Source organism: Siphateles boraxobius, unplaced genomic scaffold, assembly GCF_051911475.1.
Source record: "Siphateles boraxobius isolate OS27281-9 unplaced genomic scaffold, OSU_SipBor_1 25, whole genome shotgun sequence".
NCBI lineage: Eukaryota > Metazoa > Chordata > Actinopteri > Cypriniformes > Leuciscidae > Siphateles > Siphateles boraxobius.
The window spans coordinates 2,251,608-2,395,786 of NW_027508866.1; the positions used below are offsets into that span (position 1 = coordinate 2,251,608).

At 42.3% G+C, this 144,179-nt stretch overlaps 2 protein-coding genes and 1 long non-coding RNA gene across 3 annotated transcripts; 1 reads left to right on the plus strand and 2 right to left on the minus strand.

Moving 5' to 3' along the window:
• Positions 1–31,678: 31,678 nt before the first annotated feature.
• On the minus strand, positions 31,679–33,096 carry LOC143749478 (uncharacterized). Its single transcript, XR_013206994.1, has 2 exons — positions 32,847–33,096; positions 31,679–32,172 (listed from the first exon to the last, which is right to left on the minus strand). It is a non-coding gene; the product is annotated as an uncharacterized LOC143749478 (long non-coding RNA).
• A 26,164-nt stretch (positions 33,097–59,260) lies between these two features.
• On the plus strand, positions 59,261–99,653 carry LOC143749648 (uncharacterized). The gene is made up of 9 exons (XM_077242071.1): positions 59,261–59,583; positions 59,914–59,968; positions 61,581–61,742; positions 72,618–72,803; positions 74,842–75,096; positions 75,172–75,258; positions 79,926–80,028; positions 80,108–80,152; positions 87,853–99,653. The coding sequence occupies exons 1-9, from the start codon at positions 59,516–59,518 to the stop codon at positions 90,255–90,257; spliced, it is 3,366 nt and encodes a 1,121-aa protein (XP_077098186.1). The 5' UTR covers positions 59,261–59,515; the 3' UTR covers positions 90,258–99,653.
• Positions 99,654–100,135: 482 nt separating this feature from the next.
• On the minus strand, positions 100,136–113,584 carry rpe65a (retinoid isomerohydrolase RPE65 a). Its single transcript, XM_077242072.1, has 14 exons — positions 113,359–113,584; positions 113,082–113,164; positions 109,087–109,237; positions 108,886–108,993; positions 107,285–107,426; positions 107,042–107,189; positions 106,858–106,939; positions 105,344–105,476; positions 105,095–105,234; positions 104,764–104,893; positions 101,508–101,622; positions 101,233–101,327; positions 101,034–101,145; positions 100,136–100,957 (listed from the first exon to the last, which is right to left on the minus strand). The coding sequence occupies exons 1-14, from the start codon at positions 113,367–113,369 to the stop codon at positions 100,812–100,814; spliced, it is 1,596 nt and encodes a 531-aa protein (XP_077098187.1). The 5' UTR covers positions 113,370–113,584; the 3' UTR covers positions 100,136–100,811.
• Between the last annotated feature and the right edge of the window lie 30,595 nt (positions 113,585–144,179).

Sequence of the window (144,179 nt, forward strand, 5' to 3'; positions counted from 1 at the left end):
ACATTCTTAACATTTTATGAAAACTTATACAAATCAGAGATTTCTTATGACGATGCTACCAGTAAATATTTTCTTGACAAACTAGAGCTTCCCTGCCTCAAGCAAACCGATCAAGATGATCTGGAAGCTGTATTAGAGCTGGATGAAATACACAAAGCTGCGAAAGGTCTCAATAAAGGCAAATCGCCTGGCTTGGATGGCCTCCCTCCAGAGCTTTATTTAGAACTATGGGACATGGTGGGCACACTCATGCTGGATTCATTCAATTTTGCAATCAAAACTACCTTCCATAGAGACCAAAAAAAGGCACTCATCACCTTACTCTTAAAAAAGGGAAAAGACCCTTTTGAGTGCTCTAGTTTTAGACCAATATCTTTACTTACAAGTGATCTTAAGATATATGCCAAAGTACTCGCTCCGCGCCTGGAAAAAGTTATTCAATTTTTAGTCAATGAAGACCAAACAGGCTTTATCAAGGGACGCTATGCATCTGATAACATGAGAAGGCTGCTACACATTATAGAGGTGGCAGAGACACACCCAAATCCTTGTGCTGTGTCTTCACTTGACGCAGAGAAAGCCTTCGATAGGATAGAATGGAAATATATGTGGGCAGTTTTACAACGTTTCGGTTTCAGGCATAATTTCATAGCAATGATCAAGGCACTATACCACTAACCTTTAGCAAGTGTTCTGACAGGTGACATAATCTCTTCTCCTTTTACCCTGCAGCGTGGTACAAGACAGGGGTGTCCACTCTCGCCACTTTTATTTTGTCTTTCTTTGGAACCTCTAGCACAAGCCATTAGGCAATCTACGGCTTCCCCAATGGAGATTGGTCACCATAATCATATTATATCTCTTTATGCGGATGATATAATTTTGTTTTTAGATAACTTTGACACCTCTATTCTCCCAGTTATTAAAGAATTTGATAACTCTAGCAGCCTGTCAGGCTACAAAATTAATTGGACAAAATCTGCACTTATGCCTCTAAATAATATACACACAAATGTTCCTATCTCCGTCTATATTCAGACCAAAAGCTCCTTTACATATCTGGGCATTACGATCTATAAAAATATACATAAAATTAACAGAGACAGCTTCACCACTATGCTAAGCAAAATAAAATCAGACATTCATAGATGGAGGAATCTAAAAACATCTCTTCAAGGTAGAATTAATACAGTCAAAATGAACATATTGCCCCGTCTCAATTTCCTTTTCTTTATGTTACCACTTTGCCCCCCTCCAAATTACTTTAAAGACATTGGGTCTCATTCATGAAACATTCGTAAATATTCGAGTAAATATGCGAGTGATTTGCGCGTAAAGAGACTTTCCCGAAAACTCTTCTCCTGATTCACAAATACTTTGTAAACGTCAGATGTGATCGTGAAATGTGTGTGTGTGTTAATGAATTCCAATCAGTCGTAAATGGGATGCGCGTGCACGTTCATTCTCAATTACCATAAATCCCGCCCATTAAATCCGACTGACAACTATATATGGGCATCATATTATGACATGAATGCGAATTAAAAATAAAATTTCTCAGATGCAGAAATTGAAGTTTTATTATCAGAAGTTCATTCAAAACGCCACAATTTATTTTCAAGCGTACATAGTGGCGTATCGGGTCCTAAAAAAAGGAAGCTTGGCAGCATATTACTATGCAGTCAATGGAGTTTCATCTGTTAATCGAACATTCCCAGAAGTGAGAAGAAAATGGTTCGACATTAAGCTTGAGAGCAAAAAACTAATTAGTTCACTTCGGAAAAATCGTATTAAAACTGGAGAAGGACCACCATCGCAGATGCTATTACTGGCTATTATAATAAGAAAAACCGTATGTAATTACTATATATAATATTTTTTCAAAATGCTGTGTAAACATGTACCCAATTAAGGTGAATTAAAATGCAGCCTTATTAATGAGCAAAACGTTCAGGTGTTAAGCGCATTATTTACGCGTGGCTGGGAGCAGGTGTAGATTTCTTGTGTACCAACTAACATTTGGAAAATACGAACATTTTAATGAATCTGAAAATTTACGCCAGAACCACTTTACACACGATTTACACAAAAATTCGTTCTGCTCGTGTTTCATGAATGAGACCCATTCACTCTATGATTTCCAGTTTTATTTGGGATGGTAGACGGCCCAGGGTTCGTCTGAATACACTCCAACGACCCAAACAACTGGGTGGTTTGGCAGTACCAAACGTTGAGCTTTATTATCGGTCATTTCAGATCAGAGCACTCAGCACATGGGTGGACCCACAGTCTACCACTGCATGGAGATTGATTGAATCTGCTAAGATATTACCACACAAGCTGAAAGACATACTATTCTCTAGTGTAACAAACAAAACAATCAAAAATAATTTTGGGCCCATCATTGCTAACTCTATACAAGTGTGGAAGAAAGCAGAACGGTGGATGGGCGGCCCACCTAAATTCTGTCAGAACACGCCACTATGGCATAACCAGAGATTACTATGTGGCAACAAACCATTCAATCAACCATCTTGGTCATCCCTTGGGGTGAATACATTAGGTGATATATATATGATACTCAAGGTCTTTGCTCCATTCAAGATTTAAGAACACGCTTTTATCTTCCTGCATCCTCTTATTTTGTTTACTTTCAGCTAAGATCAGCCTTAAAAACTTATGGAGTTCCCTGGAATTCTCCTCTCCCCTCGCATCCCATGTTACAATGGATTGCACCATTACTGGGCAGATCTTCTCTTTAGTGCACTGATTCAGCATAGTGCCAAGGCTTTACCAATTGAATCCATATGGAACAGGGAGTTGGGGAGTTTAAATATAAACCTAGATTGGGAGAGAATATGGTGCAATCTAAGTATGACTTCTAAGAACCTAGCTCACCAACTAATTCACTTCAAAACCATACATAGAGCCTACATCACACCTTACAAGAGATTCCAGATGAAATTACAACCTACTCACAACTGTCATATATGTAACACTGCTTCACCTGGAACGTTTTTACACATGTTTTGGGAGTGTCTAGTTATCTCTGAGTTCTGGTTGCATGTTAACTCAGTTCTAGCTGATATACTTGACATTTTCTATGTTCCTAATCCTGGTTTTTGTCTCCTTAATGATAATTCTGATATAAATCTAAAGCAAATTCAGCTCAAAATGGTATTCACAGGGTCTACCTCTGCAAAAAAAAAAAAAATTTTTGAAAAACTGGTTCTTTCCGGATACGTGTATGAAATCATTCTGGATCCATAGCCTTGTCAACATTGTCAACCTTGAACATACAACTGCGCGACTCAATAAGGCGCGACCAGTGACTGTACAAGCTTGGAACTCTTTTTCATCTAGGATAATCTCTTGGACCAGGGACAACAGCTAGGCAATCATTGTTGTGAACTCTACCTGCCGAACATGTTTCTGTTGTTTTATGTATTGTCTTATCATATCATTCATTCCCATTGCGATGGTTTACTTTTTCTTATCCTTTTTTTTTTCTTTTTTCTTTTTTTCTTTAATCATATAGTCACACATGATTTTGGAGATGTCCCCCCCATTTGGGAAACAATAAAAATGTTGATCACAAAAAAAAAAAATACACGTGCCGCATCTCGCCGGAGAGCCTCTGGAACGAGGAGCAGCATTTATCCTGATTCTCCCACACCGCCGTTCCCCATAGCGCCGCTCTCCCAGACAGCAACGTCAGTACAAACGCGACCTTGGTTCGCTCATCCTGGAATGTCCTGGGTTGGAGAGAGAAATGCATTGCACACCTGGTTAAGAAAGCTCGACAGTAGTTAGATTCACCTGAATAGGATTCTGGAACCGGCAGACGAGGCTCTGACTGGGAGGGTTCCGCTGGTGGTGGTGGGGGAATCGGCGGTGCGGGTGGCGCAGTGGGAGCTTGAAGCTGTTGGATCTGTTGGGTGACCCCGGACACCTTGCCACTAAAGCCTGAACGGCGCGAGCTGTATCGTTGAGGTTTTTCTCCTGAGTATCCATTCTCTGTATGCTGCTGTTCACGAATGCATCCAGTGAACTTAAAGAGCCACTCGCTGCTTCCATGCTTTGGTCAGATCGTTCTGTCAGGATTGAGAGAAGGAAGCAAGGTGCAAGTGAAACTCTTTATTTATAATTGAAGTAGTAACAGGTAAAGAGAGAGTGCAGCAGTGCGGTGAAGAGAGTCCAGAGATGAGAAGAATCCAACGTAAATCCACAGGAACATGAACAGGACCAAGGAAGGCACAAGACTTGAGACGCTGACTGGAACACACACACACCGCGAAACCACAAACAACGATCTGACAAAGGAGATGAGAAAGTGATGAGTATATATACACATGATGAGATACCTTAAAGATACCTGAGAGGGTTTCTTCACTGTCCTGTGCATTGGGGGGGGGGGGGGGGGGTAACATTAGAAAAAGTCCACTTACAGCACATGCTTCAGCCACTTGCTTGGGAACACATAAAAGTGTTGGTGTATTGTTTAATACTGCACAAAAGAGAAAAACACAATTTCATTACAATGAAGTACACTGGGGGGAAATGTGATCAATAACTCATGGCAACATATTTTTTTTTACATTAACTATGTAGTTTCACAGTCACACATGTGGACTTTCACAAGTCAAAGCAATTCATTGCTACTCAATGTTTAACAGCTGATATGACTGGACAGCCATTTGGATTATAGGCCTACTTAATTTAATGCAGCAACAAATTATTTTACAGTGTACTAGGATCATTTGAAGTTCATTTACCAGCAGTGAAGGTGTTGCTGCTCCTGGCCTCTGGCTGTGGGTCTGAGGAAGAGCTGAACCCAGGGATGCCCTCCACAAGGTTCACACTCAACCCAAGGGTCAGCTCTTCTGCCTGGGTATAATGTGGGGGTGGAGGACCACCACCTGTTTGTTTTTCTTTTCTTTTTTTTTCTCAGCCTTTTTCTTGGTTGCTTTTATAAACAGGCAAACATTTATTAACAGTGCCTTTTAAAAGAGATTAGTTAGTAGGCTACAAATTACTATTATGTAGAATATTCTAGTACTTCACTTTTACTTGTTCCCATGTTCTAGTAGTGGATGGTGACTCTGACATTACAATGAACAAAGTTATTAATTATTTAGAAATTATTAAAATATACAAATATATACTGTAATAAGTGATAAAAACATCTAACTACAAACTTAATTTGTCTGCTACGTTTTGCCAGCCCTCTCTCTTGGCTTTTGCACACTTTGAGCTGTTCCCTGGCGTTTTAATTAAGTTTTCAAATTCTGCATATCCTTCAAGCAATAACTCTTGCTCTTCTGTGGAGAAAAAAAAACTTAGCGCGCTCTTTGGCCACGGTGAGCAGCCAATAGCAGCGTTGCTGATCAAGGTTTCTACTATCGATACATATCCCCTTTTACCCCTGCGCGTGAACGCGCAATTATCTCAGATAACTCAATCCAGCTATACTAATCATAACCGGCAGGAGTGTTCGAAGAACCTTATTAGCCGGATCATGAGGAGCACGATGATATGATCTTGGATGTCTCGTTTGATCTCGGATGTTTTAAGCAACGTACGAAGAACGGGCCCAAGGAGACATAGGATTTATGAACCGTGACAATAATCTGTTACACCACTGAGCTGATGTTAAACTTTACAATCAAAACGTTTAGTACCCATTCTTTATGTAATACCATTCTGATGCAGTTTTTTTTCACATCATGTCTCTGTTCATGGTATTTAACAGTCAATTATATATTTTGAAATATTGTCTTGCACTGTCAATATTGATTCTGATTACTTCCGTGTGACTGATCAAGCTATTATATGTAGCTAGTATGACTAACAAAATGCTTTCTCTGTGTCCAGATTTGACTGTAATGAAAAACTGATACTAAATCAACATGAACTCAACTTTGACAAAAAGTAACTAATTATGTCTGAATAAAAACCCAGCAACCAGGGAATACACAGCATGGATCTGTTCATATATAGGGCTATACAGCCATGTAGTGGTTACACGATGGCATTGCAGGTGATAAATGGTGCATAATTTAGAGATGCTCTTATGTAAAAGGGAAAAAATATTATTGTAACTCATTTAGTAAAATAATAATAATTCTGGAATCCCCCCTGATCAGAAGACTGGTGAAATTATGCATGCAGTAGTGCAGATACTAGGCCTACATTAAGCATCAAGATTACAAACTGATACGGCCTGATGAGCAGAATACATGCACTGAATACACAGAAATTTCATTTCTTAACACACCAGCTCGAAATTCAGTTTTGGCTCATATAGTCAGCCTAATGGTGCACAGACTATTAAGCAATCATGATGTATTTATGTATTAATTTGTTCATTTATTTATTTATTCATCATGTATGTGTGCATTAAAAGTACAATTTCGGCAATGAGAACATTTCTGAGCCAAATGAAGATAAAGATGCGTTCTGGTGACTGGCGTGTTTATTGCACCAATCAGATCAGAGTAAAACGAGAGTCAGCGAGAAGCTCATCTGATTGGCTACATAATGAAGGTGGACCCGCCCTCCTCTTCGCGCCTGCAAAACTCAGTGAGTGAGAGAATCGTGCCAAAACTGTAAGCACAGGTAAAAGAAAGATGCAACTGTACAAACCGGGTTATTTCGGTTCGGGAACTTTTTGCCTCATGCACACAACAAGTCATGTAGACATTTGCAACAGTTAATTTTTTTACACAAAGTTTGATTTTACGCAATTAATCTGTTTTGCAGTTCCTGCCTCTGTTGTTTTCGGTTGCAAATTGCTGTTCACAGGCTTGCAGTGCTTTTGGCCGCATTTGTGCGCAAAAACCGTGTCAAAGTATAAGCGCGGAAAAATGAAAGTCTGAAAGTCGTTATCCTATTTATTTTGCATTAGCATGAAGCTGCAGCTTTAAAATACATGAATTACACTTACGAATAAAAGTTAAATGCTGCAAATATTTTTTTTCTTACACTTGAAAGGCGATTTACACCTTTACAAATCTTCTCTTGCACATGCAAATTTAATTTACGCTTGCAATCTTATGTACACTTTCACAAATCTTACCCTGCGCATGCGATTCTTTATGTCATCATTTTACCTTCATAGCGGCGGCTTCGGCATCGCGACTTGTCCTCTCTAGGCCCTGACAACGGAGAGGAATAGAAGCCCTGCATCCTAGCCCGTCAGCGGCGTCCAACGGTCTTCTCCGCTCGGACCGCGGGTCCGGCGACTCGCAGCGCGGGAATCCCTCCGCGCTCCCTTCCTGGACCCACGAAGACACCAGTGTGCATCCACAGGGAAGATACCGGTGTCCCGAGGAGAGGCGCGCTCAGCATTTAACAGGCGGTGGTGATGAGGCTTCATTATCGTCAGGTGTGCCTCACACGCCGCCAATTCTCCTCATCAGCGCCCCTTCTCTCCAATCGCACCCACTCCAGTCGGGAGCCTGGCGAAGGGCGGCGAATTAAGGGACGGGGTAGCGCTGATTACAAGGGAGAGGCAGACGATCCGTCACTATATATACACGGCGTCAGTTTGGTTTGAAATGTGGTGGGGACAGAGACGCATTCGGAAGTGCATTTTCAGAAGTGCTGGGTACAAACTTGTCAGTGATGTGCGGTGATGTCTTAAAGAGGCTAGGCACTGAGTTGAAAACCAGATTACCTGATTTATTGTTTAGGCTAATAATAGGTAATAACAGTAAACGTTACGCACAAGCGCGGCATATCAAGAAATGTACAAATCAGGATGTATATCATGTACTCTCACAGTCTCTCTCTCTCTCTCTCTCTCGCACGCACACACACACACACACACACACACACACACACACACACACACACACACACACACACACACACACACACACACACACACACACACACACACACACACACACACACAAGCGCGGCACAGGCACACACCGGTAGTTAATGTCCACTCCAGCATCAGAATGCAACCATTCTTAAAGGGATAGTTCACCCAAAAATGAAAATTCTGTCAGTATTTATTCACCCTCATGTTGTTCCAACCCCGTAAGACCTTCGTTCATCTTCAGAACACGAATTAAGATATTTTTGATTAAATCTGAGAGCTGGATCACTCCTCCATAGGCTTCTTCAGGGATTGAACTTGCAGGCCCCGAAAAGTCATTAAGACATCGTTAAAATAGTCCAAGTGACTATTGTGGCTCAATCTTAAGTTTATCAAGCGACGAGAATACTTTTTGTGCGCAAAAACAAACAAAAATAACGACTTTATTTCAACTATTCATTTCCTTCTCTGTTGACTAGAGGCCAACAGAGAAGGAAATGAATAGTTGAAATAAAGTCAACGTCACACGTAGGCTCACTATTGGCCGACGCTGGTCATGTGGGTGATGCGTGTGACGTACAACAACAGAAGCTCTACGCTTTTACACTAGTGAACTGACTCGAGGCCCAGAGAGAAGGAAATGAATAGTTGAAATAAAGTCGTTATTTTTGTTTTTTTTTGCGCACAAAAAGTATTCTCGTCGCTTGATAAACTTAAGGTTGAGCCACAGTAGTCACTTGGACTATTTTAACTATGTCTTTAATGACTTTTCGGGGCTGGCAAGTTTCAATCCCTGAAGAAGCCTATGGACTAGTATGGAGGAGTGATCCAGCTCTCAGATTTCATCAAAAATATCTTAATTCGTGTTCCGAAGATGAACGAAGGTCTTAAGGACTCATTATGCTCACGCATCAACTCCATGGCGTAACTACGCCGTCACTCCTACGGCGTCGTGGCCGTTTTATGGTTCTGCGTCAGGTTGCGTTGCATCGCGGTGCATCTGACCAATCACAGCCCTTGGGGTCTGCGTCGCCTCGACGCGTAGTTACAATTTTTTGGAGGTGCGAGTCACGTTACGGCGGAGGGGTCGGAGAGGGGTTCGCGGCGAGGGGTCTGCAAAAGTAAAATCACACACTGCTCAATTGAATATGTAGGCAAATGGCTTGCATTAATTCAACCACATTTATCAATTCAATATTAAGCCCAAAATAGTTTTTGACTCACCAATCGGTAGATTATTTGTACATAAAATCCATCCGCCGCTCTTTCCTCGTGAAGACGTCGATCAAATTTTTTCTTTCATAAGTTACCAGTCTGTTTGAAACGATCGGATAATTTTTGGGCCCTTTTGCTGCACTAGTCCATCTAAGGCTGGCGTAGACCTCCCTCTTGCTATTAACTCAGATTTTGAATTAAAATCGAACTTGGAAAAATTTCTTTACTCCGTGATCACGGCTGGTGCTGTCATTTTGACTTTGAATTTGGCGGGGATTAACTCTTAGGCATGTAGGCTAGCTTTGATGTAATGACGTTAGCTGTGCAAATGTCCAGTAATATCTCGATTTTAATTGGTCCATGTCTGATACGTAACGGAGATGATTACTGGCATAATATATTTACGTCCAAAGGCACAGCAGATTTGTGCTTTTTGCCGTACATGTTGAAGAATACAGGATCGAAGTGCGAATGCGCAACATACAGTAAACAAATGCTAGTAAAAGAAAAATGCTAGTAGACAGTAAAAGCACTGCTTATTCTACCATTTGTTTTTTATTTGATTATGCGTAACTGCTACATTTGTCATCATCTAAACAATTGGAATAACACACATATTGCATATATAAAAAACAAGAATTACAGTAAAAAACAATTTTGTCAGGGTAGTGCCTAGTTTTAGATCTTTTGCCAAGCGTGTCAGAGGTTACGGGTTCTAATCCGCACTCGTATAGTTTTTTTTTCTCTAATCAAAACTGAATATGTTCATCAGTGGTTACAGTCTATATCAATCAGGGACACGTTTGTGTGCATTTTATTTTGAGATTTCACCGGAATGAATAGAGAGTCTCCACAACGGCGATAGATTGAAGAGTGTGTCCGAGTGAAGAATGCGCGAGCCTGTATCCATGACACTGATTGCAGCGGCAACAAGCGCTCAGCTTGAGTTCAAAAACAACACATTTTAGCGCTAGATCTCTTATTTAATAGCGAATTAAATGAATGCTCTGCTAGTTGACTGGATAAGTTTTATTTATTTGTATTAGGTACATCCGTGGCGCCTCAATGTTTCAAAAAGTGGTGGGTACAAAATGACTCATGAGGAAATCTGGTGGGGACGCGCGTACCTGTTCAGAAACTGTTCTGCCTTTAATGTTAAAACAGAGTCAGACAAAGATGGAGAGACTCAAGAAGAAGTGACAACATGTAGAATGCAACAGGACATCTCTGAATGGTTAGTTGATGAATTTATGTTGCTGATGGAGGTAACTCTCTTCAATTAGGATATTCTGTCATGATAATATATAAATCGCTCGTATAGGAACTGTTGTGAGATGCACACAGAGTGACTTTCTATTGCATGTGAAAAGAAGGATGCTAAAGTTTGAGCTGACTCACAAATGTACTCTTATACAACAACTTTTCCTCTTCTCAACATGGACTGCGTTTTCCCGGGGGCGGGGCTTATGTACATTTAAGAGTTGCTGATGTCACTAACCCGGGAGGAATGTCGTGTAGTCCCTACCAGCCGTTTGTTGTAGTCCTTTTCTTTAAAAGCAAATATCTCCCTTTGCTTTGAACTTTGAGCGTTGTAACTTTGCAGATGTTGTTTATGCTCAAACAGCAACATTTCACACTAGCTAAAGTTAGAAAAGTGAAATCATACTTTACCACCCCTTTAATTTTTAAAACTTATATCAACTAAGCTGGCCTACACTAGCCTGGTCCCACCAGACACTCGTATATTTCATTTTATTTGTACATAGTACTGAAGGAAAATGAAAATTGAGCGGAAGTATGTAGGAGGGCGGAGCCAGGCTAGGCCTACACTACATAATTAACATTTTCTGTTCTCCTGCAGATTCTGTCAAACTTCACCTTATCGATCCAAGCTACACCTGATTTTCAACACACAAAGGCAACCTCTTTCTATCGCTGTCTATCTCTCGCATACTATCTGTCCATCTATCTCACTATCTGTATTTCTATCCATCTCTCCAATCTATATCTATTTTTCAGAAGATCTGTCCTCACTGTAAAAAGGAGCAGCCTCTGAAGCAGCGCCTCAAGAAGAAGCTTCAGAGGTGTGATGAGAAGCGAGAGGAATGGGTGGTTGGTCAACATCGCATCCATCAAGGATGAAGCCATTGTCATGGTATGTACAATTTCTTCCATGACATTAAACTGTCCAGATCATCTAATTTAGAATATAGATAAAGCTGAATTCATTTTTTTTAAATGATTCTACCACAACAAAATTTGAACACACATATGTGATACTCTGGAATTCTGAGTTCATAAATACAGGCATGATTATGACAGAATCACAGATGCAATATATTAATCAAAATTTCTTGTCAAGTGAATGAGAAATAACAAATGGACTGCATTCATACTGTACTACTCAAAGCACTTTACAAGGTACACTCATCAACTGTAAATGTATGTGCAGCATTCACCCATTTGGTCATATGTTCACAAAAATTCTGCCTTTATTTTGCATAAATCTATAAACTGTCACTGCGAACTATAGCGAACCACTGATTTTGTGATTGATCATGTAGATTAATGAGACATGGATAATACTGCATGGGGGACTTTTGAGGACATGTAACTGTTATTGATCTGGAAAGAAGTGGCCACCTTTAAAGGAGCTGTATGTAAGAAATGTATTTCAATTAATCATAAAATGGCCCTGATATGTCACTAGACATTAAGAAATCATGTTAATTTCAAATACTTATATCACTGACAACAGTAGTCCGGCCAGGATATTGTCATTTAAAAAGTGAAGTTGCAGCCCTCAACTGATGTTGATGTTGTCATGTTGTGTTTTGGTTTGATGTGCCACCCTCCACCTATCTACCAATCACGAAGTCAGTTGTGTTGCGGCATCCCGGTTGCCAGCTCTGCTAGTTACCACAGCTGCAGCTACAAACGTGTCGGAATCGCGAAACCAAAAATTTTTTGTTATGAATCCGAAATACTTTGTGACAAAGTCCGAAATAAAAAAAGGATCTGTATAGGAGATGCCTTTGAAAGATGGAGACGGCTGAAAACGGAGAAGAATTTTAAGACAGACGCCAACGTTGCTAATTTTCTCCTGGACAGGTAAGATTCATCTATGTTTGGCTAACTTGTACTTGATGTAAATGGACATTTCAAATATTCATGACAGTCGAACAAAGTTATGCATGTTCGTGCAAAGTAACGTTACGTTAGCTCATATGGAGGAGGTGGGTCATCGAATTGAAAAGGTAAGGAATTGTTTGGGTAACAGTCGTCATTGCTAACTTTAGCAATGCATTATCAGAGCCCGTTTCTCTGTCATTATGCTGAGACACTGAGGAAAACAACATTAGCACGCCCATTATTGTTTATCATGCCAGTTCTACAGCCAAAAATAATAGAATGACATGTAACGTTAATCTTTCACATCACATATTTTAGCGTTATGGACGTGTTCTGCTGGTAGGGTTGCCACCCGTCCCGGTTTTTCCGGGATTGTCCCTTTTTTTAACAACCTGGTTTTCAAATGGCTATGTGAATATGTCCCAATTTTCTAAAGGCTATGATGAATATGTCCCGGTTTTCACAAGTCTACGTGAATATGTATGTTCAAACAGCGTGCGCACGACAGAGAGGTAGAGAGCGAGAGACCTTGCGTGTGTGTGCTAGTCTGCGTGTGTGCCTCATGAAGCGCATGTAAGACAGCATTTCACCTATAGCGTCAGCTAAATGAATAGCTGTATCTTTGATATCGGTTACACACAGTGACAGAGGCTTGTGCTTGTACTTAAGTTAATGACAGATACCTACCATTACAAGTTAGACTAACAGCTACTGTTCTAACAATGTACTGTCACATACGAGAGTACATCTTTACGATTATATTTGGCTAATCGCCATTAGTACATTTTTGCGATATATAATTACTCTGCAAAACATCTCTCATTTAAAGCATAAACATAATTAAAAAGCTTCTTGTAGCAGCCCACGTTCCTGCTGAATCCTGCAGGCTATCTGGTAACCTCGAGTCAGGGAGGAGGGGGAGGGGATACACCGCTCTACAGTAATTTCAAAGTGATTGCAGTACCAGTTTTGGCCACAATCTTACATACGGCTCCTTTAACTTCTGTTAACTTCTGTAAAAAACTTTCACGCAGTGTTATGCCAACACACTGTGTTGTAAAAATAGCAAGCTCTAAAGTTTATCCTGTCAAGGAGGTGAGTCGTTGATGACTGAATGTAGTTTTACGGTGAACCATCCTTTAAACAATTTCCTTAATCAATCCCCCCAAAAAAGCTAGCTTTCGAGAGTGATGGGAAGGGCACAACACATGAACTGAATTCCAGCTTACCACTTTGGCATTTTTGCACTTGTTTACTAACATTGTGTATTTCTATGATTGTAAGCAAATATTTAAGTCAATGTTTAATTTTACATTCAGTGTACACACTGGAGACAGTCACACATTATGATTGTCACACATAAATGCTGAACAAAATGGGACCATTATAGCCTCTAGCGATGATGTTTCAGATTGCAAACAATTTTTACAAGAGCGCTCGTGCTCGAACTCAAGAGCGAGCACACATGGTACCGGCCACACTGAGACTTTCAACACACCAGAGAAAGCATCACAATAGGGATGAAAGCCAACTCCGGGTCTGTTTTTATACCTAAATATATACTTATACCTAAAACAAAGCGGAGGTCTCTCCATAATTCAAACGGTCTGCCAATGTTGATCCGTGTTTTCGTCCGAAGTTGATCCGATTCACGTTTGGCCTGACGAGCTTCTCAGATAAAACTTTTTTTTGTTTTTTATATTTATGTGGAGTTTGTGTTGGAGTCTGTGTTGTGCTGGAGGCAGGTCGTTTTTTGGTGTTATCAGACTCCATGTAGTTAGCTGCAGTGCCGTCACATAGACTGTATATAAAAAGGAGAGAGGCTAGGGAGCGCGCATGAAATCCGATGGATTTCACGGTAAATCCGACCCGGAGCCTTCACATAGAAATAGGAATACTGGCCTCCAGAGGTAATAGCAAAACCCGACAAGTGGATCATTGTAATGTGTGATTGCAACCCCTTCACACACAGGCAATAAAAAAAGGATTAATTTTAGAAGAAAAGCTACATATAGCACCTTTAAATGCACTACGGAATTGTTAAGTAAAATGTGTTTCAAAACTGAAGTTTCTTGCAACTGTAGATACTCAGGCATGTAAATTTTAAGTTTATTGAGCTCTGTTTGTATTAATAGCATGCAGCACTCTGGTCTACAATGGGATTATGGGATTTGGCACCGATAGTTAAGAGCGTTTAAGCATATACTGTCAACTGTAATTATTATGTTTGATCTTTTTTTGTAGGAGCCATATTTCATTTCTGTTTTCAGCCCACATATACCAATATTTTTTAATCTTTAGGCACTCTGACAAAGCAATTTTTTGTAGGGAAAAGTACTAATTAGACCCATGAAATTTGCAAAGACCCTTTTGGTCACTGAGTCAATGATTAAAATGATAATGAATAATTTTAATATACTCTGCAAATGGAACAATATTGAGAACCATATTGAAATGTAGAACATTAACGGAAATAGCACAAAGTAAAAGAAAACCACCAAATGTTGGCTGGTGTAGTGTTACAACTTTATTAAATGTTTTAATTTAGGTTCCAATACAATAGTATATAAACTGAGAAAGTTTATTAGTGTGAATTTTGTACCTAAGGTAAATGATGTCACAAACCTGCCTGTTCCTGTCTGTCCTAATCTCTCTATTGTAAGTTAAATTGATCAGAGCACTGAGACTATCACCTTTTGTCTTTATGCACTGCCTGGCCATTAAGCTCTATGATAATGTGAAGGTATGGGTGATCCAATCAGGCTGATTGGGTTACCATCTATACATGACACTGTTATGCTGATGATATCAGGGCTGGGGAATTTCCAGTAAGGAAAGCCATTTACATGCTTTTGTTTCAGAGTGCCTCCACCTCTATGTAACTCCTCCCCCTTTAAAGGTATATGAACTCTACTGTATACTGCCTTAGTTAGACTTGATGACTGCAGCTACCGACAACTCGTGTTCTCAATAAAGAATCCTGCTGAAGAAACTATCAAGTCTCCTGGTCTTTCGCTAGATATGAAAGCTTTAGCTTAAGTTCTGTCAGGAAGACTCAATCAGCGCGTCATGTATTCCTCATTCCTATCCAATCAGGCGTTAACAGTCACAGTATAAAAGATTGGTACTTACACTTGTCTGAGTTCGCAGATGCTGATCTTGAGAGACCTGCAGCTTGATAAGCTTTACCCACGAGAGCCGAAGTTGTTTTAACAGGGTAGGTCTCTTTAGCGAAGATGCCGAACCAGGCGAGAGATAGCCTGCGAGTGTCTCTTCAACCTGCGGCATCTCCGCATACCCCTGCGACTTCGCACCCATGATAGTCAAAAAAGTCGACGTCGAAGCCACAAAGACGTGAGAAGTATATGGTTTACTGCATGACTTTGATAGTTCGTCATGGAGGTTCTCGAAGAAAGGGAGAGACTGGTGTTGTGGTCCCTCCCCCCTGTCACCGGACAGATACCTATCCTCAAGCTTAGAATGTTTGTGGGTCTCTTGTTCGCATGGCCAATCAAGAAGCATCGGGGCGCGCGAGGGGACGTGTGGATCTGGTGATCGAGCAAGCGATAGGGACGGACCCGTCTCTTGCTCGTCAGCCAGATCCATGCCGGAGCCCCACATTGGTAATGGGGGTGTGGTTTGGAAGTAGCTGAGGCGAGCACGCAGCATTTTAACGGTGAACAGCTCACAATGCTCGCCCTGCTCCAACGCAAGAGCTGCATGCTCCTCCCCCAAACAGACAAAACAGTAATCGTGTGTATCCAGTTCTGACATACGACGAGAACATGGAGGGACACTGCATTACTCATTTTTTTTCTTTTTTTTTTGGATTTTACTCTTTCCACTTGTTCAACTCAGAGAGAAAATTCTGCACACTGCCAGTTGAAAACTAACTCCCAACAAGATCTGAAGTAGATAGAGAGGTAAGAGAGTTTTCTGATGCACACATACACAGAATGGCCTCTGAAGACAAAAGACCTGACGATGAAGCTGGCCAATGGGACGGCTCATCTATTTATAGCCTTGTGTCGCGGGTGCGTGCTGGTGAAGTCACTGACCGAGGCTATAATACCTCCGGGTCAATACACACAATGTTCACAACTGGTGATGATTAAAGACATTCCCAATGCATAGCGCAGCATCGATTGTAGCTTTTGAAAGGGAACAGGTGATATATCTCCTCTGATACGCGCACCATGTGTGTCCCCTTTCTCTCTCGCTGACACTCAGTTTCAATTGCATAAGTTAGTTTTGCATCTAATATATCGTGAAAATAGTACCAAAAGTCAAGGCGCTAAATTTTAAAATTGCAGTGACAGATTTGAGATGTTGCAAGTGCCTAATTGAGGTTGTACTGCGAATGTAAATGTAAGAATAAGTGCAAATATATATCACAAGTTTTGTCTGTCATTGTATTTGTTACGTACTGGCAGGAATGAAGCAGAGAGTGAATCCAATCGCAAGCACTTTATTTAACAAACTAGTAATCTCGAGGGAACTCAGAACAGGAACACGAAGACGAAGACAGGAATAGCAAACATAACAACATCAAAAACTCACAAGGACTGAACTAAAACACAGGGTTTAAATACAAGGGAACACAAGCTAAACAAGATAACGAGGGGGCGTGGTTAAGCTGAAACACCTGGGAAGACTAATCAACATAACGGGGAATAGCTGAACATGGGACAAGACACATGGCAGGATCACATGACAAACAGGGAATCACATGACAGACAAGAACAAGGAACAAGACACAAAACCCACACCGTGACATAGCCCCTCCCCTATGGGCGGCTCCCGACGCCCATAAAAAACAAAAAACAATAGTTCAGGAGGGTGGTGAAGCGGAGGCGGTCTTGGGGGAGGGACGGAGGGCCAGGTCCGTGCAGGGTAATAGGACCAGGGCATTGCAATGGCCGACCTGGGTCGAGAAGCGTGGGCAACCAGGGCGGAGCAGGAACTGCAGACGACCAGGGCGGGGCAGGCAGCGCAGGCGACCAGGGCGGAGCAGGCAGCGCAGGCGACCAGGGCGGTGAAGACCCTTCGGGCGGCCAGGGCGGTGAAGACCCCTCGGGCGGCCACGGCGGTGAAGACCCCTCGGGCGGCCACGGCGGTGAAGACCCCTCGGGCGGCCACGGCGGTGACTCAGGCGCAGGAACAGCAGACACCGGCTCAGGAACAGCAGACACACACCCTGGCTCGGGCTCAGGAACAACAGACACACACACTGGCTCGGGCTCAGGAACAGACAACACACACACTGGCTCGGGCTCAGAAACAGCAGACACACACACTGGCTCGGGTTCAGGAACAGACAACACACACACTGGCTCAGGAACAGACAACACACACACTGGCTCGGGCTCAGAAACAGACAACACACACACTGGCTCGGGCTCAGAAACAGACAACACACACACTGGCTCGGGAGTATTGAGGTGAACAGTCTCTGGATCGGCAGACGTGACTTGAACAGTCTCTGGATCGGCAGACGTGACTTGAACAGTCTCTGGATCGGCAGACGTGACTTGAACAGTCTCTGGATCGGCAGACGTGACTTGAACAGTCTCTGGATCGGCAGACGTGACTTGAACAGTCTCTGGATCGGCAGACGTGACTTGAACAGTCTCTGGATCGGCAGACGTGACTTGAACAGTCTCTGGATCGGCAGACGTGACTTGAACAGTCTCTGGATCGGCAGACGTGACTTGAACAGTCTCTGGATCGGCAGACGTGACTTGAACAGTCTCTGGATCGGCAGACGTGACTTGAACAGTCTCTGGACTGGACGGGACCAGCGGCGAGGACTCTGGGCTGACAGGAAGTACAGGAAGGACTTCCAGGCATTGCGGGACGCGGGAAGTCCTCTTCCTCCTCCGTCTCCGAGAGCGAGAGGGCGCTGGGCTGGACGGGACCAGCGGTGAGGGTTCTGGGCTGGACAGGACCAGCGGCGAAGAGGACTGAGCGCTGGGCGGGACCAGCGGTGAAGAAGACTGAGCGCTGGGCAGGACCAGCGGCGAAGAGGGTCTTGAGCTGGGCAGGACCAGCGGCGAAGAGGACTGAGCGCTGGGCAGGACCAGCGGCGAAGAGGGCCTCGGCTCTGGCTGGACGTGGCTGACGTGAAGCTCTGGCTGGACGTGGCTGACGTGAAGCTCTGGCTGGACGTGGCTGACGTGAAGCTCTGGCTGGACGTGGCTGACGTGAAGCTCTGGCTGGACGTGGCTGACGTGAAGCTCTGGCTGGACGTGGCTGACGTGAAGCTCTGGCTGGACGTGGCTGACGTGAAGCTCTGGCTGGACGTGGCTGACGTGAAGCTCTGGCTGGACGTGGCTGACGTGAAGCTCTGGCTGGACGTGGCTGACGTGAAGCTCTGGCTGGACGTGGCTGACGTGAAGCTCTGGCTGGACGTGGCTGACGTGAAGCTCTGGCTGGACGTGGCTGACGTGAAGCTCTGGCTGGACGGTCTCTGGCTGGACGGTCTCTGGCTGGACGGTCTCTGGCTGGACGGTCTCTGGCTGGACGGTCTCTGGCTGGACGGTCTCTGGCTGGACGGTCTCTGGCTGGACGGGACCAGCGGTGAAGGCTCTGGAAGCTCTGCTGAGACGTGGCGAGGCTCTGGAAGCTCTGCTGAGACGTGGCGAGTCTCTGGAAGCTCTGCTGAGACGTGGCGAGGCTCTGGAAGCTCTGCTGAGACGTGGCGAGGCTCTGGAAGCTCTGCTGAGACGAGGCGAGGCTCTACAGGGCTGACGTGAAGCGAAGACTCGGTAGGCGGGACGGTCTGGACGAACCGAGTCCCAAGCAGGATAGCCTTCTTGGCAACCCGTGCTGACTTCAGCGCGGGATCGACCACGCTGGACACCAAACCCGGACGGCTATAGATCGATCTGGTGGGTGGCTTGATAATGGGAGTGACGTAAAGACCAGACTGAAGGGATACTGCAGGTTGACGGAGTTTCTTCTCCTTCATGTCCACAGCAAACAAAGAAATGCTCAAGGAAAGGGCCAGGTCGATATACCGTTCTAGCGTCCAATCGGTATAGTCATCTGGCATCATAAGAGCGATGTCCTCGTCTAGTCCACTCCGGAACAGCTCTATCAGCTGGGCGTCGTCTAGGGATGCTAAATGGCAGCAAACCCAGAAATCCTTCACATACCTTACTATGGGCTGGCCATCTTGTGACATAGACGACAGGTATCTCCTTAGGGCCTGGTTGCTTTTGGCTGCTGGACTCATTTTGGGTGAGTTCTTCTGTTACGTACTGGCAGGAATGAAGCAGAGAGTGAATCCAATCGCAAGCACTTTATTTAACAAACTAGTAATCTCGAGGGAACTCAGAACAGGAACACGAAGACGAAGACAGGAATAGCAAACATAACAACATCAAGAACTCACAAGGACTGAACTAAAACACAGGGTTTAAATACAAGGGAACACAAGCTAAACAAGATAACGAGGGGGCGTGGTTAAACTAAAACACCTGGGAAGACTAATCAACATAACGGGGAACAGCTGAACATGGGACAAGACACATGGCAGGATCACATGACAAACAGGGAATCACATGACAGACAAGAACAAGGAACAAGACACAAAACCCACACCGTGACAGTATTTCTGTAAATGGCATTTTACACATTTGTGCTTCTTGTCTGCAGCTTCAAATTCAGAATACAAGTTTGTGACTATTGTCTGCGTTTTTTCTGTACATTCAACATTCAACTTCATATTTTTATTTTACAGGTTTTCAGATTGGAGCTGTGAGTGTAAATTTTACCGTACGAGTATGCATATTTATTGTACACGTTCTCAAACTCACATCTACGTGCTCTCGAGTTTTGCTACTCTTTTACATTTATAGCTTTGCTTCTGACTGTTAAATAAGGGCAAATGTTAAAATTAAGAGTTATTTAATGTGTTTTGCTCAATATTAATATAGGGGGAGATCTGTAAGTGTTTAATGTTCTATTATTTTGGAATTTAAAAGGTTTTCTGGTATGTCTGAGTTTTTGGGGTTTCCATTGTTCTGAAGAGTAGAGCCTGTGGTTCGATTGATGATTGGCCAAACACTATTAAGACTGTAATGACTATATTTATGTAATGGTTGTGCACTCATCAGCACATTGATAGTCTCTTTGCTAAATACTTTAGTGCAAGTAGTTGTGCTTTTGTTAACTAGCTTGAAAATAGGAAACATTTATAATGTAAATAATCTAAAACTATAAGATTTATATTACACTATATATCTCTCTATATGTGTGTTTATGCTGCATGAGCAAATATATCTGCAATATATTACACATACACATTTATATATTATGAAGTGTATTACTGAAATAACATTATGAGATATTAGTAAATATATTGGCACTTATTTTTATAGTTTTATTTCAATTATTCTTTGTAAAGAAAAGCCAGTGATCAAGTCACCTTTTGCATGCAATAAGAGATATTATGCAAGGTCAGCAATAGTACTGTGTGAAATAGTGTATTAGCACTTTTGAAGCAACTCTATCTCTAGTGCCATTTTTTCTTTACTTTGTCAAGTTCCATTTCTCCTCTTATTTTTTTGTTTTTTCAGATCAAAATACTCTATTTTCTGTTGAAGAACTGTCAACACATGCCTCATGCAACAAATAAAAAGGGAAAGTACATCACTGCCCACCTCTGTATCACTTCTATGTGCAGACTCTTCTGTAGGCCTTTCTGTAGATGTGGACTCCTGCAACTCATATTGCAGTCAGAAATAATAGGTACACAATTATAAATTAAGTAAAGTTATTTATGCACATATATATATACTTCATCCAAAAGACAGTCATCTGAGAGGGGTTCTTCACTGTCCTTTGCAATGAAAACAAATGGGGATTAAAAAGTGTTGCACTTTTTTCCCTTGGATTGTAAAAAGTTAGAAAAAGTCCACTTACTGCACATGCTTCATCCACCACTTGCTTGGAACAGATACAAATGTTGGTGTATTGTGTAAAACTGCACAAAAGAGCAAAACACAATGGCATTACAATGAACTACACTGGGGGTAAAAATGTGATCAAAAACTAACATCAACATAAGTTTATCAGTTTTCACTTTCACAAGTCAAAGTAATTCATCTCTACTCAAGATTTAACAGTTGAAATGACTGTTTCGTGGGCCTGCGAGGGGCGATGGAGGGTATGTGTCGAGCAGGACGAGGCAGAGGGCCGTGAGAGAACGGCGCGAGATTGCTGCCTGATTGCTGATGAGCGACACCTACGCGACGCACAGGTCTCGTATCTCTCACGGAGGAGCGGAAGCATAAAAGAGGAGCAACGACAGTGAAGAGCGAGAGAGGAACAGGCCTGGATTTATGTTGTGTTTTGTTTGTTTTATTATATGTGACAGCAGTCGTCCGTGAGGGGCTGCTGTCTTTTACTTTCGTTTTGTATTTGTTTCATTTTGTTAGGTCTTTTGAATGTTCGCCGGTTCCCGCCTCCTTCTTCCCATAACATCTAACCTTGCTACAATTATTAAAATACAAAAATATGTACTGTAATAAGTGTAGCTCTTGCTCTGTTGCGGAGAAAAACTGAGCGTGCTCTTTGGCCACGGTGTGCAGCCAACAGCCAACTGATCAATGTTTTTACTATTGATACATATCCCATTTTAAACCAATGCATGAACGCCCAATTATCTCAGATAACTTAATCCAATGATACAAATCATAAACAACAGGTGTGTTCGAAGAACCTAATTAGCCCGATCATGATTAGCACGATGGTATCATCTTGGATGTGTCATTTGATCTCGGATCTATTAAGCAACGTACGAAGAACCCTTGGTGTGTTCTGTTGGTGTTGACATCAACCACCTTGAGAGTTATATGTATAAGTGACCATAAGCTGCTTACTTTTAATTTACTTTTCCCTTCTACAAGATCATCCTCTCAGAAGAGAGTAATCATTTTTAGAAATGTTAAGATCTTGATCATTTTTCATGTATGATTTCAGAACATCCATTAAGTAATACTGTGGAATAGCATAATTCCATCTCAACATCCTCTCTGGATATCCTTGCTCCTAGGAAGAAACGTGTTGTCACATTCCTGAAATCATCCCCTTGGTACACAAATGAGCTTAGGGCTCTCAAGGTTTAAAACAGACAACTTGAGCGGCAAGGCAACACAAAAAAAATCAGGCTTAACTGTCCATAAGCTCATGTATGACGAACACTTCATTCAGTACAGTTAAGCTCTTAAGGTGACAAGAACTGAATATTATTGGTGCATTATAAGGGATGGTTCTGCAAATCCAAACAAGGTTTTTAAGATTATCAACAAAATTCTAAAACCAAATAAGTCACCCACATGTTCTTTTGTTTCTGCAGTGTAATAAGTTTCTCAATTTTTGTGGATAAAATTGAGAACATTTATAAGTGCATTGGTTCTGTTCCTCTGTCTGTGCTCCCTGAGGTTCTCCCACTTACTATTCCTTAGACTTTGTTTTCCAGTTTTGCAACAGTTGATTATATCTCAAAGCTAGTGTTGCCAATGAACTCAACAACTTATATTATTGAACCTCTTTGAACTGCTGTTCTTAAGGGGTGTCTGTTCACAATCAGTCCCCTCATATTAAATCTTGTGAACACTCTTATTACTGGGATTGTTCCGTGTGAACTTAAGGTTGCAACTGTCACACTAGTTCTGAAGAGGCCTGGGTGTGATACATTTGATCTTACAAACAACAGGCCAATTTCAAATCTACCTTTTTTGGCTAAGGTCCTGCAACGTGTTTGTTGTGGCACAATTACATTCTTATCTGTCACTCCACAACCTTTTAGAACCTTTCCAATCTGGGTTTAGATCAGGAAATAATACTGAGACTACCTTGGTTCAAGTCATGAATGAACTCCTTTTCTCTGCTGATTCTGGTTCCTCAACCATTTTGGTTTTGTTTGACATGGTGTGTCACTCCATATTGCTCGAAAGTTTGTAGAGTTGGCTCAGTATTTCTGGCACTGTGTTTGAATGGTTCAGATCCTACCTTACAAATAGATCACAGTGTGTTGTTCTGGGAAATAACAAATCTGATACTAGCCAGGTCCAATGTGGTGTACCTCAGGGATCTGTTTTGAGTCCTATACTTTTCAGTATTTATATGCTTCCTTTGCGGCAAATCATCAGGAAACATGGGCTTGGGTTTTATTTCTATGCTGACGACACCCAAATCTACATCAGTTCAAAGTCTGATGTTAGAGTTAGTTCTGCTATCCTTTCTGGATGTTTGCAGGACATTAAATTATGGATGCATCATAACTTCTAAAATTGAATAGTTCTAAGACTGAGGTTCTTCCACAAATGTAGGAACTTTAACTTGATACTAGATAACAGCTCTGTACAGCCGTCTTTTCAAACTTGTAACCTTGGTGTGATATTTGACGTTCACTTGACACTGAGGGCTCACATTAAGAGTGTTACAAAATCAGTATTTCATCATTTTAGAAATATTACAAGGATAATTTGGCCTTTCCTTTCTACATCTGATGCATAAAGGCTCATCCATGCATTTATCACATCAAGAATTGGCTACTGCAATTCACTTTACGTCAGTCTACCAGTAAAATCTATTAAACGGTTGCAATACATTCAGAATTCGACAGCACGAGTTCTTACTCACACAGCCTCACTTCGGCACATCAGGGGTGTCCTTTGTGATCTGCACTGGCTTCCAGTCCAATGGAGTATTTAAATTTAAAACGCTTTAAAGCTGTCCATGGAATGGCTCCTTCTTATGTGTGTGATTCAGTTACCCCTTACATGCCTTCTCATCCTCTTCGCTCTGCTGATTCTCTTCCGTTACCTTTTATTATTCGTAGTGCTCCCACGTTAAGCTCCTTTAAGAAACAGTTGAAAACCCACCTTTTTAAAATTGCTTATCATGTCTAAGTGTTTGATGATAATCAGGGTATGGTCTTGTTTTATATTGTTTTGTTTTTTATTGTTTGTTTTAGGGGAGACCGGAGGCAATTGTAACAAATTTTGGTCATGTTGTCATTACTCAAAAACCTTTTGAAATATTTGGATACAATTTTTATGTTGGTAACTTGTATATGTGTTCTACTTGTTAACAGTCACCAACTGTTTTTACAAGCAACGTTAGAGTCACAATATTGATTGAAACATTATTTTACAACTTATAGAATTATTTGAGTTTTTTTTTTTGTCTTTTTGTCTTTTACTCTGTTAGCGAATAAAATAAAATATATTATTAAATGTATTACTATTATTTTCAATCTTGAAATTAAGGGCTTATGCTATTCAAAGGGCATTTGTTTATGTAACTGGACTGTAAATCTTGCCTCGTAGGGGGAAATTAAAACATTACCCTGGAAGACTTAAGTGAAAGGATCTTAGTCCCCACTCCAGTGCTTTGAGCCTCAATATGCACATTATGTGTATATGTTTTACCTTACACTATTGTATGATATACTACAGGAATAGGTATTGTAGGCTTCAGGTGATTATGTCAATACGGTGTGGCTTCCTGAAGTGTAAGCATGTGATGTAAAGTGCACTCAAATTCACATCCCCACCCTCCTAATCCTAATAGTGCAAGTGAGTAAGTTGAACCCTACCCCAAAGTAAGTTTCAAAAATAACTGTCAGATACATTCATTTTAACAATTAGTAATTTATTGTCCTTCCCTTCAATTATCTATTTCAAAAGGATAAAATAACAAAAGTAACAAAAAATAAATAAAAATAAACTGTTCTTTGAGATTTCTTGTTTTCTTGATAAACCTTCAAATGTTTAATACTTTCAAAACACATTTTTTAAATCATATTTAAGTTTCCCCAAAATGATTTTCAACATTAGGACACAAACTGATTTACAAACAACACTGGATGTTTTAAAACTCTGACTTATGTTGATGACTCTTATAGTTCAATCCAAATAATTCACTTCAAATAACTATTCACTTCAAATAACCCATTTCAAATGACCCCTTTTTAAATAAAAAACCTTCTTAACTTCACTCAAATTATTCTTATCTTATGAGTCAATTTATAGTATGATTCAGTTTCCTTTTGACTCAGTAATCACAAACGCAGTTAAAAATGACAGTTGAGACTGTTCATTCAAACACTCATTTCGCTTCAAACTATATCAGTAAAATGTTAGTGTGTGGGTATCGAACTATTGTACCGGTCTGTGACGGATGAACGCAACTGCTGGGACTATGCTTTCTACTCCTTCCACCTTGTGCGTTGGTGTTTGTCTGAGACGCGGAGAACGATTGGGTCTGTCCACAACCAGGGTTCCATTCTTGGTACGTCGCTAATTAACTCACTTAGCGGGATTTGATTGTTGGCGATTTGGCATGATCTTGGATTGTTTGGTTCTTCGACGCTCAAGTTTGGACTTGCTGTCATAGCAACAGGTGCGTAAGCTTAAACCTACTCATGAGCAGGCTTATTTCATGTTAGATCGTGGCTTTATAAGTGGAGGTGATATGGGAAGTCTTTCGCAGCCATGTCTAGTCCGTTTTTACGACAGGAACCTGTTGCTGAAGGTGCAAAAAAATCAGCATATTAGAATGATTTCTGAAGAATCATGTGACACTAAAGACTGGAGTTATGGCTGTTGAAAATCCAGCTTTGCATCACAGAAATAAATTATATATATATTTTTTTAAAGTATATTAAAATAGAAAACTATTATTTTAAATTGTAATTTTTTTTTTAATTGAAGTAATTTTTACTACTTACCATTAATGCTACTTTTGGTGCTGTTTTGTGCAGTGCTTTGTAGTCAATTAGCATCCACTGTTTCAACGACGCAGATTCAGATCGCTTCATAAATGTAATTTTCAAACGATTTATGAATGACCAGAAAATTACCGCTCCACTTCACATTGTCCAATGAAATTTGAACTTCTTGTGCCCTGCATGTGCCAGACGATGATTGGTCGGTGTATTATACATGACAAACAGGCTTCAATGAATTATGTAATATTTTAAAATATGTCATATGTTGATTTTTAATTGAATTAACACACTATCTTTTATTATTGAAAAAAAAAAGTAAAAAAATTGGCGTCGTGCCATATAGGCCTACTCACTGAAAGAACCATATTTGGCTCGAGAGCGTCGGTTCCCGAGCAGTCTGTGGAATAAGTTTTACACAGTGCATTTTCATTTTAAAACGCATAACCTTCACTACGGTTGCGCCAGCTGTCCACACACACTACACCGGAGTTTTCAACCCCCGAAGGGAGACTGACCTCTTCAGTCAAGTCCGAAGCAAGACAGTCACACGCAAGTGATGAAAAAAAGCACCCCAGAAAAAAGGGCACTTTCTCTCCAGGAATAAAAAGGGCGGGTGCTCAAGCCCCTTTTGATGTCTATGTGTGCACGTGCCTGCCATAGACTTAGATTCAAAGATGTTTTTTTTCGAACTGCAGGCACTGCAATGCATTCTCTATGGGTTCCGGGAGGGCTCGCACTAACGTGCTTACGTCATCATACGTATCCTTAACTTGTGGAGCGATTGGTGGGAACAAACATACACTATTAAAAATCTTTAAGATTAAGTGACAAATAATATTTGAAAACAGTTTTGAATTTGAACAACAAGAAAAAATGAAACACTATTTTAATATCTTTATCAAATGTCATTAAAAAAATAAAAATAAAAAAAGACCCTGAATACCCCTGCATTCTCTTCCATCCCGAGAACGGTACGGACATCGCATGGACAACTACAGGTGTCACCGATTGGCATCATCTCTCAGAGAAGGTAGAAAAGCATGAAACGGCGAAGATGCATATTTACAGTTGCCTAAAATTGGCGGCTTTCGGGACGGTTGCCACACAGTTGAACGACAGTTACCGGATAGCTGTACGTCGTCACAATGTTGAGGTTACTAAGAACCGCCACATTCTAGGCCGTCTTATCGACTGTGTGAAGTTTTGTGGCCTGTTCGAATTAGCATTGCGGGGCAAAGATGGGAGCGAAGGCTCAAGCCACGCTGGCATTTTTCGTGGACTGGTCAACTTGGTAGCATCGCTAGACGAGGTGTTTGAGGAGCACTTGAAAACTGCCACAGTCTTTAAAGGTACATCAAAGAATGTACAAAATGAGCTGTTGGATTGCATGCTATCAATCATCAGGGAGCATATAATGGAAGAGGTGAAGTCAGCTAGATTCGTAGCAATTCAAGCAGATGAGACTACTGACGTTTCTACACAGACTCAGTTAGTGCTTGTGTTCAGATACATTGACACTGACCATGCTGTGCAAGAACGTTTCTATGAGTTCATCCCTATCTTGAATACAACAGCCGAGTCGATTGCCAGTGTGATTCTGGAGAGGCTGAACAGTCTTTTCACTGATGATGACAAAGCTAAACTCATTGCGCAAGCATACGACGGGGCAAGTGTGATGAGGGGAGAGCGGGCTTATGAAAATGCACATTATGTGCATTGCTATGCACACCAGCTGAATTTCATCATGCAGCAAGCTACATCTCAAACTCCAGCAGTTAGAGTATTCTTTTCTGATCTGAGTGGCATTACCAGCTTTTTTACCCGGTCACCAAAACGCACTACTATTCTCGACGAGATTGTTGAATGAAGGCTGCCAAGAGCCTCATCCACAAGATGGAACTTTAATAGTAGAATCGTGAACACTATATACGAGAACCTAGATGACCTTATAGAGTGTTTCAGATCTATTGCGACTGACAGCTCATTTGATAGCAACACGGTGAGGGAGGCATCTGGCTTCCTGAGGATGCTGCAAGATGAAGACTTTCAGTTTTTTCTGCATCTGTTTCATCAAATCATGCCTCACGTTGACGTGATGTACCAGCAGCTGCAGAAGAAGAACATTGATGCAGTCTTCATCAAACAAGCCCTCCAGAACTTCACAATGAAAGTGCAGTCTATCAGGTAAGATCATATAATATTGTTCATACCTTCTCAATATAGGACCATGTAATTTAAAAATGTATGCTATATGGTAACAAGAGTTAGACACTTAAAAGTGGGGAACTAATTTAATCATCTGCATCTTTGGAAATTGTAATTACCTTGTCTGTAACAAAGTTTAGCCAGCAATTTTTATATCTTTTGAGCTATTCTCAGAAATTATATCTAAAACAGACTATTTGTGTTGCTTCTGTTTTTCTAAGACATGAATAAGTATTGTCAATGACATGAGATTATTCATAAAACATGTTTTATTCATAAAAACACTGTTGATCTATCTGTGTTCAGGGACCAGAGCTCATTTCAGGAGCAGGAGCAAGTAGCAACAGGAAAGGATGGTAGCAGTCTTTTTTACTCCTAGCATTGTACTTTGAAATTTGTACATTCCATTCGAACACCAACACAATCTTTATCCTACACGTCAACGATTCAGTCAACAATAGTATTTGTCACCACCTAGTGGAATCTTTAATAAAATAAACTATCTGAGTGGATTGAAAATACATTCACTGGTCAAAAACCCTTGTCAAACTCAATTTGAGCTTGAATTTTGGTAAAATGTTAATTAACGTAATAACACACACACACACAGACACACACACACACACACACACACACACACACACACACACAAATCATCGCCGTCGGACGGAAGCCTTGTATGTCCAACACTGTTACTTTTCAGGAAACGAAAGAAAACCTGTTTTTTCCCCAAAATAATTTCCAAGTTCTTTTAATGCTTTTCATTGGTTAAATATTTGTAAAACACATTGACAGATTTAAAGGGTGACCAATAGCATTCATTTTTGAAAAAAATTTGGAGATATAAAAAAAGGAATCTGCCTGATACATTGTTGCTGTCGGGATGGAAATCTTGTATCTCCATATTTATATTATAATAAATCATTTATTTTATAACTAAAATAAATGTATTTATTTTGTCAGGTCTGCGACACAATCTTGGTCCACACCAAAGAAAGGTTCTCCTTTACCGACCACCTTGTAAGTGCCACGCTGCTACAAGAAGAGATGTTTCAACAGCATGGCCATACATTCCCTGTTGAGGCTCTGAAAATCACTGTCAGGGCATACCCTATGTTAAATAAGGCGAAGCTGAAGACTGAACTGTCTCTCATTTATGAATGTCCAGAATTCAAGGGCTGCTGTGGTGCACTGGCGCTGTATCAGGTTTTGCTGAAGTACAACCCCCAGGATGCTTTTAGAGACTGTTGCTCTGTTGATCCTCATAACCACTCCAATGACAACTGCTGAAGCTGAGAATCAAGACATTCCTGAGAAATGTAATGGGACAGGAACGTCTGAATGCACTAGCTATGCTTTCCATGGAGAGGGAACTAGTCAGGAACATGCCTGCTTTCAATGAGAGAGTAATTGATCACTTTGCTACTTTGAAAGAGAGAAGAGCAAAATTTCAGTATAAGTAAGCAGTGTATTAAGCTAGTAATGTGATGTAAGCAGTGTAATAATAGTGAGTTTAGAAACAAACAAGGAGTTTTATTGTAAGAGTCACTATATTTTTCATTAATATTAAAGTAGTGAAGTTGCCTTTACATGCTTAAGCTGTTAATTTATACATTGCATGGGTGGACCTTATCCTTATCAATCATCCAAACATTTGCTTTGGATGAACCACGTAGAAGGAGAGGACGGACACGCCGGTCTATGTGGGTTCATGAGATTTTGAGAGCGAGAAAACATCTCGGCGAGTACCATCGTTTGGTTCAAGAACTAAAGTTGGACGGTAGTCGGTTCAATGAGTATTTTCGGATGAGCAGGACACAGTTTGAAATGTTGTTCCGTAGAATTGGACCGTCTATTTCGAAGAGAGACACAAACTACCGGGAGGCCATCAGCTCGGAAGAACGTCTCTGCATTTGTCTGAGGTATAGTGCATTGGTAAATGTAGGCTATTCCGAATTTATTTAAGTGATATTTTGTGTTATTAAGTTGAAAATGCAAGTATTTTGTAAGTAAATGCAGTGAAGTAAAAAAAAATCAGTATTTGTCTCTTTCATTTAGTGAATTAGAAATTAAGTTGTCAGAAAATAAAAAAAGCTCAAATAAAGTAACGTTACAAGTGCCTCAAAATTGTATTCTAGTAGGCTACATGTAGCCTACTTAGTTACATTCATCACTGCATATGAGGTACAACGTAGCTTATTTTACTTTTTGTTACCTTATTTTAAGGTATTTATGATTCAGTGATAGCTACTGAAGATATTTTACACATCTAAACACATTTATAATTTAATATACTTTTATATAATTAAAGCATAATATAAATAGGCTAGATGTCTTATTGCATTTATACCTAATGAAAGTAAGATTTAAATAGATGTTTTATTTAACTTATAACTAATGGCCCTTTGCAACTTTTTCTGTATTTATTTCAGGTATCTGTCAACAGGAGACTCGTTCAGGTCAATAGCTTTTAGCTACAGGGTGGGTTACTGCACAGTGGCAAGGGTGGTAAAAGAAGTGTGTGAGGCAATATGGTCTCTCATGGTCCAGGAATACATGCCCTTCCCTAAACAACACCACTGGACGAGGATCGCTGAAGACTTCCATAGGCTGTGGAACTTCCCCAACTGTCTAGGAGCAATCGATGGGAAGCATGTTACAATACAGGCCCCACCTTCAACAGGGTCCATGTATTTTAACTACAAAGGGAGCTTCTCCATCGTCCTCCTAGCAGTGGTTGATGCCCGGTACCTTTTCCGGATGGTGGATGTGGGGGCATACGGGAAAAGCAGTGACGGTGGGACCCTCTGTGCCTCCAACTTTGGCAAGGCCCTCCACCAGGGAACCCTCGACCTGCCAGAGGATGCACCTTTACCAGGAGCAGAAGACCTCCAGCCTGTGCCACATGTGTTTGTGGGTGACGAGGCTTTTCCTCTGAAGAGGCACCTTCTCCGTCCCTACCCAGGAAAACACCTCGACAGAGAGAAGCGTGTGTTTAATTACCGTCTTTCCCGTGCAAGGCGGATGGTGGAGTGTACATTTGGGATACTTGCTGCCCAATGGAGACTCTACCACAGAGTGCTTGGTGTCTCACCAAAAGTGGCAGATGCAGTGGTGAAGGCCACTTGCATCCTTCACAATTTCCTACGTTATGAGGATGCTGATGAAGAGGAAGGAAGTTGTGTCCCCCTGCCATCAGAGCCACAGTTTGCCATGCAGCCCATCCAGCGAGCAGGTAGCAACAATGCCTCTAGGGAAGCACTGGAAATAAGGCAAAGGTACACCACCTACTTTTCCTCTCCAGCAGATGAAGTTGCATGGCAGCAATCTGTCATCTAAGGCCTCATAATTACTCCCATCACCATCAGGACCACTGCCATCAGTACCATCCAGGACCACCACCAATTTAAAATAAAAAAAAGGCTCTTTTAAGAGCCACCCATAACCTTAGAAAATGAGCATATTTCCTTTCACTAACAAGCTACACATTACGAATAAAATAAAATAGTAGTCTAAAAATCAAAAGAGGAAAATAAATGACTGGAAAAGATGAATGCTTTTAATAATTATTTTAATGATCACTTTGTAGTACAGATTCATAAATGCATCAAACTGCCAAATAAAAAATAAAATTATTGATTGTTACATGTAGTAATTTGGTGAGTCTATTAGGCCATGTTTGTGTGTGTCTTGTCTGTATGTTTGTTTATGTGTGCATGGTAGTGTTTTATTGATTGTTAAATTCTGCTTCATGTAATATTTGTTGAAATTTGATTTTAACTTCAGATCGACTGCGTAGAGGAAGGCGTCTCAAAGCACCAACTAAACTTAAAAGAAAATGCTCTTCCTCATCTGGTTTGTTACTGATGGCGTTCAGCACACAGCGCTGATAGTCAGTTATATCTTGCTCAGCCCTTCTCTTTGGAGCAAGAGTACGGCGAGAAAGTTCAGGTGTGCAGAGTGGTGGCACATTAGGGGAGTCAGGAGATCCGGGCTGTGTGGTATTGGCCTGGGTTTGGGTCAGGGACTGTGTGCTCTCATCTGATGTCTGTGGGGGACAAATCAGAAAATGTATTTAAAAAAAATATATATATACACACACACACAGATAAAGTGTATAGCCAACTACTAATAATAATAGTAATTCCTTCCTTTGACATAAATAATAATTCCTTCCTTTAAAATAAATAATAAGAGCCTTTCATTTAACATCATTTATAACAAATCCTATAATTCTTTATACAGATATTGCAGCACTTACTACACAATTAAAACAGATGTAGCAGCACATAACATTGAGGTTCACGTAGTATGCTACACTACCTCCACTGGTGTTACCATAGACTCAAGGAGAGCCACTACACTGATATCCTCATCACAAGATGTATTCAAATTGCTAGAGGTGTCCCTGTTTGTGATGTATGGTTCCAGGAAGTTGAGGATGGACATATATGCTGTCCCTGCACCTGACTTCTTTCTCTCTTTCTCTTCATTTTTCTCTCTTTTGAAAGTGTCCCTCAGGTATTTCCACTTTTTACGACATTGTTCTACTGAAATTTGTATGAACAAAAAGATTAGAGATTTTGTGAAACTTAAAACAATTAGAATATTCCGATTACCGGGCGTTATTTATAGAAATGTATCTAAAAAAAAAATAGCTTTGACGGTTTGCAAGCTAACGTTACGCTAATGTAAACACCGATCAGCTGTCTGACTGCTTACCTGATAGACCGATCGCCGATGAAATGTTCCTACAAGCATTGTTTTTTAAATTCACATTGTGGTAATCCGGGGATGTCATCTGGTATAAACACGTATGTTCGGAGACCAGCAATATTAATTTTTCATCCATTTTGGTCAGCTCTGCTGTTTGATGTCCTTGTACACAAAGAATGTTGAATGACAGTTGGTCGGTGTGATAATAGTCCCGCCCCTCCTCCACTGTGATTGGACGGTTGGTTAAAAGTGACAGTGATGAGCGCTGCGTTTTATCCAAAAGTTGAACATTTTTCAACTCTCGGCGACCAGTAAAAACGCCGAACGCTCAGCGCTTGAGCGTTAAATACTCGCTCAGCGCCTCGCTACGCTCATGGCGTTTAAAAAACGCGGCGCTCCCATTGAAAACAATTAGAATTTTACGCCAGGAGCGTGAAAAAACGCTTTGGTGGACACACGGCCTTAATGAAGATCATGCAACCATGACCATGCCAAAAAGTAGGACTTACAGTATTTGTTCCTCAGGCTTCCCTAACGTGATTGGTGTCATAGACTGCACACACGTCCCCATCAAGGCCCCACCAGGCCCCAATGAAGGAGATTTCACAGTGTAAATGTGCAGGTAAGTTACTATTACGATTCTTAATATTTCAGATTAGTAACATATCAAAAAAAAAAAAAAAAAAAAGGGGGGATGTAATCAAAAAGTATGCAGTTGACTGACTAAAAATATCTTAGTCAGTATAAGATATATTTTAGACTGACTCCATCTTAGTATGACTCCATTCTAAATATCTTAGTATGATTCCATGTCTTATATTACAAATGTGGAAGCAAAATGGCCTGGATCTGTGCTTTTTAAGAGAGTCACATTAATGATCATTATTTGAACGTGGTAAGGGAAAAATTTTAAAGGGCACCTATTATGGAATTTTGAAAATTACCTTTCATGTAGTGTGTAACATAGATCTAAGTGAACAAAATCATCCTGCAAAGTTTTATATATGAAAGTTCACTGTAAAAAAAGTTATTGTCTCTCAAAAGTATGAGTCGACTCTGAGTCAATTTAATGAATCATTTTTCCAATTAGTCATTTTCACGGAAAATTATCAAATTGTCCGCTCCCACTCATTGCGCGCACACACACCAGGATAAACTTGAAAACATGTCGACAACAAGACGCTGTGTTCTGAAGTGCGAATCAAAAGCGACCTTTTTTCACTGCCCACTGCTTTCAAGTGTGGATTCGCGAGCCGGTTGATACTGAAGGAAGGTTCAGTACCAATTTTATTTGGATCAGCTTATTCCTCCTCCGAATCACAACCTGTAATTATTATTAATAATTGTTGCTTTTATGTGTTTTGTAGCATGCTCAATAAGTATTTGTGTGTGTTATGTAAGTTACGCTCAGCGCAGCTTCTAGGTCTCCAATGTAAATTTTTTTGAAATATGTGAAATGTTTGTCGTTGTTATTGGAGTTGTCATAAAGAATAGAGCAATACCTTTTAGTACTGCAGTGCTTTATCAATATGTTTATACGTTGGGCTAACGCAAACAATAACTGATTGGGTCTTCTGACCAATCACTGCAGATTAGCGTCACGCAAAGGAGGGGTTTGTAAAAATGAGTCATTGAACGAATCAAGTCGGTGAGCAAATAAGGTAAAAATAAGTGCATAAGACAACAAAAGTGTTTTTTTGTCATTGCATGTATGTAAAACTGTTGTTGGGGACTCCCAAAAAATTTTAGGAACATTTTAAATGCCATAATAGGTGCCCTTTAATATCAAGCTCACTGTATTACATAAAATGTATTCTGAGCCTAACAAAACTGCATTTTTCCATTATACAGGTGCTTACGACGGTATCCTGCTTGGTGACAGGGGCTATGCCTGCAGGCAGTATTACATGACGCCATTTTCTGACCCAAACCCCGGACCACAAACCTGTTTCAATGCAGCTCTAGCCAGGACAAGGGCACGCATTGAAATGACATTTGGGCAATTAAAGGGAAGATTTCAGTGTCTGAAAAGTCTGAGGGTTGCACCTATGACATTATTTTTTGCATGTGCCATACTCCACAACATCAGAAAGGAGAGGACCCCTGTGGTGGAGGTGCAGCCTGATGATGACCTCCAGCCAGTGCACTTGGACCAACCTAGTGGCAGAGCTGCACGGGACAGAATTGTGGAACATTTTTTTTTTTTTTTTACAAAAAAAAAACAAAAACAGGACAATATCTTTTGTTTCTTGAGTTTTATTTCAATTATTCTTTGTAAAGAAAAGCCAGTGATAGTCATCTTTTGCCTGCAATAAGAGATATTGTTATGCAAGGTCAGCAATCTAAAAAAAAATAGCATTTCATGAAAATGGTCTTTAAACGAGCTATTAACCTAATCATCTGAATCAACTAATTAACTCTAAACACCTGCAAAAGATTCCTGAGGCTTTTAAAAACTCCCAGCCTGTTTCATTACTCAAAACCGCAATCATGGGTAAGACTGCCGACCTGACTGCTGTCCAGAAGGCCATCATTGACACCCTCAAGCAAGAGGGTAAGACACAGAAAGAAATTTCTGAACAAATAGGCTGTTCCCAGAGTGCTGTATCAAGGCACCTCAGTGGGAAGTCTGTGGGAAGGAAAAAGTGTGGCAAAAAACGCTGCACAACGAGAAGAGGTTACCGGACCCTGAGGAAGATTGTGGAGAAGGACCGATTCCAGACCTTGGGGGACCTGCGGAAGCAGTGGACTGAGTCTGGATTAGAAACATCCAGAGCCACCGTGCACAGGCGTGTGCAGGAAATGGGCTACAGGTGCCGCATATCCCAGGTCAAGCCACTTTTGAACCAGAAACAGCGGCAGAAGCGCCTGACCTGGGCTACAGAGAAGCAGCACTGGACTGTTTCTCATTGGTCCAAAGTACTTTTTTCGGATAGAAGCAAATTTTGCATGTCATTCGAAAATCAAGGTGCCAGAGTCTGGAGGAAGACTGGGGAGAAGGAAACGCCAAAATGCCTGAAGTCCAGTGTCAAGTCAGTGATGGTCTGGGGTGCCATGTCAGCTGCTGGTGTTGGTCCACTGTGTTTTATCAAGGACAGGATCAATGCAGCTAGCTATCAGGAGATTTTGGAGCACTTCATGCTTCCATCTGCTGAAAAGCTTTATGGAGATGAAGATTTCATTTTTCAGCACGACCTGGCACCTGCTCACAGTGCCAAAACCACTGGTAAATGGTTTACTGACCATGTTATTACTGTGCTCAATTGGCCTGCCATAGAGAATCTGTGGGATATTGTGAAGAGAAAGTTGAGAGACGCAAGACCCAACACTCTGGATGAGCTTAAGGCCGCTATCGAAGCATCCTGGGCCTCCATAACACCTCAGCAGTGCCACAGGCTGATTGCCACCATTCCACGCCGCATTGAAGCAGTCATTTCTGCAAAAGGATTCCCGACCAAGTATTGAGTGCATAACTGAACATAATTATTTGAAAGTTGACTTTTTTTGTATTAAAAACACTTCTTTTATTGGTCGGATGAAATATGCTAATTTTTTGAGATTTTGGAATTTTGGGTTTTCATGAACTGTATTCCAAAATCATCAGTATTAAAACAATAAAAGACCTGAAATATTTCAGTTGGTGTGCAATGAATCTAAAATATATGAAAGTTTAATTTTTATCATTACATTATAGAAAATAATGAACTTTATCACAATATGCAATTTTTTTGAGAAGGACCTGTAGTTTATATAGGGTACAGATATCAATCACCCTGTGCCATTTATGGATAAAAAGAATTTAAAAGAACTGTCAACACATGCCTCATGCAACAAAAATAAAAAGGAAAAGTACTACACTTCCCACCTCTGTATCACATTGTGCAGTAGGCCTTTCTTTCTGCAACTCAAGATTGCAGTTAGAAATAATATGTACACACTACACAACTATAAATTAAGTAAAGTTATTTATGCACTTACATGTACTTCCTATTGATTTTCACGTGCTTTTTATTACGGAAGAAAAACAACGAGAGATAACAACAACGAAGAAGAAGAATAGGAGAACTGTAGCAGCACACTAGATGGCACAATACAACAGTGACACCTATTGGCAAATTATTATATTACAACACTCCCACTTAATTTTACAATAGGCAAATTCTTACCAATTTCTAAATTATAAAAAAATAAAAAAAAACTTTTCTGTAGTCCTTTTTCCATGTTAATAGTTTTACACTGTAACATAGTGAACAGTCTAGCCAATTTAAGATCAGACTAAAACAGGATTAAATGAAACAAAGTCCAATCTCACTCCTGAAACACTCAAACTTCTGTCTCACCAATGGCTTGGTAAAGATATCTGCCTTCATGTCATCTGTGGGACAGTATTGCAGTTGTATTTGTCCGTTCTGCACACATTCACGAATGTAATGGTAGCGAATGTCAATGTGCTTGGTTCTTGAATGATCAACTGTATTCTTTGCGATTGCAATGGATCCTTGGTTGTCCTCCAGGATCACCACAGGAGTAGCATCCATTCCAAGATCACTCAGAAGTCGTCTAAGCCAGACACATTCCTGAGCTGCTTGACTAAGTGCAACATACTCAGCCTCCGCTGTTGAAAGAGCAACAGTTGACTGTTTCTTGCTGAGCCAACTCACCGCTCCTCCACCCAGTAAGAACACATTACCGGTTGTAGAGCGACGCTTGTCCTGGTCTCCAGCCCAGTCAGAATCTGAGAAACCGACCAAAGCTCCAGACTCTGACCGCTCATACTTGAGTGCGAGATTCAGTGTTCCCTTCAAGTACCGTAGAATTCTCTTCACTGTAGTAAGATGTGAAACACTTGGATTTGCATTGAACTTTGATACAACGCTCACTGCTTGTGCTATGTCAGTTCGTGTGGCCCTCACAGCGTACAGTAGGCTACCTACCATAGACTGGTAAGCACTTGGGTTCACAGGGTTGCTGACACCATCGTTCCTCTTTAGCTTTACATTTGCATCTGCTGGAGTTACAACGGGATTTGCATCATGGATACCACAGTTTTGAAGAATGGCTTCAATGTAATGCTTCTGATGAAGGAACACACAGTTTTTTTCTTTGTCTTGGATGACAGAGATTCCCAAGATATAGGACAGTTCTCTCATGTCCTTCATCTTGTAGCGCTTGTTAAGTGCGAGTTTCCGCTCTTTCATGCTTTCCATCGACTCTGTGATCAGAATTAGATCATCAACATACACAGCTAATATCTCCAGCTCCTGTCGAGATCTCAAAAACACACACGGGTCTGATGTACTCTGTTTGAAACCAATGTTTTTCATGAACTCTGTGAAAGTTTTGCTCCAGCAGCGAGGGGACTGCTTCAGTCCATATATTGACTTCTTCAGCTTGCACACAAAATGTTCCTCCCCTGGTCTGATGTATCCCTCTGGTTGCTCCATATAGATCTCCTCATCCAGGTTTCCATTTAGAAATGTGGTTACCACATTCATGTGATGCACATGCATGTTATTCTGGACAGCGAAGGACAACAATGTACGAATTGAGCTAAAACATACCACGGTTGAAAAAGTTTCATCGTAGTCGGCACCATACTTCTGTGAGTAACCCTTAGCGACAAGTCTGCACTTGTATCTCTCCACTTGTCCGTCACTATGATGCTTAACTTTAAACACACATCTTGATCCTATGGCCTTCCGATCCTTTGGTAATTTCACTAAATCCCACGTCTTATTTTCCAGCATTGATTCATATTCCATGTCAGCCGCATTCTGCCATTCCTTTGCATTAGGACTCAGCATTGCCTCTTTCAGTGTGCTTGGTTCTGCAACACAACCAACACTAGCATAATGATCAACAGTTACCAGGTCGGCAAACTCATCATAACCATATCTCTTAGGTGATCTCTTTTCTGATTCTGCCACCTTCTCTAGCAGTTTCATCGACAGTAGCATCGATTGGTGTTCTCTCGTCAGTTTTCATGACAACTTCGTTCTCCGAACAAGAAATGTCCACTTCTTGCTTCAAATCAAAGTCTGACTCATTGAAGATCACATCCCGACGAATAAGAATCCTTCTTTTTTCTTTGTCGTACAAGCGATAGCCTTTGGCATTGCTGGCATATCCCACGAAGCGGAGCTTTACAGCCTTCTTGTCCAGTTTACTTCTTTCTGTGCCTGGGACATGTGCATAAGCTATGCAACCAAACACTTTCACGTGACTCACATTTGGCTGTTTGTCGCACCATCTCTGATAGGGAGTCACTTGTTTCATAACAGATGTGGGGAGTCTGTTCTGTATGTAAGCTGCAGTTGCTACAGCCTCTGCCCAGTACGACTTTGTTAATTTAGCGTGTGAGAGCATGGTTCTCGCTGCTTCAATTAATGTCCTATTTTTTCTTTCTGCAACACCATTTTGCTGAGGTGTGTGAGGTACAGTTGTCTCATGGTGGATACCTTGAGCCTTCAAGTATTCTTGAAATTCTTTGGATGTGTATTCCCCACCATTATCCGTTCTTAGTCTTGCTATTTATTCCGCACTCATTGGATTATATTTTCTCAAATTCCTTGAATTTGGAAAGAACTTCACTCTTCTGTTTCATGAATTATACCTTGCAACATCTAAAATAATCATCAATAAAAGTCACAAAGTACATTGATCCACCGATAGATTAAGTCTCCATGGGACCACAGACATCACTATGAACCAACTGTAGTTTACTTTTGGAACGGATTTCTCCTACTGGCTTATCTGGCTTCCTAGACAGCTTGCCTTCCACACATGCTTCACAGAAAGGAACTTCTTTCTCTTCAGGAAAGTCCACACCATTCACCAGTTTTTTTAGTTCCTTCAACTTAGAGGTGTGACCCAGTCGCTGATGCCACAAGCTGGTTGCCATTAATGCACTTGATGCACAGTGACAGGCTGGCAAACTTCCCTCTAAATCCAGCTGATACAATCCATCAGATCTTTGTGTTCCCATTCCTCTGAGATTTCCATTTTTATTACGGATATAACAGCGAGACTTCTTGAACTGCACCGTATTTCCTTTTTTGACAGCAGCTCCAAATGAGAAGAGATTCCCGGATAACTTGGGAACATACAGCACATCAAACATTGTGACATTTTTTACATCACTGATTTTTAATGTCATTCTCAGTTTAACATTACCAACTCCTAAATTCTCCTCTAGGAGAATTTCTTCATGACACGTCATGTGCTTTGAGGCTCCAGAGTCAATCAAGCACTCAACCTGTTGTGTCATCTTATCCTGATTTGCCTCTCTGACGATGAAGGCACTTTCAGACAAATCTTCATGATGGTCACGTTACATTTTTAGCTTTGTGAGTTTTATGATATGTCCTTCTTTTCCACACTTGTAACATCTCCACGAACCAGGTCTGTCAGCTCTCACTGCCTTGGAGTTAGCCTGCATATCACTACGAACTTGTTTTGACATTGCTGACGCGCCACCGGACAAAGCACCACTGGACATAGCATCGCTATAGTTACCATCAGCAGACATTCGTTTTTGTTCTTCATTTATTAACCCTCTCAGGTCTAAGGGTTTTTTGGGGTCCTTGAGGTGTTCTGACATGCTCTGACATTTGTGCTTTTTTCAGTTATTTATAAACATGTTAATGGCAAAGGTGTAAATTCACTCTATATAGCACAAACAGAGCTACCGTAATATGTGAGCAACATGTATGTACATGTTTGTATTTTTGAGAGAATATTGCTTATGCATGGATATTGAAAAAACTAAAACTTAAAGTGTCTGAAATAAGGCCACAAAAGACATACTAAATATGGATCCACAAGACTTTTGACTAATGAGTGTTGTTGCCTAGAATTTTTGCTTCAAAATGATCTGAAAATCATCCAGCCTAATCATTTACAAAAAACAATACATTGATTTAAATTTTATAAGACACCTTTTGTTTGGAAAGGCAATATGCGTGGAGGCGTGTTCACACCTGAGAAGACAAAGGCCGGATAATGTGCCGCATAATGAGCTGCATATTAATTAGCCCTTTCACACATGGTGTGTCACAGGGTCCCAAAGAATGCAAGGACAAAAGAAATGATCTATATCTACATATTTTACAATTAGAAATTGTAACCAATTACAAATAGGTTACAATTACAACAAAAATTACAATTTTAACAATATTTCAAGTGTATTGCTTTGTAAAAAGTATACATTATCATGCGTATTAAAAAAGTTAAGGATTCATTAGTTTGAATATTGGAACAAACACTATAATAACATCTTAGTTGATAATTCAATATACCTACTTTATTTTTGACAAAACATCATACTATAGTATATTTAACTATGAGCAGAAATTGGTAAACAAAAGCATACCTATTTAATGTGACAGTAGTCTTTTTTTACAGTCAAAACTTTATAATCTATCCAAAACTAATCACAAAATTAAACATTCATATTTTGTCTGTAACATATTGAGTATGATATATTAGTATATACATGTGAATTTGCAGCTTGTTGCTTATACAGACATTTTATTTCAACATATTTCAGTATATTTTTACTCATCTTAGTAGGCTATAGCAATATAGTTTGGATGTGTTCATGTAAACATAACGTTTACTAATGTAGGTGGGAGAGTGAATGAACGGCACAGACACGCGCTGTATAACTGTAGTAAACAACAGTGCGCGCGCCTGTGCCATTCATTCATCATTTAGCCTAAACACAGACACGCAATTCATATTTAAACAGTCTTTTTCCGGTTTACAGTCAGACACTATTTAATATCGCGATTAGAACAAAAAACTTAAGAATAAATGATTTACTACATCAGCTGGATCCGTTGCTCCTCGAAATGAAACTACCACTTTTGGTACATTTTCCAGGGTTATTAGATAGTATTATTTCTCACACCGAAAGGATACGCTGTGTACACAGCTGTACAAGATACTTACTAAACACGATGTGTTTTATAATCCAGCTGGTGGGCGTTGACATGTTTGAATGGCTTGCCTTAGATCATTTGCGTTTGAATACCGCGCGCTCTCCGTGGGCGTGGCACATTAACGCGTAATGAGGTATAATGAGCTGGAAAGAAAAATACTGACATCTCTCTCTTTTCATACAGATTACATAAACTGAGAATATTTGTTTTTTATATAAATTAATTCATTTAAAAGAAGAGAGTTCAAGCTTCATTATGGAAAAATACTTGTGCCTGTATGACAAGTATCGCGGAATTACAGTTAATTTTCGGACGACGTTTCAGAATGGACTTAACTGACAGAGAGAAGGCAGAACGCGCATCATGTTTGTTTTTCTTTATTTGGCGAAAAGCACAACACTTTGTTTTTATTGTGAGTATCCACAAAAAAAATAGACACTTATCAGGATCTAATGATGTACAACACTTAATATGTAAGATCAAAATCAACAAGAGTATTTTGAGTTTCTTTTGCACTGATAAGAAAAAAAGCGAGACTATCGCCGACCTCAGAGGGTTAATGCTTGCTGAACAAACTGCAGCTAGCGAAGGTCTGGGCCCATAACCTATTGATTTTCACGTGCTTTTTATTACGGAAAAAAAACAACGAGAGATAACAACAATGAAGAAGAAGAAGAGCAGAACTGTAGCAGCACACTAGATGGCACAATACAACAGTGACAACTATTGGCAAATTACTATACTACAACACTTCCTCCAAAGGACAGTAATCTGAGAGGGTTTTTTCACTGCCCTGTACAATGGAAACAAGTGGAAAGTGTTGCACTTTCTTCCCTTTTGATGTAAAGTTAGAAAAAAGTCCACTTACTGCACACATTTCAGCCACCACTTTCTTGGGAACAGGTAAAAGTGTTGGTGTATTGTGTAAAACTGCACAAAAAAGGAAAACACAATGGGATTGCAATGAACTACCTAGGGAAAAAATGTGATCAATAACTCATGGCAAAATATTTACATTAAGTTCAGCAGTTTTCACCTTCACAAGTCAAAGCAATTGATCACTGCTCAATAATTAACAGTTGAAATGACTGTACCAGCCATTTGGATTATAGGCCTACTTAATTTAACGCAGCAACAAATTATTTTACAGTGTCAGAGAATTTAAAACCAAATTACCAGTAATGAAGGTGTTTCTGCTACTGGTCCCTTGCTATTGGTCTAAGGAAGAGCTGCCCCCAAAGGATGGCCTCCACAATTGGTCGGTTCACATTTACATGCGAACCCCATGATGTGTGCCGCGGCACCGCCTCAGGCCAGGCATGAGCGCAACACTCGGATCGGCAGTGCAATCCGCACAAGCAGCTCCCTTGAGAGCTACTTGAGCGTGCTGCGCTATCAAACAATGAACGCACAATTGGTGTGTGTCCCCACCTGTGATGAAACGAGGGCAGGGATGCACACGGCACTTGTAGTTTACTTGTTGATTCGCCATGCTTTTGATAATAAATATATATATATATATATATATGCTTGCAATAGTGGACAGACAACACCAAATATGACAGCACACAACAGAGAGCGCTTGCTGAAGAACAGAAAGCTAACGCTGTTGTACGCAACACCAATCACGATTGGCTTAGTTTCTTCATGCTTCAGAGGCGCTACACTGGGGGGCGCGTTCTCCAAAAGTGTCATAGTCGATGCAGTTCGAGTTCCCACGAAAGGAAAAATGCACGGAATTCAAAGGTAAAAATAACTTTGCCAAACAGTTTCTCAGAGGAAAAAAAAAAACTTGATGCATGATGTTCCTCCTCTGCTGCCTGTACATCTGCACTGCTAACACCTGGACTATGTCCACCATGTATATGGTAACATGGTCTATGTTGCATGGTTTTATGAGTGCACTTTTTAACATCCCTAATACTATTGGTATAAATTTTTCCCTCACGTTTTGTAACACATCTTTTTCAACTTTGTTGCCATTGGCTTTTGGCTTGCTTAATTGGGGACATTAAATTTAACATTTAATTTAATATGCAATAATAATATTGATCTGCCTGCATTGACACCATTATATGAAAACTGAACTGAGCTGGACGATGACATCACGGTTTTCTCCAGAGCGTAAATAACTTTACAACAAAATGAAACATCACTGAACTTACTTAAGCTGGACTGTGACGCTATTTTCTTCTGGAAACAAACGAGGGTCAAAACAACCCGATGTTACGGTTACGTGGTGTTAGGAAGCACGAGGAGACAAGGAATAACTGGAAACAGTAAGTTAATGAACAAAACCTAGGAGTCACAAAAACCACGCTAGAAATAAATGTAACATTAACACAACGTGTCATAAACAAGAATGGACAAGGAATGAGGGAAAACGCAGGGTTTAAATACACAGAGAACAGTTTAGGTAAACAAGGCACAGCTGGGCAAATGAACTAAACACAGGTGAATGAACTGAACACTAACGAGGAGCGGGAAAACTGGGACACAGGACTGAACCAAAAGACTAAGCAGGGGGAAACACAAGACATACATGTAACAGAAGCCCCCCCTCCTGCAAGGCGCGTCCTCACGCCGTATAACATCAATAGGGGTGTGGGGGGGGGGGGGGGGGGGGCGTTCTGGAGGCTGACGAGGACGTGGACTATCTGGAGTAGGAAGCCTCCAGGGTGGAGCAGGCTGTACAGGCGGCCTTCCCATGGGGCTCAGACCGGTCCCCAACGGCCGGGGGCTCACAGCCCCCCGCCAAAATTTTCTTGGGAGGAGTGACAGACTCACTGATAGCCTCTGGGACAGGCTCTGGGACCGGGACAGGCTCAGGGACCGGGACAGGCTCGGGAAGCATGACATTAATAGTCTCTGGCTCGGCGGCCATGACATGAAAAGTCTCTGGCTCGGCGTACCTGACGTGCACAGTCTCTGGCTCGGCCGGCTGGACTGACATGAAGTGCAGGCTCAGCAGGGCCGACGTGAAGAAACTCAGGCTCGGCAGGGCTGACGGGGAGCAGGCTCGGTGGGAAGAGACTCAGGCAGGACGGTCTCGGCGGGAAGAGACTCTGGCAGGACAGTCTCGGCGGGACTAGACTCTGGCAGGACGAGACTCTGGCTGGATGGTCTCGGCGGGACAAGACTCTGTCAGCGGGACAAGACTCTGGCTGGACGGTCTCGGCGGTACGAGACTCTGGCAGGACGAGACTCTGGCAGGACGGTCTCGGCGGGAAGAGACTCTGGCAGGACGGTCTCGGCGGGACGAGACTCTGGCTGCAGTCCGTAGTTTTTCCTCTTTGTCGCCATCTCTGTTCGAAATCTGCAATTGCAGTTATTCACGGAATTATCATATTTACGTGGGTTGTGCCTCGGCACAGCGGATGAATCCAATGTTTTTAGGAGAATGTGCGGCTGTCAGTCGCCGGGCCGGTGTGGATACTGGCATTCGCAATCACAGATTCTACTTTTTGGAAGTATGACCAACATACGAATTTTCACCAAAAAATGTCATCTGAACAAGTAAGTAACATCCACTTTTGTTCTGACCAACTAAGGGGGAAAAAGCATTGCAGTAAATCGCACTGATTAAATCTAACGATCGCTTATCATATCACATCAAACCGTGCTAATTATACTTTGTACTCAAATTGTTAATCTTAACAACATCATCATTGCGTGACTACATTTAATGCCCTTCCGATATTTATTCTTGTTTTTGCATGGGCCCGGTTGCAGTCTCTTTTTTTCTGTAGTTACTCTGAAGTCTTTTGCATTTTACAACGGGTAAATCTCCAATTGTCACTGGTGATTGTCTTTTGAACCTTTCTGGATCCGCCATCAAATTGACAAGTTTAATTATATCAAGTGCTGTGAGAAAAGGCTATAAATCTCCACCTCCAACATCCTCACACGCAATATAGCCTACTAGCCGAGACTCTTTCTTTATGTGTACAGATGTGACATAATGCCGCAAAGACAAGCTCGACAATAGGTTTAATTTTGGCATGTGGTAAGATATTTTTTGTGTTTCCGTAACGTGAAGAGTTAGTACGGTCTGTTTCATTATAGCCCATGTAACTTTAGGCCTACTTTTATGAATGTGAGTAACATTAAGGTTGAACCACTGGAGTCACATGGACTATTTTAACAATGTCTTTAATGCCTTTCTGGGCCTTGAAAGTGGTAATACCATTGCTGTCTATGTCAGAAAGCTCTCGGATTTCATCAAATATATCTTCATTTTTGTTCAAAAGATGAACAAAGGTTTTACGGGTTTGGAATTAAATGAGGGTAAGGAATTAATGACTAAATTTTAATTTTGGGTGAACTAACCCTTTCAAGTTTGGTATTTTAACAGTATATGCTTAATTACTAAATACTTCATTATGTTCTTTAGACTACCAGTTCCGAAAAAAGAGGCTACGAAAGAAGTTGACGTTGGCCTTCTCATTGTTACTGAAGAAGGCGGAAGTAGCCAAGCACTACTGGCAAAGGAGATAATCGATATTGCAGTTGTGCTGGAAGAGAACATCATCATTGCACGTGAGCTAGGAGATGTTGCTAATGCCTTTTCCTCAGTCATGGGTCTTCTTTACTGTCTTGACATAGACTATCCCAAGGGACTGAACTACACATTCGGGATGATAAAAAGAGTTATCATGGGCATCGGCAGTGGCAATTGTTCTGCGAAAGTTCATGGACTCCGCAACAAGTTGCTTCAAGGCAAAGTGTACTGGCAAGTTGGTCAAGTTAATAGGAGCAGTGTTCACTAAAGACTACATCACACCACCATGTTCATATACGTATTACATGGTTAGATTTCCATTACACGAGAGTAGATGTTAAAACTTCATGCTGATTTGTACTCGGCTTTCGCCAAGATAAGCACCAACTAGGACATAGCTTTACAGTAACCTATGCTTCTACATCCATTTACGCTTCTTTCCATATGGTGATGTAAATCTCCTTCTGTCTAGTGTTAACACGCAGCAGAACACACAACGGCTGCAACCACAGTGTGGTCCCCCCATGACAACCGTCTGGATTGAGCTGAGTAGGGGACATCTCTAGGGTCTTCAAGTGGGCACCTTCCGTCCTCAGTGTTTGGTCGACTAGCCCACGACACCTCAAGAGGGCTCGACAGTGACTCTGGTGTCCCAGAGTCACCCACCTCCGTCCCCCACTCAACTCAGCCCAGCTTACTGACCTCTACTTCCCTCTTGCTGCTGAGACCTAACCCCAATCTCACAATCACTCCGCAACCCAACCATACGCGCCAACCCGTTTGACTAAGGCTGTCGAGCCCCACTGGTGCGTTAATATGCAGTTTCAGTGGCAACGGTTCCGTATGGCATACCACCTACCACAAAACACAATATCTGCCCAACCACCCGTCATTCACGCAATATACACAGGAGCGTAATGACTGTAAATAGTATACAACCTATACAAATATAATCTATACAAATCTATACAAATAAAGCAACTCTTGGCCACTGAATCCGACGTCTCTGAGGAACCGGGTTGTAGAGTGTGCCACAAAACCTCGACAACCCACTTCCACTGGATAAACCTGGACTCTCCATCCTCGCTGTTCTGCTTCAGTGGCCAGATGAGCATACCGCAGTTTCTTCCTCTCATATGCCTCATCTACCGCATCCTCTCATGGCACTGTTAAGTCTATCAGTTGAACAATGCGTGCTGATCCAGACCACAAAACAATATCTGGTCGTAGGTTAGTGGTGGCAATCTCAGGTGGAAAAATAAGCCGTTGATCAAGATCAGCCAGCATCTTCCAGTCCCTAGCAGCTTCCAGTTGTCCTGGGCGAGAATTGGTGTTAGCATCTTTTCTTGGTGGTTGCTCGCCTGGGCGGAGGAATATTGTCTTCTGCGTGTAATGTTTTGCTAGAACAGGCTTCAACTTATTGGTCATACTACGCTTGCCTTCCAATACTAAAGCCAAACATCGCAATACTTGGTCATGGCGCCAAGTAAACCGATCCGGGCTATGAGCCACCTTAAATCCTGTCAAAATGTGCCTTAATGTGGCAGGTGATGAACACAAAGGACAAGAGGGATCCTCTCCTACCCAGAGGTTTAGGTTCTGCGGTGATGGGAGAACATCATATGTTGACCTAATAAGGAAACTGATCCTACTCTCTTCCATTGACCAAAGGTCTTGCAAGCCCATTTTGCGTTGTTCCACACTTTCCCATCTCATCGACTCTCCCTGCTTGGCCTGGGAAATGGCCTTTATACATATCATCCTCTCCTCCTGCTTTCGCACCTCGTTGACTACCAGCTTCCTCCTTTGAGCTGGGCCTGCCTTGTGCCATTTAGGAGGAGCTAAACTGAGCCTAAAACCCCCTCTTCCATGCTGTACCTGTCCCACGATATCCCCAATTTGAAGGTCAGCCTTTGCCTCTACTACAGATTTCTTTGCTGACCACTTTCTACCAGTTTTTACCACAAGGGCTGCCTCCCTTACACATTTGTCGCGTGACTCTGCTAAAGTCATTTCCAGTCTGACCTTGGCACACTTAAACTCCTCGGTTAAAGCAGAGACTGGCAGCTGCAATACTCCTTTACTATAAAGTCCCACTCTGCTGAGGCAGCGTGGAACTCCCAACCATTTCCTGATGTATATACTTATTAACGCTTCCAGCTTATCCACTGTTGTCAAAGAAACCTCGCACACAGTCAGTGGCCACAGCAACCTTGGCAGTAGACCAAACTGAAAGCACCAGAGTTTCAGTTTGCCTGGTAGAGTACAGCTGTTTATGCTCTTCAACCCTTCCACTGCTTGTCATCTAACCTCTCCCACTCGAACTGTGTCTTTACGATCCCCATCGTACCATCTCCCTAGACTCTTCACTGGCTTCGGAGAAACTGTTGGTATTGCCTCACCATTAATGAAGAATGTTTTATCTACTACCTTGCCTTTAATTATTGAGATGCTCCTTGATTTAGAGGGCTTAAATTGCATTCGTGCCCATTCAATATTATCTGTTAACTTCCCCAATAACCGATTAGTGCAGGCTACCATTGTAGTCATGGTTGTCACGTCATCCATGTATGCTCTGATTGGTGGTAGTCGCATCCCAGAAGCCAAGCGCTCTCCTCCTACTACACATTTGGATGCCCTAATGATTACTTCCATTGCCATGGTAAAAGCCAGTGGAGAAATGGTGCATCCTGCCATTATTCCAACCTCTAAACATTGCCATGTAGTGTTGAATTCTGGAGTTGAGAAAATAAATTGCAAATCTCCAAAATAGGCTTTCACTAAATTTGTTATCGACATCGGTACCCTGAAAAAATCAAATGATGCCCAAAGAAGCTCATGTGGCACTGAACCATATGCATTAGCCAAATCCAGGAATGTCACGTGGAGCTCCTTCCTCTCCTTTTTAGCTGATTGAATTCGTTGCCAGATAACATTGTTGTGCTCTAAGCATCCTGAGAATCCTGGAATGCCCGCTTTTTGAACTGAAGTGTCAATGAAGCCATTCTTTAATAGGTAGGTTGACAATCTCTGAGCAATAATGCTGAAGAAAATCTTGCCTTCGACGTTTAATAGTGAAATAGGGCGAAACTGACTGATGCTTGTAGCATCTTTTTCTTTGGGTATAAAGACTCACCCTGCTCGGCGCCATGCTCTAGGTACAACCTGCTTTTCCCAAGCAACTTTTATCAATTTCCACAGAATTCGTAGCACTCCTGAAGCACTCTTGTACACTCTGTACGGAACTCCATTAGGCCCTGGAGATGATGAAGCCCTTGACCTTTCACACAACCTGCTCTATCTCTTTCCACTTAGGTGCACAGACCTCCATTTGGTATTCTGGTGGATTGACAGGTGGGATGTCTGACGGAATTGACATAGACTCATGCCTTTTTGCATCTGTATGCGTTTCCTCCAAATATCTCTCTAGCTCAACCCTAGATGCTTTTAAAGTGCCGTTCTTCTCACTGGTGAATAACTTCTTTACAAATTTGAATGGATCTTTATAGAAATTAGCCCTCGCACGCTCCTTCTTTTTGTAGCGTTTCCATCGGCGCTCAGCACTGCGTAATGTTGCAAGCTTATCTTTTATGGTCCTTTGTAAGAGATTGAGTCCCTCCTTCTGACTTTGTTCCGCTCTTTTCCATTGCTTCCTCAGCTGTCTCCTTTCTCAAACTAACCCTTCAATTTTCTGCTGCCGTCTAGACAATCCAGGAGTAGTTTGTACTTTTTCCTTCCTTTTTTCCACACCAAACCTCTCACTTCCATATGCGTAAATGATGTCCCCAAATTTATCCAGCTTCTTTTCAACTGTACCAGTTAGTCTTTCCAATGCAAAGCATAGATCTGTGTTTACCGTGTCCCATGCAGTTTTCTCACAAGCTCTTGGCCATCTAACTCCAGGCCTATGCCCGTTGAGGTTCTTTTCTCTCTTATGCTGGCTAGTCTGACCGGGTTCACAAGTATCACTGTGTTCATCACTAACTGTGCAAACCCTTATCTCCTCTATGACAGGGGTACTGATATCCTGCGAACTGTGGTTTGCTTCCTGTCGCTGGATTTCATTCGACTGACTTTACTGACTTCGTAAGAAGTACTGATCAATGCGAGGCCCTTATTCCTTCTCCCTCAAGCATTTCATTTTCCCTTGATGAAAACTAAACAAAAACAAAGAGGCCTGTATAATTTACAGACGAAAGTTTAAAGCAGAGGTTCTAAAAATGTTAGAAGAATGACATTGTGTTCAGTTAATCTGCTCAGAGATAACCTGTTACCAAAATGTTTGTGCAATTTAACTACAGCACTTTTAAGCCAGTAAGCGTTTATGTTTGACAACTTCAAGGCAGATTTTTATATTTCTATATTTACTGTTCTTTTGATGTACTAGAGCTCGTTTGCATACTTTTTTTAAGATAAATATTCATGTAACATGTTATGAAACGTCAATTTTCATCTTGCAATTAACTACATCACTTTTTAGCCAGTAAGCTTTTATATTTCATAACTTAAAGGCTGTAATATTTTATTTAGAGTTTTATGTACCAGAGTTTGCATTTTTTTTTGATAAATGTTCATGTAACATGTTATGAAATGTCAATTTTCAACTTCAAGGCTGTCAGATTTTATTTCTATATTTACAGTTTTATGTACCAGAGTTTGCATACATTTTTTAGATAAATATTCATGTTTACAGAAACATTAATATGAAATGTCAACATTTAGCTATATGTTTTAATGGTAAGGTGTTTTAACATACAGTACATTTAAGTACATTAATACTAAGAAGCTTTGAAATCAAATAAAATAGCATTCTGCATGTTCTTCTATGCCAATGAATCATTTATATGTAGTACTATTAATAAATAGAAACTTAAGTTGTGTGGGCAAATTACGCAGTTCAGTCTGTTGAATGAACTTAACATTCCAACTAAAATGAACTATTCGTGAAAAAGTAATCTGGTTGCCTTAAAAAAAACAAGTTAATGCTAGTGTTATTAAGGACATTTTGCAAAGAAACAATTATACTGTTAATGAAACTGTAATTTCAGAAATATCTGAATTCATACATACATCTAACCCTTTACATGTCACTAGTGGCAAAGGGTCACTGGCAACACCACAAACAAATAGCATATTTCAAAAACAACTTTACCGTAGTTGAACCTGTGGAATAGTTTTTTTGAAAGACCACACAAAAGGTAATTTGTCTATGTTAATATTCTAAATCTTTTAAAGACTTTATTGAGTCGATCTTAAGTTTTTGAAAACACTTTAAATTCTTCAGCGGAAACAACTGGATTATATACTTCATTCAGAGATGGACGCTATTATAAAGGAAACAAACTTTTTCAAAATGAAGATTTACATTTGAGCCTAGGCTTGTACATTGATGATTTTGAAACTGCCAACCCACTGGGGACTTTGTGTAAAAAAAAAAAAAAGCTAACAGCTGTTTACTGGGTTATTCTCAATTGGCCAACACATTTTCGGTCGAGCCTTGATTCCATTCAGTTGGTCCTTTTGAAGTGAGAATGTCAAAATTTGGTTATGAGAGATTCTTTAGTTCTCTACTCAATGATTTAAAGATTTTTTTGTAGAGCAGCTAGGTGAAAATATCAAAGGAACCATTTTTGTCATTTCAGCTGATAATTTTGGTGCCTATGGTCTGGCAGGCTTTTATAAAAACTTTCTGGTGGGGTTTGTCTAGCCTCCAAGAGTGAGCCTCAAACAACTGAAGTACAAGAAGGAAACTTTCAGTTAAGGACACCAGAATTGCATGATTCCAATTTTGAGCAGCTAAAATCTAATGAAAAATTGACAGATGTTAATAATGTGAAGCAAGGCTGTGTTTTACGAGAGCACCTGTCTTAATTTCATCCAGTAACTGGATTCCCTCCGGATTTACTCCATGATTTTTTGGAAGGGATTGTCCCTTTTGAAATTGCTCTCTGTTAGCGGAAGCTGATTTCTGAAAATACTCTCACACTGGACCAGCTTAACAACATAGAATTATTTCCATATGACCATACTGATAAGGTAAATAAGCCACAAAAAAAATCTAAAAACATTTGCATCTGACAAAAAGAAAAGTATTGGTGGTAGCGGCCATTAGAATTGGACACTGTTGAGACTTCTTCCATTTATGATTGGTGCCCTAGTACCTAAAGAAGAAAAGGTATGGCAAGTTTTAATGGACCTTAAAGGGTTAGTTCACACAAAAATGAAAATTAAGTCATTAATTACTCACCCCCATGCTGTACCAACCCCGTAAGACCTTCGTTCATCTTCGGAACACAAATGAAGATATTTTTAATTAAATCTGAGAGGTGGATCACTGCTACATAGGCTGCCAGAGGGAATGAAACTTGACGGCCCAGAAAGTCATTAAAGAACATGTTTAAATATTCCATGTGCCTACAGTGGCTCAACTATAAGTTTATCAAGCGACGAGACTACTTTTTTTGTGAAAAAAAAACTACATAAATAACGACTTTATTCGACTATTCCTTTTCTTCCTTGTGGGCCTGAGACGAGAGTTCAAGAGATTTCCACGACGCATGCGCGAGAACTGAACAAGAAGTATTAGAAGAAGAACGTCCTCTTCTCAGTTCTCGCGCATGCGTCGTGGAAATCTCTTGAACTCTCGTCTCAGGCCCACACCTTTGGGTTTTGTTTTCTCGACCCGGTTTGTCCCACCCTTCATTAGCACACACACACACGAAATGTGGATGATAACAGGCTTTATTTTCCTGCACACAGAGCAGTAAAAGAGAGAAGATGGTGAATCGTAATGTTGTTCAAAGCTCCACCCACAGCAGTTCTCTTCAACTCTGCTGCACTCAATATCACAGTAAACATTACTCATTCCCATTATATTGTACTTAAAACAGTAAACAAAAATAAAACAAATCTGTAATGTAATAGTCCCTCCAGAGAAATTACATATTTTGTAAACAATTCAATGTTGTCTGGTCTTTCTTAAACTTTTTGGTTTTGTGATCGTATAACACTGATTACACAGCTTAAATCATCCATTTTATATTACCAGTACTCTTAATTGCATGAATTCAATGGAAATAACATATGGTGTTTTTAGTAAAACCATGAATTACGTACATTATACAACACAGTTTGTACCAAATATTTCCTAACAATACAAAAAAAAAACAACTTCATGAACGGTAAATTATTAAACAGTATATGATAAAACATTTACCTGCACACAGAGCAGTAAAAGAGAGAAGATGGTGAATCGTAATGTTGTTCAAAGCTCCACCTATTCAAAATACATTTCACCTCATCAGAAAGCACATGGAAAAATGACGCAATTAGGAAAATCCTAGAATGCATCCAAACAGACATGAAACGATCAAAATACTCATAAATATGAACAGAAAACACTCTTTACAAATCAATCAGTGTCTATTATGAGCAATCCACAAGTAATTGTCAACCATTCCAGATGAAATTATATATTTTTAACTTTTAGTGCAGAGCTATCACAGAAACGACTCACCCACAGCAGTTCTCTTCAACTCTGCTGCAGATCACACGCACACCGTAGCATATAGCGCCACCAGCGCCGCCCATAGGAACCGCAACCCCATTATTGCAGGATTTATTTAAAGAACTCTCAACCTATAATATTTATCCCGTCACACACACACACACACACGCACACGCACACGCACACACGCACACACACACACACACACACACACACACACACACACACACACACACACACACATATATATACAGTATACTGTGTCTGTATGTTTAGTTTGTTTCTATAATATTTATCCCGTCACATATATATATTAGTGCTGTCAAACGATTAAAATATTTAATCGCAATTAATCGCACATTTTTATCTATTCTAAATGTCTCTTGATTTCTTTTTGTCCCATTATTTTTTCTCATTTTAATGCTCTTATCAACATGGAAAAGTGGATCGGCTTGCTTTGTGCAAATGTTTTTAATTGAAAACAACATAGGCATATATTGTGTTCAATTTCACACTAAAACATTCTTACTTGGAGCAAATAATCTCTCACACAATGTAACACTGTCCATCAATAAAAGGGTGAAAGAAATACTGACGAGGTCCTGATATTGACGAGGGGGCGGAGAATTCGCATCAGCTGTGTGTGTGTGTGTGTGTGTGTGTGTGTGTGTGTGTGTGTTTGGCCATCATCAAGTGGTATTTCAGACTGGACGTGCTGCGATGATGATAGCTCAGTTCACAACGACAAAACACACAGATCACTTTGGTCTCGTCAATGGAACCATTTGGCAACTTTTTAAAAGTAAACGTTCCATTCAGAATCTTATTGGCATCCATTTCGGTGTCTCGCGCTCGTCATCCACTCAAAACTGGACGTTTTGAACGTTCCTATAACATTCAGAAATAACGTTTTTATAACTTAATGGGAACGTTATGAAAACGTTCTTATAACCTAAAATTGTTAGCTGGGGAAGAGGAGAGATTCGCGATTGCACTGAACACGTTTTAAGTGCAGGCACATATTGTCTGAGCGAGCCCAGAGAAAATTCTAACAAGAGCAGCGTGTATCTGAGAGCGCGCGACTCGAGCAGAGAGATTCGTGCTCGGCACATTATATTCCACGCGCGAGCAGAGAGATTCGCGCTCGCGCATCCGGCTCGCAAGCCCAAACAAGTGTCTGCGGCGTGCCTGTTATTTTGTTTCCGGTCTAGCTAGATCCGCTTGCGCTTTCAAAACGTCCATGCCGCGTCCTATTGCAAAAGCATGTGAAAAAAAACTACAAAGTTTGCTAGGCCAAAAAGACCGTTAATCGCGCGATAAAAAAATTAACGCCGTTAAAATGGGTTTGCGTTAACGCCGTTAATAACGCGTTTAACTGACAGCCCTAATATATATATATATATATATATATATATATATATATATATATATATATATATATATATACAGTTGTGTCTGTGTCTGTATGTTTAGTTTGTATAACAAATGTTATAAATGCAGATTATGACATGAAGGCTAATGTGTGTTTTTGTTTGTGTTTTGATGTGATTAATACACACCAGTAAATAATTTTGTTAACCTCAGTATAACATTTAGTACAGCAATTCCAAGTTATGTCCAAATAATAAATCCTGATTAAAACATTTTAGTGCAGTGAACTATAAAACTAGTTGAGCAAACATACTTTTTTAAGGTAGTCAGCTAAAATATAACAATTGATTCAGCACTTTGAAGAGATAAACTGAGTGAACGTAAACAATCTGTGGAACTAGTTACTGAAAAATAATCTGTTGAGACAACTTTACATTTTTTACAGTGTAGTCATAATGATTTACAATCTGATACAAAATAAAACCACCTACCTGTGCATGTTTCAGCTCCTGAAGTTTAGGGAAAATGTGGAATGACCAAAACCTTTCTATTGCACAGACTGGATTACTGATGCCTGAGGAGTCCAGGTGATGAAATCAGCAAATGCCCGTTTCTGAAAGAAAGACATAAATAATAGTTATGGAAATACAATGTATGAAACATATCAAGGTTAATATTCATATGCACTCCAGATAGACTAAACAACTTACCCTGCCATGTAGTCACAATGACCTGTCATGACAGTCCCATACCCCTGCACGACAACCCAAGTCTGAATAAATAAATGTCACTCCCTGATATTTTGTGATGTTAAACCACTCCCACAAAGCCACAAGTGAAAAAATTTTGAGCCTCCAGGGACCTGTAATTCATCATGTTGCTCTGCGAGTAGATTCCTTTGTGATACAGCACTTCACTAATACTAGTCTTTTATATCATAGCTTTAAAGGCACACTATGTAATGTTTAGCCGCTAGAGGTCACTTATTCAAAACAAATGTGTAGCTTGATGACGCCGTGATTTCGGCTCAAGAGCAGTGGAGCTTCTTCCGGTCATATTAGAGGGGTAACAGTTTAGATACATTTGAGTGTGTTGAAAGTTGTTATAATGCTACTCTGTGCGTTTGCTTGGCGGCTACTATGTGAGACACTTTTTTCACACTGTAGTGAGCTAGATCGATATTAGGCATGGTAAAATGCGGTACACGCGGTAAATCAAGAAAACGCGATTTAAACAAAAAGACTAACTGTGTTGAGCTGTATAACAATGATTAGTCTTCTGTCTATTGATTAGATAAATGTATCCAAACAGTTGCTCACCTGTCTAATAAAACACATAATATCAGGGCTCTCAAGTCTCACGCATTGGGCGTGAGACACACGCATTTCAACCCGTTCACACGCTCACACTCCACACCTTGTATTTCTCACGCTGAGGAGTAAGGGAACTTGTCCCGCTATACAATTAATGGACGAGGCGCAGGCAAACGGAGGGACGTTCTCTGCCGAGTTCATAGCATCTGTCTCGAGTTATACAGAGTTAAATGCTAGCTACCAGCCAATCAGAAATTAGAATTAGCCTAGTTGTTTCCGGGTAAATTATGTGTTCCCGCTGCAAGCACGTTCGTTACTAGACAACACGCACACACGGAGTGGAAGTTGAAAGAGCACGATCTGATGAATGCGGTTTGCGGACATCTTCATTTATTTTTAATTTTTTTAGCATTTTGATTTTACAATTCCTGGACGATATCTCTTGCCTGTGATCAAAGACAGTGAGAGCTGATGTTGAGGAGTATAGCCAAATTCGTGCTAAATTATTTTTGATTCATTCATAAACTCTCCATCTGCTTTTAAAGGGGTCATCGGATGCAAAATACACTTGTATATGGTATTTGCAAATAAATGTGTCTTTGCAGTGTGTGGACACAATCACCATGCAATGAAAAAAATCCATTCACTTTTTTTTTAATCCTCAAAAAGCCAAAAAGTTGTTGCTCATTATCATTTAAAGAGACATGCACCGAAACGGGTCACTGTGAACAGAGCTGTTTTTGAAGAGGTAAAAAGGGTGTTGTTTTACACAACCATTGAGAAATTTTAACCAAAGTATGTTACAAACTTTACATGAAGACCCAAAAGAATCATACCAACTTGTGGAAGATGGGCATCCGACGACCCCTGTAAAGGTGACCGGTTTGGGTCTTGACATACATCAGGGCAAGTTGTTATGACACAATGTTATGTACATTGAGCACTGATGTTCAGCTGGCTTGTTTGGGGTCAAATTTATTTTTATTTTTCAATAAATTTGTATTTTTTAAATATAACTATTTATTTTATTTGGATGAATTTGTCTTTTTATCAGATTTAACAATTGTTATAATTTCCATTTTGTGCTGGTCAATTATGAACAATAGGCAAAATTGAACTGCTAGCAAAAATTGAAGCGAATTTGGTTGGGTCGAGGGACCGCTGCTGCAAATATTTGGGTGGCTCCTCCCCTAAATCTCACTCTAAACTTTTGATAAAACTTGAGAGCCCTGTAATATATTAAAATGTCTTTAGTGTTTCCATGGTTTCTACAAAATAAAACTGGAAATCGAGGGTTATGCGGGTATGATGTCACTGATAGGCGACGGTGGTCCTTGTTAAAATTGCTTATTTCTCTGGATTGAAACATTCTTAGAAACATTTGGGAAAATGTTACTACACAAATCAACAAAATATATAACATTGTTCTAGTGGTTTTTGGATATTTGTATCCAAAAAACTTACATATTGTGCCTTTTATGAACATGGGATAACAATATATAGACTGTTGGATGACCCTGTGATACTGATAATACAGTCAGATTGAATAATCTACGATTAGTTGTCTCTTCCCTGGAGACTCAATCAGGTAACAAAAAAGTGGGGAAATGAGACATCTGGCCTTTCCGTCGGGTAGTTTGTCCAGTTACAGATACTGTACAGACAATGCGACCCAATGCAGATCAGTGTTTGTGTTTCTATGTATCTTGCTCTGGTGAGCGGCATAATTGATTCTTCGTAGGACATACTGGGTTTACACCATGCTTTTCCAGTCAAGGATGGTTTTTCCCAACGCTATGACTAGACACCGAACAAGTCAATTGCATTCGGACCGAATTCGGACCGAATGCAATTGTTGGACGAGCATTTTTTTTGGTCCTGAGACTTCCAAAGAAGATATTTAAAGGTGCAGAGAGTAATATTTAGGAAGATCTGTTGACAGAAATGCAATATAGTATAACTATGTTTTCAGTGGTGTATTAAGACCTTACATAATAAACCGTTATGTTTTTACTAGCTTAGAATGAGCCATTTCGATCTAGATACACCGTGAGTCCCATTACATTGAAATAGCCATTTTACGCCGCCATGTTTCTACAGGAGCCCTGAACGAACAAACTGCTTTACAGAGCGCATTTCGTCACTGTGTTGTTCTTCATTCAAAGAAGCAAGTTGTGTTAGCAAATAAAACACTGACACAATAATAACAAGTAAGAATTATATTTGCAATCACATATAGCCTAGTTTTAATGAATAATTAAGTACATATAATTTCTTACTTTTTCTTTGTAAAGAAACCTCATTGCTGAACTGGCTACTCTCTGCTGTCTCAGACAACGATGTCTTTTCCTGTCGGACACCGTAACTTCTGTTGGTTGCAATCCGCAACCTCACCACTAGATGCCACTAAGATTTACACACTGCCCCTTTAATATTTAGACCACTTGTTGTTGATAGCTATCAGGATGTGAAGAGAGTTCCTACCTACATAACAAAAAGTGTTTATTAAAAAAAAAAAGCCTAAACTACAACCATAATTAAAAAGACTTAACACTTTATTTGCATAAATAAATTATATTTTCGTGTCGAAGCATGGATTTGTATTTCATTTTTCTGCCCATAAGTGTCTGAGACCGTAACTCAGAGATATCAGACTTTAATTTTAACTTTAGATTTTCCAAAGGTTATGCTTTTAATGATAGTGTAGTGAAAACTCTGTTTTACAGACACACCCCCACAGCGGCAGCACACTATAGTGGTGTGTGTGCGTGTGTGTGTGTTTTAGCGGGTTTCTTCTACGCAAGTGGACACGTGCCATATGGGGCCGGTCGGTTCTGGCTCGGGTCGTCGGTCTCGTGCAGAACCCGCTGTCACGTGATCCCCGCCGCAGCTGAAGGAGAGCGGACAGCGATTCAAGGAGAACGTCTCATTCACACGTCTTTATTTGACAGCATGCACTTCATAGAGAGTCGAAAAAATATTTCCAAAGCTATGCATTAACCTGCTCGTGTGACGTGTGTGCTGCAGATGATGTGTCGTGTATGAATATGATGCGTTTTATTCTAGACTGCCTGCGGCCGGCACGAGCGCGCGCTGCAGCCGCTGCCAGGTACACGAATGCATGATCCTTATCTTTATACATCTAAGCAGCTGCACGCAGTCTTATTCTCCAAATGCGATTTAACCGACATCCTTCAAAAAACATCACCTTGCATGTCGAGGTTAATTATGCACTGAAATAATAATGCCATAATGTTTGCATACTGTATGATTCATCATCCTGACATCATCTGACACGTATGGATTGCATAATCTTGAACGTATGTCTGCAGTGATCTTGTGTTTATATGCGCTTAAATCTGAGCCATGGAAATCATACTAAAATCTTGCGGAAGTATTGGCATTTCAGTTTGCTTTATTACGTGATTTATTGTTTCAGGGACACGGAGCTTCAGGCTCAGGGTAAAGACTCTTCTGACGATAACGAAATCAAGGTACTGTGTTATTTTCTACACTATACACAGACACTGTAAAGGTAGCTGCACTGATGAGCAATAGCTATAAATTACTGCCACTTAGTGCTTTCTTTCTCTGCGTCGGTAAAGCGCACATCTATTCAGCGCATATACTCTAGGTGAATAATAGTCATTCGTCGCTATTTGTTTTGCATAGCATTTTATGTGAAATTGACTTTATCGTCATGATTCTATTTTTTTTTACCGTGATTTTCTCAAAATACAAGTTCCATACCAGTCTTATTTATTCGTGTGTTAGTGTTGGAGATCAGCAGCAACATGTGATACCATAGAGATCATAAATTAATGTTGTAACGGGGCTAAAGATAGCCCTTAAGAAAAATGCGCCATATATGATATGATATGTGGCACATTGATACCGGCCGAGGTAAAGAGCCCCTTGTAGTGATTCAAATGCTTTACCTAAAATAATATATTTTGAGCAATTAGGTTTATGTTTTTTCAAAATATATCAGCAACAGTTGTTTTATTTTAACAATTAAAATAATAAACATTCATTCAAAAAGTACACACGTAGGCCTAAGTGTTTTATTGCCACCACTGTCATTAAAATAGGTTATAAATACATTTTTAAAATACGGTAAAAAATATTTAAACAAAATAAAGGTTCTGGAAGCTTTTTATATTGCCAGACAGTGATCCCATAATAATTTAATATTGAATTGCAGTACTAACACTAAATACAATATTTGAAGAACAAAAAAATATATACATGATGACTTCAAATCAATATGTCTTCAAAATCAAGGTGTGTATAGTAGGCGGGGGGTGTGTACTGTCTGCACACGCAGCAAGGTCTCTCGCTCGCTTACGTCTCTGCCGTGCACGCGTGCGGTTTGAAGCACAATATCTGTCTCGCATGCACGTTTGCTCTAGATAGATTATGGGATATTTTAACTAATTTGCAGAATAACTAGTCGATCACGAGTGGCTCAACAGGTAGATATAAAGATAAACTCATCTGTCAGGCATTTGACCGACCGGGTTGACACTTCAGCGTGAGAAATGGGGGGTGTGGCGTGAGAGCGTGAGAATAAGGTCAATTGCGTGAGTCTAACGCTCAATGCGTGAGAGTTGGCAGCCCTGCATGAACATACTATGTACTTATTGTAAAATGACACTTACTAGGTACTAACCCTGAACCTACACCTAAACCTTAACTTAACCCATGTAGTTACCTAACACTACTCATTACTTTTGTGGTAAGAACACTGTAAGTACATTGAAAGTGCACATACTGTAAAACAAAGTGCTACCCCTTAACCTAATCCTATAGGAGGTACATGTTGTTAATTATTAATACTTAGTACTTAATGTATAATTGTACTTAATGTATAATTACACTGTAACATGGACACCTTAAAATAAAGTGTAAATTGTTTTGCGCTAGACTTTGGGTACACCCGAGTTTTTTGAAAAGTTGAAGGAAGTTGGAAAAACTTTCTCTCATAAACTGCACAAACAGTCATAGGATTTATGTGATAGAAGATGACATACAGTGCGGCTGTTATCAATGATATGAGTTAGTCATTTAGATCAGGTTAACATATCCTCATGAATATATCCTCAGGGTCTGAAGGATGAGGTGCATATGGAAGAGGAGACTCTTCAGACGGTCAAGGCTTTGTGCCGTAACACACAGGAGAACATGGAGAAGCTGGAAGAGAGGAAGACTCAGCTGAAGGAAGAGCTGAAGGTGATCTATGAACTCCAGAAACAGGAGAGGGAATTGGTAAGCAAATGTTTAAATGATTTCTGGAGAAATGTTCCTGTTTAGAGGAATATTTCAGATTAAATACAACTCTATGTGGATCTGTATGCTACTGTCAGTTACCACACAAAGTCATTCTACTCACCCCTCAAATCATTTTCATTGTCAATCAACAGCACATGTGTCAAACTCCGCTCCTGGAAAGCCACTGTCCTTCAGAGTTTAGCTCTAGCTAACTCCAAGTTACAACACCTAAAGACCTGGATTAGCTGTGTTTAATTAGGGCTGGAGCAGAACTCTGCAGAATAGACTGGTTGCCCACTGAAGCTGAGCCGGGTCAGTGTATGGATGGGAGACTTCCTGGGAAAACCAGGTTTCTGCTGGAAGAGGTGTTAATGAGGCCAGTAGGGGGCGCTCACTCTGTGGTCTGTGTGGGTCCTAACGCCCCAGTCTTGTGACGGGGACACTATACTGTCAAAGAGCACAGGATGAGACGTTAAATCGAGGTCCTGACTCAGTGTGGTCCTTAATCCCAGGATGTCCTTCGGAAAAAGAGTAGGGGTGTAACCCCGGCATCCTGGCCAAATTTGCCCCTTGGCCTCTGTCCATCATGGCCTCCTAATCATCCCCATATACTGGTGGCTTCATCACTGTCTCGTTTCCACCAGTAAGCTGGTGTGTGGCGGGCGTTCTGGCGCAATATGTCTGCCGTCGCATCATCCAAGTGATGCTGCACATTGGTGGTGGTTGAGGAGATTCCCCCCTTCCATGTGAAGCGCTTTGAGTACCCAGAAAAGCGCTATATAAATGTAACGAATTATTATTATTATTATTAACAGTGTTTGACATCCCCGGATTACAGGCCAGTGTAGTGAAACCAAGGCTGCGTTCACACTGGTACAAAACAATCTAATTTTCACTCACTGAACCACTTCCAAATGTTGTTTTAAATCAGATACACATCCGATATCTGGACATCTGACCTGCGTCTAAACCTGTATATCTGTTTCCCCTCGGTATTCCAAGCCACCGCAAGGTGACAGCGACATACTTTTTAATGTCATGCGTTTTTTTAAGAAGTTGCCAGCCACCGCCTGCAATTTTGATCATTTTCACCAAATTTCCATGGCCCCCAGAATATTTTGTTGTATGAATATCTGAACATGCAATATATAAAAAAAAAGTATAGAGCCTCTGGTTTAAAAAAAAAAAAGCTTTGCTACTGAAAGCCTTATTATAGGCAATAAAAAAAACACCTGGTTTTGTACAAAAAACGAACAGCTTCAATATTACATACTGACGCAAGCAGGTAATTCAAACTCACAATCTCTCTCTCTCTCTCTCTCTCTCTCTCTCTCTCTCTCTCTCTCTCTCTTTCTCTCTCTCTCTCTCTCTCTCTCTCTCTCTCTCTCTTTCTCTCTCTCTCTCTCTCGTTAATTCCTTCGAATTCATTCCAAAAAAATGAAATCTTACTTTGCTTCTAAACCAACAAATAAACATTACCACTATTTTCCAGTCTATATCTGTTCAGTCAGACTTTGCACTGCAAACATCCATGACAGATTTGAACTGATCCATACTGGCAAATAATCATGGCCACCCGACTGGCCATGATTGAATTATAAAATAATTTTAGTAAAGCCATTCAAAACCCGAGGGTCAACCATGTCGAATAATAAAGCGATCAACAACAGAATCATTTTGGGCGTGGATTAATGTAAACACAGATATCAGATACCAGTCGTGTCTAACGTGAGTGTAAACTGGCAGGACAAAACATTGGATATGATCCAATTATAAGATCAGATCTGTCCATTAAGACTTGCCGTGTAAACACAGCCCAGGAGGGTTGTGATGTCAGCTCTTCTTGGTTGATTAAAGACAGAAACATTACTGCGTTCTGAACCACTGGCGGAGTCATGCTGGCTGGAAGGCCGGCCAAAAGAGCACTGCAGTAATCCAGTCTTGAAATTGTAAGAGCTTGGATGAATAAGATGCGTGTGTAGTTTAAAAAATGAAGGCAGACTTAGACGTTTTTGTTAATGTTTCGCTCAATGCAGATACTCCAGTTTTCTGAAGCTATATGATTAGAGATTGACCGATTACACAATTGATACACTTTTTTACTGGGGACATCTGGTGGTCTCTAATAGCATACAAATGTCATTACAGCACAGTGTGCTCACAGGTAAAGTTAGTTGTTTAATGCATCGTTTGTATTTACATTGATGCATTCAGCAAGTGCTTTTTTCAATGCGACTTACAAAAGAGGAACAAAAGCAATATGTCAGAGAGACAAAAATAACAATGCAAGGTTTATTAGACAACTAGATTAGGAAACAAGCTAGGGAAAAGGAGAAATGCTGTCTCTTCAGCTGCTTCTTGAAAACATTGTAACAAATTAAGTCCGTTTCGAACAAAACTAATTATCTATACTGTTTTTTTATTTCCTTTTTTTTACTGAAGTAAAAACTTTATAGCTAACTCTTTCCCCTTCAGCGATTTTTTTTAAGTTGCCATTGTGAATAGGGTTGTGTATCGTTTGAATTTTAGCTTTTACAATTCCAGTGCCGATTCTGCTTATTGATTCCAATTCTCATTGATTCCCAGTTTTGAAATAATCAAATTAGCTATAGCAAAAAATAAATACTTAACAAAGTTCAAAAATTTAAATCAGATGTAAAATAACACTGCTGTCACAATGCAGGCTGAAGCAGGGAATGATGCAAGATCTACTTGCAGCAGCTTTTATTTCAACAAACTCTAACACTCATAAACTGGATAACAAGACAGAAGAACAGAACAACGACACATAACACGACGACAGTCAGGGGACAGCTTGAAACAGAGGGCTTAAATACACAGATCAGTTCAGGGAAACGAGACACAGCTGGGACAAATGAACTCATAATGACTAATTAACAAGACAACAGGTGACAGGGATAACATCAATGAAACTATGGACAAACTGGGTGTGCCACAGACACAACATGAACACAGACACTAAACGTGACAACTGCATAGTTTTCTTTTTAAATAACATCTAGATTAATACATATTAAAGTTATTAAACTTATGCAGTCAAGATCATTGAGAGATTTTCTTTTGTTCTTTGATTAACATTAATGATATAGACGGCAGCAGGTTTATTAGGCTGCTGTCACTTTAAGACCTAACAACGGATCCAATATACTGTTACACGTGCGTTTTCTTTCTTAACTGTTTACGGTAATTTAAATTAATTCAGGAATCGATAAGCGAAATCAAGATTTTTTATTTTATAACAAGTATCCGATTCCTGAACTTAAGTATCCAATTCCAGAATTGGAATCAATTTTCGTTTCCCAACCCTAATTGTGAATGAACAACAAGGCGTTACTCATTCACTGACCATAGCTAGTGGGGGGAGCATATAGTTGTCGGAGTGAATTGAGGTAAGGAGGTGTTGTTCCAGTGGTAGTTCTGAAAGCCAGCGGCAAAGCCTTAAATTTGATTCTGGCCACAACTGGGAGCCAGTGGGGTGAAGTCAGGATGGGTGTGACATGGTTCTCTTCGGCTGATTGAAGACCAGACATACTGCCATGTTCTGGATCATCTGCTGAGGTTTAGTCGTGCTGGCTGTAGAACATTGCAGTAGTCCACTGAGCAATATAAAGGAATTTGAATTTATTGAAGTCAATTCATATACTGATACGCCACTCCCAAGTCACCTCTGGCTTTATTGAAAAGGCATTACATGTGGTTTTAAAACAATGGTAACTTACTAGGAATACTGCAGTATCCTTTTAGTAACCATGGTTTTAGTAACCATAATTGTAGTATACTTGTGATTGCTATGGTTTTAATACAAATACTATGTTAAAACAAGTATTGTTCATTTTTGTAGGTTAGAGTAGGGGTTTGGTGTGGAGTTTCTGTTGTATTCGCAAGTACAGTTTACACATGTACACAGAAAAAACACAATATACATATTGCAGTGATGGCCCTATACTAGGGTGACCATATTTTAGTTTTCAGAAAACGTCTCAGGTTACGACTGTAACCTATGTTCCCTGAGAACAGGGAACGAGACAATACGTCAACGACGTTATGGGGGAACGCCTCAGGCGTGACAGGTGTCTGAAATCACTATCAAATCACGTCCATCATATTGACCGGCGACAGCCCGTGAATCATTAGCGTGAATGATTAACGTGCGACCTGGAAGTATAAAAGGGCGCCTTGCAAACATGACAAATCACCTTATCGTCTGGAGGGACTGTACGGTAGGCAAGCCCCGAGGCATGGCAGGGAGACGTATTGTCTCGTTCCCTGTTCTCAGGGAACATAGGTTACAGTCGTAACCTGAGACGTTCCCTTTCGAAGGGAACTCAACAATACGTCAACGACGTTATGGGGAACGATATACCAACGCCGCCATGCTAAGGGGAGTGCATGCCAAGTGGCAGTGACAACTGTCAGAACCAGCAACTTCAAATGAAACGCTAGAACCACTCACCCTCAGGTCACACTGGGCTGTCAGTGACAGCATTCCCTACGGTCATAGCCCAAGCTACAGCCTCACAGAAAAACCTTCATAAACATGGTTAAATGAAAGGTCTACCTGGGCCGGCTCCGGGCCTGGAACCTCAGCTTCCAATTAGAAGGGGTCCCTTCTAGGGAATGTGGCTAGGGAACCCAAGGGAACCCCAGCCAGTCACTATTCAGGGGAACGTACTCACCCCGAAATGCCACCAGGACGGCCTGACCTGGCGCCAGTACATAGACACTTAGTCTGGCCAAATCCTGTCTGTCTGAAGACAGAGCCTCTGGACAAATGCCTTAAGTAAGGCATCCAACCCGAGGGACTGCGAAGCTGGCAGAGAACCACTCGGCCCGGATCTCAGAGACGGGATATCCCGGAGAGTATGACTCAGCATAGTGCTTTTCAACCCTTTCTAGCGAGGGGAGTTCTCTACTCGATCCATGGATCAACCCAGTGTCTGTGTTTCAAAACACTGAGGAGGCCTGTGAAGGCCTAAGGGCTGATCTAACTGGGAGGCCTCACGAGAGGCCTACGACCGTCTGACCAGACTCAGGAAGCCGCATGCTCATAGAGACCCTCGGTGAGGGGAGCACAAGGTCTGCCTGGTAGGCAAACCAGGCTGTAGGCAGAAAAGGTTCCGGGAGGGAACCAATAGCAGAGAATGAACACTTTAGCGAGCCAGGGCGCAAGCTCGCCTTCAGCAGCTGCCTATTAAGGCTAGCTGAAACTGATAGCAAGTGACCACTAGCTTCATAAACCCAGGACCACTAGGGAACGTTACAGGGAGGCCCGGAGAGGCCTACTACCTGATAGCCAACGTAAGTGGGAATTCACCTTCAGGGAGGCCCATGAGGCCTACTACCTGATAACCACAGTATGTGGGTTGCTCACCTTCAGGGAGGCCCAGAGAGGCCTACTACCTGATAACCACAGTATGTGAGATGCTCACCTTCAGAGAGGCCAAGAGAGGCCTACTACCTGATAACCACAGTACGTGGGAACTCACCTTCAGGGAGGCCCGGTGAGGCCTGCTACCTTACAACCACAGTATGTGGGGAGCTCACCTTCAGGGAGGCCTGGTGAGGCCTACTACCTGGTAACCACTATCTGTGGGAACTCACCTTCAGGGAGGCCTGGTGAGGCCTACTACCTGACAGCCACAATATTTGGGAGCTCACATTCAGGGAGGCCCAGAGAGGCCTACTACCTGATAGCCAACGTAAGTGGGAATTCGCCTTCAGGGCGGCCGGGTGAGGCCTACTAACTGATAACCATCTTAAGTGGGAATTCACCTTCAGGGAGGCCTGAGTGGCCTACTACCTGATAACCACTGGTAGCTTTGAGCCCTGAGTCAGGGTGATAGTATAAGGTGGCCTGCTAAGGCCAGTCAGCTGGGGACTCGCCTATCAGGGAGGCCTGGTCGGGCCTACTAGCTAATAGCAAGTCATATTCTGCCATAAAGTACACTGTTGGAAACCATACTACACAGCATAATTTACTAATGGGCTTCCAGTAGCGCGATAAGGTATGTCCCACAATGTTGGGACTCACCTCCGAGGAGGCCTGTTTAAGGCCTACTACCCATCAGTGAGTCAACTGCCCGAACCACCAAGGCCAACCACGTAAAGTGAGCTGGCCTACAGTGCCCTCTGGGGGGCTGTCCAATCAAGGAGGCCTGCTGAGGCCTACTACCTAATGGCGCAGCCTTCGTTGGCAGAAAAACTGTTTACACAGCGCCTACTGCATCCTGGTGCCTAATCACATTGCCCGTGGCAGTGTATTCCGCAAGAAAGCTAGCACCCTTAAAACAAGGGGAGTACAACATACGCCACTCTGCCTCAACGGAGGCCCCAGTTAGTCAGGGGCCTACCATCTATGCATGGGCGTCAGCTCAGGGCAATGCTCTGGCTTCAGGGGAGCGTACTTCGACCAAAGAAGAAGTGAAGCTTACTTCATACTCGACCCGAGCCATAGTGGTGCGAGGTAGGATAAAACAGTACTGGGAGTGAAGTGCTCAGACCTACCCTGTATCACAGGGGAATACTCACACCTCACCCTGAGGTTACCAGGGTGCAGGCCTGCCAGCGGCTCTAGGGGTGACAGAAATGTATCTGTGCCCAACCTGTGGGAGTGGGGCTTGAATGAAAGCCAACCACCTACAACCTAGCGCTCGAGCAGTAGCTCAGCGAGGTGAGTGAAGCCTAAACTGGCGGCCTAAATCCGTAGGCCAGTTCTGCATGGCAGGGTCGGGCAGGAAACCCAGTCTTCTTCGTGAAGCGAAAGACGGGCTAACCCTGCTCAATAAAGACATATATACCACGGAGGCCTGTTTGAGGCCTACCATGTCCTTACAAACCATCCTCTGCACCACGCTGCATTACTCTAGTCACCCAAGAATGCAGAGAAGGGGGCGGGCCTTGGCCTAACGACTCCCACGGGAGGAGGCTGTTTATACAGGGATGCTAGAAAACCAACATTCACAAAGTGAAGGGTCAGAGGAAGAAATGCTAAAAAAATTGTTTTTTTTTTTTTTAGCAGAGCGCCTCTATTATCCCTGGCACAGCCTAGGCCAGCTACAGAGGTGGCCCTTGTGAGGGCCAGCCTGCAAGCATAGATCAATCTGAGGGCTCGGAGGAGCCACAGCCTTACTAAAGAATATAGTCTGTATTATTCCATACAAAGGGCTGCAGAATCGCTCAGCCTAATGAAACCCAAACAGAGCTCAAGGGGCGAAATACTCAGGAAGAAGTCAACGGACCCGTGGGCCGGACATAAGATCTATCTGAAGCTCTAGCGTCAGTCAACACTCTAAGTAAAAAATTCTAAGAGAGAGACCAACTACTCTACCCTGAGGTGGCTAACAGCCCGAAGGCTAACATAGTTATCGTTCTGGCCACCTAACGGGGAACTTCAGGGCCCTAATGATCCAGGAAACTTCTCTTACCTTATTACCTTGACATGACCCCATAGCTCTATACAGGGAACGAGGTCTGTAGAGAGATACATTTCGGAATTTTAATTCACAAAAAATTACTCTTAAAAGACCAGTCAGCTCACCTGCGGCGTGCGGAGTGAAGACTCGCCAGATAGTTCTTTATGACCCTGGGGTCCACCACTTTACATGCCTGAAAGAGGCGTTTCTACTAGCCAAGCCTAGGCGGGCCATTGGAACATCGTTCTTATCATAGGCCCAGCCCCAGGCCTGATGTAATGAACGTCTGGGGAGTCAGAAGAGAGGAGAGGGCTGGATTTCTTTTTAATGAAGCCCTCCGGGGAGATTATCCATCAGCGACACTGTGTGCGCTTGTGCTGGATAACCTCCCTCAGATCCCTCTTCTTGCGGGAGTCACGCCTCTTCTGCGCCCTGTTCCTCCACGGAGGGGGCGCACGAGAGGCGACACTGGCTCTCTGGCCCTGTCTACGGTCCTCGGACCGTGAAGGGCCAGGCCCTCCCGCCTGCCTGGGTGTGGAACCGGATCTCAGCGGTATGCAGGATCCTGCAGCAGGTCGGCCTGGTATGCCTGCAGCACCGCCATAGTGTGCAGGGAAGCACCAGCCTGAACCGCTGTCGTGTATGCTCTGCCATTCAAACGTGCTGTTGACTTTAGCGGTTTGGATGGCAGGGTTGGAGCTCTCAGTGTCGACGCCTGCCCAGACACGAGATAGTTCGCAAACGACTCGTCAAATGGGCGGCATCGACACATACCCATGCTCTGCGATCCCCTCAACATCAGCGAAATTAACCCGCTGATGTCGGTGAATACGGGCAGAGTATGGGCTCTTCCATGCCCTCTCGATCTCCGTGTGAAGATCAGGAAGGAATGGAAGGCTCACCTGAGCTGGTGGTGTATGGCAGGGGAGAAACCGATCGCCAAGCCTACCGCGAGCGGTCTCTCCTCTAGCGCGTCGCCATGGCAGCTACAGCCTGTTGGCGGCGCGCTCCACAACATCCACCAGGTCTGCATACACGGGGCAGGGTGGCTGAGAGGGTTCAGGATCTACCTGATTATAAACCTCCTCAGCCATCTCCTGCTCGTCCTGAAGAGCAGCAACTGCAGGAAACCATTGGTGCCTGTAGTTCGCCCTCGTCAGCCGTCGAATCATTTGAGAGGTTTACAGGACTCTCAAGATGATCGATGAGCTCTATCTGGAAGCCCATGATGCAAGTCGCCGCTCTGCCTCGGCACGAGCGGGACCACGCGGACCAGAGGTTGAACCCCCTTCACTCGAGAAGAGGGCCAGACGAGAGCGGAGCGTTTTAAGAGAAAAACGCTCACAGTTCACACAGAGGATTCCCTCGAAAACCTCTCGTGCGCGCTCTTCTCCCAGGCAGGAAAAAACACACTCGTGTGCTGTACATTTCATTTTCTTACCGTTTCATTGAGTAGCGTTTTCAAACAGACAGTCCCTGAAGACGATGAGATGATTTGTCATGTTTGCAAGGCGCCCTTTTATACTTCCAGGTCGCACGTTAATCATTCACGCTAATGATTCACGGGCTGTCGCCGGTCAATATGATTGACGTGATTTGATAGTGATTTCAGACACCTGTCACGCCTGAGGCGTTCCCCCATAACGTCGTTGACGTATTGTTGAGTTCCCTTCGAAAGGGAACAGTATGGGGGGCGTGGTTGGTGGGCGGGGCATGATTTTTGGGGAGGTGTGGTTAAGGGGTGGGGGCGTGGTTTGGGGGAGAATGCATCAAAAAATACTTGACAAATGCATTCACAACCTTGCAACCATGTTATTGTACTTTAATACATAAAGTAATACATCCTTTCCATTCAATGTTTGGCCCGCAACAATAGAATACTATTTTAAAAAAAGTTTAGCTTTTAACACCTTTTACATGACACTATTTCTTTTCATGCCCATACCATAGGTTAAAAATATACTACTAAAATAAATAAAATAAATCTACTACACTATTTCAGTAAAAAAAAAAACAATTTGAATCCTCCTGATGTTCTCTTAGCCTATACTTTCTTTATGTGGGCTTCTAGGTCGCTAGCACCTTGACACTGACACGTACGTGCCAGCTTTACAGTTCATGCATTCTGCTTTACACGGATCCCGACCGAAATGAAAACACAGGACTTTTCTCTGTAAATCATCTGTGAATTTCATTTTTTTTTAAGCTGTTTGCTACTTACATCTTACTTCGCACTTGACCGTTATCTGAAGCGTCTGAAGCGTCACGCTGCTAAAATTATGTGAACGTAAAGTCCGCCTACTTTGATTTGATTGGTCATCTCAAATATTCTGACATTGACAAGCAGTGACAGACCAATGAGGCTGCGATGAACACACACACACACACACACACACACACACACACACACACACACACACACACACACACACACACACACACACACACATACAGGCCTCTGTATTCTGATGATTCTGAGTCTGACGTGCTCTGTGCTTGACGCTGCGGATTGAGGAACGCACTGATTATAACAAGAGGGGGTGAAGCCAAAGTCATATGTTTTGTGTGCAAAGGCAAGCGTGTATTTAAAGTACACGCTTCATGGCCCAATGAAAAATAATGAAAACCAGGACATTTTCATCACTTTTTAAAAAACAGACAGGACGGCCAGGACAGGACGTGAAAACAGGACATGTCCTGGGAAAACAGGACGTTTGGTCACCCCCTATACTGTATGTTAGTATAAGTATTGGGATACAAATACAGTTTACCACAATTTACACAGAGTTTGGGGTACAAATAATACATGTCACTAAAATATGGTGTTAAAGGGATACTCCACTTTTTTGGGAAATAGGCTCATTTTACAACTCCCCCAGAGTTAAACTGTTGAGTTTTACCGTTTTTGAATCCATTCAGCCGATCTCCGGTTCTGGTGGTACCACTTTTAGCATAGCTTAGCATATATCATTGAAGTGGACAAGACCATTAGCATTTCTCAAAAAAAAATGACCAAAGTGTTTCGATATTTTTCCTATTTAAAACTTGACTCTTCTGTAGTTACATCGTGCACTAAGACCGACGGAAAATGCGGGCGTAATGATATGACGCAGCACAGTTGACAGAAGGTAGCCTATTTTCAGGCGCTGCGTCATATCATCGAAATCGAAAACACAGGAATCGAAACACTTTGGTCATTTTTTTTTTTTTAAATGCTAATGGTCTTGTCCACTTCAATGATGTATGCTAAGCTATGCTAAAAGTGGTCCCGTCAGAACCGGAGATTGGCTGAATGGATTCAAAAACGGTAAAACTCAACAGTTTAACTCTGGGGGAGTTGTAAAATGAACCTATTTCCCAAAAAAGTGGATTATCCCTTTAAGTCACTGCCATTTGTTTGTGTGTTTGACCTTGTGTTTCTCTGTGTGTGTCTGTGCAGCTGCAGTGCCTGCAGGAGGAGCAGCAGGACTTGGAGCAGACAGTACAACAGTACGATACCGAGCTGTGTGCTGCGGCTCAAGACCTGCTCCAGATCCAGCGGGAAGTGGCGTATGCCAAAGCACACGCAGAAAGCCTGCATGAACAGATCTCTCCGCTGCAGGACGTATTCGAGGAGATCGTACAGGTCACAGTTCAGTCACCATGTCCTTAGTCTTTTGCATATTTTTGGTACCAGTTCAAATAGACACTTCACATAATTAATTAACTAAGTGAAATTATGCTTTGGTGTACAGTTTTATAAATTTTGATTCTAGCTTTGCTACATCTCGTTTCTACATCTAAGGTGTGGTGTGGACCCAAAATAAACAGGAACACAGCAAATATATGTATATACTGTATATATATATATATATATATATATATATATATATATATATATATATATATATATATATACACTGAAAGCACAGTCTTTAGGAGTGTGATGAGAAGACAATCCATAAAAACTACCTACAGAAACTAAAATTAATAGAAATGAGGGCTAAAATACAATATTTCTCTAACTCCTCGAGTTACCAAGGCAAAAGAGACAGTAAAAACAGTATTTAAATGTTTTAATTAACTATTTGATAAAGTAATAGCAAATTAACTCATATAATATTGAGAAGAGTCCCTTCGGACACAGTAAGGCAAAAGAGGTTTGTGGTTGAAAATGTTTTTATTTTCACATTTTCACCTGCTATTTCAATCATAGGCTGAATAAAAACATACTTTATTTATATAAATATATATCCATACTGCACATATTTAAACAAAATATATATACCAGTGAAATTTCACGATTCTTGGTTGTAAAAACTAGTATGCTATTTTATTTGAGGTTCACTTACAATGTTTGTGGAGTTTTTTTTGTAAAATAACTAAATAATAATAATAACAATACATGACTGTTTTGTTATTATCTCCTGATTTGAGCCCTATTGTCTTTGTGACTTCAATGCCTAGGCCACTATTATAATTGGGCTACAAAAAAATACAAAAATAAAACACCCCTCTCGATTACACGTGTATAACTGTTTTCAAACTGCCAGATGGCAATGAGTTGGTCCTGAACTCTTCCGCACTGAATTCCTTCAAAGTCCATTAATGAAATCTTGAATATCACAAATTGTGTACAGTTAGTGTGTTTTTTAATTGAAATAACTACAGTAAACTGAGCTAAATTGGCACAAAGTCTCAAAAACGCATTAGACATTATATCAAAGTTTCAGTAGTCTGTACTAATACCTGTGAAATTTCACAAACCAATTTCAATACCACAGCAAAAACTAATCTGCAATGGAACACCCTCCATTTAACAGAAATTGTATGTACAACACATTTTATGAATTAATAATTAACATAGATATAAATGCAAAGGGTATAACAGTAACAGTGAAAGTGACAAATTACTCAGGCCCTGTTTACAGGTATTAAGATGTGTTTTGGTCAATTTGGGATGTTTCTGTCACAATATGCTATGAGTGTGTGAAGTGAATGAGTGTAAACTCTAGATTAAGACGATTCTAAGGGCACCTGTCCATCTCAGGCGGTTGTACAATTGAAAAGCTGGTTGCTTATTTGTGCTCCCTTGAAGATTTCCGCTTGAAAACCACTGTTTTAGACCTCATTGACAAGCAAAAGCTATTGTTTGTCAACCATAAACAGCATTTCTGTAAGATACTGTTTATTTTTTATTATTTGTTATGCATATATTGATATGTTCATTCCTTTAAGCTCATGAATAAAGGAGGCTTTTCTCCAGATTTGTAGTAGCCCTAGCTCTGTTGCCAGCAGAATCTCAAACTCCAACTTTAAAGTATAATGCTGCTATAGAGGATGTGAAAATGTCAGGTAAAAACACTGTCTCACTGTATACCTGAACCTAAATGTGGACCTTTCAGCAATCCTGAGTTGTGCCTTTTCACAAAGATAATCAATCTAAGTTTAACCAAGTATAATACAATTAAAAATGTTGGTTTTGCTATACCAATATATAGAGACAATCACTCAAACAAAAATTAGAACTATTTAAAATGGTCAAGGCACATTTATTGGAACACTTGAGATGGATTGACCCATCATTTATATTGCTCATGATTCCCGATGTGCGATCTCTTGTTTAAAATGTGTAAATTTAATTTGATGTTTTCTTTTTTTATTTCCTTTTTTTATATATATAGGTTAAAAATAAGTTGGGTGAGCTGGTTGCTGGCCTCATAACAGGTGAAAGTGCAATGACTGAGATGACAGAAGATGCTGATTGTGTGGGTTTGGACCAGGAGTTGGTTGGAAAAGTGGATGTTGTAGAAAGCGAGTGTAATCATGTCTACTGTGAGAAGATCGTGTCAAAACAGGAGAGAGAGGAAGTAGATTATGTTGAGCAGGAGAGCACCCCAGAGGAGCTTGATAAAATGCACTATTCAACGGAGAACTTGGTATGTCCATTGGAATTCAATGTGCTCCTAATTGTTTATAAGTTTGTTGAACTCATGATCTATTATTGATTACAGAAGAGCAGTGGCTCGTCATCTTTTACTGAGATCACATTGACGGAGGTCAAAGAGGAAGATGTTATGTTCAGATCAACCACTCCACAGGTAGGACACTGAGCTTGTACCTGCTGTTTTGAATTGTTGTGGGATGTGTTCAGTCAGTTTTACTTTTGCTATTTAATTAATATTCAGATCTGTTGATTGCCTTAAAAGTGCATTGCTTGTTTAATTGTTTTTAAACTGCAGTTCGCATTAACACAATGTAAGTATTTCTATAGCACATTTCTAGAACAAACTTCACAAAGTGCTGTACTGTACATCCAAATATAAAAAAGAAAACAAAAGAAGAATGACATATATTTTAAAAACAAACAATCAGATAAAAAAACTGAGTAATACAAAACTATTTAGATAAAAGCAAGTTTAAACAAGCGGGTTTTTAGCTTCTTTTTAAAAGTGTCCAGAGATCAGCCCAAGTCTATAGGGAGAGCATTACACAATTTGGGAGCAACAACCTCAAAGGCACAGTCATCTTTAAGGCCCGTTCGCACCAAGAACGATAACTATAAAGATAACTATATTAGCGTCCACACCAGCGGACGTTATTGTTCTATTTATTATAAGCGCACGCTTGTCTGTCACTTTAAATGCTCTTTAAAGCAGGATGGATTCTGATTGGCTGTCAATTTATTTATTGTTCATCAGCTGAACAAAATCGTCCTTGGTGTGAACTGGAATATTGTCTTTGGTCTAGAACAAAACTTACAAAACCTGTTCAGAGGATCTCAGATTCCTGCTGTAGTTATAAGGTTGCAACAACTCTTTTATATAATTTCACGAGGCTTAAAATAAATATATAATTGAATATCATCTGCATAACAATGATAACGAACAACCCTTAAATGCACTTATTAATAGCCCAAGAGGCAGCAAATATAGTGCAAAAAGCAATGGGGCCTAAAACAGAACCCTGGAGAACACCACAGGACAGAGATGCTGTTGATGAGGCATAATAATGAACTCTGACTGAAAAAGACCTGTCTGATGAGTATGAAGAGAACCATTTCAAGGCTGTTTCAGAGATGCCCACACACTGTGAGCCTCTCAACTTATATACAGTGATCAACATTTTCAAAAGCAGCAGTAATATCTAAAAGAACTAGTACAGAACATTTACCTGCATCACTCATAGCGTATTAAGACCTCATGGTGCCCCTGGGCAACTGCCCCACAAGTGCCATTTCTTATCAATTTATACAATTTTGTAAGAATAAAACTCAAAATTAACATGACACTTTTTTTGTAGAATATAACAAAAAAATCACAAAAAACTCTGTTATAGAGAGCTTTTGTCACAGTATGGGTTTGTGTTTCCCTGGTTCACCACTTCACAGTCACATTAGAAACTGCATTTCCCACAATCCTTGTCTGTTCTCATCATTGTTCATTGCACCCAGCTGTCACCCATTATGATTGTTAGTCTGTGTGTATAAGTACCCTGCTTGTTTAGAGTTTGTTACGGAGTCCTTGTCTTTTATCACACCACGTCTCAGGTCTGTTCTGTCTATTCATTGTTACTTGTGTTTGGATTGCTTATATGGATATTGACCCCTGCCTGGACTGTTTTGTAAGTACGGATTTCCCAATTAAAACTTACTGCATTATTGGATCTTTTGTGTTTCCTGAGTGTGGATCGTGACAGAAGGACTCGACCATGATTGGATCCAGCAGTACGGGGTTCCGGTTCCATTCCCCCAACACTGGAGGAGAGTCAGGATCTCAGATGACTTTATTCCAGATCTTCGCCATGTGTGCTCAGAGGACTGTGGAGAGGATAGCTCCCAGCCGTCAATCCTTTGAGGGAACCCGTCTAGTCAGATTCTCCGGGACTCGTGGAGGCCGCAGGAGAGGACGTGGTCGAGATGGACCCCGACACCATTCCCCACTACAACCTCTTTTCAGCCATGAACCAGCGGTTCCGAGTCTGAGTCGGGGGTCACAAGTCCGGTGGGCCGGTTGGACCCGATTTCGGTGGTCCCAAGCCTGGTGGTCCCGAAGGACCCGATTTCGGTGGTTCCAAGCCCGGTGGTCCCGGAGGACCAGACTTCGGTGGTCCTAAGCCCGGTGGTCCCGGAGGACCCGACTTTGGTGGTCCCTAGCCCTGTGGTCCAGGAGGACTCTACTTCTGGAGTCTCAAGTCCGGTGGTGGCCAAAGAGGCTGCAGTACCACCGCAACCTCGTAAACCGCGGAGGAGGAGGAAGACTATCCTGGAGCCTACCGTTCCCATCATCAGTCCTGCCATGGCTAAGAGAGCAGTTTTCACGTTCTATGCAGTGGCCGTTCTGCATGCATGGAGGAGACACAAGGTTTCTGCTGATTCAGAGACTGTTCACGTCACGTCTGCCGTTCCAGAGACTGTTCACGTCACATTTCCCGATCCAGAGATTGTTCACGTCACGTCTGCCGATCCAGAGCTGTCCACTATCATTCCTGTCACGGCCAAGAGGGCTGTCTTCACCTTTTATGCATTGGCTGTCCTGCATGCATGGAGGAAGCACAAGGTTTCTGCTGATCAAGAGACTGTTCACGTCACGTCTCCCGATCCAGAAACTGTTCACGTCACATCTGCCGATCCAGAGACCATTCACATCACGCCTGCCGAGCCAGTGTCTCCGGACAAGATGGCCGCCTCCGAGCTGGTGTCTGTTCCTGTGCCCGAGCCGGTGTCTGTTCCTGTGCCCAAGTCGGTGTTGGTGCCTGAGCCAGTGTCTGTGCCTGTACCTGAGCCAGGGTCTGTTCCTGTTCCACCGCCGTGGCCGCCCGAGGGGTCTTCTCCGCCATGGCCACCCGAAGGGTCTTCTCCACCGTGGCCGCCCGAAGGGTCTTCTCCGCCGTGGTCGCCCGAAGGATCTTCTCCGCCATGGGCGCGAGAGAAAAAGTCTCCACTCTGGCCGCATGATGGACTGACGTCTCCACCCTGGTCGCCCGATGGGTCGTCTGCTTCACCCTGGCAGTCCGATGGAAGTCCGATGTCTTCTTCGCCCTGGCCGCCGGCTTAACCGTCACCCGCTGTTCCTGTTCCCCTTCATGGACCTGGCCCCCCATCCCTCCCCCTGGTCTTCCACCATCCACCTTCCTCCTGGACTCTGGTTTTGTCTTGTTACGAATAGTAAATGATACATGCGTCAGTGTACAAAGTCATTTGCGCCGGGTGCAAGATAGGGCCCATCATGTTTATGATATATTAGCATATACATGTTAATTTGCAGTTTGTTGCTTACACAGACATTTTATTTCAACATATTTCAGTCTATTTTTACTCATTTTAGTAGGCTATAGCAATATAGTTTGGATGTGTTCATGTAAAAATAACATGTTTACTAATGTAGGTGCGAGAGTGAATAAATGGCACAGACACACGCTGTATAACTGAAGTAAACAACGCGCGCCCGCCTGTGTCGTTCATTCATCATTTTATCCTACACACAGACACGCAATTCATATTTAAACAGTCTTTTTGCGGTTTACAGACACTATTCAATATCGCGATTAGAACAAATCACTTAAGAATAAATTGCTAGGGTACCAGCTAACCACGCCCTTGCCTACAGAGAGATGCGTCTCAGGTGCACACCCCCCTCCGCTGGGCTCTGCCCACTTTTCCAGCATTTTTCAAATATTGTCAGAGGGTGGAGTCAGGCTCTGACCAGGGGTTTAGTTATCCTTTAATGAGATAAACTCTTCACAGATTCGAGAAGACAAGTAAGAGGGCTTACCTTTGCCCTTCTGCCCCTTGCTTCTTTAAATGTTCTTGTAAAAAGGGGTCAAACTCTGCAATCAGTTCAAGCACACCATGATAATTCCTGTTGTGTGGTGATCCCAGTTTTTCGTCATGCCCTCGCAATGGCCCTTCTCTCCCAAATATTTGACAACAGCTACTTCATGCCTCAAAACCTCCTTCCAATAGTTTTAACTCTTTTTCTCTCGGCAAAACGAAGCATCCACTGTAGATACGTGTTTGGCTCTGTTAAAGTCTTAAAGTTAGATACAGTTCGATTTCATGAACTGGTTCAGTGGTTACTCTTGCTCAAAAGTCTGAAGCATAGCCTCAAGCCCTAGAGGAACTTGCCAAATCATTGGCACCACCATAAGGAGCTGCACCCTAAGTGTGCACTAACAGGCTATTTGTATGAGAAACTGCAGATAAAAACTCCTTAGCAGGAGCCAAACCAGGTTATAAAACAAATAACAAATAATGTTGTCCTTCCATATCAGGACGTGCTGGCCCTGAATACCTGGGAGGAGGAATCTTCAGTGCCAGACGCGTTGCTTCCATTTCCAGATGTCATTTACCATGTCCTTTGAATCTTCAATCGGCCCTCGACCATCGCATACAAAGTTGCATCCATGCATTTTGTAAATGTGTGAGGATACAGTCCAAACAGGAGGACTTAGAACTGGTTTCTAGTTATTTTACATAGTAAAGCTTGTTCACTGGTATCCCGCAGCTTTGTCGTTCTCTACTGCTAGAGGTACAAACTGTGAAATATAAATAGATACTTTTTTTGTGTGTGAGATTATTCATAACCACCATGTTCAGCAATGCTCAGATTAAGGAAAAACAAAGTGTAACAAACAGCGAGTAACTATAAAATCCACCAAACAATCTGAGAAAAATCTTTTTTTACAAAATCAATTGTAAAACTGAACAAGAAATGTTTTTTTTATGATACTGGGCACTCAATAGCTTATGGTTTCTCTCTTGAAACAGTCTGATTCTTCTGATATGGAGAAGGAAGACTTTGAGATTATTCAACCCAGTCAAGCAACAAACAGACAATTTGACTTCTTCCACCCAAACCCCTTCACTTATGGTGAGTGATTGTTATGGCGTGATTGTTTCTTGATTGTACATTTACATGTTCTCACTTATTTTTTTTAAATGATTTTCAGGTGATGTATTTGGAGAAGACCATTTTCCAAAGGTTGATGTGACAGGTTGGTAACTTGGTTTAAAACCTGACTTTTTTTCCTGTGAAGATGTTTATTCGAACTGCACAATAACAAGAATGCATTAGTGTTAGGGAATCTTCTTTAAAGCTATCTTCCAATGCTACCAACTACTAATTTAAGTAGCTAATATAGTTACACTGCAGTTACTTAACTAGTCATTTTTGCAATCAAATGCAGAACAGTTTTTTATAAGGTACAAAACAATAAGGAACTCAATTAGGATGAGAGCATTAAACTCGAACAAACTAATTTACTCAAAATTTCTAATAAAAAAAGAGTAACAGTGTAATCTATGTAACAGAATCAAGTTCAGTATGCCAAATATATCACTACAATGGATAATAATAGGGCTTTTCACACTACTTTACCCATGAGTTATCTTTTAGGGAAGAAAAAAAAACACATTTGTAATTTTAAAAGGGGGTTAGAACCATTACGAAATCCTGCTCCCTGATATACTTCCAAGTAAAATCGAAGTATGAACTGATGTGATGTAATTTTAAACCAAATCAGGCCAAAACTAACTTCGTTTGCAGTTTTTTTTGGGAGTTCAAAACAGTTTGCCAAAGCGAACTCTCTGGACAAGTTCGCTACGGTTGGTAAACACCTTGGTACTACCATTGGTCAGTTTTTTTGTTTTTTTTCGCCAGAACTTCGCCATGAGTATATCGGGGCCCTAACACTGCTTTTGTGGGATAGCTCCACATTGCAGTTCCAAAGGTAAACAGTATGGTGTGATGATTCTTACATTATGGTGAAAACTTACAAACTGTGTATAGACAGGAATATAAGAGCCCAAATGATGAGTGTAACAGTATGTTGTAATGGGAAGAAGGAGGCGGGAACCGGCGAACGGTCAAAAGACTTTAATAAATATATAAACAAATAGCAAAACGAAAGTGAAGGCAGCAGTCCCTCACGGACTACTGCTGCCACATACAATAAAAAAGAAACAAAACACAACATAAATCCAGGCCTGTCCTCTCTCGTTCTTTACTGTCGTCGCTCCTCCTTTTATGCTTCCGCTCCTCTGTGAGAGATCCGAGATCGGTGCGTCGCGTAGGTGTCGCTCATCAGCAATCATGCAGAGATCTCGCACTGTTCTCTCACGGCCCTCGGCCTTGTCCTGCTCAGCACAATGACCATATAAAAATGCAAATAAAAATGTTAACCCAGGAGTTTACAAATGTACCGTGCAAAACTTGAATTCCCAGAATTAATTACTATCCCAGGGAAAAGACCGAATAGAGTGGAAAACATCTCGGCTACGTATGTAACCCTCGTTCCCTGAGTAGCGTAACTCCGCCCCACCTCATGGGTATAAAAGGAGGAAGCCAGCAACATGCAGATATGTTTCTTCGCTGAGGAGCCAAGACTGAGCTCAGGCGATCCCCGCGAAACAGCGGAAAGTGGCAGGCAGACGTAACGTCTCCGTTCCCTACTCAGGGAACGAGGGTTACATACGTAACCGAGACGTTCCCTTTCGTTGTCACTCCGAGTTACGTCGGATGACGACGAATGGGGTTACCAGTCTAATCACGCCACCTTCTCGGCTGTCTTCCAGTGCCCTTCGTAAATCTGAGATCCTTGTCGTGAGATTGGCACGGCCGAAGGACTCCTATCTAGTACAGGAATACCAAGGTACACTGGGGAGCATATCCCATAGTTTAGAGGAAATATGCAAAATATTGCCAGCCCAACGGGGGGGACTTAGAGAATATACATATGACCCGAAGGATGCATATGGAGAACACTGGGGTGTCCAGCCGCAGGTGGAATATTTCAACCCCAGGGGTGGCAAGGTGGCTTGCCAAGGGAAAGACTCATGCTCAGAGAGGCTTACAGTGGAAATACACATGTGGGGGTCGCTCGGAGGAGGGACCATGCACACGGGAGGCACCTAGCCGACGCGCAGGCAATAGACACTGGCGCCGACGTCAGGAGTGCTGGAGGAACTCAGGGCTTTCGGAGAAGCTCACCTGAGGAGAATATCGCACGTATCCAGTCCGTGGAGTGTAATGGCGAGCAAGCGAAGACACCTGAGCGGATCTAGTACTAGCTGGTTGAAGCGAGTACATGAGAGGACACTGGCTCCACTCGGAGATTGTAGAATCTGGCGAATGTGTTAGGTGTCGCCCAGCCTGCAGCTCTGCAGATGTCTGTTAGCGAGGCGCCATGCGCTAGAGCCCAAGAGGACGCCACACTCCGGGTGGAGTGGGCAGTCACACCAAGGGGGCACGGTCGACCTTGCTGCTGGTAAGCCAAGGCAATGGCGTCCACTATCCAGTGAGACAACCTTTGCTTGGAGAGAGCCTTTCCCTTCAGCTTCCCACCATAACAGACAAAGAGCTGGTCTGAGGTCCTGAAACACTGCGTCCTGTCTACATAGGCGCGGAGAGCGCGTACTGGACAGAGCAGTGCCAGGGCTGGGTCTGCCTCCTCCAGGGGCAGCGCTTGCAGGTTCACCACCTGGTCCCGAAAGGGAGTGGTAGGAACCTTGGGCACATATCCGAGCCGGGGTCTCAGGATCACGTGAGAGTAAGCCGGCCCGAATTCCAGGCACGCTTCGTCAACGGAGAATGCGTGCAGGTCCCCTACCCTCTTGATGGAGGCCAATGCAACCAGGAGCGCTGTCTTCATAGACAGGAACTTAAGCTCCACTGATTACAAAGGCTCAAAGGGAGCACTCTGCAGGGCAGTTAGAACCACTGAGAGGTCCCAAGGGGGAACGAGAGGAGGGCGAGGAGGATTCAGTCTCCTTGCTCCTCTCAGGAACCTGACGATCAGGTCGTGCTTCCCAACAGACTTACCTTCGACCGGGTCATGGTGTGCGGCAATAGCGGCAACATAGACTTTCTGGGTGGAGGGAGACAGCCTTCACTCCAACCCATCTTGGAGGAAGGAAAGCACGACAATAATCAAACATCTCCGGGGGTCTTCTCGGTGAGAAGAGCACCAGTTGACGAAGAGGTTCCACTTCAACGCATAGACGTGTCTAGTGGACGACGCTCTAGCGGAAGTGATGGTAGCCGCCACAGGGTACTCAAACCTGCCTCGTCCCGTCCAGGAGCCACACGTGGAGGTTCCAAAGATCGGGACGAGGGTGCCATAGGGTGCCCCGTCCCTGAGAAAGGAGGTCCTTCCTCAGGGAAATCGGCCAAGGAGGTGCTGTCGTGAGGAGTACTAGTTCGGAGAACCAGGTCCGGGCGGGCCAGTACGGCGCGACCAGAATGACCTGCTCCTCGTCCTCCCTGACCTTGCGCAGGGTCTGCGCAAGAAGGCTCACTGGGGGAAACGCATATTTGCGGCCCCGCGGCCAGCTGTGCGCCAGTGCATCCGTGCCGAGCGTGCCCTCGGTCAGGGAATAATACAGGTCGCAATGGGTTGAGTCGTGAGAGGCAAACAGATCTATCTGTGCGTCCCCGAACTGGTCCCAAATCAGCTGAACCGACTGGGGATGGAGTCGCCAATCTCCCGGGAGGGGCTGAAGCCGTGAGAGCTCGTCGGCTGCACAGTTCAGGGCTCCGGGGATATAAATGGCATGAAGCGACCTCAGATGCTTCTGACTCCATATGAGGAGGTGGCGAGCGAGTTACGACATACGGCGGGAGCGTAGACCACCTTGATGGTTGATGTACGCTACAGTGGCGGTATTGTCTGAGCGGACTAGTACGTGTTGGTTCTTGAGCACGGCCCGGAAGCGGCGCAAAGCAAGAAGTACGGCCAGCAACTCGAGGCAATTGACATGCCAGATGCGACGGGGTCCTGTCCAGGAGCCCGCGGCAGCACGTCCATTGCACATGGCACCCCAGCCCATGGAGGAGGCATCTGTCGTTACAACAACATGCCGCGAAGCCCGTTCCAGGGGCACTCCGGCCCGTAGAAAACTGAGGTTCGACCACAGGGTGAAGGTCTGACGGCAGGTCGGAGTAACTGTTACTCGGAGGATGCCGTGTTGCCATGCCCACCTCGGGACTCGGTCGTGAAGCCAAAGCTGAAGCGGTCTCATATGAAGCAATCCGAGCGGCGCTGCCGCGGCTGCAGAAGCCATATGCCCCAGGAGCCTCCGAAAAAGTTTCAGTGGAACCGCACTCTTGCCCTCGAACTGTCTCAGGCAAGTCAGCAGTGACTGCGCGCGCTCGCTCGTAAGCTGCGCGGACATGGCGACCGAGTCGATATCCATACCGAGAAAAGAGATCCTCTGCACGGGGCAAAGGTTGCTCTTTTCCCAGTTGACCCGAAGGCCCAGACGAGCTAGGTGCTGGAGCACTAGGTCCCTGTGTTCGCACACCTGGTCTCGAGAGTAAGCTAGCATCTGCCAGTCGTCGATATAGTTCAGGATGCGAACCCCGTGTTCCCGAAAGGGGGGAAAAGGGCTGCCTCGACAACCTTCGTGAAGACGCGAGGAGACAGGGCTAGCTTGAAAGGGAGAACCGCGTACTGGTATGCCTGCCCCTCGAAAGCAAACCGTAAGAACGGTCTGTGTCGAGGGAGAATGGAGACATGGAAGTAGGCGTCCTTGAGGTCGATTGCTGCAAACCAATCCTGGGGCCGCACACATTCGAAAATGCGTTTGGCAGTGAGCATCTTGAACGGCAGCCTGTGAAGGGAACGGTTCAGCACGCGCAGGTCCAGGATTGGCCGTAACCCACCGGTTTTCTTTGGGACATGAAGTACGGGCTGTAGAAGCCGGTCCTCATCTCGGCTGGAGGGACGGTCTCGATCGCACCCTTCGCCAGCAGGGTAGCGATCTCTTCTCTCATGGTAGGGGCGTTCCTACCGACCAAAGTGGAGCGGACTCCCCTGAAGCGGGGAGGAGACCACGCGAAATGAATCGCTTAGCTGAGCCTGATCGTCCGCGCGAGCCAGCGGGACAGAAGGGGAAGCTCTAGCCAGTCTCCCAAGAACTGTACCAGCGGGGTCATACGAACCACAGACTTCCCACCGGTGGTGCAGCAGGGCGGAATGACTGGCCCAGACGTGGACGGCATAGCGTCCCGGTGTGGGGGCACAGTCATTAACCGCGCCCTGACAGAGGAGACCAGGGAAGTAAGAACGTTCCACGGGGGTCTGCTCTGCCAGGGGGCTGGCGACAGAGGCGGATGAGAGCGGCACGGTCCGGGGACGGCACGCACTGTCAACCGGCTCTGGAACAGAGGGGGACGAGGGTTTCACGGCTCGGGGGCGGCGCACCGTGTCGTCCGAGAACTCTGTGTGCTCAGGGTTGGAAATGTCACTTCTTTCTTTAACCACATTAGGGTGCTGCCCACCCGTGGGTGAGCAGCGGGGAGTGGAGAACAAAAGATTCTCCCCCGGCCCTCCACCGGGGGAAGGAGTGGTCTTGCTATCATCTCCTATGAAGTAACTTTCAACATCCCTGAGCAGCCCGTCTCAGGAGCGCCGCTTGGCCCGGCGTTTAGCGGGGGGCGGGGCTGGAGAGGGCTGGGGCGCCTTCTTACGGCTTCCTCCACGACCGGGCCCGGGTGGAGGCTCCTGCTTGGGCCGGTTGGGAGGGGCGGGAGCCGCAGGAGGGCGTCCTCGGCGGCGAACAGACTGAGGGTTCTGCCTGGTCGGCTGGGTGGAGGCAGCAGCGGGCCGTCGGGGCAGAATACGCTTAATGGCCTCAGTCTGTTTCTGGGCGGTGGAGAACTGTTGGGCAAAATCCTCCACCGCATCGCCGAATAGGCCGGCCTGGGACATGGGGGTGTCGAGCAGGCGGGAACGCTCAGCATCCCGCATGTCAGCCAGGTTCAGCCATAAATGTCTCTCCTGGACCGCAGCTGTGGACATCACCAGACCCAGGGAGCGTGCGGTCACCTTCGTCGCCTGGAGGGCAAGGTCGGTGGCGGCGCGCAGCTCATCAAAGAGCCCTGGGTCCATCCTACCCTCGTGCATGTCCCTTGGCATCTGGGCCTGATAGACCTGCAGAGTGGCCATGCCATGCAAAGAGGCAGCCGCCTGTCCCGCCGCTCTGTAGGACTTCGCCACTAGGGTAGACGAGAACCTACAGGCTTTGGATGGGTGCTTAGGCTCACCGCGAGAAGAAGCACTCTGAGGACACTGCTGCATCGCAACAGAGCGCTCAACCGGGGGGAGCCCAGTGTACCCACGCACAGCTGCCCCATCGAGGGGAGGAAAGGCGGATGAAACCAGCGAGCGGTAGCGGGAAGACATGGGAGTCTTCGAGGACTTCGAGATTTCATTATGCACGTCCGGGAAGAAAGGTATTGGGGCAGGCTGAGGACGGGAAGCCGCAGCTGCACCCAAAAACCAATCGTCCAGCCGCGAGCGCTCAGGACAGGGTGGAGGGGTCCACTCTAAACCAATGCTCACGGCCGCCCGGGAAAGCATGGCCGTCATCTCTGGATCAGACTGAGCCACAGCCGTATTCACACCCGAAGGTGGCAGCTGTGACGAGTCGTCACTTCCAGATGGATCCGACCCGCCTTGTGATGCTGCAATTGACATCACGTCTTCCTCTGGAGCACCAAAGGAAACCCTCGGGACCTCGAACGACGGTCCCGCGGGAATCCCCTGAACGCTCGCGGGTTGCAACACTGGTGAAGGTGCTGTGGGGCACGGACAAATAGTCGGCGCTTTGTTCCACACAGTCACCCTCAGATCACCCTGGCCACCAGCCGAAGTAGAGCCTCTCGAGGAGGTGCTAGATCGGGGTGTGGATGAGGGGACTCTCACTCTTGCGAGATCATTGAGTCTCGATCTAAGTGTTGCGATGGTCATGTTCCCACAGAGAGAACATGACTCATCCACGAGCGCTGCTCTAGCGTGATTAATGCCCAAAACCACCAGACAGCGCTCGTGCCCATCAGAGTTAGACACAAGCCGACCGCAACCAGAAGTGCACGGGCGAGGCATCTTTAAAAAGACTTGCCGCGTGCAAGCTCTTTTTGTGAGAGAAACTCAGTGCTGAAGCGCCTGCGGAGAACACACTCGCTGGCAAACCACGCTCAGATAAGCAGGAAGTGTGCACTCGCCGGGAGATCGCCGTCACACCAACACTGCAGAGTTGCTCGTCTCGTAAGAAGCTGACAATCAGAGATAGCTTAGGGAGTGAAGAATTACACTTGGCTCCGCAGCGAAAACATATCTGCATGTTGCTGGCTTCCTCCTTTTATACCCACGAGGTGGGGCGGAGTTAAGCTATGCAAATTCCGCAGACCCATGGCATTTCTTTGCCATTGGCTCGTTTTGTAATACTCGAAGTTGATAGGCTTTCTAAGCGAAACCCCATTCGTCGTCATCCGACGTAACTCGGAGTGACAACGAAAGGGAAGGATAACTCAGGATTCCGTTAACCTATGATTTTGGAAAAAACCAAGGTTAGTGTTTTTAGAAAAACCCGATTTTAAGTGTGAAAAGCCCAAATTCTGCACAGGCATATCTACATGAGAGCAGGTTTGATTATCACCTTTGTTTGCTCTGCTGTATAACTGCATGTGCAATACAATTTAACTTAGAAATCACATATACTTGTTTAAAAAATGTGCTTGTTACTGTAAAAGTTACACTGCTTTGAAAAGAATTTAGCTGATGATAAATAGGTATGAGTTTGTTGCACTGCTACTTTTACTTAGCTATTTTCCACACAGAAATGCACTAATTGCAGAGAATAAGAGAGTCAATCCATTCTCAGACAGTGACTAATATGGTGCTGTTTTTCTCAGAGCAATTACCAAGGGACCCGTTTAAAGGCACAGACCCTTTTGCCTCTGACACTCTCCTGGTTAACATGCCAGAGGAAAAGCATTGTCAGGATGACTTCATCACTGCAGAGAACAGTCTTCCAGACACTGTACACTACCCTCTCCAGTCCTCTGTAAAAGACTATGGCACCTTTAATACTCCCATCAACATGCCACTAGTTGCTGACTTCAAACAGTCCACTGGAGAGCTTGATTGTGTGTCCATGTCCACTGAAAGTAGGAGTCTTGAATCTTGCAGTGAACACAATTCTGGTGTACAAATAAATGCCAAACAAGACCAAAATCACGATGCTGTGCAACCAGATCTATCGAAAGAAGCTCAGTTCAATGAAGAGTGTGTCCATGAATCTGGCTCTAGTCACAGTTCTACGGTGTTTAATTCTTTTGATGCAGATTCCAGTATATTTGCTGAAGCTGAAGAGTTGGAGGACAGAGTTGAAGTTCAGGATGGATCCAGTTTTATTAAAAGAGCTAACTCACTGTGTGGTCTACAGAGAATCATTGCAGGGTCCTATACTGGGTTTCCTCTAAGTCCATGTGACCCAGAGCCGCTCCCAGGCATAAGTGATATTGAGAAGATTTTTGAACATCATATCTCTTCTGAACAAAATGCTGTAAATGACAAAGATTGTTCTCATTCAGAACTTGGAAATACTGAGAGTTTCTCCAGCGATCATAGTCCAGGTCCTCTGTGTGAACAGTTGCATGATATAAATAGTAATGCCTCTACTTCTCCTTCCATTTGTGCTTCTCAACCCTCTGCTTTAGATGTAAATGACTATAAATATGGAGATATGTTCTTTTTCACTGTGAGATTAGATCCTGGTAGCCCTGAACTACATAATCATAGTCCAGTTTGTCCTGAGCCAAATGAAATAAAGAAAGACGAGTCCCACGAGCAGTTGCCTTGGAAGGATGCTGCTTTGAGCCCTGAATTCAATGATATAGATGAATTTGAATGTTGCGGTCAAAAGCCTGAAGACAAAGAACAACACAGCCATATTACAGAACAGAATGAACAGAACAATTTTGAGAATGTGGAGCAGGAGATCATGACAAACAGTGACCCTCCTAAATGTAATGAAGTATTAGGGTCTGATTCTGAGAGGGTTGATTTACATATTCCATGTCTTACATTTGAGGATTCAGATGCTTGCCAAAGCCTGTCTAATTCAGAGTGGAATGACAAATGGAAGGCAAATGTCATTGCAGCTGAACATGTTCCTGATTCATCATTCCTGGATGCAGATAGTAGTACACCAAATTCTCCAGTTCAAGACCTCTTTTGTCTGCAAAGTAAGACAGATGCATCAGCTACTGAGCAGGTTTATGTCTGTGAGCAACTCGTCCCCGAATCCAGTAGTTCACAACAGCACAGCCCGTCTTGCTCTGAAACTTTGGCCATGAGTAAATTTGAACTCCAGTATTTTGACCCATTCAGTCCCATTCCTGCTGAGCCAGTCGATTGTGTATCTGAATTAGAAGAAATTAACACTGGTGTTCATGATGCTCCAAGACTAGATTCTGGTTATCATGAAGTTGATACCTCTGCCCCTTTTAGTCCAGAGCCTACTTACATAAGCAAATGTAGCATTGACCTTCAAGGCCCAGGTTTGGAAAACAGTAAGCTGAGCAACTCTGAAATCCATGTCCCTGATCCATTCAGTCCTGAATCAGTCGATACAGGGATATTTGACTCAGAAACAGAAAACTGTGAGTCTGGTAATATTATTACAAAGTTTCACTTCTTCAGTCCTCAGCAAGTTTACACATATTTAAATAATCCAGAGGACCAGCAGATGTCTTTCATCAATACTGTGTCCTGTGATATGCTAAGTGATCATCTCAGTGGATCTGAACTTGATGATTGTTACCCCTTTGGTTCTTGCCCATCTAATGAGAGCTATGCTTATAGTAGTGAGGACAATGTAATTACTGGACCCATCCGAGATGGATCTGATGTTTCTGGAGAATACAAACCTAGCTCCATGGTGTCAAATGCTAGTCATTTAAATCAAGTAATCAACTGCGGTTCTGAATGGAGTACCTCTGAAATGAGCCTTCCCAACTCTGAGGAGTTTGACCCAATGAAAAACAACTTTATTGATTTTAATACAACTGATGTTGGCTCATTTGTGACCAACATAAGCCAAGAAGCTGAAGAGGCTACACATTGTGCTGGAAAAGTCACTAAAAAGGCTGACCTTACTGAAATTGACTATTTCTGTACTGAGCTCAGTAAAATGGTATCCTCAAGTTCATCTGATTCTGTTCAACAAAGTGTTGCTGAGATGTTATTTGGCTCGGATCCGGACACCTCAAGCTTTTACCCCTGGGATTTTGAAAAGCAGCAACACAGTTGTTAGTTTTCACTCACCATGTGCTTTAATCAATCTAATTAAATCACAGTTGCATTTACATTTTACTTTATCATAGTTATATCCAGTCAAAAAAATGTGTAAATGTGTTTGTAAATGTGAAAATGTTTAACCTTGGACTGCAAATTGGCGGTCAGCCTCATGTGTCTCACTTTTGTAGCTACATTTCTAATTTCCGTTTAGTTACAGTTATGTAGTGTTTACAGTATATTATTTGTTTATTTATTTATTTTTTCAAATACCAATAATAATCAAATACTAACTTCTGATATGTAGCATAATAAATATTTAACATTTTAACGTCCTCTGCTGGACTTTGGAGTCATGTCCATTCAACATGAATTTCCCATGGCATGCTTAGTAAACGGACAGATAAGGAACAAAAGTTTCCATTTTGAGGGAACTTCAACACTGCGTCATTACGTTAACTCTATGGTAACGTCTTGTCTAAATCACGTGTGCACACATGGCAATCCTTTTGGCCACAGATGAAGTCAAGTGACACTATACGCACCCCATGTTTTGGGTCCTGTGGGTTTGAGGCAGCATGGTGACTCAGATCATAGGGTTTGCTGACGGAGCTGCTGGATGAGCCTGAGACAGGCACTGCCCTTTCCCTTGCTCTTTCCATAGACTCAGAGGGTCCCGTTCTGGACTTGGAAGTTCGCTTTGTGATTTCTGACGGTCTGGACAAGGACCTTGGGGTCCCGTTTTGAGGAGCTATATGTTGAGGGAGGTCCTAGTTCAGGTGCAGCTGGCGGGCAGCCAATGTTAGGCTAAGTTAAACATTGTTTGGTCCAAGCCGAAAAGCGAGGCCCCTCACTGTAAACTGGAGGAGCTCTTCCTTACAAGTGGTCATGCACAGCCAACAAAGCGGAACCTCCTCTTCTTTCCTGTCCTTTATAATGAGATCCGCATTGCTGTTGTGTGTCGATCAGAAATCAGAGCTTTGACAAGAGTAATATCAACTAAAATACTTAATCATACATGTTATACTACGTAATATGTTTATTTGAATGTTTTAAACCTTGTTCAATATTTTTGTCTCAAGCCTGAAATCACATATGTATTCTTTATAAATTGTTCAGTTTTGCATTTGTATGCATAGTCAAATTTGTTTTAGCAATTTTCAACCACTTAATATTTTCTTTCAACTTCAATTTTTCTAATCTTTTCTTTAGAAAAAATTTCTTCAACTTTTTTATATAGAGAGTTCTCTTTTTTGATGTTGTGGATGATTGTCCTGACATAACTCCAAATAAAATTGAAAGAAGATATTTTTATAACATTAAGTATTAGGGCCCTATCATACCCGGTGCAATGCAGTGCCTGTCAGGGTAGGAATCACAGGATCCAATAGCAAGTAAAAGTATTTATTAATAATAAATGCAGAGTGAACAGTGAAGACAGGAAGGCTGGTGACGATCTATGTCAGACAGCAGGGCTCTGGCAGCGCAGATGACAGCAGTGGGTGAAGCGTGGTTCCGTCACTCCGAAAGTCCAACACGAACCAGATAATCCACTGTAGCAGAGTGAAACGACACGGACCAGATAATCCACTGTAGCAGAGTGAAACGCCTCGGACCAGATAATCCACTGTAGCAGAGTGAAACGACACGGACCAGATAATCCACTGTAGCAGAGTGAAACGGCGCTGGCAGGGAGCTGCAGGAATCCGTGAACGGGAACTGCGAACGAGACTGACACCATCATGAGAACCGAACAGGACCAAGGAAAACAACGATCTGACACTGAACATGACAAACACAGCACTACATATAGGACTCACAAACGAGGTACACCTGCGACTGATCTGATTGCTCGTCAGCACAGCTGACGCTCGAGGGCAATCAGATCAGAGCAGTAACACACAGAATGAGAAGGTGAACCTGTGAACCGTGACATTACCCCACCCCCTAGGAGCGTCACCTGACACTCCCAGAGGGACCTACCTGGTGATTGTAAGCATCGATAAGGGAATGATCCAATATGTCATACCCAACTCCTCTCCTCCAGACCGTAACCCTCCCAGTCCACCAAGTACTGGAATCCACGTCCCCTCCGCCTAGCGTCCAGAATACGGTTAACCGAATAAACTGGTTCCCCATCTACGATTCGCGGCGGTGGGGGAACCGGGACTGGCGGATTAGTAGGAGAACGAAAAAAGTGCTTGATTTTAGAAACATGGAAAACGGGATGAATTCTCCGGTACGCCGGAGGAAATTTGAGGCGGACCGTCAACGGACTAAGGATCTTGGTGATGGTAAACGGGCCAATAGATTTAGGAGCAAGTTTTCTACAAGCGGAGCGGAGAGGAATATCGATAGATGAAAGCCACACTTTTTGACCAGCGACGTAGACGGGAGGCTTCGACCTGTGGCGATCGGCCTGGGCCTTGGTGCGCAAACCCACCTGGAGAAGGGTCTCCCTGGCCGTTCTCCAGGTGTGTCTACACCTCGGGACTAATTCGTGAGCGGAGGGAACCGCGACTTCGGATTCCAGACTAGGTAAGATTGGTGGCTGGTACCCTAAACTACTCTCAAACAGAGACAGGCCCGTGGACGACACTGGTAATGAGTTATGCGCGTACTCAACCCATGAGATGTGCTGACTCCAAGAGGACGGGTTCTGTGAAGCTAAACAACGCAGCCCACGTTCTAAATCTTGGTTGGCCCTCTCCGTCTGCCCGTTGCTCTGGGGATGGAACCCAGAGGAAAGACTAACATTCGCCCCCAGCAACCGGCAAAACTCTCTCCAAAATTTGGATATAAACTGGGGACCTCTGTCAGAGACCACGTCCGTCGGGAGGCCATGAATCCGAAAAACGTGGTCTATGACAGCCACCGCTGTCTCTCTGGCTGATGGTAATTTAGGCAGAGGGATGAAATGAGTTGCCTTCGAGAACCTGTCCACCACGGTTAAAACCACCGTGTTACCCTGTGAGGCAGGGAGGCCTGTGACGAAATCTAGCGCAATGTGTGACCAGGGTCTCGAAGGCACTGACAACGGTTGAAGGAGCCCAGCTGGAGGGCGAGTGTAGGTCTTACAGCTAGCACAGACAGAGCAGGTCAATACAAAACGATGGGTGTCGCGGGCCATGGTCTGCCACCAGAACCGTTGTTTAATGAGAAAGATGGTACGATTGACTCCCGGATGACAAGCTAGCTTGGAACAATGACCCCACTGGATAACGTTGGAACGCAATCTCTCTGGCACAAACAATCGACCTGGTGGGCATCCGGGCGGAGGCACTACCCCATGTAAGGCAGTGCGGACCTTCGACTCGATCTCCCAGGTCAGCATTGCCACCACACGACTCTGTGGAACGATGGATTCGGGAGAAACCGGGCGTTCAGATTGGTCAAAAATGCGGGACAACGCGTCAGGTTTGATGTTCTTGGAACCTGGGCGGTAGGAGATGGAAAAATCGAATCGACCAAAAAAATGTGCCCACCAAGCCTGCCTAGAGTAAAGACGTTTGGCGGACCTGATGTACTCAAGGTTCTTATGATCGGTCCAAACGATAAAGGGTACCCCCGAACCCTCCAACCAATGACGCCACTCCTCCAAAGCTAACTTGACTGCCAACAATTCTCTATTACCAATGTCGCAGTTACGTTCGGCAGGAGATAGACGATGAGAAAAATACGCGCACGGATGAACCTTGTTGTCTGCGGGGGAGCGTTGGGAGAGAACCGCTCCTACCCCCACCTCTGACGCGTCGACCTCCACCACAAACTGACGGGAAGAATCAGGGGCCACCAGAATGGGGGCTGAAACAAAGCAGTCCTTAAGTTTGGAAAATGCAGACTCAGCTGCACTAGACCACCTGAACGTCATCGTGGTGGAGGTCAAGGTGGTCAGAGGCGCGGCTAGTTGGCTATAGTTGCGAATAAAACGTCTGTAAAAATTGGCAAAGCCCAGAAACCTCTGCAGGGCCTTGCGGGAGTCTGGGGTTGGCCAATTCACCACTGCCTGAATCTTGTCGGGATCCATACGCATCCCCTCAGACGACACGATGTATCCTAGAAAGGGAACAGACTGTGCATTAAAAACGCATTTCTCCGCCTTGACATAAAGCCCATTCTCTAACAGCCTCTGAAGCACTCGTCTGACGTGTTGGACGTGTTGCTGGAGAGACGAAGGAAAATTCAATATGTCATCCAGGTAGACATATATGAACTGATCGACCATGTCTCTCAACACGTCGTTGACGAGTGCCTGGAAAACTGCGGGGGAGTTGGAAAGCCCGAACGGCATAACCAAGTATTCAAAGTGCCCCCTGGGGGTGTTAAAAGCGGTTTTCCACTCATCCCCCTTCCTGATGCGGACCAAATGATAGGCTTTACGAAGATCCAACTTTGTGAATAAGGAGGCGCCCTGCAGTCTCTCGAAGGCTGAAAACATCAACGGCAAAGGATAAGTATTCTTTACCGTGATGTCATTCAACCCTCGATAGTCAATACCAGGACGCAAGGAACCGTCCTTCTTACCCACAAAGAAGAATCCCGCCCCTGCGGGAGAAGAGGAAGGACGGATGAACTTGGCTGCCAGAGAATCAGAAATATATTTCTCCATGGCCTCCCTCTCGGGAACAGAAAGAGAGTATAATCTGCCCTTAGGCGGAGACGTACCTGGCACTAATTCTATCGCACAGTCATAGGGACGATGAGGAGGAAGAGAAGCAGCCCGAGACTTACTGAACACCTCCTTCAGGTCGAGATATTCCTCGGGCACGTTAGACAGGTCCACCTGCTCCTCCTGCAACACAGAACAAGACACAGAAGAACACGCAGACACCAAACAAGACGCATGACAATTCTCACTCCAAGACATGATAGAGTTCTGCCGCCAGTTAATGTGAGGGTTATGGAGGGTGAGCCAGGGGTGCCCTAACACCACAGGCGCAAAAAAAAGAGTCAATGAGGAGAAAATGGATCTCCTCGACATGGTTGCCAGAAGTAGTTAAACTCACCGGTCCGGTGGAGTGCGTGACGGGTGACAGGAGTTGACCACTTAGTGCGTTGACAGATATGGGATGAGTGATGGGAATGATGGGAATACCCAGGCGTTGTGCCAGATCACGGTCCATAAAGCTCCCCTCCGCTCCAGAGTCCACGAGCGCATCACAGACGTGGTGAGAGGTGGCCCACTGCAGTCTCACCGGGAGGAGCGTTGATTCACGGGAGGTTTCTTCAAAAGAAATGCCACCCATCAGTAACCTCCTCGCTACTGACGGGCCTTGGCTTTTACCGGGCACTTGATGGCAAAATGTCCCCCGGTCCCGCAGTACAAACACAGCCCCTGGGCTCTCCTCCGCTCCTTTTCCTCCCGGGAGAGCTGAGCTCTGGACACCTGCATGGGTTCTGGGTCGAATGTAGGACCGACCGCATCACAGGAAGGAGTAACCGGATGGTTCTGTACGTCAGGAATCGACCTCCTCTGCATTATCAGATCTTGACATTGCAGTCTTGAATCCACTCGAATGGCTAAATCAATCAGGCCATCCAGAGATGCCGGAAGGTCCAGAGTGTAGATCTCCGCCTGGATGCGGTCGGCCAACCCATGCAGAAAGATGTCCCACTGCGCCTCACTGTTCCACTTGCACTCCGTGGCCAGTGTCCGGAACTCGATGGCATAGTCCGCCACTGACCTGTGATCCTGCCGAAGGTCTGCCAAGAACCTGACCGCCTCCCTCCCTGAAGCCACGCGATCAGACACCTTCTTCAGTTCTGCGCCGAAGGACTGGAAGGACGTCAAGCACTGATGCCCCTGCTCCCATACAGCGGTTCCCCACAGCGCCGCTCGACCAGAGAGTAGTGTGACTACAAGGGCTACTTTAGATTCTTCGGTGGGGAACGATGACGGCTGGAGAGCAAAATACAGTGAACATTTAGTCAGGAATGCACGACACAGTTGTGGCTCACCCGAATAGGTAGTAGGAGGAGGTAGGCGAGGCTCCGGACTGTTGGAAGGCTGGGCAGGGGGTGGAACAGCGGGTGGTGGATTAGGCGCAGTGGTCCCGTGGGCAGACTCGACTCTCAGCTGTTGAAACTGGGAAGAGAGTTCTGTCATCTGCGCCACCAGGGTCTGGACAGCATGGCCGGTAGCTGTGATCTGTTCATCCTGTCGATCGAAACGTGCGTTGTTCTTATTGAGTATCTCTCGTAGCTCGGCCATACTCGCTGGATCCATAACTGGGTCAGATCGTTATGTCAGGGTAGGAATCACAGGATCCAATAGCAAGTAAAAGTATTTATTAATAATAAATGCAGAGTGAACAGTGAAGACAGGAAGGCTGATGACGATCTATGTCAGACAGCAGGGCTCTGGCAGCGCAGATGACAGCAGTGGGTGAAGCGTGGTTCCGTCACTCCGAAAGTCCAACACGAACCATATAATCCACTGTAGCAGAGTGAAACGACACGGACCAGATAATCCACTGTAGCAGAGTGAAACGACTCGGACCAGAATATCCACTGTAGCAGAGTGAAACGACACGGACCAGATAATCCACTGTAGCAGAGTGAAACGGCGCTGGCAGTGAGCTGCAGGAATCCGTGAACGGGAACTGCGAACGAGACTGACACCAACATGAGAACCGAACAGGACCAAGGAAAACAACGATCTGACACTGAACATGACAAACACAGCACTACATATAGGACTCACAAACGAGGTACACCTGCGACTGATCTGATTGCTCGTCAGCACAGCTGACGCTCGAGGGCAATCAGATCAGAGCAGTAACACACAGAATGAGAAGGTGAACCTGTGAACCGTGACAGTGCCAGGCAACATTTTTATATATAGAGAGTTTTTTGCTAGTTTCAGCCCAAGTGTTTTTTGCTAGTTTCAGCCCAACGCAGTTATCATTTTCATGTTGTTTGAACAGCAAATGCATTTGCCCCCATTTCAGAGCCCCTGGGTGTGCTGGTCTGAAAACGAAGTGTGTTCAGGCGCATTGTTGGCGTTGCTATTTTGAGGCAACTGGAATAGATTGCGTACACTTTGTCCCGTTGATGGTCAATGCATGGTTTGATGGTTCATGGTTAATTGCATCTGTTTCCTCGCTAGAGAAGCATTCAGTTTTTCCACTTGCAAATTCTGCCATGTAAAAGCGAATCCGCCATGGCGCGAGCACAACTGGCTTTTAAAGGGAATGGGAGATGAGAGACTGATTGGTTTATTGCACGTTACGCCCAAAACACACCCATTACTCATTAAGAGAATAGGGACAACCCTTTTAGACCATGCACCGGACGCGCCGACCATTTTTCCCATCTTTAAACTAGCAAAAGTGAATTCGGCCCTAAGCGTGCTTTAGACCATGAAGCTGTTAAGAACTTTGCACAGCCACAGACCTGTCTATTCGGGCTACCAAACAGACAGTCCATGCCATCTGCCATTCTATGGCAGCCATGGTAGCTACGGAGAGGCACGTGTGGCTGAATTTGTCAAGGATTAAGTAGAGAGAGAAAACATTCTTGCTGGATGCTCCTGCCTCGCTGTGACCTTTTCAGCTACGTGGTCAACACTGTTATCGATAGGTTCCAGGTGGCGAAGTTATCAGAGGGATTCCAACAGTTAATCCTTCGTCGGGTCCAACGGCCCACGGCCTCTGCCTCCCGTCCCGAGTCAACCTTTAGGAGGGAGAAGCAGAAGGTGCTCTCCACTATGGTAAAGCAAAAGCAGATTCCACTGCTTAAGGGAGTACCCTGGGTCTCTCTTGGATAAAGGGGCCACAGAGCATGTTCCCCTCCCAATGAGAGAATCAGATTTTTACAGCCTTTACTTGCTGGTACCCAAATAGAACAGGGATTTGCGTCCCATTCTCAATCTACGTCTTTTTAACCGTTCTCTGCAGACATACAGGTTCAAGATGTTGACATTGACAAGCGTATCGTGTCTCAAATTTTATCTGAGAATTGGTTTGTCGCAACAAACTTAAAGAATGAATACTTCCACATAGCGATATTGCCTGTGCACAGGAAGTTCCTGAGGGTAGCTTTCGGGGGAAAAGCTTACCAGTATTCTTCCCTTCGGCCAAGCTTCCCTTCCCTTCAGCAAGTGCGTGGATAGAGCTCTGGCTCTGGTGCGACTCCAGGGCAATCGTGTTCTAAATTATATCGACGACTGGTTAATATTGGCTCAGTCGGAGGTGTTGCTGGTTTGACATCAAGATGTCATCCTTGCTCATCTAAGATGTCATCCTTGCTCATCTAAGGTGCTTGGATCTAAGACTAAACCACAAGAAAAGTGTTCTGTCACCAATCGAGAGGACTACTGTGACTACATCAATTACCAAGTCCTTTCTCGCCATGGTGGGAAGTTTGAGTCTAGGTCAGGAGATTTACATCCGTCAGTGCCAGAAACTTGTCTGATGGCTGCAGCCACCAAAATATTACCATTGGGATTGCTACACATGAGGCCCATTCAGTGGTGGCTCAGGAACAAGGGTTTTCACCTCTTATGCAGTCCTATGCGTATAATAAGGGTTAGGCGGCGAGGGCTTTGTGCCCTTTCTATTTGGAGGAATCCCCGGTTTCTCACCATGGCTCCCTCTCTCGGGGCTTGTTTCTGTCGCAAAACAATAACGACGGACATCTCTGATGGGATGCTGGGCACCATTTTTATATATAAAATGGGCACCATTTTATAGATGCAAGTGACATACTGTCTAGCGTCTTCTGACTTCGTCCATGGCACGTGTGTACACTTGATTCCCTACAGAGGACAAAGCAGGTTTAGAAGAGGGATGGATGATTTCTTACTGAATTAACCAATTTTTAAAAATACTAAAAATACCAACTGAAAGAAAAGTGTGTTATGGCACTAAATGTCTGTTTACATGTCATAATATAAATATAATGCAACTAGCTGTTGCAAATTTGATCACATGACAAGCTTGGAAAATGTATAATGTGTAAGTAATAAAAAAGTAATACTAAAAGTAATACAAAAAATACTGTATCCTCATTTTCATTTTGAATTATATATAATTTTGCACACAGAATTTGAAATGATTTCAGACAATGTGGACAATATCTAGATCTAGAAGATAAATCACCTTAAAAAAGCACATCTCTAGAGGGATTTAAAAGTGTGTTTCTGATCAAGCTAACAGGTGCATGAAGACAACAGCACAGGTGAGAATATATGCCCCACAAAACAAGTCGGAGCTAAAGATGGCGAGTAAACAGAGTGCAGTCTGGACGATGGGGTGGGGTGACACATTACAACCAATTACATTGGTTTATAAAAAAGCAGAGTAGATGCATTTATTTTGAATGCTGCATTTTTTTGTTATAGTTTTATTGTATTTTAATGTATTGTATTGTATTGTATTTTAGCAATAAACATTCATATCACTTCTCTGCTGAATATTTTTGACTAGTTCTTCACTTCTATTTTATGCACACAAAAAAAATGTGGCTCGTTTAAAAAGAACCCATGTAGGCAATAGTATTTCTCTATAATCCACAAGTATCACTGTAAAAAGTAACTATGTAAAATAGAACTATATACTTTACTGAAAACCCCTTTTGCGTTTGTTTAGAAATCAATCATAGTCATCACTTGATAAATAAAAAGTATTAATCACAGTAAAGGTCTTTTTTACTCACCTTATTAAAATCTTTAAAAAGTCCTCACATTACCTATTGTTAGCTAGTTAAGCAGCTATATGGCATAAGTGTTTGTTATGAGGTTCGTTGTTATGGGAAGAAGGAGGCAGGAACTGGCAAACATTCAACACTTGTAATAATAAAATAAACAAATAGAAAATGAAAGTAAAAGACAGCAGTCCCTCACGGATGACTGCTGTCACATAATAAAACACAAACAAACAAAAAACAGGTTCAGGCCTTTTCCTCTCTCGATCTTCAGTGTCGTCGCTCCTCCTTTTATGCTTCCGCTCCTCCGTGAGAGATGCGAGACCGGTGCGTCTCACATGTGACATTCATTATCACTCACGCCACCGGCCTCGCGCCGTTCTCTCACGTCCCTCGGCCTCGTCCTGCTCGCCACAGTGTTAATTATTGAAACTAATTTTAAAAAAGCTACGCACGCCACCAATTTCACAATTTTTATTTTGAGTCAGCTCAATGTTGATTCAATACATTTCAATAACAGAGTCGATCCTGCAAACTTTATCCGTTTTGAAGAAAAAAAAAAGATTCAGCTATAAATCAGAAGACAATAGGCTCAGTTCAGTTCTTGTTCTTATCCAGTAGTGTTAATGCAGTTAATTAGTAATATTGCTGAAAATTAAGAGTCCCCAAATAAGCAAGCCAGAGATGACAATGGCAAGGAACCCAAACCCCATCAGAAAAGGAGAAAGAAAAAACCCTTGATGCAATGGATGGACTATTTTGTGTAAAATATCTCTTGATATTATAGTAAAATATAGTTCTTTGTGCATTTGCAAAGAACAGATTCCAAGCAAATCAGAAATATGCAATATCATAGTTTTATTGTTTACAATATCATGGTGTGTATACAGTAACTTTATCAGCACTGTGTTCAGTGGGACCAACCACTCTATGGCTTATACATTCCATGGAAAGTGACCGGAGTGATGATTTCAACTTCTGCCCTTGCAACCTCAGACAGGTCCTTGGCATTCAAGATCAGGCAATATGTTGGTCTCTGGGCTCCAGGCGCCACCACAATTGTCATTAGGATACCTGTTAAGCATCAAAGCATTACAAAATACACACTTGACAATTCATAATATTTGGCAATATGGCATGTCTCACCCACCATCATCCTCATCCACTGCATCGGGGTTCTGCACAAAGAGAGGCTCTGAAGGGTACGAGTCTGGCTCCTGCCATACCCAGGTCTCCTTAGTCCTCACATTCAGCTTGCAAATCTATGAATCATCAAAGACAGCCTAAAAAAGCACATTCTTCAACACTTGTTATAAAACACTGAACAGATGATGTGTGATTATTCATACCCTGTCAGGGACAAAGTGGTTGAGGCCCAGTCCATAGGCATAGGTGTAATTCTTTGCGTTGTTCATTTTGTAGTTGATTTGGGGAAACTCGAAAGCTTTGAGATTCAAACACATGATAAAACATGTAATAAAACTTTACCTCAATTTTTTATGTCCAGCATGTTTAGTAAGCTTTCAGGGAAAAAAAAATAATGTTATTTGAAAAAATGAAGTTGTACCTTAAACAAAAAGGAAGCAAAAGTTGCCATAACAACTATAAATTACGCTTGTCGTACCTTGTCGTGGACCAGAGAAAAGCACCTCAGGCTCAAGCCAAATGGTCCCATCTACACGCATTGTGGCTGTGGCTGTGGTGTATGGCAGAGAGATCAGATTTTTGCCCTGCTCCTCCTATAAGAAATCAGTGTTAAAGGGTCATCAATCCTGAAGAATCAGTATTTTTCTCACAAAAATCCTATGTGGCTTGGTAACACTTTACAATAAGGCCCTATTAACGTTAGTTAATAAAAATACAACTGTTCATTGCTCAGGTCCAATAGATAATATTAAAGTGCCCCCTACTATGCTTTTTTAAAAATTATTATATGTAGTGTAATATAATATAGCTGTTTGTGAATATAAAAGGTTACAAAATTTCAAACATCAAAGTATACATGAAGGGAGTTTTTGTCTCCCAAAAACGATCAGCTGAACCATGAAGTCGAAATCAAGAGCAGAATTGAAAGGCAATCATTTATTAAATGGAAAAAAAACTCCTTGCAGACCGCAACTTGAGTACACCACTGAAACTGCGCACACTGAAATGTTACATCTGGTCAATTTTCCTTTACGGAGTAGAGACGTGCACACTAACAACAACAAAAAGGCTCGAAGCTTTCGAAATGTGGCTGTATCGAAGAATGCTGAAAATCCCATGGACAGCCAAAATCACCAATACATAAGTTCTGCAATACATGGGCACTGACAGGCAATTGCTGAAGACCATCATTAGCAGGAAGTGTCACTACTTAAGCCACATTGCCCGAAACAACCACAAAATACCAGCTATTAAAGCAAATCCTGCAAGGAAAAATCGAAGGGAAAAAACAATCAGGACGGCCAAAAACGACATGGCTCAGTAACATCAAAACATGGCTACAATTAACAACAGCACAAACTCTACACGCCATGCTAGACCGAGACCAATATCATCGTGAAGTCGCATACGCCATTAGGCAGCACTAAAGAAGAGAAGTCTCCCAAAAGAAAGAAGCTGTTCTGAACTGCCTGAAACAATTTGCCTGTAATTCAAGTCTTACTTCCTGCTCGAATCTAAGTAGGTTTGTAACAAATTTGCAAAATGACAGCCTATGGTCTTTGGCTACCCACAAACAACAACGCTATTGTTAAAATAGTGCTGAGGAAGCCTCCGGAGCTAATATTCAGATATGGTAATAGACGTTTGGTTTCCGACACCTGGTGACCAGTGACAACAGACTGAGCCATCTGACCAATCAGAGCAGAGTAGACCAATCAGAACGGACTGAGCCATCTGACGAATCACAACGGACTGGGCCATCTGACCAATCAGAGCAGAGTCATAGAATCATGTATATACATTTTGACAACAAAAAAAATAATCATTAAATAAATATACAGCCATAGATTCACAGAAAATAAGATCATCATACCTGTGGTTCATACTCCAGGATTTCTGTGGCTAGATCTTTGCAGAGTCTGTCAAGGGAGGATTCATCAAGGGAGGGCAGGGATTTAAACCTGGGATCCAGGGCTGTGGCTTTTTGGAGGTACTTTTGAAGGTCAGTGTACCTTCTTCTATCCAGGTACTGTGCAATGGCTTCTTTTGCTTCTTTGATAACTGTACTGTCTTCATCTCCAGGTATCATGGATTTGAGAATCATTTCCTTCAGTGCGAGGATCATTGAAATTGTGGTGGTTGTTTCACTGCTCTTCAGGGGTTTGAGTACATCAATTAGTTGCTCTGCCATTTTTTGTTCTCCATCAGTCAAAATTGCAATGCCCGTGACGTGGCTCCTCAGGTTTTTGTCCATTGTTAATGCCGAATAGATGGCAGGCTGTTGCTCAACATATCGTGACAACATGTCATGTGATGTGTTCCACCGAGTTATCACATCATTGATTAACTTGTGCTTTGGCAAGTTTAACATTTCCTGTTTTCACAGCAAGTTCTTGGTTTGCTGTGGTGCTGCGGTGAAAAAAGGTGACAACTTTCTCACTTTCCCAAGGAGGCGAGAGACACACCGTTGATTGACACTGCCCTCTTGGCCGCGAGATTCATAGTGTGAGCAAAGCCAATTTGGGGTCCCAGCTCAACCGTTTCATTGACTGCATTACTGTTGTGTTTGGCCGCTCCAGCTTCCACTCGGTGACTGCATTTTTCAACTCCTCTGCTAAATGCGCACTTGTGTGGCTTTCATAGAGTTGGCGGGTCTGCAGCACGGCACTTTTCATCTGCCAGTCCAACATGTAGTGAACCGTCACAGTAATGTAGCTCTGTGTTGCCCGAGAAGTCCAACTGTCCGTAGTCAGTGCAAGGCTTTCTGTTTTCGCCAAATCACTCTCGATGGCTTTGCGCGTTTTGTCGTAAAGACCAGGGATGACAACCGCACTGAAATAAGTACGACTGGGCACAGCATAACGTGGGTCGAGCGTTTTCATTAAATGTTTAAACCCCACATCCTCTACTACAGAAAAGGGCTGTAAATCTTTACGCGATAAACACTCCCAATGCACCGGTTATCTTTCTGTGTTTCTCTGAAGAGGCCCGGTAGGTCTGAGCAAAAGCATTCTCAATAGACAATTGTTTTTTTTCTGCTGGTGCCTGTTCGGGTCGCTCAACTCACCTGTGTTCAGGAAGCGTTATGTCTGGATGCTTTCGCTGGATATGCTTTGACATATTGCTCGTGTTTCCTTTGGAGTATGCGACATGTGCCAAACAAAGTTTACAGACTGTGTAATTTCTGTTGATTGTTTTGCCTCCTTTGTCGTTGTACTCAACCCCAAAGCCAAAATGATTCCACACTGAAGATTTGAAAGATGCTGGTGCATCTTCAAATTTCTGTTTTTCAACTCCGCTAGAGTTCGCCATTTCTACGTGTCTCTGTAGCATGTGTAGCCAAACAACTAGTAGTACGAGCCAGTGAGTGACAGAAGTTAGCGTGTGGGTGCACAACAGTGATTGATTGGACACATTAACTTGCGGGGGCGGGCTTTCGTCTGCCTCGACAGGCAAACGCACCTGATGGCATGTAAAGCAAAAACTAAAAGGATCAGCTCAATGGCAAAACCGAAGTCCCGCGGGACACGAGGGTAGATTGTCCCGTGCAGGGCTGACCGAACGGTCCGGGATTTTACCGTGTACCGTTGCATCCCTAGTATTAGTAAATGTTGCAATTATTATTAACTAAGATTAATAAATGCGTTGTAAGTGTTTTTAATTATTAGTTCTTGTTAACTAATGGTAGCAAATGGCACCTTATTGTAAAGTGTTTGTTTCTTTTTTTTCTTTACCTTGTAGGGATCCAGAGGAATGACGTATCGCCTAACTTCTGGCTGAGGGGCAATCATGGCATTTCTTTTAACTTCGTCCCAGTTGGCACGGAGGTTTGCCAGCCACAGATAGTTGTAGACAAATTCAAAGCTAAAGAGGAAAAATAATACCTTATCTTACCTGAAACCAGTTGTTGTTATACATGACAATACACAATAGTGATGATGAATAAAAATAAATGCGCATACATCCTATAAATGTTCCTACTAAAAGTAATTATAAATTACAGTGGTGGTGAATTGTTTTTAAAACTCAAACTTTTATGCAAGTAAATAATTCTGTTTTACTTACCCTTTCCAGGCACACAGGTCAAAAACAATGAACCCTGAGTCCTCGTAGCAGTTGATGTGATGGAAAAGACCCATCGCAGAGGTTCTGAATTTATAATCAATGTATTCCCCTGGATGCTTCCTTGCAATGTGTATCCACGTCTGTATGAATGGACACAACAGATCTAAGGAAAAGACTCAAAGCCTCCTAAAGTTCTGTCGTACTGTAACTCGTATATTATCCTTAAGTGATAAATAAACAAGAACATACGCCTTTCTCCTCATCAGATTCAAAGCAGTCCATATAGTTGGATCCTCGAATACTCCAGGCGCTCAGGAATTTCAATAGGTTGATTTTGACTGGTGTCTCAACAAAGACAAAGTAGTTCTCGGTCATCCCAAAACTAGTAAGGGAAAGACATATAGGGAAAACAGGTGTTATTGATTATATGGAACTATTCCATACCATTCATAGAACCGTTCGGCCTGACGGTGGAAAAGCGGCTTTTTATACCATTTGCGACAAAACTTTAAATTGAATGACTCAAATGTCATGTGGTACAATCACACATAAAGACATAAAAACACCTTTAATGCATAGGAGTGTGCACATCTAATAATTTTTTTCAAATACTGTATATATTGGCCTATATATTCGTTGCCTTTTTGGGCAGTTGAACCACATGACATTTTCAAACCGAACTAACCTTGACTTGTTACAAAATTGTCAAATTATCTGATGAGACTTACTGACCTTGACACAGGTTTTGTTGTTAGTTTTTTGCATGTTGGTTGCACCACAAGTCTTCGATTTGATTGACAAATGTTTTTCAGATATTAAATAAGCAGTGAAGTAAAAAAAATAATTCTAAGAAATAATAATGAAAGATCTTGCCACACTATGTTTAAGTAGGTTTTCCTTTCAAGACTTTCATTCATTTAATGAGTCTTTTTCCATTATGATATCAGGACAGTTGCACCACCCTGACATTTTTTTTTTTACTTTATGTCCCCCAAAAAATATCAGAATTAATTTTAATTTGGAAATTTTGCATTTCAATGAGCCTTTCAATAAATAAATAGGAAAAACACATGAGCATCATGTCATTGACCCCTGTACTGCATTTTTGAGCATATAACACAAGCCATGCTGATATCCAGACCTTCCATAAACAAGGAGTTAATATTGAGGAACTTACATTTTAGACACTATGGCCTGGTTTCACATACAGGGTTTAGATTAAGCCAGGATTATGCCTTAGTTAAATTAGGAAATTAAGTAGCTTTTTTTAAACATGCCTTAGAAAAAAAAAACATTTCTGGTGTGCATTATGAGACAAAACAATGGCACTGACATATTTTAAGATATGCTTTCAGTTAAAACAGCTCAAACATGCATTTTCAACTGAGACTAGGCTTAAACCTTGTCTGTGAAACCGGCAATATATTGCCAACATTGTTTCTCCAACAACAGATATAGTTTCAAATGAAGATAAAGCAGAATAAAACAGAGTATTTGAGCAACACACATTAGTGGTGTTTTGCTCTACATCTTGCTCTGTCAGGTTTAATTTACGATGAGCTGACTATACAGTACATGATCCTTTACTCGTGATCTACACAATAAAGTTTCTCTGGCCAAATTACTGTAGCTATATTTAATTTCATCATTGTTATTAACGTTAATACATTAGAGTTAAATGAAATATTGATTTTAAATATTTTTATTTTCTCATGTGTTTTTCGAGGCATCATCAATTTGATGATTAATCGATTGACTATTACCTGTGCACGTAGGATGGCTTGAACCTTTCAGCACTTGGGAACTGCACAACCACCTTGGATTTGTCAATGGGGTCAGATTTGTCTGAAAGATTTTGTTGGCATTTAACCAAATGAGTTTAGTGAGCATTAGTCATCGTTCAACCAACTTCTTTAAATGATTCTCAATGATTGTAAGAGCGCTTACCTTTTTGTTTAGGTGGGATTCGGACAATATTGTAGGCCAGTGAGGCTCCCTTCCCCATGCAGTTCCCAATGTTGTACACTGTACCATCTTTCTCAATGTGGGGATGGGCTGTTACTCCATTTATGTTGACGTAATCACACATGTCAACCTTTTGGAATGATTAAGTTATATTTCTTAAGATGCTGGAAAGCTATTCAGGACTACAAAACATTCAAATCAGTATACAATAAATCTTTGCATTACCTTTTTCAAGGTTTCCAGGGTGTCCACATTTACTTTGGTGATATAATTAGTCTCTGTGACAGCATAATAATCCTCTCCGATTGGGTAAACGTTCACCAGGCAGTTGTCTGTCACCTCAACACCTTTGAAATACGAGAAGAACCTGTCAAAAAATGACAAAATGTAAAAAAAAGGCTGATGCACCAAACCCAAAAGCATGCTAAAGCTTTCAGTTTGGTGAACTACAAACATTTGTCTAAAGGCATTTTCACACCAAGAACGATAACTATAACCATAACTATATTGCGCCCAAACAGGGCCGGCGCCACGGGGGGGCGTAAGGGGGCGACGCCCCCTCAACGGGACTCTCCCGCCCCCTCAGATCACCATGAATGTAAACGGGATTTTACTGATAAAATATGCTATTTAAAAATCACATTTTGCCAATTACATTTTCACATTTTCGTGAATATTAACCTAAATTTATATTTTAGTTAGCCCTTTCACTCGTAAGTTTAAAATATTCTAACTGACCACCCAGCGTGAGTTTTTCAAGGCGACCGTTATTTAGAACCTGTCGCTTTAATGTTTCCATGGTGATGCGTCATTGCTTGTCACGTGACAGAGCGCAACCGCAACACAGCGCTGAATGAATGATGATCTGCTTTTATGTCATTTTTCCTTTTTTATTAAAAATATTCACAAATGTATTAGCTATAGCATGAAACACTGATATTCCGATTGTCAAATATGTGCAAGTGGATGTGTTTTGTTGTTTGTGCGATGGGCGGCGCCATGTGGTTTGTGCCACTGCCACAGTTCAGAGAATCAGATCTGTTGGATTTACAACACGTAATTTCTCCACTAATCATGAAATACATAAGTGGCCGGTGAACTGAAGAAGAAAAGAGCAAAATGTAAAGCTACTTACAGAGTGTGTATCCAACATGTAAAACGTGTCGTCTTATTGTTATGGAAAGGATTGTTATTTATTGCCGCTTCCATAGACATTAGTGTGTTTTAAAATTTCACTGATCGAAGCGGCAACGAGCACTTTGATCACTTGATTTAAAAAAACTACACATTTCAGCGCTATAATGACTCTAATTTGACAAACGAACAAAATGAATGCTCTGCTAGTTAACTGGAGATGTTTTATTATTTGTATTGGTACAAATTGGTACATGCCGCAAAGATGTTTTAAAAAGTGGTGGGGAGAATATCGACCCTGGCAAAAAAGTGGTGACGTGCGTTAATGTGAACGCCCCCTCTCGGTATTCCAGACGCCCCCTCATCAGTTCTCGGCTGGCGCCGGCTCTGCGCCCAAACCAACAGACGATATTGTTCTGTTTATTTTAAGCGCATGCTGCAGGTTTGTTGTCTGTCTCTTTAAATGCTTGAGCTCGTTCAAGCAGGATGGATTCTGATTGGCTGTCAGTGTTTGTATCGTTGCATCAGCTTGGAAATAACGTTTTGAAAGTCATTCCAATGATATCGCTTCTCTGTCGTTATTTTTATAGTTGTGCTGTCCTATTCTTTTATATTTCTATTTTTTTTTAAACTATATAGTTATCTTTATAGTTATCGTCCTTGGTGTGAACAAGCCTTAAGTTCAGTCAGACCTGGAGAAGATATTCTTGCAGGGATCTGGATAGGCGCAGGTGCCAAACTCAGTAATGACCACACGTTTCTCTGTCATAGCACGCACGTAAGCATCCGTTTTGACAAACCTGGGAAAACAAAACACCATGGTCAATAGGTTTTTTTATTATTTTCCTTTAACCAGAGTCTAGTTCAAGATAACAAAAGCATTTTTGACATACTTGCGGAAATATGTGACCTGTCCATTGCTGAAATCAAACTTGTGCATGAGGGCCTGGCCATCAAAAAGATGGTAGAAGGGCTCAGATCCAGCCTCAAACAAACCGGGACCCAGACGGAGCAGACTCCCTTTTATAAACGAGGGGATGCGACCTACAGAAATGCACATTATTCACAAGCGTTCTTGTATTTCTCTTCTCAGAACTATACACTTGAAAATGGTGGTTAGCACATGGTATGTTGCTCATGTGAGCAGCTCGAGTTCAAATGCAACTCAAGTTGTTTCCTGACTCATAATGCACAAATTGTTTTCATGAACAATGTACAAATATTCTACAGGTGCACAATTTCATACCTCTTGGTCAGATCTTCCACCCTCATGGTTTTAATTATAATTTTTTCGCTGATGACATCCAATGGTATACTATAAGTACACCTGCTCTATCTGTCACAACCGACAAAATCTCTGCTTGTGTGCATGAAATAAAATATTGGCTTCATTCAAATTTTCTAAACCTTAACATTGACAAAACTGAGTTTATTTATACTGGTTCGTCACCACTCGCTACCAAAATTCCTACCAATTTCACCTGTGAAATAATCTTTGACTCCTCTCTCTCTTTCCAGGCTCATATTAATTCTATCACTAAATCAGCATTCTTTCATCTACGTCGCATTGTCCAACTCCGTCCCTTCATCAGTATCAAAGATGCTGAAACTGTCAAATCATGCATTTTTCACATCACGTCTTGATCACTGTAATGCCCTTTTCATTGGTCTATCTGCCAGCTCCATTTCCAAATTGCAATACATTCAAAACTCTGCTGCTAGAATACTTACCCACACCAAGCGTTCTGCACATATCACCCCAATTTTGTACGATCTACACTGGCTTCCAGTGGCTTATCGTATTAAATTCAAAATCCTCCTGCTCACTTTTAAATATCTGCACAGCTTGACTCCCCCTATCTACGTGCTCCACCCCTACACGCCGACTCGCTCTTTACGATCCTCTCTAGCCTTCTCGTTGTCCCTCGGCATCGCCTAGCTTCATTGGGGGGCAGATCATTCAGTGTTGTTGCACCCAAACTATGGAACTCTCTCCCCCGATCACTCTGTTGTGTTAATACTATTTCTGAATTTAAAACTATGCTCAAAACTCACTTATTTTCTGAATGTCACCATTCTTAAGTTGTACTACATTTCGTGCTGTATGCTGCCCTGTCTAGATAATTCTCCTTCACTGTACTTTTACTCTCATCTACCTACTGTTGTTTTGTTTGTTATAATTTTCTATTGCCATTATTGTTGCTTGTTCATTGTAAAGCTTCCTTGAGCCCTGGAAAGGCACTATATAAATAAAACTTAAACTTCATAAAAAAATATATTATTATTATTATTACCCATTTCAATACTTAAGCAATATTTCAAACCGGACAGTCACTGTGTTGGAAATTGCATACGGTCTGAGAAGGTACTACATTTGAATTTGAATTCATTTCACGACCGTTAAAAAGGTATGTTCTATATAGTATGAGTGTGTGTGATATGAATGGAATTCGGACGTACTAGATCCGCCACGTTGTTACTGTCACGTGACCAACCAGCGTCAGTTGCGTCGCTTCACTTCCATTCATAAATCCCCTCATAGGATATTAAAGTGTCCATCGAATGCACACTTCAGAATCTCGCCAGAAGTAGTAGGACATCCGGGACTTTTTCGAATACTATGGCTACACACAAAATCGCATACTTCCCTACTATATAGTAGACGAAAAACAGTATGTGACAAAAGAAGTATGTCTGAATTCACAGTACTCATAAAAGAGTAGGCAACCCGGATGACGTACTACTTCCAGTGAGATTCTGAAGTGATGAACACTTTACCATCCCATGAGGCCACAGGAGAGGATTTATGAATCGCAGTGAAGCGTAGGTCACATGATAATGACAACAAGACGAATGTACAGTAGTAGGGTTGTAACGGTATGAGATTTTCACGGTATGATAATAGTCTCAGAAAATATCACGGTTTCACGGTTTACGGTATTAAACAATGATTATTATTATCAGCTGCAATGAACCTTAAATTAATGAAAACTGATTGGGTTTTTTGGTTGAACATATGGTTTATTAAAACAAACTTTTTTAATCTACCTTTTGAAAAAATAAGAAAGAAAAAATAAAGCTGCAGATCTCCCATTTGAACAAACATGTTTGATCAATTGAATTAATAAAATTCTTAATTTATTAATTATTATTTAAGATAATTTTTATTTTGACAGGTTGTACTAAACTCCTATGAGTTTCAGTCAGAGTGTATTTGACAATGATTATTTTCAACAAAATTATGAAATGCTCATTTAGTTCTCTCAGAGCAGCTCTGGATATGTTCATGTGTTCACGTCCTTATATAGTGAGTGAGACGGCAGACGCTTTAAACACCATGAGCGTCCCACATACTTGAGTATATACTAGGTGAAACGGTGCTGCTCATTCACACAGACACGCTGAACAAGCAGAATATAGATTTACAGTTTTTTGCGCTGTTTAATAGACACACTCATATAGCGATTTTATTTATTGCACAGCTATATTTTAGATTTATTCATCCATCTATCAAATCGCGCATTTTACGTGACATCTGCGTTATATTGTAAATTCCCTCAGCAACACGTAAATAATATGGACTTAAGTTATAAATGGAACTTTATCTGCAGGGAGGGAAGGTGTTCGCGAATATGGGAGAACATATTTGACATATTTCCTCATTTTGCAGCCACTCTTCGTCCATATTTCTGGACACAACTGGATATCAATCTTCAAGGAAAAACCCACGTTCGTTTTTCGGATACCCAAAGTATTCCCACACTGCAGATTTTAACTTTTTTTTTCGAAGAATTCGCAGCCTCAGTCTCAGACATTTTCTCCAGTGCACATGTATAGGTGGAGTAGTCAAGTGGAAATAAGTTGCATATGCGCATTTGAGATCTGCTTTAATTTTTTTTCCAAAACCGTGGATAAGCAAATGTTCACGATATGATAATCGTACAAGTCAATATCGCGATAAACCGTCATACCGGTATACCGTTACAACCCTATACAGTAGTACATCCAGATTACATTCATACTAAACACATTCATACTATATAGAACATACTTTTTTTAGCGGTCACAAAGAAATTATTTATTTAAAATAAATACCTACTCAAGAGTATGTGATTTCGGACGCTGCCTGTGTATTCACACATACTACTCTTTTGGCATACTATTTTTCGCATACTATAGACCAGGGGTCACCAACCCTGCTCCTGGAGAGCTACTGTCCTGCAGATTTTAGCTCCAATCCCAATCAAACACACCTGGACCAGCTAATCAAGCTGTTCAGGGTTACTTGATAATTACATGCATGTGTGTTGGAGCAGGGTTGGACCTGAAGTCTGATGAACAGTAGCTCTCCGGGAGCAGGGTTGGTGATCCCTGCTATAGACCATCTGTAGTCTGCCCATTTTCAGCGCTGCACTCGTTGTGTTCTGTCTTCCGGTTTGTATTTTCACATCATGAAGGTAAGATCTTACGGATTTATCCACTGCTTATTTTAAAATATTCTACTGGCGTTTGTTGTGAATAATAATTTGTTACATTTACTTTTGTTAACTCTACAGTAAGTAAATCCACTTCACCAGCTAATTACTCTTCGATAGTGATGCCGTAGGAATATACAGAGCTTCCTCAAAACAATAGTTCAAACACAAAATTTGAAAGATAGCTGCGCGCTTGTTTTTTCTGGTACATAAGATCTATATAGTAGGGAAGTATGTGATTACAAATGCAGTGAGGGTCTTTGTCAGGTCAAACAAGCAGATCTTTTTCTCCTTAAGTTTTTTTTATAGGAGGAATTCAAGTAGTGGAATATAATCATTCAAATTTTTTTAAAATATTTAAAAATCAATAAATATGTAACAAATTTGTGAAGATTGAAGAATGAAGGAAATACCAGTGACTGTTGCTGGAAGAGGTTCATTCAGCTCCTCCACTGTCTCAAAGATTTTCTTATAGCCTCCAGCAGGGTGTTCAAAACTGAAAATAATATTTAAATTAAAATGATTAAATACAAAGGAGGGCAGATTTTAGAGAATCAATGCAAACAATTTACAAAAAATAACTACAAACATATTTTCCAATGAAATAAACATATAAATCCAAAACATACTGTTCATCCAGATATCTCAGGTATGTTAAACTATCAAAACCACAAAAGATAAGTAACTTACCGGCTAACCATGATTGCTGCTGGGACAGTAAATGTCTGAGACACAGCTTGTTCTTGTTGGTTTGTCAGCGGAGCCCTGAGTTTATGGGCTTTTATAGTCTATCCTCTTACACAGTTTTTGCACAGACTAACTTTGACGCCCGTCACAGCCAATGGCAGTTATTTGCTAAACAACAATCCCATTGTACAAAGATCCTGAGATGCAAGCTACAAAAGCCATTCTTCAAATAGGATTTGCTTCCCCTGATTTGAGGTTTTCACACAGCTAAAAGCTGTGATGCAATCAGGTAGACAAAACGTGATTGTAAAACGTCAGAAACATAAATAAGCTGAAGTCAGCTGACAAAGCCCTCCAACAAAGACTTTATTTGGCCAATAATAAAATATTAGCCCATTATAAAACATGAAAAGTACATTCTACATAAAGGTGTTTTATAACAAATGTATCTGAGATATGGAATATTTCCTCACCGGGTTTTAGGTCTTCCAGAAAAAAAAGGAAATAAACAAACTTTTTTTTTTTTGAAAGGGCACAATAAAAATGGATTGCATGACAAAAAATGCAGTATATTCTCGTTTCTACTTTAGAAATAATGAAAGTGTATTAAATCTGTCAGTGACAAGAAAATTAAAATGCAAATGTTTAGATAGCTTTACAAAAAAACCCAAATAAATATCCCTCAAACAAAACCCTAACTCGTGTTTTTGTCCTTAAACAGCCATTGTTTAGGAGAGAGTGTGTAATCCATATTATGGCAGAACAACCAACACATTGTTTGCACAGTCCGCTGGGACTACAAGACTCACAATAAATTAGTCTAGCAGCAAAAGCTGATGTTTTATACATGATATATTTCATAGTGTACTGTAGCACAAGTGTGCGAACTGTCAGTCTTAATGTGGTGTGATACAACTGACAACTGATTGCTATAAAAATATTGATGTAAAGTCCCCATTAACTTTAAATATTGCCTCCTGCAAGAATATATTTTTCTTTTATATTTTGATGTTCTTTTCCTTGCCTCATGCATCTGTCATAAAAGCTATTGCTGCTAATTTTATTTCCCAAGTTTCGCAACCTCTGAGGTCACAAGCACCAAGGCTTTTTGCAGCACACAAACAAAGGGCTTTTAGCGTTTATCAAATTCCTGAACAGATTTGCATTAACTCTGAAGAATGTTTGCTTTCACATCACAGGCCAAATTAAACAAGCACGTTTTTGCAAAGAAGAGTACTGAATTTAAATAAAATGTCTTATTCTGCACTAGTACCTTTAGATTATATAAACATTACAACATAACATAAAAAAATATAAAATTATGAAATGATGTCCCTCTACCCATACCTATAAAAGATGATGTCATGTTTGAGTAACAGTAATGTCATATTTTGAAGGAAACCAATGATGTAGAGTTTAAAAACTCTAATATATACAGTGAGTGTATGTGTGTGTGTGTGTGTGTGTGTGTGTGTGTGTGAGAGAGAGAGAGAGAGAGAGAGAGAGAGAGAGAGAGAGAACATGCTACTAATCTTTTAAGTAGAAAACCAGGATTTACTTAGATCTCACTTCCACAAAGCAAAGGCATTTACATCCAGTAACCAGGTTTCGCTTTTTAATGACTAAAATTACACTTTGATCTTGAAAGAGCAATAAGGACTCATAAGAAGTTAGGGTGATTCGTAAGCACTGATGCAGGTGTTGACTTAAAACAGAGGAACTCTTTTTTTTTATTTTTAACATATATTTTTATTACATTTATATATGAAAAGCTTGACCCCACATGTGTAAGTTGTACCAAGCATTGCAAGAATGAAAATGGCCAACCTTCTGGTATTTGGGAACTGGGCCAAACTGCACAAATCCCCAAGACTGAAATCCAAGCTTCAAATCAAATTATTTTAATTGCAACAATCCTTCATCGGGAGACGTGAGAACTTCTTTGGCTTTAGAAGCAAATGCTCCTCCCGCATCAACACTAAACAGGTCCTTGATACTTTCACCTCCGATCACTTTTGCTGAGAACTTTCCCACAGTGTAAGAAAGTGTAGAATTTTCACACTGGTCAAATCCATTACAAACAAATCCCTTTTGTGTCGAAATGCATAATATTTCCACAATGTCGCCCACAGATTTATCCCTTTTCTGCAACTCCTAATTATGGCTGTTAAAATGACTGAAGATGTCACTTTATAATACGGAAGCCCTAAAGGCCATGGATTGTTATTTTTTTGTATCTTGTTTTCTCGTGATCTTGAGATAACGAGTCATTTTCTCGTGTTCATTACTTAATTTTCTCGTTATCTGACATAACAAAAGTTGTTTTCTCCTGATCACGACTTCATGTCGAATGTATCATCTCGAATTGTATCGCGAAGATCTTGCACATTCATCTCTCTGAATGTTGTTTATATCATGGTGTAGCCTATGTGTGTGCTGGTGTCTTTGAGTTGGAAATCTCCTTCATTAAAGCCCACAGAAGAGATGGATTATATATCTGCATTGAGAGAGAGAGGGGTGTCCCAGAGGAGAACCTGGCAAAAATGGAGGAAGATAAGGTATGTCACTTGCTAGATTAACATGGGGGTTACTTGTGCTATTGTAACTTTCAAGTTAAAGCTGCAGTCCGTAGTTTTTCTCTTTGTCGCCATCTCTGTTCGAAATCTGCCATGCAGTTATTCGCGGAATTATCAACTTTACGTGGGTTGTGCCTCGGCACGGCACAGCGCGGATGCAATGTTTCGAGAATGCGCCGGTGTCGATACTGGCATTCGCAATCACAGATTCTACTTTTTGGAAGTATGACCAACATAAGAATTTTCACTGGAAAATGTCATCTGAACAAGTAAGTAATATCCATATTTTGTTCTGACCAACTAAGGGGATAAAAGCATTGCAGTAAATCGCGCTGATAAATCTAACGATCACATCACTGGAGCTATTTTTATTGATTTCCGTACAGCTTTCGATACAGTGAACCACCAGATCTTACTAAATAAACTTCATTCATTTAAACTGTCTTCATCTGTGATAGAAATGCTATCTTCTTATTTGACGAACAGGTTGCAGACAGTCAAAATTAATCATGTCATATCGCAACCTTTAGTTTGTGACATGGACGTTCCACAAGGCAGTATTCTTGGACCCTTACTTTTTCTTTTATACATCAATGATTTCCCTTGAGAGTGCAAACACTCAACATGTTTCCTGTACGCTGATGATACTGTGATTTTTCTCTCTGATTCAAATCCTAATGTCATAAATTCCAAACTACAAACTGACCTACACCTGATACATGATTGGTTGAAAATGAACCATCTGACCATCACTGTAAAGAAAACGGAATGTATGTATTTTCATTCACCCAGAAAAAGTCTTTCTTTTACTGATTTTATTACTTTTGCAAACCAAGATCTTGTTGTCACAAAGACCTACAACTACCTTGGTGTGCTACTTGATCCACATCTTACATATCGGGAACACATTTCTAAATTAACAAAAAAGTTGAATCAGAAACTCTATGTATATAAAAAGATTAGACCAAATCTCTCTTTTTCGGTTTCTGAAACGTATCTACATGCCATTGTGTTCTCAACAATGTCCTACTGTCTTCCAATCTGGTCTCTTACCACTAAGGACATTAATGTACCAATAGCACGACTGTATTACAGAGCACTTAAGCTCTACAGTAACCTTCCAAAATGGTCTCATCATTGCAGTGCGCTCACACGCACAAATGCTTTGACTTATCAGAACTACGTAAACAGTCATGCTATTGCATTTTATTTTCATATTCAAAATAGCTCTTCACCGGCACTTACAGATCTTCTTCCGACACACAATATGAGACCACTACGCCTCACTAGGTCAGTCTCACAGGCACTTATTCCAGTTCCACCATACAAAAATAACTATGGTCAGAAGTCGTTTTTTTATATTTACACTAAAATTTGGAATGACATTCCCTATCACATTCGAACATTATCGTCCTTCACATATTTCAAAAAGTCATATAAACTGTTTCTTCTTAATAGTCATACTTGTACACACTAATTGTTCATGTACTGTTTTTAGTCTTGTTTTTCCGTATTTTATGTTTTACTTGTTTGTATCTGTCTACTCAATAATAATGTCTTGTATAAATGTGTTGAAATTGTGTTTATTGTTCTATGTTGCTGCAGAACAGGAACCTGCTGTAAACCAGTCTTTAAACTGAGCCAGGCCCCATCAAACCGTGCAAATTATACTTTGTTCTCAAATTGTTAATGTTAACAACATCAGCATTGCGTGACTAAATGTAATGCCCTTCCGATATTATCCTTGTTTCTGCAACCGGTGCAGTCTCTTTTTTTCTGTAGCCACTCCAAAGTCCAAATTCTTTAGCATTTTACAATGGGTGAATCTCCAGTTGTCACTGGTGATTGTCATTTGAACCTTTCTGTATCCGCCATCAAATTAATAAGTTTAATTATATCAAGTGCTGTGAGAAAAGGCTATAAATCTCCACCTCCAACATCCTCACACACATAGCCTACTAGCCGAGACACCTTCTTTATGTGTACAGATGTGATGTAATGACGCAAAGACATGCTCGAATTTCCTGCGGAAATCCACCAGTACCAAGTCAAGTCAAGTCAAGTCAAATATATTTATATAGCGCTTTTCACAATACAGATTGTATCAAAGCTGCTTCACAGTATCAATCAAAACAACTTAACAATGTTTGTTTATTACTGGAAAAAAAAGACATCCAAGTTTGGTAGAGCTAATCAATGGTATGATTGGTTAATTAATTTGAATCTACCCAACTGAGCAAGCCAAAGGCAACAGTGGCAAGGAACCGAAAAACTCCATCCAGTGACCTAATGATGTCCTAACACCCCCTCAAATGACCCAATGGAGAAAAAAAAAAATCTTGGGAGAACCCAGGCTCAGTCGGGGGCCAGTTCTCATCTGGCGTTTATGAACTAGAGGTCGAATTTACAGTAACTGTAAGATAAAAAATTTACATGAATGCCTGGCTAAATAGATACGTCTTCAGTCTAGTTTTAAACTGGGAGAGAGAGTTTGAGCTACGAACAATATCAGGAAGGCTATTCCAGAGCTTCGGAGCTAAATGTGAAAATGCTCTGCCTCCTTTGGTGGATCTGGATATCCTAGGAATGACCAGAAGCCTCGAATCTAGTGATCTTAAAGAGCGCAATGGATTGTAAGGCGATAGAAGATCCGTTAAATAGACTGGAGCTAAACCATTTAGAGCTTTATAAGTCAAAAGCAATACCTTGTATTTAATACGGAACTTTATAGGTAACCAATGAAGTGATGATAAAATCTGTGTTATATGATCATATTTTCTTGATCTAGTAAGAACTCTAGCGGCTGCATTTTGGACTAACTGTAGCTTGTTTATTGAAGATGCAGGACAACCAGCTAATAAAGCATTACAGTAATCTAGTCTCGAGGTCATGAATGCATGAACTAACTTTTCTGCATCAGAGACTGATAGCATATTACGTAGCTTAGCAATGTTTCTAAGGTGGAAAAAGGCTGTTTTTGTAACATATGAAATATACTAGACCGCAACCTGTCTTTTGAAAAGCATAACACCCAGGTCTTTTACTGTAACGGATAAAGTAACAGGGCATCCTACTATGTTAAAGTCGTGCTGTGAAGGGTTTTGTGGACGGTTTTTAGAACCGATAAGTATTACCTCTGTCTTGTCTGGATTTAATAAAAGAAAATTACGCGTCATCCAATCTTTTATATCATTAACACAATCTGTCAATTTGGATAATTTAGCGTATTCATCTGGCCGTGATGAAATATATATTTGAGTGTCATCAGCATAACAATGTAAACTAATTCCATGTTTCCTTAGAATATTACCAAGTGGCAGCATATAGATTGAGAATAATAAAGGGCCTAACACAGATCCCTGCGGCACTCCATAGTTTGCCGAAGTTATAATCGATTTTTCTCCATTTAAGTAGACGAAATGGTAGCGGTCAGATAAGTATGACCTGAACCAGCTTAATGCTTGTCCTTGAACACCAGTGTAATTTTGTAGTCGATCTAAGAGTATTGTCTGATCTATAGTATCGAACGCAGCACTAAGATCAAGTAAAACTAGTACTGAGATACAGCCTTGGTCCGAAGCTAAAAGTAAATCATTTGTGATTCTAACAAGCGCAGTTTCAGTGCTATGATGTGGCCTGAATCCAGACAGAAACTTTTCATAGATGTCGTTTTCTTGCAAGAAAGAGCCGAGTTGAGCAGACACAACTTTTTCTAATATTTTTGACATAAATGGAAGATTCGAAATGGGTCTGTAATTTGCTAGGTTATTTGGATCTAATTGTGGTTTCTTAATAAGAGGTTTTATAACTGCCAGCTTGAACGTTCTTGGAACATGACCTAAAGATAAAGATGAGTTAATAATATTGAGAAGAGGCTCTTCCACTATAGGTAACACTTCTTTCAGTAGTTCAGTTGGTATAGGATCTAATAAACATGTTGTTGTTTTAGATGAAGTGAATAAGTTCATTTAACTCTTTTTGTTCTATGGTTGTAAAGCATTGTAATTGTTCTTGCGGGGTGCTAATTGCGGCTGAATTATAAGGCGCGAGCAGAGATCGAACGTTTACGAATTTATCGAAGTTCATGAAATCATTACTACTAAACTGTAACGAGGTATTTTGTTCAGACGACGTCTGTTTATTTGTTAGTCTAGCCACGGTATTAAATAAAAACCTTGGATTATTTCGGTTGTTTTCTATTAATTTGTTGAGGTGCTCCGCCCTGGCCGTTTTAAGGGCCTTTTTATAACGTGACATACTGTCTTTCCACGCGATTCTAAAGACCTCTAAATTAGTTTTTTTCCATTTACGCTCTAAATTACGGGTTTCTCTCTTTAAAACATACGTAGTATTATTGTACCATGGTGCTATACTTTTTTCTCTGACCTTTTTTAATCTAATGGGTGCAACAATATCCAATGTTCTAGAGAGAATGGAGCTCATAGTGCTAGTTAGTTCATCTAGTTCATCTGTTTGTTTGGGTTCAGGCAGCAGCTGGGACAGATCAGATAAGCTATTTGAGAAATGATCTATGGTGGATGGACGAATTGTTCTACCTGGTCGATAAAGTGGCGCAGCATGACATATTATAGCAGTGCGTAATATGCAAGTTACCAAGTAGTGGTCAGTGACATCATCACTTTGCGGTACAATATCTATATCGGTTGGATCGGTTCCATATGATATAATTAAATCGAGTGTATGATTAAGACGATGAGTTGGTCCGGTGACGTTTTGCTTGACCCCGAAGGAGTTTAATAAATCTGTAAACGCAACCCCTAACGCATCATTTAAATTATCTACGTGTATGTTAAAATCTCCAACAATTAATGCTTTATCGACGTTGACCAAAAGATCTGATAGAAAGTCAGCAAACTCTTTTAGGAAATTGGCGTAAGGCCCTGGAGGTCTATATACGGTAGCCAATGCTAGAGATAATGTGGGTTTTTTTTTCTTACATCTAAGAGCGTAACATTTAGCACAAGCACTTCAAACGAATTAAACCTATGACGAGTTTTCTGAGTAACATTAAGGGTATCTCTGTAAATTGTTGCAACACCGCCGCCACGACCGATCAGACGGGGCTCATGCTCATAACAGTATCCTGGCGGAGTAGACTCATTTAGACCGAAATAATCATTTGGTTTAAGCCAGGTTTCAGTAAGGCACAGAACATCTAAATTATTATCTGTGGCCATTTCATTTACAATAACCGCCTTAGGTGTGAGCGATCTAATGTTTAGGAGACCTAGCTTTAGAAATTGTTTTTGTTCACTACTAGCGAGATTTTTTGTTTTAATAACAATTAGATTTTTTCTAGATCCCGCAATAGATTTATTATTTGATCTTAGTAAACGAGGAATAGACAGTTTCTATGCAATGTTCTACACTAGTATTAATATCAATTAAATTGGTGCAGTAGAGACTGTGATTTGGATTTTTGGTTACTAGTCAAACGGTATTTAACATCTTGGAGATGTTATCCGACAGAAGATCTGCCCCGATTCTACTTGGGTGTAAGCCATCAGCGCGGAAGAGCCTTGGTCGCTCCCAAAACAGATTCCAATTATTTACAAAAATCAGTTTCTGCTCATTGCACCATGGCCATAACCATTCATTTAGCGCGAATAATCTACTGAACTTTTCATGCCCTCGTCGGTACGTAGGAAGCGGTCCAGACACAATAATCGATGTTTCAGGCGATGTGCTGCGTACCGTATCGATAAGGCTCCTGAAGTCTTTCTTCAGAACCTCCGTCTGTCGCAGCTTAATGTTGTTATCTCCCATGTGCAGCACAACAGCTCCGACGCGCTCGTCACCGTTCAAGATCTCATTTACCCGCGCAGTGATATCGAGAACACGAGCACCAGGAAAGCAGTGACTGTGCAGCTTCCTTTTACCTAACGTAGCGTGGACGTGTCGGACGGTGCAATCGCCGATGATCACAGCATCGCGTTCCGTTTCACGAAGAGGGGAGAATCGGTTCTGAGTGGAGATCTCGAAAACCGGGAGGGGCGAAAAGATTCTTGTCCTGGCTCGCGGCTTCCGCGGAACCACCCAGGCTTCGTGGTGGTGTGTTGGAGCCGGAGTGAATGAAACCATGGCTGATCGTGACCTGGACGCTCGGGACCAATGCTGAGAAACGCACGGAGTAGACGAGGTCAGCGTCAGCGGGTTACTAACGTTAATCACTGATCCGTGTGCATAAGCGCGTGATGTTTCAAGAGCTAAACGCCGGTCTCTCAGCTCAGCTTGTCTCTCTAGAAGGTCACAGATCTGCTTTTCTACAGCTTCTAATTCAGACTGCACCGCGAGCAATTCAGATTTGTTCTCATCTGCACCAAAAGGTAAATAACATACACCTGATATATTCGCCATTTTAACAGATGGACAGTAAGTTAGCAATGATGCAACCAGTGATGCTATTAATATTTATACTAATTTATGACTCAAGTCTTGGGTAAAAACCGTCTTTTTAGTGGTATGGGTGTAATGTAGAGGCACGATAGACGGGAAAACAAACAAACTCACAGCAGGCAACGAGGCTGACAAAAGCAGTCGATCGCAGGGCGAGCAGCAGTGAAGCAGTGTCTTGCTCTACGACCAACAACCAATGTTCAAACCGTATTTGCGGTTCCAGCCGTATAATGGCCAACAGTCCGAGTTGTAACAGTGGCGCACGATAGACGGGAAGACAAACAGACTCACAGCAGGCAACGAGGCTGACAAAAGCAGTCGATCGCAGGGCGAGCAGCAGTGAAGCAGTGTCTCGCTCTACGACCAACAATCAATGTTCAAACCGTATTTGCGGTTCCAGCCGTATAATGGCCAACAGTCCGAGTTGTAATTATGAGTTAAATGATGGTTCAGAACAGAATAAAGAGAGGAATACTGAAAAACAGAAGGAAATACGAAGCTAATACGAGGCTTAGACAGCCACGACGCAAACAAACTCACAGCTCACAGCAGGCAGCGAGGCGGACAAAAGCAATCGAGCAATCTAGCAATCGAGCCATTTTAATATCACTGGAATTAAAAACATTATTACAAGCTTACCGTTATGAATCGAGCTAAGGCAAGCAGAGAATTTTGAACACAGGCTGGTTATGTACTTCCTCAAATTTATTTTGGATAATATTTAACCCAAAAAAGTTACGGACTGGAGCTTTAAGTCATCTTTATTCATATGACGTTTTATATTTATTCATTTGATTGATTTATTTATTTACCAGGACAGTGTCTATTAACAACAGTACACCTGTAACATGCCAGAATTAGCCAAGGGCTAGTTTTCAACTGTAGTCCTGTCCTGCACTGTCAGTAAAGTAGGTTAAAACATTTGTTAGATGATAAGCATTAACATTGTTAACAAGGTGATAAAAACATGCAATATTCACAGTTTACATCAAAATACTGAAAAAGACACACATTCACCACTGAAACACAAGATGGCAGCAGCAGGGCTTCAGTGTTGACAGGTCTGATTACTAATGAGCCAATGTTTTAGATGAGATCGAAAGAGGCTATATGTGTTGATGTCTCTGATGGTTACTGGAATGGTGTTCCATTCCTGAGAACAGAGAAGGCGGACTGACTAAAAGCACTTTTTTAAAAGTGGAATAATACAGTCACCTCTTGACACTCCTCTAGTGATTCTATGTGCGGTTGCTCTGTGATTGACAAAATCACTAAGGGGTGGTGGGCCATCCAGTGTAAGATTTTGTAAACCTGACAGGAATTTGTGAACTTAATTAGATTTTCCCAACTAAAATCGAATATTGATAATAGAATATTGTATTTTAATAAAATGGCGCAGTGATGAAAATGCTTTGGTTTCTTGTCGAGTACTTTAAGTGTCTGTTTGTATAAAGACTGTAGTGTTTTCAGAGTGGTGGAGTTATGGGACCAGCTCATTAAACAGTAGGTAAAATGAGATACAATCATTGAGTGCATGAAAGTTTTGGCAGGTTGAATAGACATCGAATTTCTAATAAATCGGAAATTAGCTAGATTAAATTTGAGTTTTTTAAAGGTTTGCTTTACATGTGATCTAAAATTGAGTTTGGAGTCAAGATGAATGCTGAGGTATTTCTATTCTTGGAAAATTTATATTTTTTCTCCTGACACCAGGATGTCTGCATCTTTGGTTACCTTATGTGATTTTGTGAAAACAGTTTTAGACACATTGAGTTGTAGACAGCATTGAATCAACCATGTTGTAACTTTGACCATCACATTTGTGAGTTTGTCAACTACCTCGGTTTTTGAGGATCCATGTACATACAGAACTGTGTCTGCATACATTTGAATATTAACCTCCGTACACACCAGTGGCAGGTTGTTAAGGTACATGCAGAATAGAACAGGGGCTAATATGGAGCCCTGCGGATGGCCGGTCAACAGAGGGAGGGGCTCAGACTGACTATTACAAATACAAACAATTTGTAATTGTTGAGAAAGATATGAGTTTATCCATTTTAATACATTGTCTGAGAGATTAAAAGAGGATAATGTCACGAGGTGACGAAGCGAAGCGGAACTAAGTCCCGCTGAAATTGTGTTCCCCCCGGAACGGCCTTACTGGAACTCCGAGCCGGTTCCGGTTGTGTATCTGTCACCATGGCAGCGGCGGCTGATGACAGACCAGCATCAGATGTGGAGGATTTACGCGGGGATTTGCGATAGGGCTATGCAGACAAATGTAGTGTATAAAAGCAGAGCGAAGAGGCAGTCGGGTGTGGTGCTCCCCCGGGAGAAATTGTTTCTTTTGCAGTGACGCTGATTTGCGGAGATATCTGGGGAATGCTGTGAGGATTCGGCTGAATTGAGGGTGCAACGGTGATTGTGTGAATACGAGTTGAAAACGTCAAAGGATGGACAGTGAGTGAATTGTGGAGATCGAGTCAAGACCGGAATGCGTCATCATCATTGAAAGGGAGATAAGTAGTATGATATCGGATCTATGAGAAGGTATACTCTGCCCCGAGCTGGATATAAAGTTGTGAAGTGTATTGATCGCGAATGTAACTGTCACTCGAGGGGGTTTGGATCGAGGCATCATCGAATTCCTGCTATCTTCTTCTGAATATGAGAGCGCATTGAAGACACTCGTCCCCTGTGCCCGTGAGAAGTCATCTGCATCTCTTCGTCCTTTGATGAGAACTGATTCAGCACAACAGTGGAAGGATTGATCATTGGGTGAGTGCTGGCCTTATTGCACTGAAAGTGAGAGTGGATATGCAGTGCCTGAATTGAAGTGTCACACAGTAGTGGCGTGAAGTGAGGTTGTGGTGTGCGGGATTTATATACATATTAACTGCCGAGTATTCCCCAGTGCATATTCTTGTCCGCTGTTACTGAAGAAGACTCCAAGTGTCGAATGTGCATGTTTCACCTCTGCATGTGAGGAGAATGTGGGCACTTGTATAACCTGCTCTGTCTGTTTAATAGAAGATCTCGCCGCTTATGTTCCCTTGTGTGATGCCTGCCTGAAGAAGAGACACACACTGGGCACATCTCTGTCTGTTTTGCAGCAATGCACTCTAGCCGTAAGCCCTCGTCTCCGTATTGAAGGAAAAGCGCGCATGCACTTGTATAACTGACCCTGTCTCTTTAATTGAGGATTTCTTTGCTAACGCGTGATGCCTGCCTGAAGGAGAGACACACACGGAATACCTCCCTGTCTGCTGCAGGAAAACACCCTCCAGCCAATCCCCCACCTGTCTGGTGGAAGAGTTCCCTCCTGGCCATCAGCTTCTGTACCGGCCACGCCCCGCCTGCTCGACGGTCCGAGAAGGTTTGTTTGCTTGGATTCTCACCTGTCTGCCCCTCGAAGATCCTTCTCCATCACGAGACTCTGTCCTGCTCCGCTCCTTGAGAAGGTATACGTACCTGGCTACTCACCTGTCTGGTGGAAGAGTTACCTCCTTGCCATCAGCTTCTGTACCGGCCACGCCCCGACGGCTCGACGGTCCGAGAAGGTTTGTTTGCTTGGATACTCACCTGTCTGCCTCTCGAAGATCCTTCTCCATCACGAGACTCTGTCCTGCTCCGCTCCTTGAGAAGGTATACATACCTGGCTATTCACCTGTCTGGTGGAAGAGTTCTCTCCTGGCCATTAGTTCTGCACCGGTCACGCCCCGACTGCTCGACGGTCCGAGAAGGTTTGTTTGCTTGGATACTCACCTGTCTGCCCCTCGAAGATCCTTCTCCATCACAAGACTTTGTCCTGCTCCGCTCCTTGAGAAGGTATACGTACCTGGCTATTCAGCTGTCTGGTGGAAGAGTTCTCTCCTGGCCATTAGTTTCTGCACCGGCCACGCCCCGACTGCTCGACGGTTCGAGAGGGTTTGCTTACTTGGATATTCACCTGTCTGCCCCGCGAAGATCCCTCTCCACCACGAGACTCTGTCCTGCTCCGCTCCTTGAGAAGGTATACGTACCTGGCTATTCACCTGTCTGGTGGAAGAGTTCCCTCCTGGCCATCAGCTTCTGTACCGGCCAAGCCACGACTGCTCGACGGTCCGAGAAGGTTTGTTTGCTGGGATACTTATCTTTCTGCCCCTCGAAGATCCCTCTCCATTACGAGACTCTGTCCTGCTCCGCTCCTTGAGAAGGTATACGTACCTGGCTACTCACCTGTCTGGTGGAAGAGTTCCCTCCTAGCCCAGCTGCTGCACCGGTCCCGTCCTGACTGTTCTACGGTCTGAGAAGGTCGGCTCACCTGGATACTCACCTGGCTGCTCAGTGGGAAGTCATCCTTGAATCACGAGACTGTCCCGTTCCAAGAAGGTTTACGTACCTGTATATTCACCTGCCTGTTCAAGGAAAGACTCTCCGAACTTCGAGACCCGTCCCGTTCTATGCCCTGAGAGGTTCTACTTATCATAATATTCACCTGCCTGTCGGACCAGCGGCTGACCCCCTCCTCTGAGCCGTGACGCCTGGCCCGAGTTGCCTTGAAGAGTTCGACACCTCGACTGGGGTCAGAGGTCTGACTCCCGCACCTGTTGAGGGACACAGGAGCTTGACTAAGACTTTTTAATTCATTTTATTCAATAAAATTGGTTAACTTTTATCTACTTGTCTGTCTGGTCTTTGGCACGTTCCTCGAGGTGGTCCTGTTTTTAGGGGTGGGTGCAGTCCCCCCCCCCCCCCCCGACCTGTGACAATAATTTAGCCAGTATGATATGGTGGTTTACTGTATCAAATGCATTTCTAAGGTCAAGAAAGACTGCTCCTACAATGCTATTGCTGTCAAGTGATAACTTGATTTTATCAATGAAATAGCAAATAGCTGACTCAGTTGAATTTCTCAAGGACCTTAGACATTACAGGTACAATACTTATTGGTCTGTAATTAGAAACAGATTGTGGATTTCCTGATTTAAAAATGGTTGATTTAATGGCTGTTTTCCATGTGTTTGGAAACTCTGCTTGACATATGGATTGATAAATAATTTTTGTGATGGGACTAACTAGTGCTAAACTGACATTTTTTAGCGTTGCGGTGTCCGTTCCATGCACATCTTTAGCTTTGGACGGGTTAAGTTTTCTAATGTTTTCTAGACTATCCCACTCTTTTGCTGCGAGCCCCCAGATACCAACCAAAAAACGCCAGGCCCCACAACCACCAAAGCCTGCGGTCCCAGCTCACCCTCCCCCTCCTCCTGTGAGAGCTCTTCGGCCTCTGCCACAGCGCCAGGGCCCACACCCTCCTCCAGCGGCTCGAGGTGAACCAAAAACAACTGATACCAGCTCTCAGTGATATGTGTCGGGTCCACGCTATGATAACAATAACTTTCTCAAATGTTTACAGAACAAGCGGGAACCCAGTGTGCCTGTATCTTTTTCTGTTGCTGTTCGATTACATGATAGAAAGTCTAAGGCCTTCAAAAGCCGTACAGCAAACCCATCTAATCTGGTGCCTATTACACGACATACTAAGATTGCTGTGGGGACAAAAAGTAAGACTGTTAAGTTAGCACTTTTAAACATCCGTTCACTTAAAAATAAATCACTTTTAGTCAACGACTTAATAACCACATACAACCTGGATTTTATGTTGCTAAATGAAACTTGGCTAGAAGAAAGTTGCAGTGCAACGGTCCTCAATGAAACAACCCCTCCTAACTTTACTTTTATGTGTGTCTGCAGAGCTGTCAGAAGAGGCGGAGGTTTAGCTGCTCTTTATAAAGATGTCTATCAATGTAAGCAAATATCATTTGGGAATTACCCGTCTTTCGAATATCTGGGTATTGTGTTAAAGGTGCTCCACGCATTTTACTTATCATTGTTTACAGGCCTCCAAAATACTCTCCAGCTTTTGCTGAGAACTTAACAGAACTGTTATCAACAATTTCCTCAGAGTTTGACTGCTTTGCCATTGCTGGAGATTTTAACATTCACATAGATAATGCAGAAAACAATATGGCAAAAGAAATCAAAACGGTTTTAAAAACTTTTGATCTGACTCAGCATATACATGGACCCACACATAATCGTGGACACACTCTAGATTTACTTATCAGTAAGGGTCTAAACATTTCATCAATTGTTATTAAGGATGTAGCACTGTCTGATCATTTTTGTATTTTCTTTGATATATTGATCTCTCCTGCCATTGAAGCTAGATCTGTGTCTGTCAAGAAGAGATGCTTAAATGAGAACACTAGTGTACTATTTATGAAGGCTATATCTTTAACACCAAGCATATCTGCTGACTCTGTTGATTTTATCCTTGATTCTTTTAACTCAAAAGTTAAGAGTGTAATTGATGATATTGCTCCTGTGAAAGTCAGGAAGAAGAGTGGCAGACAAAAAGCACCTTGGAGAAACTCAACAGCAGTGCAAAATATGAAAAGACAATGCAGAAAAGCAGAGCGCATGTGGCGGAAGACAAAACTTGTAGTCCATTATAACATCTACAAAGACAGCATCCATGCTTTCAATAAGGAACTAAGCAAAGCTAGACAGACTTTCTTCTCGAATATTATAAACAGCAATATAAACAAAACACGCACTCTTTTTGATACTGTAGAGACTGACAAACCCCCCAAGCCAGATTCCCAGTGAAATGCTCTCAGTGAGAAAGTGCAGTGAGTTTGCTTCTTTCTTCTCTGAGAAAATCAATAATATCAGAAAGGTGATCAGCTCATCCTTGAGTTGCGCTGGGGTCAGGCAGATCAGACAACAGCCTGAGAAAGTAGCCACTATGTCTGATTTCGAAGAAATTGATGGCAAAATTTTGGAAGAAACCGTACAGCACCTAAAAACATCAACCTGCGCCCTTGACGCACTTCCCACATCTTTTTTCAAAAATGTGTTACGCAGCTTAGAAGCAGATCTCCTAGAAGTGGTAAATGCCTCACTTCTCTCTGGGAGTATTCCAACCTCCCTGAAAACTGCTGTTGTCAAGCCCCTCCTGAAAAAGAGCAATCTGGATAAGACCATATTAAACAACTATAGACCGATCTCAAATCTTCCTTTCATAGGCAAGATCATTGAAAAAGTTGTGTTCAATCAGCTGAACAAATTCTTAAGCTCGAATGGATACTTTGACCATTTTCAATCCCGTTTCCGACCGCACCACAGTACAGAGACCGCGCTCATAAAGATAATAAATGATATTCGCTTAAATACTGATACAGGCAAATTATCAGTGCTGGTACTACTCGACCTCAGTGCTGCATTTGACACTGTCGATCACAAAATACTTCTTGACAGGCTGGAAAACTGGGTCGGGCTTTCTGGAATAGTTCTAAAATGGTTCAGGTCATACTTAGGAGGCAGAGGTTATTATGTGAGTATAGGAGACCATAAGTCTGAGTGGACATCCATGACATGCGGAGTCCCGCAAGGCTCAATTCTTGCGCCACTCCTATTCAACCTGTACATGCTCCCAATGAGCCAAATAATGAGAAAGAACCAAATCGCTTACCATAGCTATGCAGACGACACACAGCTCTACTTAGCCCTATCGACTAACAATTACAGCCCCATTGACTCCCTTTGCCAATGCATTGATGAAGTAAAAAATTGGATGTGCCAAAACTTTCTTCAGTTAAACAAAGACAAAACTGAAGTCATTGCGTTTGGAAACAAAGATGAAGTTCTCAAGGTGAACGCATACCTTCAGTCTAGGGGTCAAACAACTAAAAATCAAGTCAGGAATCTGGGTGTGTCTCTAGAGTCAGACCTTAGTTTCAGTAGTCATGTCAAAGCAATAACTAAATCAGCATACTATCATCTGAAAAATATTGCAAGAGTTAGATGCTTTGTTTCCAGTCAAGACTTAGAAAAACTTTTGCATGCTTTCATCACCAGTAGGTTGGATTATTGTAATGGACTTCTCACTGGCCTTCCCAAAAAGACCATAAGACAGTTGCAGCTCATACAGAACGCTGCTGCTAGGATTCTGAGCAGAACCAGAAAATATGAACACATCACACCAGTCCTCAGGTCTTTACACTGGCTGCCAGTTACATTTAGGATTTGATTTTAAAGTATTATTACTGGTATATAAATCATTCAATGGCCTAGGACCTCAATACTTTGCAGATATGCTCAGTGAATATAAACCCAACAGATCACTCAGATCATTAGGATCACATCGGCTAGAAATACCAAGGGTTCACTCTAAGCATGGCGAGTCTGCTTTAAGCTACTATGCCAGCCGCAGCTGGAACCAGCTTCCAGAAGAGATCAGATGTGCTCCTACAGTAGTCACATTCAAATCCAGACTCAAAACACATCTGTTTAGCTGTGCATTTACTGAATGAGCACTGTGCCACTGTTCGTCCGACTGTTTGCACTGTATTTTATTTTGTTTTAATTATTCTGATTACTGTATTTTATCTTTTATTCTAAACTGTTTTAATTATTTTAGATTATTTTAATTTCTTCTATGTAAAGCACTTTGAATTACCATTGTGTATGAAATGTGCTATATAAATAAACTTGCCTTGCCTTGCCTTGCCTAATGATTGCTTCAGTGTTTGCTTCTGTGGCACATGTAAAAACAAGACTAGGTTCTGTTGATGAGGTTTTACACATCTCAACATTTACAGGTGGGAAGCTCTGGGCAATGGCTGAAACCGAGTAAACAAAATACCTTTTCGAGAGGTCTCTCGCATTGCGTAAGTAGCTTAAGCAATGGGAAAACTGCTTTTCTCGAGAATATTGAAGTCAGATTTTTGAATTGCAGTGCAGCTGCACAGCAGACACTAAGCTGAGCGTCTAGAGCGGTCATTGGCTGTGCTGCGGCAACTGCACGAACCTATGGCGAGGCGGCTCATGCGCACAAACCAATCAGGTCGCTTCGTTCCCTGGCGAGTCAGAGTCTGCTAGAATGGGCGTGGCTTACATTATATAAGGCCCCATTCTCCGCCATACAACCAGATTTAATCTCCTTGAGCGAACTCTCCACTTCGCTGACCTCCAGAATTAGAAGCCTTCTTCGCCGCCGTCGAAAAGCCCTTCAGCGGAACAAGCACCTGCAAAGCAGCCTGAGGATGTCGGCTCCTGTTTTCAACTCAATGCCGTCTTAGACCCGCTGTTCTGCTGTGCCATCCGGCGCACTATATTCTTTGAAAAAGCTAAAAAGAGTGTTCACCTTTGCGACTCTCTTTTCTAAAAGAGCAATTTCAGGCGATGTTCCAAATGGCTTGTGTTAACTGCGCCTCGTGTGCAGGCCTCCTCTTCTGCGGAGATCGTCACATCCTCTGTGCTTCCTGTCTAGGCCGCGACCACGCAGAAGCTGCATTCTCCAAGGGCAGCTGCCTGGATTGCGATGAGATGGCGCTCTCTACACTGCGGGCTCGACTGGCCAGGTTCGCCGACAACAACCCCGCATCCGCTCCTTTCCCTTTCCTCAAACCACGCAAAAAGAAGTACCGCGCACAGAGGATGCCAGAGCGGACGGTTACAAGCGAGCACACGCCCCCCTGTCCCCGTGTGCCTCGCTCTCTCCCAGAGAAACCCCCTCGCCGGTTCTGTTTACATAGGCAGATCAACGCCTCTCAGCGAGCGGCCGGTCTCGTCCCTTTCGGGGCATCAGACAAGGAGGACGACAAGGATGACAGCTTTTCTCTCACTGCATCCGAACACGAGGAATGGACCCTCAACGCAACGGAACGGACCCTCAGCGCAACCTAGCATGAGTGACGTGAGTGAGATCCAGCCTCTAAGGCCGTTAAAGACCTTGGGCTCGAGTGGTCTTTGCCCAAGGAGCCTGCGCGTAGCAGGTTGGACGAATGCTTCCTGCAGAGGCGCCAACAGGCCCCTCAGCAGAGCCCTGCACTTTTCTTCCCCGAGGTACACAACGAGCTAACGAAGTCGTGGAAAGAGCCGCATTCAGCTCGTCTAAAGCCTTCATTGTCCTCAGCGCTCTCTACTGTCGATGGCGCTGTGGAAAAAGGTTACGAGGCGATTCCTCCCCCGAAGAAACGGTGGCCGCTCACCTCTGCCCGCCCACCGCCACGGGATGGAAAGCTAAAGCGACTCACCCGTCCAAGTCACCGCGTCCCGCGGTACTTCAGCTCTCGCTCTGTAAGACGGTCAGCTTAGTGTCTGCTGTCCAGCTGCAGTGCGTTAGAAAAATGTGGCTCCAATATTCTCGAGAAAAGAGTTTTCCCATAGCGTAAGCTACTTACGCAATACTCGTTCCCTTCTCTCAGGAAACCAAGGTTAAGTTAGTAACCGAGATGATTAAATGCCGCAGCTACTTCAGATGGGTTCCTAATAGGGGTTTCATCCACTGTTAGTTCAACTGGTTTTCTTGATTTATTTTCTTGCCCCATTCATTTTTTTAGCAGATCCCATACTAGCTTCGAGTTACCCCTTGCCTTGCTGATTATGGTCAGTAAAAAGTTGGCCCTAGACTTTCTCAACACCGTTGTTACTGTGTTCCTTAGCATGGCAAAATTATGTTTATCATGAGACATGATTTCCATTACACGAGAGTAGGTGTTAAAACTTCATGCTGATTTGTACTCGGCTTTCGCCAAGATAATCACCAACTAAGACGTAGCTTTACAGTAACCTATGCTTCTCCATCCATTTACGCTTCTTTCCATCTGGTGATGTGAATCTCCTTCTGTCTGGTGTTAATAGCTGCAGTGTATTGCGCGTCAGCACACACAACGGCTGCAACCACAGTGCGGTCCCCCATAACAACCCTCTGGATTGAGCGGAGTAGGGAACATCTCTAGGGTCTTCAAGTGGGCACCTTCCATCCTCAGTGTTTCGTCGACCAGCCCACGACACCTCAAGAGGGCTCGACGGTGACTCTGGCGTCCCAGAGTCACCCCCCTCCGTCCCCCACTCAACTCAGCCCAGCTTACTGACCTCTACTTCCCTCTTGCTGCTGAGACCTAACCACAATCTCACAATCTCTCCGCAACCCAACCATACGCGCCAACCCGTTTGACTAAGGCTGTCGAGCCCCACTGCTGCGTTAATATGCAGTTTCAGTGGCAACGGTTCCGTATGGCATACCACCTACCACAAAACACAATATCTGCCCAACCACCCGTCGTCATTCACGCGATATACACAGGAACGTAATGACTGTAAATACTATACAATCCATACAAATAAACCAACAGTTGCTGCTGAGACCTAACCACAATGTCACAATCTCTCCGCAACCCAACCATACGCGCCAACCCATTTGACTAAGGCTGTTGAGCCCCACTGTTGCGTAAATATGCAGTTTCAGTGGCAACGGTTCCGGATGGCATACCACTTACCGCAAAACACAATATCTGCCCAACCACCCGTCATTCACGCAATATACACAGGAACGTAATGACTGTAAATACTATACAACCTATACAAATAAACCAACAGACTCTTCAAGTTTTCAAGAAATCTACGAAACCGTAGCATGGCGGCCTTTACACAGCCAGCTAGAATCTTTCCGTCTCAACCACAGCCAGTTGCTGCTCCTTTCTGCTGCTTCAGATAAGTTCTTTACTGTGCGACACAACTCTTGGCCACTGAATCCGACGTCTCTGAGGAACTGGGTTGTAGAGTGTGCCACAAAACCTTGACAACCCACTTCCACTGGATAAACCTGGACTCTCCATCCTCGCTGTTCTGCTTCAGTGGCCAGATGAGCATACCGCAGTTTCTTCCTCTCATATGCCTCATCCCATGGCACTGTTAACTCTATCAGTTGAACAATGCGTGCTGATCCAGACCACAAAACAATATCTGGTCATAGGTTAGTGGTGGCAATCTCAGGTGGAAATATAAGCCGTTGATCAAGATCAGCCAGCATCTTCCAGTCCCTAGCAGCTTCCAGTTGTCCTGGGCGAGAATTTGTGTTAGCACCTTTTCTTGGTGGTTGCTCGCCTGGGCGGAGGAATATTGTCTTCTGCGTGTAATGTTTTGATAGAACAGGCGGCAACTTATTGGTCATACTACACTTGCCTTCCAATGCTAAAGCCAAACATCGCAATACTTGGTCATGGCGTCAAGTAAACCGACCCTAGCTAAGAGCCACCTTACATCCTTTCAAAATGTGCCTTACTGTGGCAGGTGATGAACACAAAAGACAAGAGGGATCCTCTCCTACCCAGAGGTGTAGGTTCTGCGGTGATGGGAGAAAATCATATGTTGACCTAATAAGGAAACTGATCCTACTCTCTTCCACTGACCAAAGATCTTGCCAGCCCATTTTGCGTTGTTCCACACTCTCCCATCTCATCCACTCTCCCTGCTTGGCCTAGGAAATGGCCTTTTTACATCTCATCCTCTCCTCCTGCTTTCGCACCTCGTTGACTACCAGCTTTCTCCTTTGAGCTGGACCTGCCTTGTGCCATTTAGGAAGAGCTAAACTGAGCCCAAAACCCCCTCTTCCATGCTGTACCTGTCCCACAATATCCCCAATTTGAAGGTCAGCCTTTGCCTCTACTACAGATTTCTTTGCAGACCACTTTCTACCAGTTTTTACCACAGGGCGGCCTCCCTTACACATTTGTCGCGTGACTCTGCTAAAGTCATTTCCAGTCTGACCTTGGCACACTTAAACTCCTCGGTTAAAGCAGAGACTGGCAGCTGCAATACTCCTTTACTATAAAGTCCCACTCTGCTGAGGCAGCGTGGAACTCCCAACCATTTCCTGATGTATGAACTTATTAATGCTTCCAGCTTATCCACTGTTGTCAAAGAAACCTCGGTCAGTGGCCACAGCAACCTTGGCAGTAGACCAAACTGAAAGCACCAGAGTTTCAGTTTGCCTGGTAGAGCACAGCTGTTTATGCTCTTCAACCCTTCCACTGCTTGTCGTCTAACTTCTCCCACTCGAACTGTGTCCTTTAGATCCCCATCGTACCATCTCCCTAGACTCTTCACTGGCTTCTGAGAAACTGTTGGTATTGCCTCACCATTAATGAATAATGTTTTATCTACTTGCCTTTAATTATTGAGATGCTCCTTGATTTAGAGGGCTTAAATTGCATTTGTCCCCATTCAATATTATCTGTTAACTTCCCCAATAACTGATTAGTGCAGGCTACCGTTGTCGTCATGGTTTTCATGTCATCCATGCATGCTCTGATTGGTGGTAGTCGCATCCCAGAAGCCAAGCGCTCTCCTCCTACTACCCATTTTGATGCCCTAATGATTACTTACATTGCCATGGTAAAAGCCAGTGGAGAATTGGTGCATCCAGCCATTATTCCAGCCTCTAAGCATTGCCATGTAGTGCTGAATTCTGGAGTTGAGAAACTAAATTGCAAATCTCCAAAATAGGCTTTCACTAAATTTGTTATCGACATCGGTACCCTGAAAAAAATCAAATGATGCCCAAAGAAGCTCATGTGGCACTGAACCATATGCATTAGCCAAATCCAGGAATGTCACGTGGAGCTCCTTCCTCTCCTTTTTAGCTGATTGAATTCGTTGCCAGATAACACTGATGTGTTCTAAGCATCCTGAGAATCCTGGAATGCCCGCTTTTTGAACTGAAGTGTCAATGAAGCCATTCTTTAGTAGGTAGGTTGACAATCTCTGAGCAATAATGCTGACGAAAATCTTGCCTTCGACGTTTAATAGTGAAATCGGGCGAAACTGACTGATGCTTGTAGCATCTTTTTCTTTGGGTATAAAGGCTCGGCGCCATGCTCTTGGTACAACCTGCTTTTCCCAAGCCACTTTAATCAATTTCCACAGAATTCGTAGAACTCCTGAAGCACTCTTGTACACTCTGTACGGAACTCAATTAGGCCCTGGAGATGATGAAGCCCTTGCCTTTCTCACAACCTGCTCTATCTCTTTCCACTTAGGTGCACAGACCTCCATTTGGTATTCTGGTGGATTGACAGGTGGGATGTCTGACAGAATTGACATAGGCTCATGCCTTTTTGCATCTGTATGCGTTTCCTCCAAATATCTCTCTGGCTCAACCCTAGATGCTTTTAAAGTGCCATTCTTCTCACTGGTGAATAATTTCTTTACGAATTTGAATGGATCTTTATAGAAATTAGCCCTCGCATGCTCCTTTTTGTAGCGTTTCCGTAGGCGCTCAGCTCTGCGAGCTTGATGTTGCATGCTTATCTTTTATGGCCCTTTGTAAGAGATTTAGGAGATCCCTCCTTCTGACTTTGTTCCGCTCTTTTCCATTGCTTCCTCAGCTGTCTCCTTTCTCCAACTAACCCTTCAATTTTCTGCTGCCGTCTAGACAATCCAGGAGTAGTTTGTACTTTTTCCTTCCTTTTTTCCACACCAAACCTCTCACTTCCATAATGCGTAAATGATGCCCCCAAATTTATCCAGCTTCTTTTCAACTGTACCAGTTAGTCTTTCCAATGCAAAGCATAGATCTGTGTTTACCGTGTCCCATGCAGTTTTCTCACAAGCTCTTGGCCATCTAACTCCAGGCCTATGCCCGTTGAGGTTCTTTTCTCTCTTATGCTGGTTAGTCTGACCGGGTTCACAAGAATCAATGTGTTCATCACTAACTGTGCAAACCCTCTCCTCTATGACAGGGCTGCTGATATCCTGCGAACTGTGGTTTGCTTCCTGTCGCTGGATTTCATTCGACTGACTTGACTGACTTCGTAAGAAGTACTGATCAATGCGAGGCCCTTGTCCCTTCTCCCTCAAGCATTTCATTTTCCCTTGATGAATCTTCAAACCCCTGAGCGTTGTCGCTTTGCTCCAGCCACAGACACAAGCTTGGAGTTCAATGGCTTTGCTAACTGCAGAACCTGAACTAGTCTTTCATACTCATATCCGTTTCCATTCCAAAGTCGTTAACCATGTTGTCCACCATTGAGTCATCTTCCGCCCCTGCTCTCGCAGACTCTAGGGGTATTTTCCTCTTTCATTTTTTAGAAGCCTTGGGTGGGTGTCTCCAGCATCCTGTAAAGATTTGTTTTAATAGCCCTTTTTAGAGCGAGGTCACGCTCTTTCATTTTTTTCAGGATTTCTTCCAATCCATGGAAGACTACTTTTTTTCCTGTGTGTGAACCTACAAGTGAATTATTTAATAATACACTGTAGTTTACTTGAAAGTGTCTTGCTTCCCTTGTGTACATCTTTTCCAGTTAACAAAGAATTCAGTTTAGAATTATTCACTGTGTTTTTGAAATGTTCTTGGTATTTGTTAGGTATTCTAAATGATTCCTGCTCTTTAACAGTAGAGACACCATTTTAGGTGGAACTGAGCCTTTTTCCCCGTTATTATTTGATTCACGTAACCGGACACAAGTTACCTTGCCAAGAAAAATCTTTATTCATATATGTCAGGAGAAACACTTGAGAAGATGTTGTATTCGTGCCAGGTCTATGCGTTTCCGTGTTTCTCTGCCGTAGTACAGTAAGGATTGAGCTTTATACACAGCTGAGCATCATCAGAACATCCCTGCTCAGGGAACGTGACATTGCACACATACCACTAAGCAAAATATAACTCTACCAGCTCCCCTCCAAGTGTCTAAAATATGCTCGTTAAACACATGCAATCTATTGTCCAACTTATGCATTTTAAACTTCATAAGATAATGCAACTGATTATGAATACTAATAAAGAATAATAAAGATACATAATATTAAATTGTGAAATTATATTAAAGAATTTTAGTCTTCACACCAAATCTATTTTTTTATAATTTTCTCACCACAAGTACTAAATTGTGGTCCGATAGTCCTATGATCATGTTGAAGGATTTTGTGATTCTTTCTGGTCTGTTGCTGAATATCAAGTAAATCTGGGTTTTGGTGGACTGTGTTACTCTTGTTGGGCCTTTAGTTACCTGTGTGAGGTCAAAGCAACCTGTTATTTGTTTGAGCTTTTTTCTGGCTGATCTATCTTCCCAATTTACATTGAAATCCCCCATTATTATTACCTCTTTATCAAAATTGCAATTTGTCAGCATATTTTGTAACTTTTCATAGATATCAGTATTTGAGCTGGGTGGGTGGTAAATTACAATGAGGCTAAAACAAATTTGTGGTGATAAAATTATTTTTAGCCCAATACATTCTAGATGACAGTTTGCCAAGTTTATCTCCTCACACTGAATACTGTTCTTTATATACACCATAACTTCGCCTCCTTTAGCTTTCACTCAGATTTGGTAGTCTGGTACCATGATTGCAGCTGGTGGTGAATTAGCCTATTAGCTTTATATTCCTTTGGAGTGAGAGTTGGTGAGCTATCACCTGCAGTATTTGACAAAAATTATAGTTTCTGGTGATCCGATGCCACTCAGGCGCTTAACACGTTGGTATCCCGACTCCAAGTCGACGCCGAAGATGTTTGTGGCAAAGGTAGTGTATGTGGCTCCACACAGGTAGACACGCCATGCCCGGTCCCAATCTCCATCCAGCCAGCCGTCACGTCCACGTCAGGCACCGGTGTCTCCACGGCGCTCGTCAGAGAGAAAAAATCACTTGGGTGAGATTGTTGCCCATTAGTGTAATGTAAATTACATAAAGAGCGTACCTGACTGCTACCGGTGATGCTCACGCTGTGCACGGGCGTGGTGTGGGGTCTGTCTTGTTCTTGATTGTTGAGCGGACCAGGGCACTGGTGAATGTCTCTGGACAGCAAGAGGGACATGGTTATTAGAAACGCGTGGCTTTGTTGCGGCTTTATTTTGGTTATAGAGTGTTTTGTTGTTCGGTTGGAAAGGTGTGACTGAATGAAGGTGGCGGCCAAGACGTGTTTCCCAAATCCCCAATTTTTTTTGCTTGATCAGTAGATCGGTCACAGAGGGTAGCTTTGTATTACCGTTAAAATAGTAGTCATCCTAAATTTGACCGGTGTCGGTATAGCTGAAGATACTTGTGAGCAGCACATAGGTGAAAAGCGTTGCAGCTACACCTGTCACACCTGGTGCCGCCATGTTTGTCAACATGCCCAACATGTGATTATACAATATGGATTGTTTTAAAGCAGCTTTATAGGGATAATAAGGAAAATAATTATTCAAATATGCAAAGAGAATTCTATTCATAATTCCTCTGTAAAGCAGCTGTAAAGATACGATTTTTGATTTTCCACCACTAGATGACACTGGAAAACTAGAAATCACTGACTTGTGTAATTGTTTGCTCTTTTTATATATTTGTATGTACACTCACCTAAAGGATTATTAGGAACACCATACTAATACTGTGTTTGACCCCCTTTCGCCTTCAGAACTGCCTAAATTCTACGTGGCATTGATTCAACAAGGTGCTGAAAGCATTCTTTAGAAATGTTGGCCCATATTGATAGGATAGCATCTTGCAGTTGATGGAGATTTGTGGGATGCACATCCGAGACACGAAGCTCCCGTTCCACCACATCCCAATGATGCTCTATTGGGTTGATATCTGGTGACTGTGGGGGCCATTTTAGTACAGTGACTCATTGTCATGTTCAAGAAACCAATTTGAAATGATTCAAGCTTTGTGACATGGTGCATTATCCTGCTGGAAGTAGCCATCAGAGGATGGGTACATGGTGGCCATAAAGGGATGGATATGGTCAGAAACAATGCTCATGTAGGCTGTGACATTTAAACGATACCCAATTGGCACTAAGGGGCCTAAAGTGTGCCAAGAAAACATCCCCCACACCATTACACCAGCACCACCTGCCTGCACAGTGGTAACAAGGCATGATGGATCCATGTTCTCATTATGTTTACGCCAAATTCTGACTCTACCATCTGAATGTCTCAACAGAAATCGAGACTGGAAATTTCCAGTCTTCAACTGTCCAATTTTGGTGAGCTCTTGCAAATTGTAGCCTCTTTTTCCTATTTGTAGTGGAGATGAGTGGTACCCGGTGGGGTCTTCTGCTGTTGTAGCCCATCCGCCTCAAGGTTGTGCGTGTTGTGGCTTCACAAATGCTTTGCTGCATACCTCAGTTGTAACGAGTGGTTATTTCAGTAAAATTTGCTCTTCTATCAGCTTGAATCAGTCGGCCCATTCTCCTCTGACCTCTAGCATCAACAAGGCATTTTCGCCCACAGGACTGCCGCATACTGGATGTTTTTCCCTTTTCACACCATTCTTTGTAAACCCTAGAAATGGTTGTGCGTGAAAATCCCAGTAACTGAGCAGATTGTGAAATACTCAGACCGGCCCGTCTGGCACGAACAACCATGCCATGCTCAAAATTGCTAAAAGGGATACTCCAGCTGTGGGAAGATGAATGTGTATTTAATAGTGGTCATTTATGTAGTAGAAATGTGAAATTATTTTTGAATTTGAAGCATTCTAGACTGAGAAAAGGCAAAAAATGTGTTTTTTACTCATGTGGCTGAAAGACAACAACTCCCAGAATGCACTTGCTTTGCCGCACTTACGAGGCCACTCCCAAACCACGCCTACCGGTTACAGGCGGCAGTATCTGAAAAATTGAGTTGTTGAGTGAGTTGTTCGATAAATTTCCATCGAAATGGTGCTAAATTGCATTGTACCGGGATGTACAAAAAAAAAAAAACATCAAAGGAGAAGTAGTAAGTTTCCATCATTTTCCGTTAAAAGATTTGGAGCGATGTAAACAGTGGCTGCGGGCTATCAACCATCCGAAGTTTGGTGAGGACACCGATATGGAAAACCTGAAAACCCGTAGGATTTGCAGTCGTCATTTCAAGCAGGAAGACTATGAACCGAATGTCCTTCGAATGAAGAGAACCACTCTGAAGGACACTGCAATACCATCAATATTCACCTTCCCCGATGACGAACAGCCTGGGCCATCTGGTACTAAACGCATTCTTCTAGAGGTAAGACTATCAACTAATAGCGACTCTATTTCGGATCACACAGTAGCCTAGCCTATAATGTTTTAACTTTAGTTGTTTGCAGTAAAACAGCAAATTTATAAAAGTAACGTTAGATAGAAAATTACATATAAGTTGTATATAAGTTGACTGTTCTCAAAGTAAAGCCACTGTTCGGTAAAACTGAGTTAGCATATTTGTCGATTTATGCTAGCGTTACCACACAAACCTGTTGCTGTATTAGACTGTTGAGAAGACTTTTGAGACAGATACATTTGCGATATGAACCCCTAATGTAGTACAGACTAGAACAAATAATGTTAATTACTGTTAGCTTAAAAATATAATTGACACCTTAAGTTTCAGTAAAGTATTTGATTATATGTCCGTGAGTAACCTGAAACGCCCATGTTAGAGGTATTGACTTTATACTAGGGCAACGAAAAAACCTGCATTGTTTTCTCATCAGAAAAAGTTCTGTTCAACTAAATGTTATGTAACCTTATTGAACTTGTTTCATTTCAGACTACAATCTCGTCTGATGCGTTAGTGTCCTCGAAAAATGAAGAACCATTGCTACTGACCTCAACACCGCTCAAAATTCCTGCTTCTGTCCAAGAACAATTTGTAAGTTTCTGAAGAACTAACATACTTCAGCATATTCTTTTTTTTTATGAATTCTAAAGCAACTGTATGTAATTTTTTTAAATTGTTTGTTTTAAAGTCACCATGCCCAAGTACACCTGGGGGCCTCAATACAACCATCAGCTCCATTGAAGCTGATATTGTAAATGATGAAAGCTATCAGCCCGAGTCAACCTTCACCGTCACATCAACATCATCATCATCTGATGATGAAGGTGTAAAAGACTGGCATGAAAATAAGATAATTGTCAACAAGTCCAGCCTCATGTCACTCTTCAAATTTTGCCAGACATGTGGGAAACCAATTTCTTCAAAGACTATTGTTGACGTTGGTGCACAGAGGAAGGTGGATTGGACATGTCTTGGGGGCCATGTTGGGTCCTGGAAATCTTCACGTGACGTTAGGGGAATGCCAGAGGTGAACCTCCTTGCAGCAGCAGCTGTTTTGTTCAGAGGGGGCACATACACAGAACTCTCGGACTGGTGCAAGACCATGGGTGTCCAAATGATAGGACATAGTACATTTTACAATATCCAGAAGTTATACTTGCACCCTGCTATCGAGGAACTGTATATTGAAAAAAGAACAGAACTCTTAGCAAGAGTGTTTTTAGAACAGGAGGATGGAAAGAGGCTACACCTGACGGGTGATGGCCGATGTGACACGCCAGGTTTCAGTGCAAAATACTGTCACTACACATTTATGTTGGATGACACAAAGGAGATACTCCACACAGAACTGGTGCAGGTAAAATAAATATAAATAGCAGGAAAATTATAGTAATTGAAAATTAAAAATTACAGATGGTAAATTCATCTCTATGATTCCTGCATAAACCCTGCTTTAGGTTACTGAGGCCACCAGCTCTGTTACCATGGAACCATTAGCTTTCAAAAGGGGCATGACTGAGTTGATGGACCAGGGCCTTGACGTGGAGGTGATGGCCACAGATCGCTCCACATCGATTCAAAAAATAATGAGGGAACAATTTCCTAATGTCCAACATCAGTTTGACATCTGGCACACAGCAAAAGGTATGTATTTGTTTAGTCACCCCTGTACACAAACATCCACACTTCTCCAATCCTAACTCTGCTATAACTCGCAGGTTTCCGGAAGAAGATGCAGAATAAGGGGAAGAAAAAGTCAAACGAAATCCTCCATGCATGGACCAGGTCAGTGCAATTTTGTAATCGAGCAGACTTTACATTGGTTTGCAAGGTTCAAAATTAGTAATTGTATATCTTTTATAGGTCAGTCGTAAACCATATGTGGTTTGCCTGTGCAACAAGTAAAGGTGACATCGAGGTAAGACTTTTGATTGTAATATGTTTTTGAAAAATTAAATACAATTAAATAAAACTCTACACTTATTGTCAATAATTGTGTTTTTCATACAGGCATTGAAACGCAGGTGGAAGTCCATTACACACCATATGTGTAATGAGCATGAGTGGACAGATGACAACAGAGAACAGCAACAGTGTGACCATGCTACTCTATCAGACCAGGAGCAAAAGAAGCGCATGTGGATGAAAAAAGATTCTTTGGCGTTTCAAGACCTGTCATCGTTGGTGCTTGACAAAAGGCTTCTGAGAGACATGGATAAGATGGCCCAATTCAAACATACAGGTGAAAATAGTTGCCCTTGTACACTTGATTATTTTCCATTTGTTGTATCCCTTCTCCCTTACTCTTTTTAATTGCACACAGGCCCACTTGAAGTATTTCACAGTGCACTTCTAAAATACATCCCCAAACGCCAGGCATTCTCATTCCAGGGAATGAAGGAGCGATGTTACCTTGCCATCCTGGAGCACAATGAGAACATTGTCAAGAGGAAGCAGGACACAACCAAGACAGGTATATTATGTGTTGTCTGAGTAGTATAATATCCAAAACTAGAATGTTTACAGCTATGGGAACGATCATACATGACAAAGTTAAATTAGTTCAGATTTTATATTTCATTATATTTCCTATCATTTACAGGACAAGCACGGTTTAACCAAGTCTTCTGCAAGAGATCCAAACAGTGGGTCTTGAAAAAAATCTTCACACCATACACCACCCAGTTGATAGACACACTCATCAAGAGGGTCATGGATAGAAGACGCAACCCAAACATTCAATTTACAGTTCCAACCTCATCACTTACACTGCCACAGCCTGCGCTGCCACCCAACATAGCACCAGTCCCAAAACCATCAAAGGAAGCTGCCACAGCTTCTTTCAAGAGCCGCTTCTTAAACCGGCTTAGCATAGCACCTACAGTAAAATCAGATTCTGCCTCAGCTGTTTATATTTCATTATTTATTTTTTGCCTGCTTTGTTTCTATATATTGTGCAAAATAATTTTTGTTTTCTATCTCT

Coding starts and splice junctions, on each gene's coding strand:
- LOC143749648 (XM_077242071.1), top strand. CDS start 59,516: ATGAATATGATGCGTTTTATTCTAGACTGCCTGCGGCCGGCACGAGCG. Junction 75,259..79,925: donor TCAGATCAACCACTCCACAG/GTAGGACACTGA, acceptor CTCTTGAAACAG/TCTGATTCTTCTGATATGGA. Junction 80,029..80,107: donor CCCAAACCCCTTCACTTATG/GTGAGTGATTGT, acceptor AATGATTTTCAG/GTGATGTATTTGGAGAAGAC.
- rpe65a (XM_077242072.1), bottom strand. Junction 108,994..109,086: donor CAGGTCACATATTTCCGCAA/GTATGTCAAAAA, acceptor TTGTTTTCCCAG/GTTTGTCAAAACGGATGCTT. Junction 107,190..107,284: donor CCCTGGAAACCTTGAAAAAG/GTAATGCAAAGA, acceptor TCATTCCAAAAG/GTTGACATGTGTGATTACGT.